Source organism: Peromyscus eremicus, unplaced genomic scaffold, assembly GCF_949786415.1.
Source record: "Peromyscus eremicus unplaced genomic scaffold, PerEre_H2_v1 PerEre#2#unplaced_110, whole genome shotgun sequence".
Classification (NCBI taxonomy): Eukaryota; Metazoa; Chordata; class Mammalia; order Rodentia; family Cricetidae; genus Peromyscus; species Peromyscus eremicus.
The window spans coordinates 1-126,356 of NW_026734349.1; the positions used below are offsets into that span (position 1 = coordinate 1).

Consider the following 126,356-nt stretch of genomic DNA (forward strand, 5'->3'; position numbering starts at 1 on the left):
GGCGTGCGTGCACTCAGGAAGCTGGGGAGGGCCTCTTTCGCTGGTCTCGGGGCTAAGCTAGGGAGCTGAGACCGGACTAGCTGCTCCCTTTTTCGAGAATGGAACCATGTAGGTGTTCCCTGGTTATATGGAACTTTGCAGGCGGTTTTAGGTGCCCGCTAGCCAGGGAGGGGGCTGAGGGCAGGAGCCACCCAGGCTTTTGCAATTTGCCCCATGTGAGCGCCAGATATTGGTGAAATTATTTAGGCCACTCCACGTAGTTAAAAGGAGATTTATTTAATGGCGTAACTTACAAATTAAGGGATAGGTAGGTCGCGGGGTCTGGGGAAGGTGTATCACAGTCCAGCGGTGTTCTCTGGAGCTCTGCTTTGTCCACCTCCACCATCCAGGCTCCTGGAACCAAGAGAGTGTTCCCCAATCCAGATCTCGGGTCCCCAGGCGCCTCCCTTGGCCCCGCCTTGTAGGCGTGACAGTTGCCGAAGTCTCAATGGGGGTTGGAACCTCCAGAACAAAGCTGGAATGGCTACCCACTACACAACATTTCAGGGTTTTTTTTATAGATATTATTGGGTGATTGGCCTAGAGTATACAATTTTGTACATGTCAAACTTATGCTGTTTTTCTGAGCTTTATCCCCAGCTTGAATTATTAAATTTGGCAGAGGATATCATTCTCTTTCCCAGGATGGCAATATTCATGACAGTAATAGTGCCTGGGTCTTCTAAGTCTTTAAATTACATGTGTGTGACATTACTTTTGCTCATTTTGTTTGTTTTGATTTTTTGTAATAATTATGATTCTTTTGCCTGTATACATGGATATGCACCACACATATGTGTGGCCCTAGCAGCAGTCAAAAGAGAGTCTTAGAATCCATGAGCTTGAAATAATGAACAGTTGTGTGATTTCCCCATTTAAGTCCTGGCAACTGAACCCATCTATATGAAGGAACAGCAAAAGCTCTTAACTTCTGAGTCATCTGTCCTGCCTTGTGTTGATTATTTATAACCAATGGTGATATCGCTAATGTTATCATCTGTCTATTTGTAACTGTTTCAATAAACAGTTCTTTTTAGTAAGATTTTTTAAACTACAGTTTAAACTAGAGCAATTCAGGTTTCTGGAAGATGAATACAGAACTGGAGTGAATGCCTAACTCTTTGTAGCAACTTCATTAAAAAAAGTCTCTGAGTTTATCCTATCTTTTTTGTATATTTGATTGATGTTTGCAGTGCAGACAGGTTCTTAATATTTACTCCTTGCTGTCCTGGAACTGATTGCATAGACTAGACTGACTTTCATCTCAGAAACACATATACCTGCCTCTGCTTTCTGAGTTCTGGGATTCAAGGCATGAGCCAATACACTAAGCTTACTCAACTTTTTTGTAGATAGTTATTATTCATACAGTTTCTCTGATGTGTACTCAGTACTGCTGATGTGTTTGCTTGTCTCTCTATGTCTGTTAATAGACATTTCTCTTGCAAGGCGATATCCCATTCAAAGCATTCAGAAACAATAGAAGCAAACCTCCTATTCTGTTTCATTCTAAAATAAATTGATGACTGTATTGTAATGTCTGGGTTGTAGAATAAGTGTGAGAAGCACCAGAATTATATGACTATATTGTCAAAGAAGCATGCATTTACAATGTTGTCAGTATCATGCTTTTGTTTTATACATATGTATGGCATACTTATGTATGGCATATTTTAGGATGCCGTGACCTATGATGATATGCATGTCAACTTCACTCAAGAGGACTGGGTATTGCTGGATCCTTCCCAGAAGAATGTCTATAAAGATGTGATGCTAGAGACATATATGAACCTCACTGCTATAGGTAAATTTTCCTTCACACTTTAAATTAAGGCAACAACTGTTTCTTGGTTATTGATGCTCTGTGGTAATTCTGATTGAGAGTGAGGAAGAATGAGGTGACTAAATCAGGCATGGTTCTAAGGATCACTGAAGATAGTAACTTAAATTTTGCACAAATTTCTGTAATATTTCATACATTTTCTCGTCCTATATTTTAGGATACAATTGGGAAGATCTTGAAGTTGAAGAACATTGTCAAAGTTCTGAATGACATGAAAGGTAATTTTCATGTGAAAGCTGATACAAATGTGCCCCCGGATATATTTTAATGTCTCTAAGTTTTAAAGAAATGCAGCAGTGTAAATAATCACAGCTTAAAGAACATTCATGATGTTCATAATCCATATACCTGAAAGGCAGGTAAGTGAATTGTGTTGGCAGGTCATTCTTTTTAGAAGAAAGACAAGCAATCAATACCTTAACAGAAATCAGCATTGGAATCGTAGATCTATCAGAGCTGTGTTGTAGAATTGCCAGTTCATTTAGATTCATATCACTCATACTACCAAAGGTATACACATTGAATATATGATGTCTATGTCCAAAACATTCTAATAAGCAAGTAGTCCATAGTAAAGCTAGTGTTAATCTCTAGTTGTTCTGACTCTGCTAAGTTTAATGAAATGGGTTGTTAGATTCAAGAGTTAATGGAGGATTGTAGTGGAGAATCCTTAAAACCTATAGGACATGTCCATGAGGAACAAAATGTCAAACTGTGGAGGCATTGTAGAAACTTTGTATTTGTTATTCTTCATTTACTAGGAATATCATATGTCACTCTGGATACAAGCCATATGAACATAGGGATATGGAAAGAAGAAATGTATCTTTGTCCATCTCAGAACAATTATAAGTTGTGTAGTAGTCCCATGTTGAGTAGACTTGCTAAATGTGATTCAAGTTTACATGTAATTGGTTTCCCAGCTTAAAAGAGAATACATCTGCAAACAAACTGAAGAGAAGCCCTATGAATAGTGGGAAGATGTAATACTTCTGTCTACCCTGGTTCACTTTGCAAATATAGTAGGATTCACAGTATAGGAAAATATATTGATGAAATAAGTGGGGTGAAAGTCTGAATTCTTCTGGTTCTTTTTATATATATATAAAAAATCTCCTTGAGAAAAAATATGCTATAAATGTGAGTCCTGTAATAAAGGTTCTTACCATAACAAGCATCTCCAAATGTGGAAAATAATCTTTATTAAAGGGGAACAACATGAGTCTAAATTAAGTGATAAAACCTTAAGATTTGATTCCTTTTTATGTGTACAACAAACTGAAAAATTAATTCTTAGAGAAATAAAGATGTAACAGTTTAATAATTGTGGTTAAGTTTTACATTTTTAAATTATCCATGTAGGTATGAAAGAAGTCAAAGGGGAGAGAAACAATATGAATGCAATCAATGTGGTAAAGCCTTTGCACAACATGGTAATCTTAAAAGGTATCAGAAAACAGATATTGGAGTGTAATCAATGTGGTAAATCCTTTGTACTTCACAGTAATCTTGAAATGCATACAAGAACACATACTGGAGAGAAACCCTATAAATGTAATCAGTGTGGTAAAGCCTTTGCTCGCCACAGTGTTCTTCAAAGGCATACAAGAACACATACTGGAGAGAAACCCTATGAATGTAATCAGTGTGGTAAAGCATTTGTTTATTACAGTCATCTTGGAAGGCACACAAGAACACATTCTGGAGAGAAACCATATGAATGTAATCAGTGTGGTAAAGCCTTTGCTCAAAACAGTGTTCTTCATATGCATAAAAGTACACATACTAGAGAGAAACCCTATGAATGTAATCAGTGTGGTAAAGCATTTGTACAGCATGGTCATCTTCAAAGGCATGCAAGATCACATACTGAAGAGAATCCCTAGAAAAGTATTACTATTAGTGTGTAATTGGTGTATAAAAGCCTGTGAATATAACTTTACATCTTGAGCATCTATAAAAAAAACTCATACCAAAGAAATGTGACTATAAGGGATTTGATAAGATCTTTAGCAAACACACTTATATTCAGTTACACATGATTATTATGGAGAGAAATATCTCACAGGTGTCAAAATTCTCTTCAAGAATTGTGATGTCCCTCTGTATTTGGTTTATACCTGCAAATTCACATGCTCAAAAGGACTATGGGTTTAAGCAATATGGTAATTCATTTAGATTTTATACTTCAATTACATGAGATAATGAATCCAGGTGTAAAACTTCATGAATGTGTACTAATTCATTTTTGTTGCTGTGATGTAACATCATGTTAATGTGAACCTATGAAAGTATTTAATTGGCCCTTGGTTCCAAAGCAATACAAGATCAGCATGAAAGTGGCATGGAAACTAGTATCAGACATTGCAGCTAAAATAGGAAACTGAAAATTCACATTCTTAATCTGCAACGTAAAGCTTAAAGTATAAATGGGAAATGTTATACTTTCAGGCCTACCCCCAGCAGGGCAGCATTTCCTAAATTTTCCCAAATAATACCACAGACTGAGAATGATTGATTTTTCTGAAGTCAAGTCTACATGCTTGCTTTCAGTTAAATGAATCAATACATGATTGGGAGTAACTCTGTAAGCCTTCAGATGCCTCAATACCTTTATGACTAGAATTACAAGAGAAAAACATTTTTAAGTAAAAATTAGTTTGAAGATTTCTTTTAATTTTAATTATGTGATGTCTGTCTCTACTTGTGCATGTGCATTCTGCTTCTCCAGAAGGTTAGACCCCTGGAACTTCTTGCAGTGGTAATTACTGTAAGTTGTCAAAACCCTGATTTTGGTCCTGGGGATGAGCTTGTATTAAGAGATTGGCCATGTCTCTAGCCCTGTAAATATTTTAGAGCTTTCTTTTATGTCATATTGATATCAGGACATAGGAAAAAACTCATACAAGAGAAAAACTGCATTTGTGTAAACATTTGGTAAAAGTGTTAGACACCACAGTTGTCTTCATTTTTGATACAAAAAACTTAGAACATCCTGTTTTCATTTCCTTGAATTAAGTAAATTAATCAACATGTTCACTAAAGACTGATGTGAAGATCACATTATAGCTTCTATTTTGCAACATTTGAGGTATATATTAAAGTAGCTATATGTAATGCAAACCATTTAGCGAAGTTTATTTTTTGGTCCTTATATTCCTTCTGTGGCTTTGTTTCATGTTCTATGGTGCTTTCACTTAGTGAGATGTATTTATCTGCTGCAATGTATAGAATAATGGCCATCATGTAAGTGATCTATTTATATTTAAATATCAGGCAGTATGTGACCCTAATTTTCAAGTAAGTGTATCTGTAAAAGGGTGGTGGGTATTTGTTCCTTGTTTTATTTTTCATATTTTTCATAAATTACCTTGAAATGCTGTTTGTTATCCAGCCTGGCTTGGACATCAGTAATTATTCAAGGATATGTTGGAACTCATAATACTCATGTTTTGGTCTCCTAAGTACAATTCTATGTGTAGATGATGCACGCCCAACATTTTCTGTTTTGTAAAAGCATTTTAACAATGGTAATGTTAAAATAATTAATAGAGAATATAAAAAAATAAAATACCTCATATGTGTATGCTAAGAAAGAAACCTTGTATTTCCTTGTCATTAAATTTTTCTTTGCATTTTTCTCAGGTATTAATTATTTTTTCTATTTAGTGCACTTTCTTTTTAGCTCAGGGTTTCCTCACACAATGTAATTGAGAATTGCTTTGATCTTTTTTTTTTTCACTCTTTCACAACTGAGACTTTATTGGTTGAGTACACAGACATTTCAATTCTTAAAACATGGACCCAAACTCTAAGAGTCAGACATTGTGTTCACGTACCCAAAAGAGCCATGTGTTTTTTCTCTTTGAACTTATTCCAGTGATGTTCCAGCCTAAACTTGGCAAGTATTCCCTAAGACCTCACATAACAATCAAATGCTTGCAATTCTTAATTCCACTGACTCACAATTTTATGCCACATACAGTACATATTCAAAATTTCAATCTTTCACAGCACATTATCACAATTGTTAGGAAAATGGACTGCCATGACCAGAGACAGTTCTGACAGGGCAAGGACCGAGGAATGGTTTTTAGGATACAGTTCTACTAGAAACACGAGACCAGAAATAACTGAAAATATTCCAGACACAAATGCACGGCCAAGACTCCAAGTATGCTTTGTGTTGTAGGATATAAAACTAGCCCCCTCTACGGAATGTTATGGTGATCCCCGAGACACTCACAGCCTCTCCTGATTCAGTATCCTGCTCTTTTCTGGTTGTACCAAAAAATAAACAACCAGCAAGTGATTTAACCTCTTAAAAAAATCATTTACACTTAAAAAATGGGATGAGGCGGGACTTCCTCCCACCTTTTAAAAATGTTTCTAGAGCTACTAAAAAACTCGCATTTACAAAATAGTTGATAAAAATATTCCTCTGGATTGTACAAGAAGGGAGGCGGGACACTGACAGACACGATGGATGGTTAGTCGGACTTGGCTTCTTTCTCTTCGACTTCAGAGGCTGGACTCTGGTTCTCAGCCTCTCCATTTTCTGCAGGCACGTCTGTGGTCTGCTGGTCAGCCACCTCAGCCTGTTTGCCCTTTGCTCCCCTCTTCCTTTTGGTTTGCACTTTTTTGTCTGACGGTTTATCCTTTCCCGCGGCCTTCTTCGGCTTCGCGTCCACCTTGGCAGGGGCGGGCTTGGCCGACAGCCTCGCGGAGCGCCGCTTGGGCTCCGCCTTCGCCGCTCCATCTGCGCTAACCTTTCTCTTGGGCATCGTGGCGGCGCTGGGTGGGAGGCGCGTGCAAGGCCGAACCTGTCACAGAGCTACGCCGCCTCGGCCGCCACCGCACAAACTCTTGCTTTGATCTTTTAATGCTGATTGTGCTGTTGAGGGTTGTGAAGATAGTTCTGCCATTTCTTCTAGTCTGGGTCTTAACTGGTCAGTGAGAAAGAAAAATAGACCAATGAATGAGTGTCCTCCAAACTCTGGCATTTCTGAAAACTTACAATTGAAGAGGGACCACAAACTATACTATGGGGAGTGTAGGGTGTTCAGAACATGTCTGTTGAGCTGTCATTTCTGTTGTGATTTGGATGTATTACAAAATGGAGTATTATATTACTCAGTGGTAAAAATCAATTACAGCATAAAATTTTAAGCAAATCGATGGTACTAGAAAAAGTCATCCTGAGTGAGGTAACCCTGATCAAAAGAGACAAACATAGTGTGTCCTCACTCATAAGTGGATATCAGAGTTAAAATGAAAGATAACCTGGCTACAATTGACAATCCCAGAGAAGCTAGGTAACAAGAACAACCCTAATGGGGCATGCATGGATAGCCCTTGCAAGGGAACATAGATGAGATCTCCTGCTTAAACTAGGAGTGTGGTGGGGAGGAATGGGGGATAAAAACATAAGGGAACAGGATTGTTGAGTTGGGGGGAACAGGGAGGGAGAGCAAGAAAATAGGTATCTTGATAGAAGGAGTCATTATGTGGTTAGGGAGAAACCTGGTACTAGGGAAATAACCAGGACTCCACAAGATTGACCCAAGATAAGACTGGCCTTCCCCTGTAATCAGATTGATGACTACCTATAGCAGACTATGTGGGGTGTAGCCTCTTGATAGCCCTCTCCTAGAGTCCATGAAGGATGTACCACCAGCTGAAAACCTAATCTTTGATAATAATAAATGAATCTAATTACATTAAACTCTTTGGTCCATATATTTTGTTTTTCTGAGTCAAGATTCTATCTATGCTGCTTCAATTCTATTCTTCTATTTAGCTCCTCTCTGTCCCTTCTCTTAATGAGTTCTCTTTCTACATGGCTTAGTTCTGTTCTCACACTCAGCTTCGCCCTGTCCCTTTTTCTTCCTGTCCTCTCATAGCCTTAACTAAGCTCTTCTGCTATCAATCTCATCTTCATCCTCAGTTTCTCCATCCATGCTCATGCTTTCCTTTCCTACTCTTCTGACCTGACTCAATCCCTACCATCTAAAAAACTGACTTGTTCTTTCTTTGGCTACCGGACTCTGGTCTGAGCTAGTAATTCTGCCTCAATCCTCCCTCACCTGGTATGCAAAAAAACCCTTTTTGTTGTAAGTCAATTGTTCTGGAATGCCATTTGGCCTGTGAGGGGTAGGACGGTCTGTCCTTCATTTGCACAAGAAACAAAGCAATGCATCTACACATCCTAGGAGACAGGCATTGTTTCTGTAAGGGTGTTACCTAGTTCAGATCAGCAGTAGGTCTGAGAAGCTTATACTGTTTGACTTATGGCCTAGGAGTATGAGCACACAAGAAATTGATATCAGGAAGCAGCTGATATATTAAAAGCTGAATAACATCAACTATTCTTTGATATTTGATTTCTCCTTTAGAAGGATTTTTGGATCCTTCTAGATATAGCTTTATCATATATAGCTGAGTCTCTATTTCAGATTCTTGTGGCCTGCAGCAACTACCCTAATTGTCATCATAGAACCTTCATCCAGTAACTGATGAAGCCGATGCAGAGATCTACATCAAAACACTGGGTCAAGCTCCTGGAGTCCAGTCAAAGAAGGGGATGGATTAGATGAGCAAGTGGGTAAAGGTCATGATGGGGAAAAGAACAGACACAGCTGACCCTAGCTAATGAGAGCTCACAGACTCAGAATGACAACTCAGGAGCCTACATTGGACCAAACTAGGCCCTCTGAATGTGGGTGATAATTGTGTGACTTGGTCAGTTTGTGGGGCCCCTGGCAGTGGGACTAGGATTTATCCCTAGTAAATGAATGGGATTTTTGGAGTCCATTCCATATAGGGGGATGACTTGCTCAGCTGTAAAGCCGAGGGGAGGTGCTTGGTGATACGCCAGACTTTGTTGAGTGAATGGCAGGTGTGGTGCGGGAAAGTGGAGGATGAGCAGGAGGAGGGGAGAGAGGGGAAGTTTGGTTGGTATGTAAAATGAAAAAAAATAAAATAACATAAAGAAAATTAATCTGGAACTTCTGTTCATTGAGACATGATAACTGCTGGCTGTGGCTGCTGACAACTTGCCACAAAGGCTGACTACAGAAAACCATCTCACTTAGTAGTGAAAAAATATTCCATTTAGAAATTATTTGAATGGACATGTCAGCATTGATGTGATAATTTAATGACTAACAAGCAGGGCTGTGTGGAGGGTCTGAGTTGTTGGTCCACAAGCCTGAGGACCTGTTTGAACCCCCAGCACCTACATAAAAATGAATCTTGGAAAGGCATGGGATCCTCATACCCAGGCAAGGGATAAGGGACAATAAAATATCCTGAGAGCTGGTAGTTCAGTGATACCCCATCACAAAAGGAAGACACTCGCACTTGGCCAGACAAGGGACAGTGTGAGTAGCATGGCTGCAGGATATCCCAGCAATGTACTGGCTTCTTGCCCCCCTTGTTGCATTCTTGAGAAGCTAGCTGGGAGGGTTCTCCCTGCTCTTCAGAACTGGAAGAAAGGAATCTGCCAAACAAGGTGAACATCACCAGCAAGCCCTCAGATGGGGTGGGGCCTTAAAATTCCCCACCTCTTTGACATGCTTGTACTCAGTCCCTCAAGAACTTGGGAGTATGGGCTTGCTTGAAATGGCAGGCAGGGCAGCTTAGAGAACTTCTTGTAGGTTGGCAGGTGTCCATGTTTCCAGAATCCTGGACCAGCAATGCAAGTTGGCCAAGGTCCATTTGATTTCTCATAGAGGCCCTCAGGAGAAACAGGAGCCCAGGATGCATATGGGGTTTGTACTGGGGTCCTCAGGTCTCAAAGGCAGGATGCAACCTGGGGTGTACTGACACCCATGGGAGCAAGGCAAGAGAACCTGAATCTTGCTATTCTATGGTCATGTGGGAGTCTCCTGGAAGAAGTGCCTTATGTTCCCTGCAAAACTCCCAGCCTGTTTTTCCTCCTTTACAAAGTGACTGGATTGGCTTGTGTTAGTCCTTTTGAAGAGCCCACCCCACTTATTAAATTTCATGTCTCTGGTATATACCCTTTGGTGTTATGGAACTCTAACTTTTCTGTCTCCTGCCCTGCCATCCTGAGCATGAAACGAGCCTTATCCATGCATGCAGGATAAGTATTCCACCATGGAGCCACATCCCTATTCAGGAATCAAGTATGCTTCTTGCACAAACCACAAATCTCTAGTTTTGACCTCTTTATTGGGCAAAACTATCTCTCAAGTCTAGCCGGTGACAAGATAGGTCAGGTGGGGACTCAGAACTACTGGTTTGACTCCCTTCCTGACAAAAGAACATGAACTTGTGACTTCCCTTCCTTCAGCTCTCTGGAGTGACATGTGCTGGATGGGTCCAACATCTCAGCAAGAAAGAACTTTTTGGGCCAAGTGTTTGGATGCTTAGATCTCTGTGTGCATCACAAAGACAGCTACTGTCCCTTTACATGGAATGATTGAAATTTCCCACAGGCAGGCCCTCACAGTGATAGGTGGCTTGGGTTATCACACAGGCAGAATTGGGGACATGAAGAATGAGGCTTGGGATGAGGAGAGTCCATTATGTTTTCTCAGAATAGGTGCCTGGCCCCCAGCAAAAATGGAAAGCCATGTTAGTGATAAATCCATGAGGACAAGTTTAGCAGGAATCTTATAAGGTCTTAATAACAAAATCAAACCTGAGGTCAGTTATTGGGGTGAATGCGGGAAGATCATAGAAGCAGAACAAGCCACAGCTACATCACCTTGCCAATTCCTCAGCTGATCCTCTGACTCAGACTGGATGCCTCTGAGTCCTCATCCAGAATGAATCTCAGCTGAACTGCTGCTCAAAAGCCTGAAATCTTAATCAGCCAAATGCTTCTAGTTCCTGGTCTTCACACCTTATATACCTTTCTGCTATCTGCCATCACTCCCTGGGATTAAAGGCTCACTTCTTGGGATTAAAGGTGTGTGTCACCATGCCTGGCTGTGTCTAATGTGGCCTTGAACTCACAGAGATCCAGAGGGATTTCTGCCTCTGGAATACTAAGATTAAAGGCGTGTGCTACCACTGTCTATCCTCTATGTTTAATATTGTGGTTGTTCTGTCTCTGACCCCAAATAAGTTTATTAGGGTGCACAATATTTTGGGGAACACAGTACCACCACAGACAAGAGTAGAGACCCCATCACTCTGGTCTTTGGGACATTTGCTGTGGTCCCTGCCTTTGTTTGTCTCAGCTGTCTTTTCAGTCAGTCTCCAGGAGAAGATCCTTGTTCTTAATTCCCAAAATGGATTCAGGCAGGGGCTGGCTTCAGACAAGAATCCCTAGGCTTTCCAGAACCAGGAAGCTTGGCTGGGAGACTAGGCTCATGTTCGAGCACTTAGTGCATGCAAGCTACTGGCATCCCCAGAATACCAAGAGAGCAAAATGACAAGTCCTTGAACTCCTACCCTCTACAATAGCCTTTGCTTATGACATCTGGTGTGGAGTGTTCCTTCGCTCCATGGTCTACCTTTTCCATCCTCTGATATTGTAGTGTCTCTGGCTTGTATCATCACAAGGGTGGTGACCAAAGGTGATGACAGGTTGTATCATGTCAAGTGGGCCACATGGAATGGACCCAAGGTGAGACTTGATGCTTTGTGTTGTTTTGAGCCCCTCGCCCATTGTAACATTCCAAGGATTTTCTCCAGGTCTTTGTTTATTTCAGGGAATTAATCTTTCCTCCCCACCATCCTGTTTTAATTTACCAGCAGCCTTTTTATCTCATTGAGTATGAATCTTAAGGTGGGAAAGAGCCAATCTTAAGCACTGTTTGAAAAGTTGGCCCTAAACACCCCACAAACAACAGTTTGTAGTGAAGCATTGCTAGACGTCTGGCTTTAGAAGGAAGAGGTGCTGAAGTTTCCCTGTAAGTGAGGAAAGGCTCCTGGGAAGGGCAACTTGAAGTGAGGTAGTTAGCAGGTAGGCAAAAGCTGTGACATCAGCAGTCCCATACTTGAGTACTCTATGGTATCCTGGAGAGCACTGTCATCTCCTGTGACGTCACCAGTGTTGCTGTGATACCAGCAGGCTATGGGGCATTTATTCAGTGCCTTTATGGTTAACCTATAGACATGGTGGCAAGATGAAGCAAGCTACTTGGAAAAGAGAATGGAGAGCATAGAGAGACCAGACAGAAGCAGAAGAAAGTTGGCCTTTGGTACCATTGTAACACAGCAAGAGACAAATCTTCCAAGGATGCCATATTGAGTCTTGGCAGGGGATGGAGTGCTTCCTGCAGGAGGTAGGCTTGAACTGGGCCTTCAAGAAGTAGGGCATGGGAGGTGGCAGTCTCTGGGAAGCAATGAGACTATCCTGATTCTTTGAGTTCCTACAGAGCATATATAGAGTCAAGGATTTCTGATGATTAGTTTGGCAGAGATCCAGGAATTATCTAGGCTGCATATTCTGTAAGTCTTTGAAGTGTTTGAAGATTATCTACCTAATTGAAATATACCTTTATATACCTAAAAACTTAATTAACATAACTATAAGTTTGATTATCCTAGGCTACTATTAATCTGTACTTCTTAATTGTATATTACAATTTTAAATGAGTTGCATAAACATAATACCTTAAACAAGAGTAGAGATATATACAGTATAACAAAATTAACTTTAAATTTGTATCAATAAACTAAAATCTATAGCAATGTAAAATATTTTAAACAAGTCATTGCTCTTTAAATGTAGATTCAATAATCTACCCTTTCATCCTATCATATCTATATGCCCTTTTCTTTTTTAGAAAGAGATTGCATTTGTAATCAATATCCTTTAAATAAAAATAATCATTTATAAATAATATAGTGGGAATTTGGGCATAGCCTCTCATACTACTCCCTGCTGGTTTGGGGCACTGATAATCTAGTGGGTATCCTGAGAAAATTAAGAATTATAGTTAAATTTTGGCTGTAGTCTATGAGAATGTATTGTCTCAACCAGTTTTTTGAAGCTGATTTTGGATGTTGGAACATCTGGCTACCTCTCAGGGGGTCTTCCTTGTTCAAACCATAATAGCTTGGTAGCAATCCAGAGGTTCTCATCTTCTGTGGAAACAAAAGCAGAACCTCTTTTCCAAAGTAATGTATCCTTAGACACAAATTTTGAAATATATATATATTATACTGGCTTATTTCATCAGCCTTTATAATCAAATGTCCGTTTGCATTTAAAAATCCCAAAGACTATAGAATCCAGACTCTGTGTATGATTTCTGTCTTTACATGGCTTATCTTTATACTATTTTTACACTCTCTTTAAAGACTTTATTTTTCAAAACTATGTATTTTTATATAACTTCATATATTCCTTTTCCTCCCCCAAGCCTACATACGTTTTTACACACATTGTAAACATTTTAGAATTTTATACCATCTAAATCTGTCTTATTGTGAATCTATAATCCTTCTGTGACCAAGAGAGATTTTAAACTGTTAAACTGAACGGCTCGGATGAAAAGCAACAGCCTTGGCTGCTGACACCACCCACCTCAGCTTTTTAACATAGTGGTGATAATTTACTGCCAGCTCTGTGATCCATGCTCTCTGCTGACTCTAGAAGTCAGTAGGTTGATGTCTCTATCAAGGAACATATAGCCCAGAAACATTTTTGTCTATACTAGCAAATGCTAAGTCTACCACACAGGATGCTGTGTAGCTTGAAGATGTGACAGTGTACCATGACAGGAATCCACCATGCTGTGCTCTAGCCCACATGCTGTAAACTCAACGTACTGTAGCTCAAGCCTGTATGCTACAACTTGCCTGAGAGATAGAACTAGGAAGCTGTTTTTAGATCCATTTTAGAATCTTTTTTTTTTAAATTCTTGCTACAATATCTGGGTGCCAAAGGTAGGCAGAAGATTTCTGCAGTCTTGCCTAGCCCCCCCACAGTCCCATCAAATCTCTCTCACCAATGATCCCAGAGCTGCTTGGACTCAAGTAAACACAGAGAGGTTTATTTTTATTTACAAACTGTGAGGTCTATGACAGTCCACTTGCTAGCTAGCTCTTATATCTTAAATTAATCCATTTCTATTAATCTTTGTTTTGCTATGTGTTCCATGACTTACCAGTCTGTTGGCATGTTTTTCTTTGGGCAGCAGGTTGGTGTCTGTTCAGATTCTGTCTGTCTCTTTCCTTTTTCTTTCCTTGGATTTTCTGCCTGCCTCTAAGCTGCCTTGACATAGGCCAAAGCAGCTTATATATTAACCAATGAGAACAACATATATTCACAGCATACAGAATGACATCCCCAAGATAGCTACATTTTACTTGGACTTAATATCTGCTTAAAAAGAATAAAATCACTCTTGCTTCTGGAAGCCTATCTATCTATTCAATGCCAAATAAAGTCATGGTTATTAGAGGAGTACCTACAAATACTAATTTTCTGAATCCTAATTACAAATGCTAATAATCAATAAACATTTGGGCTTATACTTACTTGTCAGTGTAGTCTACACAACTCATCAAATAAATTTCTATTTCCAGTAGATGAAGTCCTCTATAGAAAACCACAGTCAATTAAATATAGAGGTGGATCTTAGGCACAATGGATATACAAAATAATGACTGCACCTAAGTCTTACAGAATATTGTGGAAGTGGTAACAAAAAGATTTAAGAGCCAGAGGCTAAGTGACTTTGCTCAGAAATTGTGTCTCCTGCAATGTCAGAAGTTACAGTCATTTATTATCAGCAACATAGCTTTCTAAACATGATCTGACTAAGCACAGCAATGACTGCAATGCCACGAAGGGCAAGGAAAAGCCCATGAGTCCTCAACTTTACACAAAATACTATAGGCAACCAAGGATTGCTCAGAATGGAAAAAATAGTCTTCCCAAAGGAAGAGCACAGCAATTGGTTAACTAATGCATAAATTAAAAGTACAGAAAAAAGAATTTCCATGCACAGTTGTGAAACAGGTTTTCTGGTTCATTCCAGATGTCTTCATTTGGTTAACATGACCAATTGTTTGTTTGGCATCTAGAACATTTGTGAACTGTGTTCAGAAGCTCTACTTTTGGGAGGCTATAAGCACAGGAAGGCCCTAACCAGTTGATGATACCTTTGTGATCTAATCAGAGTTGTAGCAAGTGTCTTTGTTCATACAGTTTCCATGTCATGAATAGCATTTTGTTCACATATTCTCACCATTAGTGACTGAAATAAGAGAAACATAAGAAAAATCAGCCTTTCATCCATCTACTGATATTTCCTCTTCAATTTTCTAAGAGCAATGGAGTTCAGGAGACCAAGTGAATTTATCTTACTTGGCTGAACAATACCTTACATTATAGGAATATGTCAGCAGGCATGAGACCACACATCTTCATTAGACCTATAAACACACAAAAGCAAAAACATTAATCTAAGGTTGACTTTAAAACATATTTTTAGTTCAATATACTTGAATTTATATGTAAAACCACATACTGAAGAGTGGGAGATTAGAAGCATAGATATGGGAAATACTATCTGTAGTATTACAATATTGATTAAGGGCCTACAAATGATTCATTCATACATATAATATGCCAAATTATTTTTTATCCAATTCAATGCCCTTGTAATATTACAACATCCATTTAGAATAGTATTGTAACTGAGGCTTGCCCCAAGGTGCTGTGGTCCAAGAGAGGAGGTAAGGAAGAGGTTAGGATAGGATGAGCCAGGGATGATTGTCCAGACAATCTTGTAGCCTTACTAACTAGCAGCCAGAGTGTTTACTTATTTGTACAGAATTCATTAATCAGGGATAGATTCACAATTTTCTAAAACATAGATAATATGAATTTTATTTTTGGGCATGTGTTTTCTCTTGTATATCTGGGGTTATAAGTTTTGTCATCATTGATGAATTGTGACAGAATACAGTTATCTTTTATAATTATTTTCCTCAAGTTTAGTCACCATTGATAAACAGTTATCCTTTACAATAAATTTTATAATTCAACCCCATAATCCAACTTTTAAAGAAACTAGAGGCATATGATAGCCTGTTTTCAAGTTTGTAACTTTTGTGGCTTCAAGGACTCTAGACCAAAATGAAATTTCCTTGCCAGCCTTGGCAGTTTGCCATGTCCCAAGCAATATATTATTAACATACATGAGAACAAAAAATCCTCAGGTAAAAGTTGTTGCAGTTATTATTCAATTTCTGGCATAACACAATGTTTATATTTTATATCTTTATAGAATTTATTTATCTGTCTAATTTTGGAATTCTTGTGTTCCTTGGTCAAAGCAGCACAATGGCTCTTCATATGCTAACTTTTTTTCAGAAAGAGAGGTTCTTATATTCTCATTCCTTTATCATCATTTCACATCATTCTTTTCCTATCAATATATATTTCTGTGTGGGGCAGAGGTAATTTTTGTTAATTTCACTTTAATGCTGTATGTGCGATGTAATTGCCAGAGTGTATAGTCAGAAGGGGCTGGCAATCTTATCTGAGGCTAACTCTTCTAGCCCACTGGATCTTCTTGACCTTTGTAAGTTTACTTTGGTTCGATTATCTTGTTCCTGAGTAAGTACAGGGACAGATATTTTAAGAATAACTCATGTCCTCATGAAGAGAACTCTTCTATATGTGTGTCACAACCTCAAAGGCTAAGGAAGAGAGTGAAATATATAAAGCTATCTCTCTAAAAGAGGAAGGGGTAGTATGCTCAGGCCTTTACTGGAGAAGCTTAGAAGCAGAATCCTGGGTAAAGGCATAAATCATTCATAAGAAAATTTCTAGCAATCCAATATCCCCATAGTGTACAAATATTAAAAGTCCCAAAGTCTGAAATATATCAAGATCTAAATGAAAAATGGCATGGCAGACATTATGCTGCTCAGGTTTTCTGGATCTTCTTCAAACAGTTGACATGGCTTTCTGACTTTTGCTCTTCCCATAAGATATGGCTGGATCAGTATTGTGCACATTAAGTGAGTAACAATTTCTTCAGGAATTATTTCTAGAGTAAGCATCCATTATGACTCAATTATAGGGGATACAAATTAATTTTTCTTAGGTGTACAAGTATTGAGGAAGATTTAAAGGATGTGGATAATTTTCTATCTTTGATGTACATTTTATTTTTTATTACATCAATGAATGTAACACATTATGTTCATTAAAATAAACTTTCAAGTTGAAAAATTCACATGTACATGAAAAAACTGATGAGATAAGGCATTGAAGAAACAACAGTTTCTAAGTTAAATGAGTCATCTTTCTAGTTTGGAAAACTAGTTCCAATTTATGTGCTTATATGGGGACTAGTTTAGTATTTATTTTCATGTATTCTAAGACTAGGTACGATTTGCTGATGGTTGTTATGTTCATTTCTATCTATGAAATTTTATTGTGGAAATCCTAATCTCAGGCTCATTAGTACTTAATAAGTAGGCAATTTTCTTCCTTAGTGAGAAATGATTACAATTCATTTCAAACTCTCAAATAACATCTCCCCTGTTTAAATAGAGACTATTTCTCTATTGCTTTCCTGTCCAGTATGTCTCCAGTGATAGATATAAGTGGTGTCATGTGATAATGAAGAAACTACAGATGTATGTAACACTGAGACCCACAGAAAAGCTGAGATCAGGTGTTCTTTGCTCTCTGAGGAGAGACTACAATACCTCAGAAGCTTTGTGTCTGCAATACCTACATTCAAATAGAGTTGAAGATTTACTGAATGGTAATCATAGAAAGCAGAGTAACTATCTAAAGCTATACACATACTCAATCTTGGCTCATCTCAGTACTTTCAGTCTCTTTAGCCTTGAATTGTTGAGGCCTAAACATCTGAAAAGAGCAAATTATGGTGGAGAGTTGTTTCCTACTAACATCCTCATGAGGATCACAGGAGGATTTGTAATGTTCCAAGCCTCACATGATGAAGGGAAGTTTGTTTGTCTTTTGTGTGTGTCTATGTCCATGGTTCATCTACATCTGTAAACAGTAGGTAACTTACAGATCTACTCCGGCCTTATTTTGTTCCCCATATATACTTCTAATGATTAAATCTGTTACAGTTTTCCCAAAAACATTTGATTTATATTTTCATGACATGTTTTTTTGAACATTTTCTGTAATGCAGTAATTCACTATACAATATCAATTTAAATGAATATCCAACATTCCAAAGAAGCAGAAATTGAATACAAGTTTTATTATATTTATTGATAATTGAGAAAAATTTGGGACTAACTGGAGGTTCAAAACAATCTAAATTCTATAAAATCTTAAATACTAGCAACACAATAATATTTATATAAAGCTATAGCAGTCTCAGGTCAATATTCTGTTTCATAAAATATACAGAAAATTATGCAGTAATTTTGAAATAATATAGTTATCCATAAAATTATCCTGACATGTCTTCACATTTTAAATTATTACTGCTTTCATATCTTGTCAAATTAATTCTATATCATTTTAATACATGATTATTGTATAATTCTTTTTGTTATATTGCTGTATATATAGTTTTCCAAGGAACTTTTGTGAACATAAATTTTATTTCTTGGCAAAATGTTTCTAAATCATTCCAAGCATAGGGATTCCTGATGTCACTCATCTGACATTGAGCAAGGTTTGAACAATTGCTGAAGGTTTCCTTCCACTACTCACATTATAGAGAACCCTTTTATTGTATGATTACTGGGGCAGTAATTACCAATTGAGTTAGATTCTTTCACGAATTTTCTGACATGCTCTAAATTTTGAGCCCTTTGTAAAGAATTTTTAAATTTCTGTACGTTTGTTAAGTTTCTTCTCATTAGTGAAACTCTGCTAGGCTTGAATATCTGAGTACTCCATAATATTTCTCACATTCTGAATATTGTAAGGGTTCTCTCTAGTATAGATTATGTTATGATCTTCAAGATTTAAGAACCCAGATAAGGTTTTCCCACATGCTTTGTATTTGTATGCTTTCTCTAATGTATGGTTTTAGTAGAGATTATCCATGAGAAAAAGACATAACAAAAACACATTCATTACAATTTTAAGGGTTCTGCATTAAATGGGTCTTTAGTAGCCTTGAACACATGAATCATGGGTAAAGGACTTGCCACAATCTGTATATTTTTAACTTTCTTCTCCATTATGGATTCTTTGATGAACTTAAATTGTTGAGGACCTGATAAAGGATTTGCCACATTCTTTTCATCTGTAAAGTTTCCCTCCTGTGTGTACTTTGTGATGTCTTTGTAGATGTGAGATCTGCTGAAAGGACTTTCCACATTCTTTACATCTCTAAGGTTTCACTCCTGTATGTATTCTTTGATGAACATAAAATGTTGAGCTCTGTAAAGGACTTGCCACAATCTGAACATTTGTATGTTTTCTCTGCAGTGTGTACTCCTTGATGGCCTTCAAGTGTTGAGCCTGAGGTAAAGGACTTTCCACATACATTATATTTGTAAGGTTTCTCTGCAGTGTGTAAACTTTGATGAATTTTAAGTGTTGCGCCTCTGGTAAAAGACTTTCCACATCCTTTACATTTGTAAGGCTTCACTCCAGTGTGTATTCTTATATATATTGAAGTGTTGAGTCTGAGTAAGTGACTTGTCACATGTATTACATTTGTAAGGTTTCACTCCAGGATGTATTTTCTTATGAACTTGAAGTGTTGAGCTATCAGTAAAGGTGTTTCCACAATCAGAACATTTGTAAGGCTTTTCTCCATTGTATATTCTTTGATGAACTTTAAGATTTGAGCCTACGGCTGGGCGATGGTGGTGCATGCCTTTAATCCCAGTACTCGGGAGGCAGAGGCAGGTGGATCTCTGTGAGTTCAAGGCCAGCCTGGGCAACAGAGTGAGTTCTAGGACAGGCTCCAAAGCTACACAGAGAAACTCTGTCTCAAAAAATCAAAAACAAAACAAAACAAAAAGATTTGAGCCTACATTAAAGGACTTTCCACATTCATTACATTTGTAAGGTTTTTTTTTCCAGTGTGTATTTTTTATGAACATTAATTTTTGAGCCAACAATAAAGGACTTTCAACATACATTACATTTATAAGGTTTTTCTCCAATGTGTATTCTTTGATGAACTTTAAGTGTTGAAACTCTGGTAAAGGACGTTCCACATTCTTTACATTTGTAAGGCTTCACTCCAGTATGTATTCTCTTATAAACTTGAAGTGGTGAACTCTGAGTAAATAACATGTCACATATTTTACATTTGCAAGGTTTATCTGCAGTGTGGACCCTCTGATGAACTTGAAAATTTGAGGCCTTGTTTAATGACTTGCCACATTCTTTACATTTGTATAATTTTTCTCCAGTATGGATCCTCTGATGTATATGAAATGTTGAACTCTGAGTAAAAGACTTGCCCCTTGCTTCACATATGAAAGGTTTTTGGCCAGGATTGGTTCTCTGAGGAAGATGAAGAGAAAACCCATGGGTAAAGGACCTGCCATACTCTACATTTGAAAGCTTTCTCTTCAGTGTGAATTTTGCAGTGACCTCTATATTTTGATGCATGTGACAAGAACATGTCATGCTCTGGACTTTTGTATGATTCTTTTTTTTTTTAAATTTTTATTTTGCAATACAATTCAGTTCTACGTATCAGCCACAGATTCCCTTGTTCTCCCCCCTCCCGCCCCCCTCACCTTCCCCCCAGCCCGCCCCCCATTCCAATCTCCTCCAGGGCAAAGCCTTCCCCACAGACTGAGATCAACCTGGTGGACTCAGTCCAGGTAGGTCCAGTCCCCTCCTCCCAGGCCGAGCCAAGGGACCCTGCATAGGCCCCAGGTTTCAAACAGGTTTCAAACTCATGCAATAAGCACAGGACCCGGTCCCACTGCCTGGATGCCTCCCAAACAGATTAGGCCAATCAACTGTCTCACCCACTCAGAGGGCCTGATCCAGTTGGTGACCCCTCATCCATTGGTTCATATTTCATATGTTTCCGTTCGTTTGGCTATTTGTCTCTGTGCTTTATCCAACCTTGGTCTCAACAATTCTCGCTCATATAAACCCTCCTCATTCTCGCTAATTGGACTCCCAGAGATCCACCTGGGGCCTAGTCATGGATCTCTGCATCCAGATCCCTCAGTAGTTGGATGAGGTTTCTAGCACGACAATTAGGGTGTTTGGCCATCCCATCACCAGAGTAGGTCAGTTCGGACTGTTTCTCGACCATTGTCAGCAGTCTGTTGTGGGGGTATCTTTGTGGATTTCTGTGGGCCTCTCTAGCACTTTGTTTCTTCCTATTCTCATGTGGTCTTCATTTACCATGGTCTCCTATTCCTTGTTCTCCCTCTCTGTTGTTGATCCAGCTGGGATCTCCCACTCACCCAAGCTCTTGTACGATTCTTTTATCATATGGATTTTTTTTTTTTTTTGGTTTTTTGAGACAGGGTTTCTCTATGTAGCTTTGCGCCTTTCCTGGAACTCACTTGGTAGCCCAGGCCGGCCTCGAACTCACAGAGATCCACCTGGCTCTGCCTCCCGAGTGCTGGGATTAAAGGTGTGCACCACCACCGCCCGGCTATCATATGGATTTTATACTGCTCCTTAAGTGCTGACAACAGAGAAAATGACTTTCCACACTTTTTACGTTTGCACATTTTTTCTCCAACGTGAACTGTGTTAGTTCTAAAGAGGTCTGAGCATCTCCTGTAACTTCTCCCAAATTTCTTATATATTTGTTCAACGCAGGAATTCTTCCTGAAATCTGAAAGGTAGGTTAAAAACTGTCTACTTGCTTTGGGTTTTGGTTTTTTTCCCTTCAGTGTGGCTTGAGTCATTTTGAATATTTGAAAGGAAATTGTGTGATCTGAATGGAAATGATACAGAGTGAGCCTTTTGAGGAGAAACTGAAACTTCTTCATCTATTCTGTCAGGAATATCAGTGATGGATGCTGCATAAAGATCAATTCCATCAGCACATGATTCAGGCTCTTCGTTCACAGACCTATATCTGCAGAACTTCCTTATGTGTAATTCACCAAGGCTATTACTTTTAAACTGTCCAGACAGTTCTGCCTGGAAAGTATCCTGTGTGCACTCTTTAGGGGACAACTCCTGAACGGGATAACAAAACAGAGCTGGAAGAAATGAAAGGCAATTCTAATCTAACTGTGTATAAATATACAAAAATAACATAGAAATTTTTACTTAAAATGACACTAATATGTGGAAAAATAGCAAAAAGATGAAACAAAAAATTTCAGCACTTCTTCCATAACGAATTAATGTCAAAACATGATAAACATAAAGAAAGCAATTTCATGGACTTTTATTTTATAATATGTAAAATTTGAAAAGGTCATCTTTAAACATGTCATGTTACCAACAACTGTAAAAATATTAAATGAAACTATTAGCCATGATTAAAAATATTCCATTCACTTGGAAATTGAATTATCAATCTAGGTAAAAATATTCTTTCCAAATATATTAATGATAAAATGAAAAATATCATATATAGATTTCTAAGATTAATGATTATTAATACATGTTAATGTGTAGTTATTAAAGGTGAGTCATTATTAAAAAACCAATAAAATGATCATGAAAAACAAATTTGCCTATCAGGTCCACAGAGCTTTATGCCCCTAAGGAGAGAGTGTTTCAAAATCCCCACAATCACACTGATAATTCTTTAGGACTTTCATTTCTTCAGATGCCCAAAAATATCTTAAATTAGTAAAAGATGGGCCTTTAATCTCAGCATTCGGAAGGCAGAGGCAGATGGATCTCATTGGGTGTGAGGGCAGACTGATCTACATATTTAGTTCCTGACCAATCAGGTCTACGTGGTTAGAGACCCTGACACAAAAAAAGGGAAAAATGAGAAAAATTAAATATATGTCCAGGAAAGAAAAGATGATCCATCCATGTGAATCACAGTCTGGCTTTTTCTTAGTGTTCTTCACTGACTTCAATGCAGAATATGAATGGTGACCAGAGTGCATTACAATCTGTTTTTTTCTGAAGAGTCTTAGATCTCTAATATGTTTGGATTCAAAAACACAAAAAAGGATGCTGGGTGGTGGTAGCAGATGCCACTAGGACTCAACAGGCGGAGACTTTAATCCCAGAACTCAGGAGGCAGAGGCATGTAAATGTCTGTGAGTTCAAGGCCAGCCTGGACTACAAAGCAAGTTACTGGACAGCCAAGGGAGTTACACAGGGAAAACTTGTCTCCAACAACAACAACATCAAATTGATAAAAGGCCTACTGAATAAAATTTATATTTTCAAAGTAGACTGAAATGTAGAATTCTCTTTCAAAGTAAAATATCATTACTCAGAGTTTACATGTGAAATTCAAAAATTCTTTTTTAAATGTAATTTTAATTTAAATATAATTATATCATTTCATTTCAAGCTTATCCCAGCCACTTTCCCTCCAACTCTTCCCACATCCACAAGTCAATAACGTAATCTTCATTTGATAATTGTTACTCTTAGGAATTTATGTGTATATTTTTTCAAATATATATATACATAAATATATATGTACATGAAATATATTTAAATATATATGAAAGTTAAATATATATTTAACTTCAGAATGTCAGTCCAGCTTTATTGTAAATGATTATATCATTTCAGGTCTCACCACTTTGCACTAGACAAGCAATAATGAGGGTAACCCATGGCAGATGATAATTCTCTTTCTCACAGTAATCATTAGGTGTCCATAATTCTTTCATTAGAGATTAGAGATAGAGGGACACTATGAATTGGGAAACATTAATTTAGGAGATTTTTTCAGTTATGATGGAATGAAAGTCAGTACTAAAGTTGAAGGAGAGACTAACAATAAACTTAGCTCCATGCATAAGAATCTTGATTTAAATTTTCTGGTATAAAATAAATATTATGTGTAATGAGGAAACTATGATGCTTTTCTTCCTTGTCTGTATCCCCTTGAAGTTCATGTTATCTTAGATGGACACTTAAGACTTCAAGCAGAACATCTAACATGTATTTTGAGAGTGAGTATCCTTTATTTTCCCAATTATATAAGAAATATTTTGAGTTTTCTCCATTTATGGTGATTATGCTGGTAATTACTTACAGTAAACATATTCTATTATATGTGGATATGTTCCTCCTACTGTTGAAGTTTTATAATGTAGGGATGTTTTATTTTGATGAAAATATTTTCTGCATTTAATGAAGAGATCATTTGGTCTCTTTGTTATAGTCTGCCCTCCTAATATATTATGGGTATTTATTTGCTTATGTTGATCCTATTAGCATCTCTTGGATGAAGTCACCTTGATCCTAGTAGATAATGATTTTGAGGTTTTCTCGAAATGGTAATTTTGTCATATAATTGGAAATGGATTAGTGTTAGTTTTTCTTTAATGTTCTGGTGGGATTATGTCCTGAATCCATCTGGATTTCTTAAGTTGAGTTTTTTTTTTTTAATTTTTCCTTCTATTCAACTTCAGAATACATGACATGATAAATTATTTATGTCATTTGATTTATCTCTATTAGTTTATATGCTAAGAAATTCATTCATTTGTTTTTGATATTTCATATATTGTAGGCAAATGGATGTAACTGAAAAGAAGTATCCTAACTTAACCCAGAAAGACAAATACTGCATATTTTCTCAGATTGGTGGATGCTAGCTTTTAAGATTTTGGTTTCTATGTTTTCAATAGTTTAGGTAGCTAGTATGGGGCCACTGGGGATGTAGGGTTTTTTTTTCCAAAAAAGGGAAAATTAAAAACAGTATTGTAAAAAAGGAGGAGAAATTAAAACAGTATTAAATCATGAAAGTGATTATAGAGTAATTTAGAAGAGCAAATACAAAGAGGAATAATTAAAATTACAGTCCTTTCCTTGATAATCTTAGAAATATATTTATATATTTACTGACTATATGTATGTGGGCATATGTGTGATTAGATGGTAGTTTTCAGAAACCTCTTTCCACTGTCTGTGTCCTAGTGATTGAACTCTGGTCATCAGACTTGAAGGGAAGCATCTTTACCTTTCTGGACATGAGAAATCTTTTGAAGAAACATAGGAAACCATAATTCTGTAGAAGTTTGTTAAAATGCATACATGTCTAAAAACTATTTAAATGTCATTACTGTACAATAGTGTAGTCAATACCCAATCTTGAAATCATGTGCCAACAAATAAAGCCTCCTGTACACGTAATGGGTTGCATTGTTTTCTGGTGTTATACCAAAACATTTTGGGTATTGACTTTCTAATTAGTTACCATCAACAACCCAATGATAAGGCTCACATACTTAAAACATTGAATGGGAAGATATCAAACTTGTGTGCAACTGACACTTTAAACCAACTGAAATACATGCATGGTGTTAGAAGACGCTATATATGCTACATGAGGAGAAAAGTACTCATCAGTCTTTCACCATTATGAACCATGTAACTGAATATTCTCGCTGGTCTGAAAGCAATGTGCAAAATTAACAATTTGTGTTGGCAATAGATAACCAGTATTTGATTTTCTTAACTTCAACTGCATTGTTGGAACTCATACCTGACATTGTTATTGCTGCCAAGGAACTGAGACCAAATTGGACATGGGCCCTAGGAAAAAAACTATCATTATTCTGCTTAATGAACATGGCATTAAATGAATGTTAAATTTTTACACCCATTGATTTGTGCATCACTCATCCTTCACTAGAGAAGCATAATATGGAGATTTTGCAGAACTGAGCCCTATCTTGGATACCTTTATTTTAACCCTTGCATCAGGGGTCAGACACCTATGAACATATGGACACAGAGAGAACATAAAGACAAGCAATGGGAAATGACTCTATGGAAAAAGAAGTTTACTCATATTATAGGAATAACGGCCATACAATCACCAAGTCTGTGACAGCAAGACCCAAACACACACAAGCCCGATACAGACAAATTCTCACATTCTAATGTGGAAAGTAGGCCCAAAGTCACAACTTTTTGACAAGAATATATGTGCAGTCCCTGGCTTTCAGGAGTAAGAAAATCTGTTTTTCAATTGAGTAACACCAATGTATGTCAATCATATTCAAAGTTTTATGTTCAGAAGCAGTTAGCCAGCACAAACATTCCTTGATTTTTTTATTTATTTTCTGCTCTTTCCTTGAGAGAATAAGATGGGGTGTGGGAATCATGACATTGGGTAAGTATGGTAAAGTGATAGTATGCAAGGAGGTAAAAGAAATAAAAATAAATTGATCCAGATATATTGTAAAAATACAGAAAAAACAATAGAATCACTGACATACAGGAGAAAGATTCAGACATTTATTGGAACACAAAATAAAGCCCCACATACATTGTCAAATTGCTACTGACCTACTAAGTTTCATCTAATCACTCTTTTGATGAAAAGAGGGAAAACCATGTAAAATTCTCTTTGTGTTAGATTCTAGTGTACAATTCAAAATGAAATTCTTAGGCATTGCTTCTAGTGAGGAGTTGGGCTAATCCCACTGCATTTATGGTTTGTTTCTTGTTTTGTACTCGATACACAATCCATTGTTTCCTTTCATCTTACCTGGTTCTATACCTTCTGCTCCCTCTATGTTCATAATCCAGGGTTCTTTGTTCTGTTCGAGACAGGTGAATAGCTCTGGTTTTGATACAGAAAGACCTGTGAATTAGAAGAGACATATGAAAATTTATTTACATGATGTGGAAAAGAATGGCGTTCTAACACAGGCATCTACTCAGTGGATATGAAGTAACATAAGGAAAGACTCATAAGTGAAGTCTTATTAGTCCATACTTAACAGGTGTTGTAGGCTTTTAAGAAATACACAATTTTAAATTTTTATACATTCAACTTTCCTTAAATTAACCATTACAAAAATAAAACTGTTGGAATCAAACTGTATTCACACTTTATTGCTACTGAGTGACTGCAAAAAAAATGACATAAGGTATCGAAGGAAGTATTCTGTCAAATTAAAATTTTCTTATTTAGAATAAGAAAAATTGCAGTAAATATCACACTCACCAATATCTACAAATAATTGGGAGCTAAGATTCTCTGATAGGAAACAATTCAAAATACTAATACAAGTTGCTAGACATTCCTAGAACTAAGCAGCAATCATGAAAGAATTTTTTTTTAATTTTTATTTTGCAATACAATTAAGTTCTACATACAGGCACAGATTCCCTTGTTCTCCCCCCTCCCGCCCCCCTCACCTTCCCCCCAGCCTGCCTCCCATTCCAATCTCCTCCAGGGCAAAGCCTTCCCCACAGACTGAGATCAACCTGGTGGACTCAGTCCAGGTAGGTCCAGTCCCCTCCTCCCAGGCCGAGCCAAGCGACCCTGCATAGGCCCCAGGTTTCAAACAGCCGACTCATGCAATGAGCACAGGACCCAGTGCCAGTGCCTGGATGCCTCCCAAACAGATCAGGCCAATCAACTGTCTCACCCACTCAGAGGGCCTGATCCAGTTGGTGACCCCTCAGCCATTGGTTCATATTTCATGTGTTTCTGTTTGTTTGGCTATTTGTCTCTGTGCTTTATCCGACCTTGGTCTCAACAATTCTCTCTCATATAAACCCTCCTCATTCTCGCTAATTGGACTCCCAGAGATCCACCTGGGGCCTAGTCATGATCTCTGCATCCAGATCCCTCAGTAGTTGGATGAGGTTTCTAGCACGACAATTAGGGTGTTTGGCCATCCCATCACCAGAGTAGGTCAATTCGGACTGTCTCTCGACCATTGCCAGCAGTCTGTTGTGGGGGTATCTTTGTGGATTTCTGTGGGCCTCTCTAGCACTTTGTTTCTTCCTATTCTCATGTGGTCTTCATTTACCATGGTCTCCTATTCCTTGTTCTCCCTCTCTGTTGTTGATCCAGCTGGAATCTCCCACTCACCCAAGCTCTCTTTCCCTCGACCCTCGCCCTTCACTACCCCCACTCCTGTCCAGGCTGTTCATGTAGATCTCATTCCATTTCTCTGTCATTGGGCGATCCCTGTGTCTTTCTTGGGGTCCTGATTTCCAGGTAGCCTCCCTGGTGATGTGAGTAGCAGTCCAGTCATCCTTGTTCCACATCTAGTATCCTGTTATGAGTGAGTACATACCATGTTTTTCTTTCTGAGTCTGGGATACCTCACTCAGAATGATTTTTTCTAGGTCCATCCATTTGTCTGCAAACCTCATGATGTCATTGTTTTTCTCTGCTGAGTAGTATTCCATTGTATATATGTACCTCATTTTGTTTATCCATTCTTCAGTTGAAGGGCATCTAGGTTGTTTCCATGTTCTGGCTATTACAAACAATGCTGATATGAACATAGCTGAACAAGTGCTCTTGTGGTGTGGTTGAGCATTCCTTGGGTATATGCCCAAGAGTGGTATAGCTGGATCTTGGGGGAGATGGATTCCCAATTTTCTAAGAAAGCGCCATATTGATTTCCAAAGTGGTTGTACAAGCTTGCATTCCCACCAGTAGTGGAGGAGAGTTCCCCTAGCTCCACATCCTCTCCAGCATAAGGTGTCTTCAGTGTTTTTGATCTTAGCCATTCTGACAGGCGTAAGGTGGTATCTCAGAGTTGTTTTGATTTGCATTTCCCTGATGATTAGGGATGTTGAGCAATTCCTTAAATGTCTTTCAGCCATTTGAGTTTCCTCTGTTGAGAATTCTCTGTTTAGTTCTATAGCCCATTTCTTAATTGGACTGTTGGACATTTTGATGTCTAATTTCTTGAGTTCCTTATATATTCTGGATATCAGTCCTCTGTCAGATGTGGGATTGGTGAATATCTTTTCCCATTCTGTAGGCTGTCACTTTGCCTTGTTGACCGTATCCTTTGCCCTACAAAAGCTTCTCAGTTTCAAGAGGTCCCATTGATTGATTGTTTCTCTCAGTGTCTGTGCTACTGGTGTTCTATTTAGAAAGTGTTCTCCTATGCCAATGCGTTCAAGACTACTTCCTACTTTCTCTTCTAGCAGGTTCAGAGTAGCTGGGTTTATGTTGAGGTCCTTGATCCACTTGGACTTAAGTTTTGTGCACGGTGATAGATATGGATCTATTTGCAGCCTTCTACATGTTGATATCCAGTTTTGCCAGCACCATTTGTTGAAGATGCTTTCTTTTTTCCATTGTGCACTTTTGGCTTCTTTGTCAAAAATTATTTGTTCATAGGTTTGCGGATTAATGTCAGGGTCTTCAATTCGATTCCATTGGTCCACATGTCGGTTTTTATGCCAGTACCAAGCTGTTTTTATTACTGTAGCTCTATAGTACAGCTTGAAGTCAGGGATCGTGATGCCTCCAGAGGTTGTTTTATTGTACAGGATTCTTTTGGCTATCCTGGGTTTTTTGTTTTTCCATATGAAGTTGAGTATTATTCTTTCCAGGTCTGTGAAGAATTGTGTTGGTATTTTGATGGGGATTGCATTGAATCTGTAGATTGCTTTTGGTAAGATTGCCATTTTTACTATGTTAGTTTTGCCTATCCATGAGCATGGGAGATCTTTCCATTTTCTGACATCTTCTTCAATTTCTTTTTTCAGGGACTTAAAGTTCTTGTCATATAGGTCCTTCACTTGCTTGGTTAGTGTTACCCCAAGGTATTTTATGTCATTTGTGGCTATAGTAAAGGGTGATGTATCTCTGATTTCCTTCTCCGCTTTTTTGTCCATTGTATATAGGAGGGCTACTGATTTTTTTGAGTTGCTCTTGTATCCCGCTATGTTGCTGAAGGTGTTTATAAGTTGTATCAGTTCCTTGGTGGAATCTTTGGGGTTGCTCAAGTATACTATCATGTCATCTGCAAATAGGGAAAGCTTGACTTCTTCCTTTCCAATTTGTATCCCCTTAATCTCCTTATGTTGTCTTATTGCTCTGGCTAGAACTTCAAGTACTATATTGAATAAGTATGGGGAGAGCGGACAGCCTTGCCTCGTTCCTGATTTTAGTGGAATTGCTTTGAGTTTCTCTCCATTTAATTTGATGTTGGCTGTTGGCTTGCTGTAAATTGCCTTTATTATGTTTAGGTATGTTCCCTGTATTCCTGATCGCTCCAAGACCTTTATCATGAAGGGGTGTTGGATTTTGTCAAATGCCTTTTCAGCATCTAGTGAGATGATCATGTGTTTTTTTTCTTTGAGTTTGTTTATATGGTGTATCGCATTGACAGACTTTCGTATGTTGAACCATCCTTGCATCCCTGGAATGAATCCTACTTGATCATGGTGGATAATTGTTTTGATGTGTTCTTGGAGTCTGTTTGCCAGTATTTTATTGAGTATTTTTGCATCAATGTTCATGAGGGAGATCGGTCTGTAGTTCTCTTTCTTTGTTGTATCCTTGTTTGGTTTGGGAATCAGGGTAATTGTAGCCTCATAGAAGGAGTTTGGTAATGTTCCTTCTGTTTCTATTGTATGGAACAATTTAGAGAGTATTGGTATTAACTCTTCTTTGAAGATCTGGTAGAATTCTGCACTGAAACCATCTGGTCCTGGGCTTTTTTTGGTTGGGAGACTTTTAATGACTGTTTCTATTTCGTTAGGGGTTATTGGACTATTTAAATAGTTTATCTGGTCTTGATTTAATTTAGGTATGTGGTACCTATCCAGAAAATTATCCATTTCTTTTAGGTTTTCCAGTTTTGTGGAATAGAGGTTTTTGATGATTTGATGATTCTCTGGATTTCCTCAATGTCTGTTGTTATGTCCCCCTTTTCATTTCTGATTTTGTTGATTTGGATGCTCTCTCTCTGTCTTTTGGTTAGTTTGGATAAGGGCTTGTCTATCTTGTTGATTTTCTCAAAGAACCAACTCTTTGTTTCATTAATTTTTTGTATTGTTCTCTTTGTTTCTATTTTATTGATTTCAGCTCTCACTTTGATAATTTCCTGGCATCTATTTTTCCTGGGAGACTTTGCTTCTTCCTGTTCTAGAACTTTCAGGTGTGCTGTTAAGTTACTAGTGTGAGATTTCTCCAGTTTATTTATGTGGGCCTTTAGTGCTATGAATTTCCCTCTTAGTACTGCTTTCATAGTGTCCCATAGGTTTGGATATGTGGTGTCTTCATTTTCGTTGATCTCTAGGAAGCCTTTAATTTCTTTCTTTATTTCTTCCTTAACCCATTGGTGATTCAGGTGGGTATTGTTCAGTTTCCATGAGATTGTAGGTTTTCTGTAGTTTTTGTTGTTGTTGAAATCCAACTTTAGACCATGGTGGTCTGATAGAACACAGAAGGTTATTCCAATTGTTTTGTATCTGTTTAGATTTGTTTTGTGACCAAGTATGTGGTCGATTTTAGAGAAGGTTCCATGGGGTGCTGAGAAGAAGGTATATTCTTTTTTGTTAGGATGGAATGTTCTGTAGATGTTGATTAAGTCCATTTGAGTCATGACATCAATTAAGTCCTTTATTTCTCTGTTAAGTTTTGATTTGGGGGATCTGTCCAGTGGTGAAAGTGGGGTGTTGAGGTCTCCCACTATTAATGTGTGGGGTTTTATATGTGATTTAAGCTTTAATAATGTTTCTTTTACATATGTGGGTGCCCTTGTGTTTGGGGCATAAATGTTCAGAATTGAGACTTCATCTTGGTGGATCTTTCCTGTGATGAGTATGTAATGCCCTTCTTGATCTCTTTTGATTGATTTTAGTTTGAAGTCTATTTTGCTGGATATCAGGATGGCTACACCTGCTTGTTTCTTAAGACCGTTTGATTGGAAAGTCTTTTCCCAGCCTTTTATTTTTAGGTAGTGTCTATCTTTGAATTTGAGATGTGTTTCTTGTATGCAGCAGAAAGATGGGTCCTGCTTTCGTATCCATTCTGTAAGCCTATGTCTTTTTATAGGTGAGTTAAGTCCATTGATATTGAGGGATATTAATGTCCAGTGATTGTTCATTCCTGTTATTTTTTGGTGGTGATGTGTGTGTACTTTTCTTCGTTGGGGTTTACTGCTGTGGCTTTATCTATTGCCTGCATTTTCGAGGGTGTATCTGACTTCCTTAGGTTGGAATTTTTCTTCTAGTGCTTTCTGTAGGGCTGGGTTTGTGGATAAATATTGTTTAAATCTGGCTTTGTCATGGAATGTCTTGTTCACTCCATCTATGTTGATTGAAAGTTTTGCTGGGTATATTAGTCTAGGCTGACATCCATGGTCTCTTAGTGTCTGCATTACATCTGTCCTGGACCTTCTGGCTTTCAAAGTCTCCATTGAGAAATCGGGTGTTATTCTGATAGGTTTGCCTTTATATGTCACTTGGCCTTTTTCGTTTGCTGCTCTTAATATTCTTTCTTTATTCTGTACGTTTAATTGTCTAATTATTATGTGGCGAGGGGACTTTTTTTGGGGGTCTAGTCTGTTTGGTGTTCTATAGGCTTCCTGTATCTTCATAGGCATTTCCTTCTTTAAGTTGGGAAAGTTTTCTTCTATGATCTTGTTGAATATATTTTCTGTGCCCTTGAGTTGGTATTCTTCTCCTTCTTCTACCCCTATTATTCGTAGGTTTGGTCTTTTCATGGTGTCCCAAATTTCTTGGACATTTTGGTTCATGACTTTGTTGACTTTAGTGTTTTCTTTGACTGATGAATCTATTTCTTCTATTGTATCTTCAACGCTAGAGATTCTCTCTTCCATCTCTTGCATTCTGTTGATTATACTTGCATCTGAAGTTCCCAATCGTTTTCTCAGATTTTCTATTTCCAGCATTCCCTCTGTTTGTGTCTTCTTCATTTTTTCTATTTCCCTTTTCAGGTCTTGGACTGTTTCCTTCATTTGATTCATTGATTTTTCTTGATTTTCTTTCAGTATTTTATTGTTCTCTTCCAGGACTTTTTTGATTTCTTCTAATTTGTTTGCCCTTTCCTCTAGTTGTTTACAGCGTTCTTCACATTTTTTTGTCTTTTCCTCTACACGAGCCTCTAGCTTCTTCATGATGACATTCATAAGGCTATTTTCTTCTGCTTCTTCCAATTTCTGATGTTCAGGTCTAGGTGTTGGAGGAGGGCTAGGGCCTGGTGATGGTGTATTGCTATTCATTTTGTTGTATGTGTTTCTGCCTTGACGTCTGCCCATCTCCTTGTGGTTCGTTCTTGGCCTTATCCGCACACTTGGTTCAGACAGAGCTGACAGATTCAGGAAGTCTTTCTCTCTTGTCCAGATGGGAGCTCTCTGTGCTGTGCTGTGCTGTGCTTCAGAAGGGAAGTCCGGGGCCAGATGGAAGCTGGGAGCCGGCCTCTAAGTCTCAGGAAGAGGCTTGGGGCTCAGGCAGATGGGCGTGGGGGCAGGGCGTGGAGACTGCAGGGTCTGCCAGGGGTCTGTGCTTCAGAAGGGAAGTCCGGGGCCAGATGGAAGCTGGGAGCCGGCCTCTAAGTCTCAGGAAGAGGCTTGGGGCTCAGGTGGATGGGGGTGGGGGCAGGGCGTGGAGACTGCAGGGTCTGCCAGGGGTCTTGGAGAAGGGGATCCTTCCCGGTGGGGCTGTGCTTCAGAAGGGAAGTCCGGGGCCATCATGAAAGAATTTATTCTCACCTACAGAAACCAGGTTGCTGTAGTTCTCCAACATGACCTCTCTGTACAAATCCCTCTGACATGTGCCCAGGCATTCCCATTCTTCCTCAGAGAAATTGATGGCCACGTCCTTGTATGTCAACAGACTCTGGAGTGAAAAATGAAAATTTTCTTTGTTACAATGGTTTGAGTCCTTTTTTTCCCCAGAAAAGAGTATTTAACTAAAGAACTTTTTTTCAGTAATCAATCTGCATTTTTTAAATGTTATATATTAAGAGGAAGGATGTTGTAGCTTTTCATGAGATCAAAGTTGCAACATCTAAACACTTCATGAAATATGCACCTTTTCCCAGTGATGTATAATGTCTGAAGTTGTCCTCAATAGGAATTGAGTTTCAACATTCACCTCTAATATCAGAAAATTTGTAAATATTTTAGGTCATAAGCTGATGTAGGTAAGTCATATTGGAAAATAAAAGGTGGAAAAGAGTGGAAAGCAGGATGTAGAACAGAAATGACAGTTATAATAAAGAATTTATATTAAAATATAATAAAACACAAAAATATGGTTTTCCACAGTAAGGAACTATAGTGAAGTTTGAGAACTCTGCAAATGAAGCACTTATGTTTGTAATGTCATCAACCTGTCCCATCCTTGTGCCTACATTTACCTGAGAACATGCCATCTGTCCTTCCCCTTTTTTATGGATCTTGTTATAAAATTTATCTTAAAGTTTCACCTTTCTGATACTCTTCCATGTGCAAAGGCAGCAGTACCTGCATTCCATGATTCCATACTCAGAGAACCAAAAGAAATTTAAAAAAAAGTCCCAAATCAGTGACTTGTGACACAGCAGGGATGCAAAAAACATAAATGTTTACAACAGATTAAAACTTAGCTTCTCCTTCCCTGCATTGAGAGGGTCCATTATTCCAGCAGATCATAGAAATCTGTACAGCCTGGGTATGTGGCTTCAGTGCTTTGCTTTATAATGTGCATAGACATTTTAATTAGTCTAAACACAGCTGTAAAAAGTTGTACTGACCCTTCCTCACATTCCATTTCCCTGAGATTGTTAAATAAAACATAACTGACACATGTATTTGAAATAGTGGATGGACTCTCAGGGGTAGTCCCAGGTGAAAGTATTTCTCACCCTGGGTAAGTAATATACTTGCCTATAGCCAAGGCCCAGTGATGCACCACCAATGTCTCCAATGAGGTATTCCCTTTAGCTTCCAGGTTTCATTCTAAAATCCCAACATTTCACAGATTTTCAGTGAGACGAATCATTAGATTCTCATTTAAGTTTATTTTAAACAGTTAAAATGCTTCATTTGGATTCACTTGCAAATGCTATATCTACTAACACCTAAATGTGGCATCCCAGCACCTAGTTTAATACTTTTGATCATTAATGAAGACACTTCAACTGCAACCACATAAATTTTCCTTGTAGAAACTTTTCGATTGTTTTGAAATTTGCCTAAATATAAGTATTCTTTGCCAGTCAGTTCTCTATTAGTTCATTTGTTCAAAAAATGTACTATATAACCATAGGAGGTAATATTGCATCAGCTCCGAGAGAAGTGATCTTTAGCTGGTGTGAGCATAACAGAAGGGCATTGCAGGTTCACTGTAAAGTCAGTAGCTAGCAAAGAGAAATGATGGAATAGACTCTCTGAATCTAGTCATAAAATGGAAGAATAAAAGGAACAAAACACTCCTGTTAGGATAATTTCACACCACCTATGACTAACAAATACCATTTGGAAGGTTGTATCACATTTAAATACTTCATCTTAGTATATCTCACAGTATGTCTTTCATAGAAATTCTACTTTAAACATTACTTTTGGCAGGGCAGAAATTCCACCCTGTTTCTTTGTGCCCCTTTCTTTGATTTTATGTAATGGGCAATTGATCCCCATTAGAAAGCATCATGGAACATGGGTCCTTCCTCACTGTTAAAAATGTTAAATGTTTGTAGGACTATCAGTTAACAATTAACCACAGAATGCCCCAATGCCAGAGATAGTCTACAAAGTTTGACAAAAATCCCATCAAAACTGCAAAGTAAGGTAACATAGATATTTTGAAAAGCCCCTAAAACTTGAGACAATCAATATTGTACCCATACTAGCACTCCTAACTGATGTAAACTTGTGATTTTTGCCTTTAAAAACTGAGCTTGCAGAGGGGTGGGCACCTACTCTAGCCTCTACTGCATCAGGGCGCTTGATGAGGTCCCTGATGCGCTGCTTGAACTGCTCCAATAAATTTTGCTTTTGCATTTTGGTGAGTTTGTGTCTCTGATGGTCTTTTCGGGGGTCTTGTGCCCAGGGCCCAACATTTGGGGACTCATCTGGATTTTGGGAGGAACCCCAGAGACTCTCCAGAGGCCCTGAATCCCGAACCTTTATACCAGCTGGTCAGATGCGTTTGTCTGTGCGTCTTGCCTGTTTGTTGTTTCTGTTTTCTGTTTCTCTTTTTGATTTCTGATTGCTGCCAGCAGCTGTCCATTTCTGAGAAGTTCCACTTTAGTGTTTGCACAGTATCAGCAAACCTGGATGAGTTGAGAGATGTCCCCTGTCCTTGTCTGGGAAGGGTTCTCAAGTCTGAGGATACTTTGCCAGGGACCCACAAGGGTCGCATCTGTATATCCAAGAATTCTGGGGATCAGGAGACTCTGTTGACTTGTCTCCACCCCATCTGTACAGTCTTTGGCATAATCAAGGCATGATCTCCAGATGCCTGTCTGCTTGGACCATCTGTCAGCTGCTGTGGAACTCTGCTGTGGGCCCTAGTTGTTCTGTTTTGTCTGTCTTGTTGATAACTGCTGTGTGTCACATTTCTGTTCATCTTCATCTGTACATGTACCAGGTTGAGCCATGGGAAATACTCCTTCATCCCTACTTGACCTGACCCTAGCTCATTGGAAGGATGTAAAGTTGATTTCTCATAACAACAGCTTCCCATGAGACCCAAGGAAGGTGACCCAAAGCTCCAAGTCATTTAAAGAAGAAGGGAGGAATCTAACTTTTCCCTCCATCCTACTTTCTCTGCTCAATCCATCTCACCCCATCCATCCCCCACGTAATCCATATCCCCAACCAGAACCACCTTTACAGGGGCCAGCTTAAGCAACCCAAAGCCAAAAAGGGGCCACCCTGCAGCCAGACACAACGGTGGCCCTACCACTTAGATGTACCAGACCTGTGGATGCTGACAGGAACTAACCCTATCATTATTGGCCATTTGCAACCAGTAGCCACCACACAGAATGCCCCATTTTCCAAAAACCCCAGGATTTAATTAATCTTTTAGAAACTGTTTTTTTCCCAACCAGGCCACTTATGATGATTGTGGTCAGCTTCTAAACATTCTGTTCACCACTGAGGCGAGGAATAGAATCCTGGAGACTACCCTGAAATTGGTTCCAGGTCCCATAGGAGCTCCCACCACTGATCCAGTGACCATCAATGCTTATTTTCCTTCCAACCATCCTGATGGGGACTATAACATGGCACAAGGTAAGGAGAGGATCCATGTCAGAGGGGATAAACTGAGACCAAACTGGGAACTGTCAGGGAGAATGTCTCTCTGACAAAATGGAAAAGGGACAGATTCCTCCCCACAAAGCTGTTTGAGTTTGAGGCAGATTCAGGGGGAGAAAAAAAGCCCCTACCTCCAGAGGCAGCTAGCAGAGGAACAGAGCCACAGCCTGAGATATCTGAAGCTCTGCATCTGTGGGGGAAAGAAAAAACAAAATGAGATAAAGATCGATCCATGGAAGAAAATCTCTCTGAAGGAGCTGTGGAAAAGCTCTGTTGTTAACGCTTCTGTTTTTCACTGACTGGCTAAGGCAAACACAAGCTCTGAGGGAAGTTGGGAAAAGAAATGCCTGCCTCAGTGCAAGCTAAGGATGCAGATGTGGTTCTAATGCGGGGCTCATGTCTGATGGAGAGGCACCTGTTAAAGCAAGCTGAGGAGAGAATGGAAATCTTCAAATATCCCATAATTAAAAATGCAAAAAGCTTGGTTGAAATCTCATGGGCAAAAACTTTGAGAGCAAGTGTGGTAAAAGAGAACCAAAAGTTGACTTTTAGACCTGAAAAGAAGTGTGGGAAGTGGAGTCCATAAGCTAGTTCATAACAGTAATCGAATGAGGAATGCATTTTAGGAAAGGTAGTTTTTCCGCTAAAGATGCAACATTGGAAAAACTTTTCAGCTTGAAAAGAGATTCATAGTAAACTTAAAATACAGCTTTTAAAAGAATAAGAAAGGCTGGGCAGTGGTGGCCAACGCCTTTAATCCCAGCACTAGGGAGGCAGAGGCAGGCGGATCTTTATGAGTTCGAGGTCAGCCTGGTCAACAGATCGAGATTCAGGAAAGGCGCAAAGCTACACAGAAAAACCGAAAAAACAAACAAACAAACAAACAAAAAGAATAAGAAGGATGAAAATTGTCTAGAGTTTCTTGAATGTAGGTCCAAGGAAAGACTGTAAGAATACAAAACTTGGAGCTATGCTGCTTTTTGGCTTTACCGGCTCCTTGAGAAAATGCCTTATTTACCCTAATAGCTGTGCAAAGTTTTTACAGTAGTTGGATGACAAAAAGCCGACATGTAGAAGATTGCAAAAAGCTACCTACAAGAGCAAACAAGCCACTTTCAAATCCTTAAAGCAAGAGAAAGTAGTTTATACACCAAACTTTGTTTTATGTATGAAGAAACTTATGGGAAATTAAACAATTCTTTCCCTTTTGAACAAACAAAATGAGTGATTTCTTTGCAAATCTAATAGGGAGACAAGGAAACAGGCATTCAAAAAGAAATGACTGCTTAAGAGATGGAAAAAAAACTTCAGGAAATCTGTCTTAAAAAATGGAGTTGCCTCTCGACCATTGCCAGCAGTCTGTTGTGGGGGTATCTTTGTGGATTTCTGTGGGCCTCTCTAGCACTTTGTTTCTTCCTATTCTCATGTGGTCTTCATTTACCATGGTCCCCTATTCCTTGTTCTCCCTCTCTGTTGTTGATCCAGCTGGAATCTCCCACTCACCCAAGCTCTCTTTCCCTCGACCCTCGCCCTTCACTACCCCCACTCATGTCCAGGCTGTTCATGTAGATCTCATTCCATTTCTCTGTCATTGGGCGATCTCTGTGTCTTTCTTGGGGTCCTGTTTTCCAGGTAGCCTCCCTGGTGATGTGAGTAGCAGTCCGGTCATCCTTGTTCCACATCTAGTATCCTGTTATGAGTAAGTACATACCATGTTTGTCTTTCTGAGTCTGGGATACCTCACTCAGGATGGTTTTTTCTAGATCCATCCATTTGTCTGCAAACCTCATGATGTCATTGTATTTCTCTGCTGAGTAGTATTCCATTGTGTATATGTACCACATTTTGTTTATCCATTCTTCAGTTGAAGGGCATCTAGGTTGTTTCCATGTTCTGGCTATTACAAACAATGCTGATAGGAACATAGCTGAACAAGTGCTCTTGTGGTGTGGTTGAGCATTCCTTGGGTATATGCCCAAGAGTGCTATAGCTGGATCTTGGGGGAGATGGATTTCCAATTTTCTAAGAAATCGCCATATTGATTTCCAAAGTGGTTGTACAAGCTTGCATTCACACCAGTAGTGGAGGAGAGTTCCCCTAGCTCCACATCCTCTCCAGCATAAGATGTCTTCAGTGTTTTTGATCTTAGCCATTCTGACAGGCATAAGGTGGTATCTCAGAGTTGTTTTGATTTGCATTTCCCTGATGATTAGGGATGTTGAGCAATTCCTTAAATGTCTTTCAGCCATTTGACCTACTCTGGTGATGGGATGGCCAAACACCCTAATTGTCGTGCTAGAAACCTCAACTCATCCAACTACTGAGGGATCTGGATGCAGAGATCCATGACTAGGCCCCAGGTGGATCTCTGGGAGTCCAATTAGCGAGAATGAGGAGGGTTTATATGAGCGAGAATTGTTGAGACCAAGGTCGGATAAAGCACAGAGACAAATAGCCAAACAAACGGAAACACATGAAATATGAACCAATGGCTGAGGGGTCACCAACTGGATCAGGCCCTCCGAGTGGGTGAGACAGTTGATTGGCCTGATCTGTTTGGGAGGCATCCAGGCAGTGGCACCGGGTCCTGTGCTCATTGCATGAGTCAGCTGTTTGAAACCTGGGGCCTATGCAGGGTCCCTTGGCTCAGCCTGGGAGGAGGGGACTGGACCTACCTGGACTGAGTCCACCAGGTTGATCTCAGTCTGTGGGGAAGACTTTGCCCTGGAGGAGATTGGAATGGGGGGCGGGCTGGGGGGAAGGTGAGGGGGGGCGGGAGGGGGGAGAACAAGGGAATCTGTTGGTGATATGTAGAACTGAATTGTATTGCAAAATAAAAATTAAAAAAAAATGGAGTTGCTTCACACCTGAAAGTTCCTCATAAGAAATCAATGCTAAATATCACAACATCAGGGGTTAAAGCTAATGAAGTGAAAATACTAATTTCTGAAAATGCTTTTTCTCTGAGTAAGCTAATGAAGGATGTTTCATGGAAGAACACCTATGTTCTTGACTCTTTTGAATAGTAGCAGTTTTGGTGAAAATACTGGACTAATAAAAATCTATCAGAAACATCAGCATTGTTAAAGAACTCAAGGCAAATACAGCTTAAAAATTAAGGAGGAAAACTGTATTAGACTTTAAGTATGAAAAGCAACTAAATCAATTTCATGATATTAAGGTTCCATTTTGCAGTCTGGGATTATTAAGAGTATAAAGAGGCCTCCAGACTGCTGAGGAATTTGAGACAATTGTAACTAAGTTTCAGCAATGTTTTCAGACCTGCTGAAAGCTGCAGGTCTGGAACCCGACTCCAATTTAGACAATTATCTTCTCCATTGGAAAATTGTCTATTGAAACTGGATGATCCTTACAAAGTTTCTCTTTTCTTTCTTTTTGGGTTTGCTGTAAATGGTGATAGCTCTTATTAGAGTTTTTGTAAAAGATCTGAAATGCACAAAGTACAATTTAGCAACACTCACTAAATACCAGAGTTAAGAGAGCTATTAAAAAATTACACCCAAGTCAGGCGGTGGTGGCGCACGCCTTTGATCCCAGCACTTGGGAGGCAGAGCCAGGAGGATCTCTATGAGTTCGAGGCCAGCCTGGGCTACCAAGTGAGTTCAAGGAAAGGCACAAAGCTACACAGAGAAACCCTGTCTCGAAAAACAAAACAAAAAAAAATTACACCCAATTCAATCTATCAAAAACTTTCAGAATATCAAAGCTGTCTATAAGCTCTGAACTTTAGAAATGATTTGTGTACTTCCTGTCTAGTTAAGAGTGTCTTTCTAATAGAGATAGTGATAATAATTAAGAGTAAGAAATAGCCGGGCAGTGGTGGTGCACGCCTTTAATCCCAGCACTTGGGAGGCAGAGCCAGGCAGATCTCTGTGAGTTCGAGGCCAGCCTGGGCTACCAAGTGAGTTCCAGGAAAGGCGCAAAGCTACACAGAAAAACCTTGTCTCGAAAAACAAAAAAAAAAAAAAAAGAGTAAGAAATAGAAAATTATTCTGTCTTGTTAGAAAATGTTAAATCTCTTCAAAGTGTTCAGAAATTTTTAGGTGTTTGCTAAGTTAGATATATGCTCGTGGAAGCCCTGTAGAGTTTGCTTAATAATTCTTATGAATATGTTTGGAAAATAGATCTATAGAGTTTCTTTAAGAACACAAGCTTGCAAGAAGTATCTAAGGTAGTCATAAGTCATGTAGTAATAAGCTTGTAAGATGTAAAGATGCTAGTTGTAAATGTAAGTTTATTTAAGAATATAAGAAGTAAATAAGTAAAGATGCTAGTTGTAAAAGATGAATATAAGAAGTAAATAAGAAGTATATTTGCTAAAGTAGTCTTATAGTTTCCTTAGGTACAAATAAGTAGATTCTAATGCTGTATGTGAGTTTGTAAAAAAGTGTAAATATTAAATGTGAGTCTAAATGCTTGCAAGGTATGTTATATGTGAATTTGTAAAAAAGTATATATGTTAAGTGTGAGTCTGTGCTTAATGCATATGGTTTAAAAAACCCTGAGATACAGAAGTTAGTGTCCTGGCAGACTGCAAAGCAGGCAGTCTAAGTGGTTTCAAAAGCTCCAGAAACCACTAAAAAGCTGAGAATGGTGGACACCAGAACCAGCACAAGGCATCCACAGCTGAGATCTATGGAAAATCAATTCAACACAGAAAAACCTGAGCTAACATCCAAAACAGTGCAGTTTAAAATGTTACTATAACCAAAAAGGTCTCTGGCTTGAGAATGAAAGTTGCAGAGATGCTTATTGCAACTAAAATTGTTAACTGCTAATAGGTTTGGTCATTAAGTGTCTCTTCATATTTGGAAATGAAAGTCTGATACCAGAATTTACTTTTTTTTTTTTTAGCTTTTTGAACTTAAAAAAAAATGAGAAAACTACAAAAAGGGTTTTGTTATGGATTTCTTCATATTTGGAAGGCTAGTACCAGAATTTATTTGAATTTGGGGACTTAATGAAATGAACAATAGTGATTTGATTGCAATGGGATGATTTTTAATTTACTTATAGTGATTACCTACAAACTTCTGGAATTATTTGTGTTAAAAATGAAACTGTTTAAATGAAGAAATTTATTGTTTCTACCTAGACTCAAGATGCAGTTTTGTGTATGCATATATGCAGGAGATCCGTGAATTGTTCTGTGTTAAAAATTAAATTGTTTTATGGAACACATGTAAAAATGGAATCACTTATGGAACTGGTTTTGTGTAACAAATGGAACTGTTTAAATGGAAAAGTTTGGGTTTTCCAAATAGGCTTGAGATTTTGCTTACAAATTATCAAGAACCAAAGAAGTAATATTCCTTAGTCTATTCAATTTTAAAAATGTATTATTTAGATGGATTAATGTCATGTTTTGTTAGTAAGAAATGCAATTGAGATTACTTTAAAGTGTACAGAGTTTTATTAAGAAACTACTTTTGGATGTTTTGCTAAAAGTTTTCCAAGTGTTAATGGTTAGATTGTGAACATTGCTTTTAAATATGAGTTTGAAAGGATTTTCACAGTTTGGGATTTCTAACTAGGTTTGAGATTGTGTTTAAAAATTATAAAGAAAAGGAAGAGTTATGAGTGAATTAAGGTTGAATGTATGTTTGCAGAAATTATGTTAACCTATTGACATTAATGTACGCTGGTTTTGTGAAGTTAAGGAAATATTTAAATTTGACATAAAAACATCAGAAGTTTTTCCTATGTTCTGTTAGAAAGAAAATTTAAATGATTCTATTAAGAGTTAAAGTTCTAAGACTGAAAAAATTGTTAACTATATATAGCACCATATGTGTTAATTCAAGTGATTCTGTTAAGAGTTTGCTTTGAGTTGTAAGATTGAGAGAAATGTAACAGTGGATAGCAATATTTATTTATATTAATATTAATATTAAGGGTAATGATGAAGGTAAGGGATTCTTTATGTTTGCAATTGCATTAAGAGTTTTTAGTTTAGAAAGGGTTTGATGCAGCTAAGAATGCTGGAGTCAATTGGACCTAATCCAAAAATGAAAATGCCATCTTTATCATCCTCTATTCCCACACTGGGAGGTGTAACAGCTATGGAGAGTGCTGTGAACTCTTAATAACAAGTATATATATATATATATATATATATATATATATATATATATATATATATATATATATATATATATGAAAGAGGGACCTGTGGGAGCCTGTTTTCAGGTTCCTCATGGCTTTACCCAGTAGGTCCACATAGAGAGGATTAATAGGACCATGGACTGAGCACAGGCTTCTGAGATGGTCTGCACTTGGCTGAGCTGGGGGGAGGTATTTTGCTCCACCCCTTGGCATCTCTATACATACCCTGGGGCAGAGACAGTCAGGGCTTGTTAGAATAGGTTCCAGGCCCTCTCAAGTCTATCCTTTATTTTCTATCTGTTCATCTCCACCTTTGAAATCCTTCTATCTAATATTTCCTGCTGCTCACACTGTAGAAAGCTCTGGGGAACTGTGGGGTTGGTGTGTAAATTCCATGCAATATCTGATTTCAAAAGATGGCATTTTCACTCTGAAATTGTTAAGAATGTACTTTTGAAATGTGTATTTTTGTTTATTTATTTGTTCTTTTTTTGGTTCAGTGTGGTTTTTTTCAAGACAAAGTAGATCTATGTAGCTCTGACTGTCCTGCAAATTGCGATGTATATCAGGCCTTGAACTCAGAGATCTGTCTGCCTCTGCCTCCTGAGCTGGGATTAAAGTCATGTGCCACCATCACCTGACTAAAACATTTTTATTAGCATTGATTATGCAAATACTGAGTTTTTTGGTGACATTTTTAGACATGACATTTTTATTTCATTTGGGGCAGAGTTCAAGCCAACATATCCATAAAGCTGTCACAGGACAACTTATGGAATTAGTTCTCACCCTTGGCTGTGAGGCTTGGTGGCAAGCACCTTTACCCACACACTGAGGGATCTCACTGGCCTAAATTTTTGTTTTGACCTTTTCCTGATAAAGTTGAATATAGGACGAACACATGCTAGGAAAACTCTCATTCAGCCAACTCTCCATTATTTTGAGACTGCCTCATGGTGAGAGTTTCCTTTCCTTTTTTGCTTCTCTGACAGAAGCAGTCTGTCATATGATCCATTCAACTCCCAGCAGATCTGACAGCTCAGCCATCCTGCTCCTCCTCCATGGAAGGCAATGTACCCCCACTAACCATGTCATTGCTTAACGTCTACCTCATGGTTCCCTGTGTCTGAAATAGAGGAGAACCCTTAAAAAAACTCATACTCTACCTCCCACTGGTGCTCCTGATTGCTAAGCTTGCCCAAAGTTGCTCAATAGCTTGTCTCTAACAGGGCCTCAGGACAGTAGTAGCTTCTCTACTAGGTAAGCAGAGATCAAATGACTAAGGCAGCACAGGGCTTCACTGCTCTGGATTCCACCCTAGGGGCAGACAGTACTCTAGTCTGGGAAATATGTATTTTAGTAGAAACTATTCCAGTATCTCAGAGCACTTTCTGTTCCTCTTCCAAGAGGTATGTGTTTTATTACACAGTCACTGGCCAGTGCAGCCTACCATTTCCTTCATAGCTCAGAAATCCTGCAGCCAAACTTAAGTCACATAAAACAGTAACTGCTGTTAAAGGAGACCATGAATTAAAAAAACAATGAAGTGTCTATGGAAAGGCTTAGAGGTAGAAAAGCAACAATGCAAATGAGGTAATATAATCCCCAAAAATTATTTTAAAAAATTGAAACAGGCTACATGGCCTTATCCTTCAGAGACTAGGGATTTGTGTTAGAGCACACCACATGTTTAGTCACACGTTTTCTCTCAGGTTGTTCATGTTAAACCTATAAAATAATAGTTCTTTTAGGCAGAGCTACACCATTTTCTCCAGTTCTATTTTGGTCAAACTAGTGTAACTACTGTTGTTTGGATTTGTGATAAGTTCAGTTCTTTATCCACATTCTTGATTTCCTGTTCTGTGAATGCAAATGGCCAGTCAGAACAATTAATAATCATCTAAAATACATAAAATTGATCACCTCACTACTTATTTCTAATGTGAGCTACAGTCAAAGGAACAGAGCTTTCATGTTCCTTCTTGCCCATCCCTTTCTGTAATGAGAGTACTCCTGCTTTAAAGTTGGTCAGTGAACTCAATTCTTACACAGGTCCCTCTTCATATGGAAGTTTGGAATGCAATCAAGAGAAGTTGGAGGACACTCATTTACTGGTTTATTTTTACTTCACAATGACCAGTTTAGGTCCAGTTTTGAAGCAGTTTGCAGAACTTTCTTTCCCACACTGGGCAGCAAAGTAGAATTAGATGTTCAAAGCAATTCTCAACTGCATAGTATGAGGCAAGCCAAAGGAACAGGAGACATTGCTCTAAACAGAAATAAATAATCAACTGCACTTGGAAAAAGTGGAAACAAATTCTTAATGACGTGAAAAATGAGGAATAGAAGAAAATAAGAGATTAGAGCAGAGATGAATTTAAACAAAATCAAATTTTAACAGTGAAACAAATAATTGTCTTTTTAAAAAAATAAACAGAATTGAAAAAACACATGGCTCTACTGACTTTCAAAAAGAGAACATCATTCTCTGGTAGAGGGAATGGTATTAATAAGATATCATATCACCACGCCCCTATGTGCAAAGTTAGCTGCTAAGACCTGTGACCTGGCACACACAGCTACAGCTAATGGAAATAACCATGACAAGCAGGATAGAAAATATCTGCATATGCAAAGGAGAGTTCTTTGTTCAAAATTCAATATTCATGGGCTCAAGCTAACCTTCCAAAATTGTACACCCAAAATCTAGCCTGCCTTCACTCACATGACATGGATAAATACATGCTGGGGAATTACAAAATCACTGATCCTGCCACAATCAGGTCCTATTTCATAGTGGTGACTTCTGCAGCTGTTTGCCTACCCTGTTTTCCCCAGCAGTGTACACAATAAATTATTCTTACTATTCTAGTATCCAGGCAAACAAAAGTCTCTTTCCTGTTACTCAAATGGACAGTTGACTACATAACCCAAATTTTTAATTTAAAATCTCATTGGTAGATGAGTTCTTCAGTCTAAAATTGTAGGTGGTTTAATCACAAGGACAACACAATGAAATAGATTTTGCTCATGGCTATCTGATCCAACATAAGAAAGTTTGTCTCAGAAATTTTATTTACAAGGATGGAGGTACTGCTCTTAGAGAATATGCTTCCCCAGGGATAAATTATTCCACACACCTAAAAGTTTAATGAACAAAAATACCTTAAATAACAACAGGCATCAAGTGGTGGTTAATGTCAAAAGAGAAGCTAGTCTGGCACAGATTTTGCATGCTACATGGGCTGTCATCCTTAAGTTTCTCTTAAGTCTTGTGTGAAGTAGCACATTGAACAATTTAAATAGGGACAGGAGAATGCAAGTTTAGCCACTTAGGCAGATGAAGATTTATAGAGTATAATTATCTTTTAGATCATACAGTATTATCTAAACATAAATATATCTTGGTGCATGATTTAAAAGAGAAATAGATCATAATATATAACCTAAAAGATACATTTAAAGAATGTATCAATGCCACAATTCTCAGAGAAAGGACATAGAATAGAAATACAAAAACAGGCATGGGAAAGTCACCTATTCATACTATGAATGGTGGTCTCAAATGAACAGTTATTCTGAGCTATTCTAACCTGAGAATAAGGATTCTTTTGCCTACAATTAAGCTGGCTCAGAAAACCACAAATGCTTCTATGAAGGACCAGAACAAGTTCATTTTAACTAAGCCATGACTGCTGACTATCTCAAGGCTAAGACATTTCTATGCAGAATTTCATTTTTTTTGTTTTTTCTATAGCTCCAGTGGCCCTCCTGTAACTCACTCTGTATACCAGGCTTGCCTTGTACTTAGAGATTCACCTGCCTTTGCCTCTTGGGTGCTGTGATTAAAGGCCTGCACTACCAGAACCTGGCTTTTAATTTCTTTTTTTTTTTTAGTTTTTAAATAATGTTTCTCTGTGTAGCCCTGTCTGTCCTAGAACTCACTCTGTAGACCATGCTGGCCTTGAACTCACAGAGATCTGCCTTCCTCTGCCTCCCAAGTACTGGGATTAAAGGTGTGCGTCACCACTTTCCAGCAAGAATTTCATTTTTTAAGCTGTGTTTTATGTATAGGAGTATTTACCTGCTTGTGTCTGTGTGCAGTACCTGCAGAGACCAGAAGATGGAATCAGAGCCCTTGCAACTGGAGTTATAAGCAACCACCATGGTTTCCAGCATGTGGAGGTATCTCACTCCCACAGCTGAGTGACTATTGAGTACAGTCCATGCCAGCTTGTCCTCAGGTACACCTCAAGCATTGCTCTGGCATTTGAACCTTGGGCTTTCACACCCAAAGGTCCATCCTTAAAAATTCTTCAAAATGCCACAGCTCTTTGTAGATGCCTGATTGCCTTAGCCTTAGACAGACTTCAGTTCAAGTCATAGGATCTTCTCATAACCTGGATATCTTCTAAAGTCACCACCATTCAGAGCTCCAAACTGAATGTTTTGCAGGCATCAGGGAAGCAGAAAATAATTCCATTCACACAAGTCAGACTTTATGCCTGCAAGTTCCTTTTCTCTCCTTACAGGAGGAATAAACTCAAGAAGGGGAACACCTGACATGTGATTTATTGTGCTCCAATTGCTGCCTATTTACCACATTGGAGATAAACTCACTCTTGTGGCTTGGATTAAATGGTCAACCATCTTTTAAAGACTTTTAGTGTCAGTTCCTCTCCTATTTGTATTCTTTGTATTTTCCACTCATTTTGTGGAGATTTGGGTTTAGAAAACTCTTGGATCAGTTCTCCCACTGGCCCTGCAGTTCATGTGGTGGCAGCTAAGGCAGTGCAGCACCATGACAGGTTCAACATCACACATTCCTCCTACCCAGTGACACCACAATCATTGCCCAAGAGAAGGAATGCTGAAGTCAGAGTCCAAGTGATGCTCCATGAGATTGTTTTCCAAGCCTGCCCCTGCCAAGGTGGATGCAACACTGGAAAAGGCCATGGGAAAGGATAAAGGATCACACAGAAGAGTGCAAACAAAAGGGAAGAGGAAAGGAAAAGGCAACAGGCTAAAGTGGCTGACCAACAACTCCAGATCTGCCAGCAGAAAATGGAGACACTGAAAAACAGAGTCCAGTCTCTGAAGTAGAAGAGAAAGAAGCCAAGTCTGACAAACCATCCATTATGTCTGTCAGTATCCCCACCTCGCTACTTGTACAATCCAGAGAAATATTTTAACCAACTATTTGTAAATGTGAGCTTTTTAGTAGCTCTATAAACATTTTTAAATGGTGGGTAAAAATCCTATTTCATTCCATATTTTAAGTGTAAATGATTTTTTAAGAGGTTAAATCACTTGAGAGTTTTTGTTTTTTTAATACAATCAGAAAAAATCAGGATAGTGTATCAGGAGAGGATGTGACTGTCTCAGGGGTCACCATAACATTCAGTATAGGGGGCTAGTTTTATATCCTACAACACAAAGGATTCTAAATGAAATTTGAAGTTTCTTGGTCATGCATTTGTACCCAGAATATCCTTAGGTATATCTGCTCTCATATTTCTAGTAGAAATGTTTCCTAAAAAAACACTCCTTGGTCCTTGCCTCTTCAGAACTGTCTCCTTCATAGGGTTTCATAGGGTTTCTCTCCAGTATGCTTTCTTTTATGTTCTTGAAGATGGCTTTGAAATTCAAAAGCTTTACCACATTGATTATATTCATAGGGTTTCTCTCCAGTATGTTCTTTTTCATACATTTGAAGAGTACTGGGATATGAAAGATCTTTAACACATTGTTCCCTTGTCTTTTTTTTTAAGAATGCTTTGTGAATCTATTTCAACAACTTAAAGTAGAGATATATGGTTTTCTGAAAATTTAATAATCATTAATGTACTTTAATCTGTGTTATTTACACTGTTGCTTTTGGTTAAAACTTCCAGGACACAATTTAATTTCTTCAGAGGCACATTTGTATCAACTTGCACAAGAAAATAACCTTTCATCTCCTCTAGAACTTTGAAGATGTTCTTCAGTATTATGGTCTTCCCAATTGTATCCTAAAATAACGTACCAGAAAATATATGTTATTTTCTTTAAAACTGTCCAAAATTTATGTTTCTACCTTCAGTGAAACTTAGAATATGACTGATTTATTCACCTAATATTCTTTCTCAATCAAATTACAGAGGAGCATCCAAAAACTAAAAACAGTTGTCCTCTCATTTTAATATGTGAAGAAAACTCTATCTTACCTATAATAGTGAGGTTCCTGTAGGTTTCCAGCATCACATCTTTGTAGAGATTCTTCTGGGAAGGATCCAGTAAAGTCCACTCTTCCCAAGGGAAGTCGACATGAACATCATCATAGGTCACTGCATTCTAAAATATCCCATACATGTGTACAAGAGAAACCATAATACTTACATCATTGTAAATGTATAGTTCTTTGAGAGTATAGTCATATAATTCTGAAGCTCCCCACACTTACTTCATGACATACAAATTATATGTAATCAACAAGTCCCTTTACAAGAAAACTGAATAAGAGGATCACTTCTGTCATTTCTGTACCCTTTGAATGGGATATCACCTTGCAAGAGAAATGCTTATTAACAAATAGAGAGAGACAAGGAAACAAATCAACAGTACAGAGTACACACGAGAGAAATTGTATCAACAATTACTAACTATAAGGAAAAATAAGATGGGCAAACTGGGTGTATTGGCTCATGCCTTTAACAGCAGGACTCAGAAGGCAGAGGCGGGTATATCTGTGTCTGAGTTGAATCCCAGCCTAGTCTATGCAATCAGGCCTAGGAAAGCCTATAGTACATGTTAAGACCCTGTCTCCCAAGCAAAAAATAAGCAGAACAAGAAAGAAAGAACTAAGAAGTTTTTACTGAAGTTCCTACAAAGAGTTATGCATTTACTTTAGTTCTGTATTCCTCAAAAATCCTGAAGTGCCACAATTCAAACTATAACATAAGTAAAAATTTACTAAAACGTAGTGCATGTTTAAATAATTATAAAGGGAAAGATGAAACCATTAGCCACATAAATGTTGATCATAAATAATCAACACAGGGCAATAGAGATGGCAAGCTAGTAAAGAGCTCTTGCTGGTCTTGCATAGAAGTGAGCTCAATTGCCAGTACTTACATGAAGAAACACATGTATCCATTATTCCAAGTTCAGGGTTACTGAGACCATCTTTTGATCACTGTGAGGATCAGGTACCCACATGGTGCATATCCATGCATTCAGATAAAATATTCATATTCATTTCAAAATCAAAACAAATGTAACAGGCAGGAGGAAGTTCATGCACCTGCAATGCAGTGACTCAGAAGGCGCAAGAATGTTAATATCATGAATACATTCCAAATAGAGAAATAGAATGATAACCTGTGTCAAATTTTAAAATTCAAGTTATATGTGGAGCTCAGTACAACAGCATATGCTTGACATTTACAAAAACCTACATCCCAGGCCCATCATTCAATAATATAAAAACAAAAAAGCCAGGAATGTTCACCCACATTAATCTGTGGACTTGGGAGCCAGAATCAGGAGGATTTGTGAGTTCCAGGCCAGCCTGGTGTACAGAACTTGTAGCCAGAGTTTTCCTGCCTGGCCCACAGTCAGGACAAATCTCTATCACCTGCCAGTCCCACAGCCACTCAGACCTGACCAAGTAAACACAGAGACTTATATTGCTTACAAACTGTATGGCCGTGGCAGGCTTCTTGCTAACTGTTCTTACAGCTTAAATTAATCCATTTCCATTAATCTATACCTTGCCACATGGCTCATGGCTTACCGGCGTCTTCACATGCTGTTTTTCATCATGGCGGCTGGCAGTGTCTCTCTGACTCAGCCTTCTACTTCCCAGCTTTATTCTCCTCCTTGTCCCGCCTACACTTCCTGCCTAGCCAATGGCCAATCAGTGTTTTATTTATTGACTAATTAGCAACACATTTGCCATACAGAACATCCCACAGCACATGAATTATGAACCCATGGCTGAGTGGTCCCCAACTGGATCAGGGCCTCTGAATGGGTGAGACAGTTGATTGGCTTGGTCTGTTTGGGAGGCATCCAGGCAGTGGGACTGGGTCCTGTGCTCATTACATGAGTTGGCTGTTTGAAACCTGGGGCCTATGCAGGGTCGCTTGGCTCGGGGTGGGAGGAGGGGACTGGACCTGCCTGGACTGAGTCTACCAGGTTGATCTCAGTCCTCAGGGGAGGCTTTGCCCTGGAGGAGATGGGAATGGGGGATGGGATAGGAGGAAGGTGGGGGAGGGAGAGGGAAGGACAGGGAAATCCATGGCTGATATGTAAAATTAAATCAAATTATAAAATAAAAAATATATATGTATAGAACATAATTAGGTAAATGAAAAAAATTCTCCTCTGAAAAAAATCTAATAACTATAACATATATTGAACATAGGAGATTAAATAAAATAGAAATTTTTATCTGATAAAAGTCTATTATCCAAAATATACATATTAAACACAAAAATTCCAATAAAACAAAAATTCTTGTCTGATAAAAGTCTAATAACTAAAATATTCTTGTTGAACACAAGAAATTAAATAAAATAAAAATTCTCATCTGATATAGGTCAAATATAAAAATATACATTGAACACAAGAATTCAGATGAACAAAACAAAAATTCTCATCTGAAAAAGGTCTAATATCCAAAATGTACATACTGAACACAGGAAATCATAAACAGGACAAAATTCTCATGTGATAAAAGTCAAATATCAAAAATATACTTATCAAACACAAAAATTAAATAAAAGAAAAATTCTCTGCCGGTAAAGTTCTAATATCCAAAATATACACATTGATGACAAGAAAATGAAACAAAAATTCTCAAATGCTAACAGTCTAATAACCAAAAAAACACACTGAACATCAAAAATCAGATAAATAAAATGAAAATTGTCATCTGATAAAGGTCAAATATTAAAAGTGTATTTATATTACACAAGAAAATAAATAAAACAAAAAATTTTCACTGAGAAAATTCTAATATCCAAAATAAACATATTGAACACAAAAAGTTCAATAAAACAAAAATTCTTATCTTGTAGAGGTCAAATATCAAAAATATACTTATTGAACACAAGAAATTAGATAAATAATACAAAAATTCTCATCTGATAAAGGTCTAATATCAACAATATCATTATTGAGCACAAAAAAACTAAAGAAAAGAAGAATTCTAATCTAATAAAAGTTTAATACTAAAATTATACATATTAAACATAGGTAAATAAAGCAAAAGTTCTCATCTGCTAAAAGGTGTAATATCAAAAATATACATATTGAACACAAGAAATCATAAAAGAAAACAAAATTTTTATGTGATAAATATCAAATATCAAACATACAGTTATTGAACATAAGAAATTAAATAAATAAAATTCAACTTATAAAAGTCTAATATCAAATGTATACATATTTGTATATTTCTTACTGTATTTATAACATTCATTTAACAATGCAATACAATTTTCTGATCCTTGAATGTTATTATTATCAACTATTAGGATATAAAGACGTGAAAGTTAGTAGTTAGACATTATAATAAAACTTGTAGTCAAATTAGATATGTTTTCAAGATTGAGCAGATATATTTTAGATAGACAGGTCATCTTCAAATACTTCAGAGATCTACAGAATATGGCATTTAAAATATTTTAATAACATAGAAAATTTTTCTTTTTTGTTATGACTATGAGACATGTCAGCTCCTGGCAGTACCAATCTACTTCAGAGAAAATATGGGCACTGAAAAAAAATACAATTAGGGATAACTTTCATTGTGGCAAAAAATAGCCACTGGACAACAAAGTATCCCCGAATCAACTGCTGACAAACAGGACAGACAGGACACGAAACAAAGGAGTACTGATTTTTCTAAATCAAGTGTGGTTATGGCTTTACCAAAAGGCATCTTCTGAGGACAGGATAATATGGCACCATCCCTGAAGTGGCCTTCACAATCCAGAAAAGGTACTGTGCTCTTTTCTTCGAAGGCAGCTGAACAGGCAGTGGGCCGATGGCTTCTGATGTGCAATGGAACAGCAGCTGAAACAGTTATTCTTGAAGAGTAAGCTCATGCCTCTTAATAGTAGAATGGCATTTAGTAGAGGGATGTGGAGAAGAACAGGATGCTGAGATGAAGCCACATACACACATAGCCAAGAAGAATGGACAGCAGAATTAAAAAAAATCAACAATTTCCAAAATTTAAAATCCTGAATCATGACATGACACTAGTGGAATTCAGGTGTTTCTGGTATATAGACTGCTCTCACCCAATGTGATGTTGAACTGTTGACCTTGTGTCCATCCTACTTCACAAATGAGTCTGTCAGATATGCTAAGCCTACTTCACAAATGAGTCTCTCAGATATGCTAAGCCTATAGGCTGATGATGATGCCCCAGCACTGCGGAGAAACCTCAGGTGACTGTCCAGGCAGCTGGCTGTTTCTGTCAACTCACAATTTTTTGGAAGTTGCTTGCATGTACTTCCTGTTTTTATTTTTGTTAGCTAATATTATTTCCTTTTTGGGTCTCTGAGGGAGATGAAGATTAGTTAGTTACAGTTGAAGATTAATTAGGATAGAAAGTGAATTAGACACAATAGGATACATAATGGAATTATTTTCTCTGAATTTGTCAAATACAAATGGACTAGACATTGTTTAGATATTTATTACTTGTATGTATTGTATATAGTTATTGTACTTTTGTATATAGTTTTTCTTATGTTAGTTATAAGCTTTTTCCTTTTTTCTTTTTATTAAAATAGAAAAGGGGAAATATGGTGATATTTTATTTTGTACTAAAATATTATTTGTATGTTAATAAATAAAGTTGCCCAGTGGTCAGAGCTTAATAGCAAGCCATACGAAAGCCAGGTGGTGGTGGTGCATGCCTTTAATCCCAGCACTTGGTAGGCAGAGCTAGGTAAGTCTCTGTGTGTTCAGGAATACAGCCAGCATTGGATACACATGCCTTTAATCACAATACCAACCATAGAAGACCTGGAGGTCTATACAGACAGGCAGTGATGAGCCGGTCATGTGGTTGGGTTTTCAACCAATGAGAAGGCAGAACAAAAAGTCTATATAAAGACTTTAACACAGGAAGTAGCTTTGTTTCGGAGAGGTAGGACCTCTGCAGGAGGAAGGGTAAGGTTTTAGCTCTTAGCTCTGACTTCTTGGCTTTCTTCTTTGCATTGGTTCTGTGTTTCTTATTTAAAAAGACAGTTGGTTACATCTACACATATTGAACAAAATAAATAAAAGAAACATTTTTACCTAAAAAATGTCTATATCCAAAATTTACATATTGAACCTAAGAAATCAAATAAATATAACAAAACCTCTCATCTGATAGAATTCGAATATCCAAAATATACATAATGAAACTAAGAAATAAAAAAAATCAAAAATTTTATTCTGATAAAGGTCTAACATCCAAATATATGTTTTATCCCAAGAAATCAGAAAAATAAAACAAAAAGTCTCATCAGATAAATGTCTAATATCCAAATATATATGCTGAGCATAAGGTATCAGACTACTATAACAAAAATTATCACCTAATAAATGTCTAATATCAAAAATATACATATTAAATATATTTAAATAAATAAATAAATTCTCATCTGATTAAAATCTAATATCCAAAATATGCATACTGAACAGATTATATTAATTAAATAAAAATTCTCAACTGACAAAGAACTAAAATTCTCCCCTGATAAAGGTCTAATATTATATATATATACATATATATATATATATGTATATATATAGGTACCATAAAAAATTAGATGAATTAAACAAAATTTCTCCTCTAATAAATGTCTAATATGCACAATATGCATATTGAACACAAGAAATTAGACAAATAAAAAATTCTCATCTGATAAATGTCTAATATTTAAAATATACATTTTAAACACAGGACACTAGATAAATAAAACAAAATTCTCACCTGATTAGGATCTAATATCAAAAATATTCACATTCAACAAAAGAAATTAAATAAAACAAAAATTCTCACTTAGTAAAGAACTAATATCCAAAATATGCAAAATGAATGTAAGAAATCAAATATACAAAACAAAAAGTCTTATCTGATAAAGGTCTAATATCAAAAATATACATAATGAATACAAGAAATTAAATAAAACAAAAATTCTCACCTGATGATGTGGTGATTTCTAAAATATACATACTTAACACAAGAAATTAAATAAAAGACAAAATCAGATATTATTAAGCTCTAATATCAAAAATATACATATTGAACACAAGAAATCATAAAAGAGAACAAAAATTCTCATCTCATAAGGTCTAATATCAAAATACGCATATTGAAAATATTTAGAAAAATAAATTTTCTCATCTGTTAATGGTCTAATATTCCAAAATGTACATACTGAACACAAGAAATTAAAACAAAAAAATTCTCACATGACAAAAGTGTAATATCCAAAATATATATAAAAACCTCGAGAAATCACATAAATAAAACAAAAATTCTCACCTGATAAAGGTCTAAAAAATAAAATACACATACTGTACACAAGAAAATAAATAAAAGAAAAATTCTCATCTGATAAAGGTCTAATATTAAAAATATGCATGGGGAACATAATTAGATGAATAAAACAAAAATTCTGATCTGATAAAGGTCAAATATCACAAATATACCTATGGAATGCAAGAAATCATATAAACAAACAAAAATTCTCATCTGCTAAAGGTCTATTATGCAAATATACATATTGAAACAAGAAATCAGATCAATAAAACAAAGCTTTTCACCTCATAAAGGTTTAACATACAAAATATACATATAGAACACAAGAAATCAGAAAAACAAAACAAAATTATTGAGTGATTAAGGTCTAATATGAAAAATATATTTATTGAACACAAGAAATAAAATAAAACAAAAATTCTATTCTGATAAAGTTCTTATATAAAAAATATATCAATTGAAAACAAGAAATCAGGTAAATAAAGTGACAATTCTCATCTGTTAAAGTTTTAATATCCAAAATATCGATGTTGAACAGACAAAATCAGATCAATAAAACAAAAATTCTCACCTGATAAAGGTCTTATATCCAAAATATACATATTGATATTATTAGATAAATAAAACAAAAATTCTCATTGGTTAAAAGTCTAATATTGAAAATATACATAGTAAACACAGGAAAGTAAATAAAACAAAAATTCTCACCTAACAAATGTCTAATATCCAAAATATACATATTGAAAACACAAAAAATTATTAGATGATAATTTTTGTTCTAATTAATTTCTTTTGTTCAGTATGTATATTTTGATATTAGAAATTATTCAGATGAGAATTTTCATTTTATTTGTCTGATTTTTTTGTTAATTATGCATATTTTCAATATTAAACCTCTGTCAGATGAGAATTTTTGTTATATTTATATGATTTCTTGTGTTCAATATGTATATTTAAAACAAAATTTCTCATCTGATAAAAGTCTAATATCCAAAATATATATATTGAACATAAGAAATCAGATAAATAAAACAAAAATTCTCATCTAGTAAAGGTCTTTTATAAAAAACATACTAAGAGTAAATTAATTAAAACAAAAATTATTATCTCATGAAAGTCTAATATCCAAAACATACATACTGAACACAAGAACACAAGAGTATATAAAACAAAAATTCTCATCTCATAAAGGTGTAATATTCAAAATATACATATTGAATACAAGATATCAGATAAATAAAAGGAAAATTCTCATCTGATAAAAGTCTAGTATCCAAAATACACATATTGAGTAAAAGAAATCAGAAAAAGGAAACAAAATCCTCATGAGATAAAGGTCTAATATGAAAAAATATACTTATTGAATATAAGAAATAAACTAAAACAAAAATTCTGTTCTGATAAAGGACTAATATAAAAATATACCAATTGAGCACAAGAAATCACATAACTAAAACAAAAATTCCTGCATGATAAAGGTCTCATATCCAAAATATACATAGTGAACACAAGAAATCATATAAACAAAACAAAAATTCTCACCTGATAGAGGTATAACACCAAAAATATGTATAATGAACACAAAAAAATCAGACAAATAAAATGAAAATTCTCACCTGATAGCAGTCTAAAATTCAAAATGTACATATTGAACACTAGAAATCAGTTAAATGATATAAAAATTCTCATCTGATAAAAATTAACAACTCGAGGACATTGAAAGGTCTGCCGGGGTCTTGGAGAAGGGAGGCCTTCCCAATGACTCTGAGATACCACCTTACTCCTGTCAGGATGGCTAAGATCAAAAACAAGGAAGACACCTTATGAAGGAGAGGATGTGGAGCTAGGGGACCTCTCCAACACTGCTAGTGGGAATGCAAACTTGTACAACCACTTTGGAAATCAATATGGTGCTTTCTTAGAAATTTGGGAATCAATCTCCCCCAAGATCCAGCTATACCACTCTTGGGCATATACCCAAGGAATGCCCAATCATACCACAAGAGCACTTGCTCAGCTATGTTCATATCAGCATTGTTTGTAATAGCCAGAACCTGGAAACAACCTAGATGCCCTTCAACTGAAGAATGGATAAACAAAATATGGTACGTATACACAATGGAATACTACTCAGCAGAGAAAAACAATGACATCATGAGGTTTGCAGGCAAATGGATGGATCTAGAAAAAATCATCCTGAGTGAGGTAACCCAGACTCAGAAAGACAAACATGGTATGTACTCACTCACAGGAGGATACCAGATGTGGAACAAGGATGACTAGACTGGAAGGCTACCTGGCAAACAGGACCCCAAGAAAGACACAGGGATCACCCAATGATGGCGAAATGGATGAGATCTACACGAACAATCTGGACATGAGTGGGGGAAATGAAGGTCGAGGGTCGAGGGAAAGAGAGCTTGGGGGAGCGGGAGATCCCAGCTGGATCAAGAAAAGAGAGGGAGAACAAGGAATAAGAGACCATGGTAAATAAAGACCACATGAGAATAGGAAGAAGCAAAGTGCTAGAGAGGCCCACAGAAATCCACAAAGATACCCCCACAATAGACTGCTGGCAATGGTCCAGAGACAGCCCGAACTGACCTACTCTGGTGATGAGATGGCCAAACACCCTAATTGTTGTGCTAGAAACCTCATCCAACTACTGAGGGATCTGGATGCAGAGATCCATGACTAGGCCCCAGGTGGATCTCTGGGAGTCCAATTAGCGAGAAAGAGGAGGGTTTATATGAGCGAGAATTGCTGAGACCAAGGTTGGATAAAGCACAGAGACAAATAGCCAAACGAATGGAAACACAGAAATATGAACCAATGGCTGAGGGGTCACCAACTGGATCAGGCCCTCTGAGTGTGTGAGACAGTTGATTGGCCTGATCTGTTTGGGAGGCATCCAGGCAGTGGGACCGGGTCCTGTACTCAGTGCATGAGCTGGCTGTTTGGAACCTGGGGCTTATGCAGGATCGCTTGGCTCAGCCTGGGAGGAGGGGACTGGACCTGCCTGGACTGAATCTACCAGGTTGAACTCAATCCTTAGGAGAGTCTTTGACCTGGAGGAGATGGGAATGGGGGATGGGCTTGGAGAAAGGTGGGGGGGGAGGTCAGGAGGCGGGAGAGCAAGGGAATCCATGGCTGATATGTAAAATTAAATTAAATTATAAAAAATGTAACTGAAATTATAGTATGTGAAATAATATATATATACATATATTTGTGTGTGAGAAATAACAAGTGCATATATGTGTATACCACACAATTCTATGTTAAATATACATTTTACATAAATGAAAATTGACAAGCAAAAATGACAGTAAATGATCTGATTAAATACTTAATTGTTAAATAAAAGTTTATAAATTGTTTACATTTCCTCTAAAAAGTTGATATCCAATATGTGTTGACTTTAAATATGAGACTTTTTAAATGGATATTTAACAAATTGTAATACTGAAATTTTATAACAGTCCAAATAAATACTGAAGGATTTTTCCTACTTTCTATAAAATTCAGGTGATTTAACCCAATTACAGTTTCTCTAGTTTTCTTAAACCACTGTAAATTTTCAGACTTCCATAAACCCCAAACACAAACTTTCTTACACTATCATCAGGGAAAACATTTTTTTAATTTTATTATTACAAGAATGATAATCTTATCCTACATTAGAAAACTCTCAAGTTGCAAAAAAATGTCCATATAATTGACCAACAGTTATAACTGTAAACTTCATATCTTTTTTTTGGTATTTCATTTTCAAACAGTTAAGAAAAGAGTTCTAGAAACATATTATCCATTTAAGATGGAGAGAATGTGTAAACATTCCCACTTGGTTCATGGCTTGCTGTGTTTGTGAGAGTTTTAGATGAGGAGGCAAAATAATATAGAGGGATCACTAGCAGAATAGATTAGATATTTTATATACCTTTAGTTCCATCTTTTTCTGTCTGAAGCCAGTTTTCTGGGAGAGTAGATAATGTATTTCTAAACATCCACAATCCTGTAATATAAGGCTCTCCACCCTGGCTTCTGGCCCATGATGCTGTGGGATCACCTGAAGCAATGATACAAAAATAAACTTTGGAATTAGTTTACTTTCTCGAAATAACTTGTTAAAGCTCTGACTAAAGTAATTAACATGGGTGTGAATTTAACAAAGTTTGTACACTGTTTTGGTATTCCCATGAACAGATAAAATACTCACTGAGTGTGGTGAAAGTGAGAGTAACTATTTTTTTGAACCAGAAGTGCATAGAGTTGGCATCCATACTTTTGCCTAAACACAAAGTAACAATCATTCCATTTTCATCAGTCAATATTACACATACATCCTTCAGCTAAAACACAGAGATAATTTACATTGCATTATGTACACAATAATAAATGGATAATTCTACTAATGTGTTCACATAAAGCCATCCTATAGTCCTCCTGTGCCCAAATTATAAGGTTTTATTCATGTATGCATGTAAACTGTTTGTAACATAATGTGTTTATATATATGTGTGTGTGTGTGTGTGTATATATATATATATATATATATATATATATATATATATACATATATTCCAACATCACAATTTCAGAGGAAATATTAACTAAAGCAGTTACTTTTTAAATTATATTCCACTTTAGTAGAATTTCAGGAGAAACTAACAATATCACTCATCATGTCTGTTCTAATGCACATGCAGTTTCAAGTGAAATGCCTAAATATTAGAGGTTTGGCATCTGTCTGCTGTGAGTATAAAAACAACCTAACATACCTTGTTTGATAAGTCTATGTATTTTTAATAGAGAAGACATACATTAAAATTGTAAGAAGGTGTAGATGTGGTGATGTGGGGCTGTAATTCCAATTTGTCAGATGGAGGTATGAGGATCAGTGTTCTACCTACCGAGACTGAGTTCTTCTTACAGAACATTGAACATTGATGTTAAATAATAACCAAGAAATGATCTAAGATACGATGATTAACCATCTTCCTTAACTGACTTATTTTAATACAATGTCAAGGAAATTATATCTGAATACATTTAGCTTACCTGATATAAAAGGTGATGCACATTTCCTGGTATTTATTATAATAGAGAATATGATGAACATATATTCTTAGAGGCCCATTCTCTCCTACTAACTTTAATTCATCAGCTGCTAAGTAGAGGGTACGAAATTCCCCTGAAAACTGACCAGGAATACTCAATTTTAAAATTAGGTCAAGTATTGTTTTTTCTTCTCAATGCCAATCAGAATATTTTTAGCAGATCTTATTATATGATATAATTACCAGGGGTAGCTTTGTAAGCATTTTTAAATGATAATATTTCCAATTCCTAAATGTTAAATCCTCAAATATATAACAATGTTGAGCTTCTAGGCATAAACAATATTATGTATAGTGTGAAGAAATTCATGTTACAAATAGTATTGAGGATCTATGCTGCTTAGCAAAAAAGACAAAAATGAAGTCCTTTGTACCTCACCATAACAGATTCTTCTTTAAGTAGTGAAAGAATGAAAGAATGTCTTATACTACTCTGGATCTTCTATGTGCAGTTAAAAATGTTCTGAATAGAGCACCAAAATAATTGAAGAACGCTGAATGACTGAAAATGGGGTCTCCCAAACAAAAATATCTTTTACACTGAAGAAAACTCTCAGTACAGTTAAAAGACACACTGATTTTGTCAGAAATCATTTTTCTACAACACTGATCTAAGACATTAGGTTCTTTTATTACAAAAAACTAAAAAGTTTGTGAATTAAAAAAGATGAAAAATATGATTAAATAATGCCTCAATTTGGGGACCAGAGAGAGGAAAATTTGAAGTAAATATTATCATATTGAAATATATAAATGTATTAAATGCTAAAAATGAAGTAAACATTAAAATTTGCTATGAAATATAACAGAAGATCTTCCAGAGAAGAGAGCTTAATATCCATAACCAGAGAAATGAAGATTAAAATTTTAAGATGTTGTATTATTCTAGTATGAATGCCTTTTTTCATGAATAAAACTGATGCAAAATCTTAGGATGCCGAGTCCAAAGGACGCTTATTTACCACACCTAGGAATATATCAAAAGACTTGGTAAATGATATATTATATTCATGTTTAGTATTACTCATTTCATAGTAGCAAAAATTTAAAATCAACCCTTATGCTCATCAAAAACAGAATGTATAATTAAAGTAGCATGAGGATTCAAAAGAGAGCTATGTAATTAATAAAATTATACAATTTGCAGGTAAATGTTTGAAATGTGGAAAATTATACTGCATGAAGTTACCTTGAGCCAGAAAGAAAGCACACATTTTCTTTATCATGTATAACCACTACGTTCACATTAATTTTTTTAATGTTTTACCTAGAATATATTTAGAACCCAGGAATCTTGGAACTGGATGTGAGGGGAAAGGTACATTCAAGAAGTAGTATAGTAAAATACAAATGAGTATGTAGTAGAAAGCAAATACAACAGGGACACAAAATTTTGTGCACATTTTGATATGAAGTTGAAAATGAAAAATGAGGATAGAGGCCGGGTGGTGGTGGCGCACACCTTTAATCCCAGCACTCGGGAGGCAGAGCTAGGTGGATCTCTGTGAGTTCGAGGCCAGCCTGGGCTACCAAGTGAGTTCCAGGAAAAGGCGCAAAGATACACAGAGAAACCTTGTCTCAAAAAACCAAAAAAAAAAAAAAAAAGAAAGAAAGAAAAATGAGGATAGAAAGAAGGTTAACGAAAAGGAGGTATATTTAAAGGAGATACATAGAGCATAACTTATTTCAATACAATTAAGTTCATGGTATGAACTTCTAATGGTTTGAATGAAGAATATCCCCAAATGCTCATGAACACTTGGTCCTGTATCTCCAGTAAGACCTGTGGATGTTGGGGCAACCAGGAAACACTTTCTAAGTGGAGCCTTGGTAGAGGAAGTACATCAATGAGGTTGGGATCTGAGTGTTTATAGTCCTATTCCCTGCCTCCAGTTCATTGTCTCTGTCTGCTTCCTGTGTATGGTTTGGCATATCAACTTTCAGATTCCTATTCCAGCTACTTTCTCCCATGGCACACCACCAACATGGACACTTTTTCTATAATCCAATAAAAAGTAAACTTTCTACCTTAAGCACTTCTCATCATAGCATTTCACCATGAGAACAGAAAAGTTAGTAATAAAGACGTAGTGGATGTTAAAATTTTAAATACGGAGAAGATCAGAGTGCATGCATATAAGTGAGGGGGTCTGATCCAATAAAAATAAATAACAAGAAATCTCATGAAAACCTTACAAAGAAGTCTTACGAAAACACAGTTATTTGTAAGAAATTTTCATATACAAATAAAAGTGATTTTCAGAAGATATACACTACATAGGTAAGGACAGATCAGCTTCCATAAGATAGTGAGTATTAAATGAAAACCTTGGGGCCACGTATAAGTTAGTTCACTGTATTTGGTCAGAGAATTCATAGTGGACCTGGTATAATGAATGTTTTTTCCCTTAAACGCTGGTTAGTGAGTGTAACTGGATAATAAGTCTATTTATGAAGAAACCAGAAAATTTGAAGGGGGCATAGAGAAATCAATCTTGAAATGAAATAGGGGGGGGAGATGATTCTATATCATGGCTAGTTTTTATAATTATTTAGAAAACTGCAAGAAAATGACAGGAAATAAAAAAGGACATCAATGGCCTTACTCAATCTTGAGGTGGTCTGGTTCATAAGAGTTAATTCTTGCCGGGCGGTGGTGGTGCACGCCTTTAATCCCAGCACTCGGGAGGCAGAGCCAGGCGGATCTCTGTGAGTTCAAGGCCAGCCTGGTCTCCAAAGTGAGTTCCAGGAAAGGAGCAAAGCTACACAGAGAAACCCTGTCTCAAAAAACCAAAAAAAAAAAAAAAAAAGACTTACTTCATGTCTCTAATTGTGAATTTGGTCAGAACCCACGCTGATGGAAGTCATGGGCTGTAGAGGAACCACTGGCACTTTTCTAAATTGCCTTGTTTTAAACTGCCTTGTAAATATTGATATTTATATCCAGAGTTTACTGATGATCTCTATAGTCATCAGAGAAATCTGTTTTTTTTTTTTTTCAAAATGAGTAGCGGTAAATGCAGAGGATCCTCGCTGAACAATATGCTAAGAATAAGCCATTGTGCTACATTATAATAACATTTCACAACACAATTATGAGGAAATATCTAGGAAGACATTATGTGAAGAATGTAATTGTCAGAGAATAGAGAGTGAGTAATTTGAAATGATTTTCTGGGACATGACTTCAGTAATGCATGTGTAAATGCACAGAAACCCCAGTTACCTTCAAAACACTTTTACATGAATGGACAATTTGTAATTCCAGATTACAAATAGTAAAAAAAAAAATGTAACACCAATCACTAGCTGAAGAGATATTTATAAAAGATGGCTGCAGCTGTAGTGGGACTTCATGTCTTTCTCAGGTTGGCATTTGTAGTTTTCCCACATTGTAGGATATTACAGAGATAATAGAATTCATTGTATTAATTGAAAGTAAAATGAAGAAGTTGATATCTTTAGAGATGAGAACCATTGGATTTGGATGGAAGAAGTGGAGGATACACCTACAAATTTCACATAATGAACACACATATTGATTGTAAGTTAAATTAAGAGTTCAAAGATTTATACCATCTGAAGAAAAAAATGGAATACCCTAGTCTTGGTTCTCTTTTCTTTCTGTTGGCTTCTCATGCCCTACTTTGAGAAGATAATTTTTGCTTCATCTTACTTTATTTTATCTTATTTTGTTATGTTTATTTGTTCTCTGTTAGAAGCCTGTTCTTTTGTAGTGAGAGCCAGAGAGGAGTTCATCCTGATAGGAGGAGTGAGGGAGAAGAACTGAGCAGTAGAAGGAGAGGAAATCATAATCATGATTATTTTACAAGAAAACTATCTATTTTCAATAAAAGAAAAACAGCATTTCTGTAGATATGTTTATTGTTTAGAGTGTTTAATTTTTTAAAAAATTAAAATAATTCTGATAATGTGTAATTGCACACATTCACATTTAAAGTTATTGTATATGTTCATAAGAACATTTACAAAAGCAAATTAAGAGTAATCAGAAAACTTTGAATTCATAGATAAAATACACTAACAAGAGACTTGAAGTATTAAAAACAATATATAAGGGGGAAAATGTTATAATTGCAGTTAAAATAAAATGAAAAAATACTTATCTTGATGACAGAAAATGCTCTTTGATTTCAAATATGTCACTGCTCACTTTCTTAACAGGTGCTATTTTGGTAGTGGCACTGTTGAATTTGAAAAGCATTCATATAATTCATCACAAACTTCATGGGACAGAAAGAAGGAATTAAATTTTTGATGAATGCATTATATGTACGTCTCAATAGGTCACAATTCTTGGACATCCTGTTTTATTAACTACTATGTATGATATAGGTAATGATTCTCAAACAATTTGTACTGTAATTCCTTTTCCTATTAATAAAATTTTACATGACATAATTTTGTGCACTGAATTATTTTCCTTTTCTAAGCTCAATATATATTTATCAAAATATTGTGTTCATGATGAAAGCCTTTGTGACGTATGAATAAATATATAAGCATACATAAAAATTTGATCAGTATAAATATAAACATGGCATCATAAGCATCACCATTTCCTGATGTGCATTTATAGCTGAAAAATTAAATTGCACAACCATGGTAAAAATGAATGGCACAAAAGAACACAATCACCTTCCTTATTACCAGACTTTCCCCAGATATTAACTTTCATTAACAGCATTTTTACATACACAATATATTTCCTACACAGTACTTCTATAGCTACTCTCATTAAAAAAAAAACCACTTCTTTTATAACACTTTTTCAAGCTTTTAATATTTGTGCTTATGTTTTCAGTGAATTCAACATAATGAATTGCTACACAGTGCATTCTCCTACATTAATCTAACAAAATTGGTATTCCAACTGAGACTTCATTTTATGTGGGATGATAAATGGAATTTATATTGATTTGAGTTCTCTATACTTATTTACCAGTTCCAATTTTTAAAGAATAAAACAATATAATATCAATGATTCTTACATGTATAATAGTATGAATAACACAAGAAATACATTTGTATTTAAATATTAAAATCTCAAGAATAGTTAAAATCAAAAGACTAAAACATTTTCCTCTGATAAATAGAATTTCTGAGATATAACAACTACAGATATGGACTGACTGATAAGTATGTGTTGTACTGTTAATTCAAATACTGTAAGCAGCATTAAATCAGGAAAATTTTTAACTTAACAAATATAAACAAATAAAACAAATATTTTCCAAAATTTTATATATTAATGTGGTAAAATAGATTGTTCAGAATAGGCAATTCAATAACAGTAGAGGACATTGAGTTTCTTTGTCAAAATTGATGTGAACAAGCTAGTTATGTTGGCAGGTAAGCACAATTTCAGCACAAAGAAAAAGGGTTTGTACAGAGAGTTTCATTGACGTGAATTTACAGAAATTGAAGATATCTACCTAAAAGGGGTAGAGACCATGCCATGTCTAAACAAGAAAATACACTGAGAAATAGCATTTGAGGTTGATTTCTCTTTGCGGATGCATTATTAATCCCCACATGAAAACTCATGCACAAATTCATAGCAATATCTGTGAACAAAATTTGTGTGCTCATGCTAAACAAAATGTTTATCAGATTGCCTCACATGTCAGAGCTTTACATGTGAACACACGATAGAACCATACATACCTCAACCTCTTTTACTTCAGAAGGAGACACCTCTTCAGTGCCGACAAAGGTAAAGACAGCTGCTAACATCAGAAACTTCATTTTGCTGTTTCTTGTTTTCCACCTTCTTGAGAAATTTTTTAGTTGTTAAGTTGTAGGACACGATGTAAATTAAAACATATTTCATGTATTTCCGTAACTGGATCAAATGCGATACTAAGTGTGATTCACTCTGGAAGCTTTATTGCTTTTTCTCAATGCGTCCTGTGTGGCGGACAGTTCAGGACTTAGATTGACATTGTTCTATTTTGCCACTGATGTTTTCATTGACAGAAAGTTACCATGGTGTGGATTGTTGGCACATTGCATAAGCAAACACATTACATAATTTTGAAGAACAGTAGTGAGATTGTTCTCTTACGTCCCCTGCTAGGTAATGGAAAATTGTGTTCAATTTTAATCTTTTAAATTGACAATTTTTGTTCTTTGGGTCATCAGAAATTCATAAGCCCTAAACAATAACGTATGGTGGTTACTTGGCTAAATGGACCTAACACCGAACTGAATAGCACATGGGGGTTATTTAAAAAATGATTTAGAAGATTGTCTAGAGAAGCAAATATTAACAATTTTAGTAAGTAATGTCTGTTACAGCATACACAGTGACGATGGCAGATTTACACATGGCCTTTAAGAATACCAAAGAAGCATATTTGGGGCGATTTTTTCTCTAATTGACTAGACATACACCACTGTTCTGATCATCTCTTATATGAACATTTTGGTAACAAAATTATGATACTGTTGAACATGAGAGAATATAAATTTTTAATTTATGCAATTCAAACTTATAATAGTGGTATTTAGGGTTTTTTTTCTTACAAATTTAAGATGAATTCCTTCTACATTTCTGGCAAGAGATTGTGTAAGCTTGTGAATTCATATTCAATATCTTTCCTAAACACAGTCTTATTAAGTGTGTGCTTGCTGAAAATAAGCTAATTGGTACTCCCCTTATATTTTTAAGAGGTATTTTGTCTAAACTTAATGTTAAAAATTATTAAAAATGAAATGATATTGGATAGTATGATGTTTGCAACAATTTTTACCTTCTTGTATTCTTTACTATTGCTGTGGTGAATTTTTCTTTCTCTTTCAAAGGTATGATCTGTCAGTGTACCAGTTTTGATGACTAATGAGGGAAACAAATTCAACTCCATGGTGAATTTAGAAAAATAACGAAGCTAAATATATATTGTAATGAAACTCTCAACTATATGAAGCAGTGGACAATCCAGAGAGAGAAATCTAAATGAAAACTGTAGATGCATAGCTCCAACTTTGTAATAGAGAAAAATCTGTAGCATTTAATACTCCCTTTGTCTGTTCTTGTTAATACTTGATTAAATCTTTCCATACGGGTTTGAATGTGGTCATTCACAGTTATAAAGACTGTCTTGTAAAACAGGTTCTTCAAGAAATAAAGCACTCATGAGGTTACCACAGGAAAAAAATCTAGAAAAGGCAGCATGTCTATCACTCAAAAGTAAAATTGGCAAAATTAGTTTTAAGGTGGTGTTCATGTGTTGTAGTGTATATACACTTTACAGGAAACTAATTCAGTGCTATTAAAACACTGGAAGACCTTACAACCAGGGCAATTTTCCAAAGAAGTTTTTTTTTAAGAATGAAATGTAGAAAGTGAAATGAATTTGTTCTAAAAGGTGCATACATTAATCTATATATTGTTAGCTATATATGGTTCTCCCTAGATTCATGGTTTGTCTGATATAGGAAGAGTTTTTTTTAATTGGAGTGAAAGGACAATCTATAAATTATTTCATATATTAGTGTGTTGTTATATATATCCTGTTAGTATCCACTGCGATCAGGTACAATGAGGAATGTGAATACCTTTCCTGTATCTGTAGATATTTTTCTCGTGTACTGATATATAGCTAGTTTTTACAGCTTTTATGGATTGTTAAGAAGAATGTGTATTCTATAGTGTTTGGGTGGAATGTTCTATACATATCTGTAGGTCCCTTAGATTTGTGGTATCTATTGAAACCACAGTTTTTCTCTGTGTGTGCATATTTTATGGTAGAAATACTTGTCTTTGGTGAGTGAGGGATATTGAAGTTGCTTATTCATGTTATACTTGGCTCATTCTGTGGGTTTAGATATATAATGTTTCTTTTATTACACAAAATCAAGCTGTCATCCCCCAAAATCTAAAACCTGAATGTAAAAATTATTTTAAATTCTACAAATATTAAATAATATGTAATAGTGTGCAGGTAACTGTAAACAGAGGGACAAGCTACAATCTCATTGTTTTGCAGTATGAGGTTTGGTAGGTTAAAATTCATGGCTCCTTCATTGCCTATATATCTTGCCCAAAGTCACAAGTTGTTCATGATTAATTTAACTTAGTGTATGATGTTCTAATTATGTGTCACCTAATTATTTTCTATCAAATACAAACACATCACAAATGAAACCAAACATGTATCATGTTGGCTAGAAGATTTAACATGACCAACATAGTTCTTCCCGATCACATTTAACAACCATCTGTTTCTCCTTCAGACCGTTCTTTGTGTGCTTAGCGTTATCTGAATCATTCTAAAAATAACACTTCGTAGAGCCAGAGCAAAATGTTTTACTTTGAAATGTACAAAAATATGCTTCTTCACCAGTAAGGGTCCCTCTTAACTGCAGTTAATGGAGAAGAAAAGCAACATTAACATGGGCAGTTAACCATTTAGAACTTCAAAGATGGTAGATAATTGGCTTGTTGCAAATCCAAATCCAAATTACCACAGGCTGTTTTAGGTCCAAAATGGCCATTTATTGCCCTCATTCTTGTGTGACCCAATACCTTGGTGACTACTAAGTTAATCCTTTTGTAAAGTGTGAACAGAGTCCCACCATCCATCAGCCTAACATCATCATCATATAGCATCTCAGGCCTATTACAGAGAGGTCTCTGCTTTACTGTAAACTGCCTACCAGGTTTTTAGATCAACACATATGAAATCTGTCTTCATTCATTACTTTCTTTGTGTTTTTACTATAAGTCTCTATTAAATTGATATTACATTGGAACTTGATATTTTGAATAAGACTGTTACACGTATGAGACTCCATTAATCAAACAAAACTAAGCCAGATCATTCAATTTGTGGTGAAAGTTGTGTTTGTTCCCCACTTAGTGTTTAATATTCTCTGACCTCCAAGGAAAAGAGAGCTTGGGGGAGTGGGAGATCCCAGCTGGATCAAGAACAGAGAGGGAGAACAAGGAATAGGAGACCATGGTAAATGAAGACCACATGAGAATAGGAAGAAGCAAAGTGCTAGAGAGGCCCACAGAAATCCACAAAGATACCCCCACAACAGACTGCTGGCAATGGTCGAGAGACAGCCCGAACTGACCTACTCTGATGATGGGGTGGTCAAACACCCTATTTGTCGTGCTGGAAACCTCATCCAATGACTGAGGGAACTGGATGCAGAGATCCATGGCTAGGCCCCAGGTGGAGCTCTGGGAGTCCAATTAGCGAGAAAGAGGAGGGTTTATATAAGCAAGAATTGTTGAGACCAAGGTTGGATAAAGCACAGGGACAAATAGCCAAATGAATGGAAACACATGAACTATGAACCAATGCCTGAGGGGTCACCAACTGAGTCAGGCCCTCTGAATGGGTGAGACAGTTGATTGGCTTTATCTGTTTGGGAGGCATCCAGGCAGTGGGACCGGGTCCTGTGCTCAGTGCATGAGTTGGCTGTTTGAAACCTGGGGCTCATGCAGGGTTGCTTGGCTCAGCCTGGGAGGAGGGGACTGGACCTGCCTGGATTGAGTCTACCAGGTTGATCTCAGTCCACGGGGGAGGCTTTGCAATGGAGGAGGTGGGAATGGGGGATAGGCTGAGGGGAAGGGTAGGGGGCCGGGAGGGGGGAGAACAAGGGAATCCATGGCTGATATATAGAACTAAACTGTATTGCAAAATAAAAAAAAAAATTCTCTGACCCCTGTGTCTTCTATCTCTACTTTTACTTCTCTGTGTTCTGCCCCTTCTACACTTCTCTTGGAACTTTCCCATCCAAAGTCTGAAATTTTTGACAAGGCATATAGTAGCAATCATGAATTGGCTCTTGTAGAGAGGGCCTCAAATCCAATAAAAGAACCATTCTTTGCACATGGAGGTGACATGTATGTCACATAACTTTCACAGCTGGATTCTTCCTTGTTCAGCATGCTAGCATTGATGATTTCAAGGTTCACTGCTAGTTCTGCTTGCTAATAAATATTCTCCCCATCAGTTTGTGTAGTTCCATGTAAGACTGTAAACACTAGCTGACATAGAATAAGCTACTGGATCAATTCTAACTTTATTTTTATATGTCTTGAAACATTGGTGTTAGGTTTAAACAGTGTGATCTTACCATCTACATCTGATGTGGAAACAAGTGGCATGGCTAAAATCTTTACAGCTTTGGAAGACTCTAGGCCCTCCCTGATTACCAACAACCATGTAGTTACCCTATACCTGACACTGGGAATCTTATACAATGTGTGAATAATTGCCTCTATAACTGGCATTATCAAACTGTGCAGACTAATATCACAATTTTATTCATCAATTGGAATGTAAATTAGTAGGTTTCAATGCTTTTTTTCCGTATCCCTTTCTGTTGTATTTGAATAATTAAATTCTGCAAATAATGAATGTAGGACATGTGATCTTTTGTCAGAATGAGGTACCAGCCTAAATGTATCCCACAGCCATTGTACTCAGGGATTGTAGAGCAATTGAGAAATCTATGCCCAGAAAGAAACCAGATGGACATAGGTGACATGTAATGCCAGGATCCTTGAGGAGATCCATCTGGCCTATCAGAGATCGGAATAATGCTCATGGCTATGCAGCCTAGATATTTGGCTGAGAATCAAGCAGATTGTGGTAGGTCAGTTCATTGAAGTGTAAAATCTGTTCTTATAGTAAGAATACAGAGCAAGCCAGGGTCTCAAGAAACCCATTTGCCAGCATCGAGTGAACTAAATCGACTGGTATTGTTAGGTATGCTGAATGTACAGGTCACAAGAAGAACAGGATTCTACATGTGGGCAATACAAAAGGTGCAGACAGCGAACAGGTAAGGATCTGGAAGCTCAATCATTAAGAGAGTAGGGCTTATTGTTGGATAGTGTACACATTTCCCAAGTAAAAATGGCAGTTCTTCAAAAGTCCAGACATAACTTTGTGTTCTAGATTATCTGGGCTGGAGAAACTATGTAAGTGTGGGAATTGTGTATGTTTGTGCATGGGGGGGGGCTGGAAGCATTATTCATACACCTACTTCCTTCACTGATTTATCTCTTGCCCATGGAATCCAGTTCCCTTCAGGGAAACAGAAGGAAGAGGACTTGTGTTCATCTGTGTGGGAAGGGGTTGAGTAATAAAAAGATGTAAATGTTTTGTTGGTTTCCAGTCTTGAGATATGAGAACTAGAATAGGTCAGAAATGTCCAAATGCCCATAAGTCTCCTCAAATGGCACTGTAATGCCTTCCTGTGGGGTGTTTACCCACCAACCCCACAGCTCTCCAGAGTTTTCTTGAGTGTGAGCAGCAGGAAATATTAGATAGAAAGATTTATTATGGAGAATATTGCGGAGATAAACAGATAGAAAATAAAAAATAGTCTTGAGAGGGCCTGAAACCTTTTCCAATGGGCCCAACTGTCTCTGTCCCAGGGTTTTTATAGAGAGATGCCAAGGGGTGGAGCAAAAGACCTCCTCTCCCAGCACAGCCAAGTGCACACCATCTCAGACACCTGCACTCAGGCCCGTGGTCCTAATCATCCTCTATGTGGACATGCTGGGTAAAGCCACAAGGAACCTGAAAATGGGCTCCCACAGGTCCCCCTTTCTTAATATATAAAAAATAACTATTAATGGCTTACAGCAATCTCCATAGCTGTTACACCTCCCAATATGAGAGTAGAGGATGATAAAGATGGCATTTCTCTTTTTAATTAGGTCCAAGATGACTACAGCAGTCTTAGCTGCCTCAAGCCCTTTCTAAACCAAAAACTCTTAAGGCAACTACAAACTTAAAGAATCCCTTAGCTTCATCATTACCATTAACAGGTTAACATAAATATTGCTATACATAGTCACAATTCTCCCAATCTTACAACACAAAGCAAACTCTTAACAGAACCATTTGAATTAGCATATATGGTGCTATATGTAGTTAACAATTTTCTCCATCTTACAGCTTTAACTCTTAGTCATTTGAATTTTCTTGCTAACAGAACATAGGAAAAACTTTGATGTATTCACATCAAACTTAAATGTTTCCTTAACTCCACAAAACCAGGGTGCATTAATATCAATAGGTTAAACATAGTTTCTGCAAACATAATTCAACCTCATAACTCCTCCTTTCTTTATAATTTTTTAAACAAAGTCCAAGGCTAGTTAGAAAAAAACCAAACTTTTCTGTTTAAACGGGTCCATTTGTAACACAAAACCAGTTCCTAGGTCATTACTATAAGTAAACTCAAAATTGTCCCATTGCAATGAAATCTATTGTTCAGTTCATTAAGTCCTAGAATTCAAATGATAAATTCTGGTACTAGCCTTCCAAATATGAAGAAATCCATAACCAAAAACTTTCTGTAGTTTTATCTCATTTTAAGTTCAAAAAGTTCAAACAAGAAATAAATCCTGGTATCAGGCTTTCAATTCCAAATATGAAGAGCTGTTTTACAACCAAAACTTTTTGCAGTTAATGATTTCAGTTCAAACAAGCATCTCTGCAACTTTTGTTCTCACAGACAGAGACCTTTATAGGTACAGTAGTATTCTAAACCGCACTGTTTTTTGATGTTAGCTCAGGTTTTTCTGTGTTGCATTGATTTTCCACAGATCTCAGCTGTAGATGCCTTGTTGTGCTGGTTCTGGGGCCCACCATTCTTAGCGGCTTCTGGAGCTTTTGAAACTGCTCAGACTGCCTACATTGCAGTCTGCTAGGACACTAACTTCTGTATCTCAGGTTCTTTCACCATATACATTAAGCATAGATTCACACTTAACATTTACACTTTTTCACAAACTTGCATGTAACATATGCTTAAGCATAAACTCACATTCAACATTTACACATTTTTACAAACTCACATATAGCATATTAACATCTATTTATACTCTTTAAGGAAACTATAGAACTACTTTAGCAAATGTATTTATTACTTCTTATCTTCTTCTTATTTAAACTTACATTTACAACTAACATCTTTAGTTCTTACAAGCTTATGACTACATGTCTTAGGACTACCTTAGATACATCTTCCAAGCTTATATTCTTAAAGGAACTCTATAGACCTATTTTAAAAACTTATATAGGGCTACCATTAGCATATATTTAACTTAGCAAACACCTAAAGATTTCTTAACATAGAGATCTAACAAGACAGAATTTCTACAAACTCACACATCTTATTTTCATCTCTTTCTACTTCTTACTCTTAATTATTATCACTATCTCTACTAGAAAGATTCTCTTAACTAGACATGAAGTATGTACATCATTTCTAAAGTTTAGAGTTTATAGTCAGCTTTGCTATAACAACACTGGGATTTAGTGAATGTTGTCGTTAGAGTTGTGATACTTGTTGCTAGGGCACTGTAACATTCTCCAGACGAAGCCACACCCCAAAGTTGCTGAGTTCTCTCAGCCTTTCTTGAATCAGCAGAGATGCACTGTCAGCAGTAAACAGTATTTAACTAGAGGCTGTCCCTTCACCCAAATTCATAATAGCTCCCCTAAGTGCTTCAATTCAGACCAACTTTTCTATTACAGCAGTACTTTTGGTTTGTTCTACTGAAAAACTTCACTTCACGCTGAGGGTGAAATTACCATATTTAGCTGCTGTAAAGCTCTTCGCCAAATACTGCACAACTATTAGGTGATATAAAGTATTTTTCTAAAGGTGCTAGTAAAGCCAAAAGCGGCACAGCCCCTAACTCTATTTCCTCACTGTTTGCATTAACCAGTGACAAAACCTCAGAAACACTAATCGAGCCACTTTCATTCTGGTTCCTTTATAGGAACATCATTGGAGCTGACCTTCCTTAGTTCCACGCTCCTTACCAGGTGCTCAGGTAACCACCAAGCTTCCGTCTCCTCTTGTGAAAAAACACAAACATGTTCTTGACCCCATATTAACACAGGATCAGGACCCTTCCATAATCCCGAGCAGGGATCTTTCCATTTCACTTGAGCAAAAGTCGCTTGGGTGCCACTGACCAAAATCTATCTGCGGCAGACTGTTCATAGACACCCACGTTCAAAAAGTTCAGAACAAAAAGAGCATGATTTAATGCATTATGTGGAGATTGAAGGTAAATTTCTTCTTTTTATTTTTTGAAGTTGTATTTTAAGACAACTTTGAGCCCCTTCTATAATACCTTGTCCCTGAGGATTATAAGGAATACCTGTTTTATGTACAATTTCCCATTGGGTACAAAATTGTTGAAATGCCTTACTACTATATTCAGAACCATTATGTTTTAATAATTTCTGGTAAACCCATATACGAAAAACACTTCAAGCAGTGCATAATTACATGTTTTGTAGCTTCCCCAGATTGTGCACTAGCCATTAAAAATCCTGATAAGTGTCAATGGTCACATGTACATATCTTAATTGGCCAAATTCTGCAATATGTGTAACATCCATTTGCCATAGGATGATTAGGAAGAAGACCTTGAAGTTTACCCCTAAGTGAGGGATAGGAAAATATTTTGGACATACCCCACATCGTTTAACTATTTGACGAACTGCTTCTTTGGCAAGATTGAATTGCTTTCTTAAACTTTTGCTATTTTGATGAAGAGCATGTGACTGTTGAGCCATCTCCACTTGGGATAACGCTACTATCTCTGTTAGCTTATCAGCCATTGCATTACCCTCTGCTAAAGGACCAGGAAGATTGGAGTGAGCTCTAATATTGCCCACAAAGCATGGCAGCTTTCTTTTGTGAATAGCGTCTTGAATTTACTGAAACATTTTGACTTGATTGCTGTTAGTTCCAATATTTGCACCAAAACTGTTAATATTCAAAGGAGTCAAGAACATAGATGTTCTTTCATGAAACGTATCCTTCATTAGCTTACTTTGAGAAAAAGCATTTTCAGGATTTAGTATTTTCATTTCATTAGCTTTAACTCCTGATGTTATTAGCAGCTGTGATATTTAGCATTGATTTTTTTTTATAAGGAACTTTCAGATAAAGCAACTCTTTTGTAAGACAGCTAGATTGTCTGAAGTTTGTTTCCCATCTATAAAGCAGTCATTTCTTTTTTGAATGTCTGTTTCCTTGTCTCCTTATTAGATTTGCAAAGGAATTACTCATTACAGGCTGTTCATTCAAGGCAAAGAACTTTTTAAATTTCAACAGAAGTTTTTTTTCATATCTAAGACAACGTTCAGTGTATAAACTTCTTTCCCTTGTTTTAAGGATTTTAAAGTGGCTTGTTTGCTCTTATAGGTAGCTTTTTGTCATCCAACTACCCTAAAATTTTTGCACAGCTATTAGGGTAAATAAGGCATTTTACCAATGGAGCCCCAAACCGCGAAACACCTAGTTCCATATCCTTTCAATTTTTCATTGGAACTGACACTTAAACTCTTAGACGATTTTTCTTCTTATTCTTTTAAAAGCTGTATTTTAAGTTTACCATGAATGTATTTTCGAGCTGACAAAAGTGTTTCAGGGCAATGTTGCCATCTTTAGCAGAAAAACTACCTTTCCCAGAATGCATTTCCCTTATATCAGTCCCTTACTGCAAGCTAGCTTTTGGACTTCATTTCCCATAGTTCTTTTCAGGTCAGAGTCAACTGGTTCTTTCTCTCTCTCTCTTTTTGTTTTGTTTTGTTTTGTTTTGTTTTGTTTTGTTTTGTTTTTCGAGACAGGGTTTCTCTGTGTAGCTTTGCGCCTTTCCTGGGACTCACTTGGTAGCCCAGGCTGGCCTCGAACTCACAGAGATCCGCCTGCCCCTGCCTCTCGAGTGCTAGGATTAAAGGTGTGCCCCACCACGCTCCCTGGTGGTCTAGTGGTTAGGATTCAACTGGTTCTCTTTTACCAGACTTGCTTACAAATTCTTGCCCGGGAGGTTTGAACAAAGTTTTTTGCTTTCACAAAGGGAGATTTGGACAAGCATTTTACATTTTCAGCTATGGCACATTGGGAGATTTCTATTTTCTCCTCAGCTGGCTTTAACAGGTGTCTCTCCTTCATTTGACACTGGCCCCAAATCAGAACTGCACCTGCCTCATTAGCGTGCATTGAGGTGGGCAATTTCTGATAGCAACTTTTTTAGGGGCTTGTGCTTGCCTTAGCCAGTCAGTGAAAAAAAAATTACAACAGAGCTTTTCCATAGCTCCTTCAGAGATTTTTTTTTCCTGCTGATTTTATTCTCATTTTGCTTGTTCCTGCCCGACCCGCCCCTCCCCAGATGCAGAGCTTCAGATATCTCACTCAGGCTGTTCTGTTCCTCTGCTAGCTGCCTTTGGAGGTAGGGGCTTTCTTCCCCCCAGTCTGCCTCAAATTCTTAGCAGCTTTCACAGGTCATGCATTTTCTGGGGAGGAATCTGTCCCTTCTGTTTCTTGAGAGTCTTTCTCCCAGACAGTTCCCAGTTTGGTCTCAGTTTATTCGCTCTATCCCAGAAACAGTTTCCCACACTACAGTGGCGGCTTTCCCTGCTACTGAAGGTAGGGGCTTTTTGTCCGTTTGTTTTCTGGGTCTGTATGGTTTGCGTACAGACTGAAAATCTAACGAGGGAGGTTTTTGTCATTTCTAAATTCCCATTAGGACAGGTGTTTTGTCTCATCAGGCCTTCACCTGGCCCAGTCCCCCAGTGGTTTGCATTTGCTTGTCTGGGTGCTCAAGGACAGAGCTTATGCCTCATGGGGAGTCAGTTGAAACAAAGCTTTTCTCAAAGAGGTGCTTTCTCTGACAGAAAAGAAAGCTTTACTCCTGGATAGTTCTGTCCTGCCCTGGCTGGGCTCTTTCCCCAGACAGCGTTCTGACTCAGCAGCACAACTGCTTCAGACACAGTTCAGCTTTACTGTTTTCTCAGAAAGGTCTTTTCTCTGATAGGAAAGCTTTTCTCAGATTTCTTTTTTTAGCTGTGGACACTGCGTAATCCCACCTATCAACCCGGGACTTGTAGAAAAGTGGACAACTGTGCTGGCTTTAGCTTTGGTTGTTCATTAGCAATCTTCCCCTGGGTCCTGCACCTTCCTGCCTCAGCTCTGCTCCAGAAGTTTGCAACTGCAGGAACCCTAGTATCCCCGAAATGCACTCCAACACAGAGATGCCGGCCAGTCACCCCTGGGATTTTGGTCAGAAGGGAGGATACAATGCTAGCAGTTTGCATTGCTTCAGGGGATCTTTGCATTAGGACGATTAGGAGCACCTTTTCATTCTGAAACGCTCACTCAGAAACAAAACCCTTGATGCCTCAGCTCGGCTGTAAGTAAAAAGCTTGGCTTTTTTGCTTTTCTCAGGTAAAGTTTCCTGCCCTTTTGGGCTCTCTGTAGCTCTTTACCCACACTCTCCCAAGCGTTTCCCTCAGGTTACCCTGGCCCCCTGTCTTTTACTAGCTTGAAGAAACAGCTTAGAAGAGGTTTTTAGGAACTTGTCCCTGCCTCCTGCATTGCAGGGAGGATTTTTAAAGCTTTTGAAAGAGAACTTAGAGAGGTTTAGCCATCTTAAGAAGTTTGTTGTTTTCCCTTGGAGCTAATCACAGGTGGTCCCCATACTAATATCTTCAGGTGATTCTTATTTGTCCTTCTGAGAAAGAGTTCTGAAAGGTTTTAATTTTTAAGTTTAAGAGAGCTTTTGAGAAAGATTAAAGCTTTTTAGAGATTATTTTCCCCCAAATTTTTCAAGAAAAGCTTTTAGTTTGAGAAAGATTTTTTTTTTCCCCAAGAGAGAAAGACCAACTTTTCCCAAAACTTCGCAACTTTAAACTTTGACTTCTTACACCCCCATTTTTGCCTCAGGGAGAAGTTACTTTCTCCTGCCGCTTAGGCTTAGTATTTCAGCTGTCCCCAGGACAAAAGCTTCCATAGGAAACCTTTTCTTCCCCATAAGCTCAAAGAGCTTTATTACTACCCGTAAAGACCAAAGAAAGATTTTTTTCTTCTCCAGTTTGCATTCGTAGCCCCCAAAGTTAGAAAATTGAAGAGTTTTTCTGTCTAGTTGCCTTACTTATTTTTTTCTACACAATCTTACACTTCTAAGTTTTTCCTAAACTATATTACTACCCTATGCCGTATTTTTAATTCTCCTGTCTGCTTTTGTCGCAGCTCCACTTAATTTTCCCGTCTGCTTTTGTCGCAGCTCTACTTAATTTTCCGTCTGCTTTTGTCGCAGCTCTACTTAATTTTCCCGTCTGCTTTTATCGCGGATCCTCGCCTTACCTGGGGAATTACCAGTGCACTGCCCTGACTGCGAAGAGTTCTGAGCCTTAAAAGGGTTCCCCGTACAGGCCACATCCACCTCAACCAGCAAGGAAGATGCAACCCCAGGCTCTTCTCCAAGCAGTTTATTCAGGAACCTTGAACAATCTTCTGACCCCAGGGAAAGTCATTTTCTTCTTCTCTCTCACTCATACTCTCTCTCTCTCACTCTCTTTCTCACTCTCTTTCACTCATACTCACTCTCTCATTCTCTCTCTCATTCTCACTCACAGTCACCCCCACAGTCACTCCCATAGTCACTCCCCTGGAAAGTCAGCCTACGCCCTTTATAGCCACTGGGCAATCAACCCCGTGGTGCCATGTGGACAATGCCACTAGGGTCAGACATACGCAAGCAAGCCAGAGTAGGTCCAGGTGTGCAGAAGCAAGCCAGATCCTAGCCTTAGACAAATAAGGAGCATCTGCCATTGGGAAGGCAGAAGCCAGACGCCGCACCATCTTTGAGGCACGGCCATGCACGGCTCTCTACACACCTCCAAGGAAATATCTATGTGTCACTAAAGTAAGTACACTGGCAGAACTATAATACTCAAAGTGGTACTCCCAATTTTCACCAAGGTATCACCTGGGAACTGTGAGATAGGGAACTGCACATGCCCAACAACAGATCCCTGACTGCAGGCACTAGAGGGAGATACATGCACAAACACATAGAAAAATACACAACATAAACACATGTATGTGAGAGACAGAGAGACAGAGAAAGAGATACTTAGACAGAGAAAGAGAGACTGAGTGACAGAGGGAGAACTCTATCAATTGGATGCTGAACAAATGAATGCAGGTATGTCCTCTCAGAGGGTAACAAAAGGAGCAGGGATCAGTCTGAGTCCCTGTATGGACACATTTAGATGTGTGACCAGGCCTCTCCAACTGCTGCTTGGAGAATCAAATGTACAAGGCCTTTTAAAGCAAGTAACAAAAAATTAACTCAAACTCACAGCAACTAACATCTCACACTAGACAGCACTTGATAGAATCTCTTCAAAGTCATGCTGGGAATTCATACTACTGCCTCAGTCCATGAGTACTATGACTCATGCCACAGGCTCTGTTTTTGTTTCTTTTTAGAGGAAGCAGAATAGTCTTTGTCCTCATATCATTCCTGTCCACATTTGAGGTTCTGCCTTTGGGAGGAGTTCAGAGACATGATTTTGGCATACCCTGAAGGCATACCCTAAAGATGCAGCCTACCAGAATCACAGACCTTATATAAAATGAAGTAATGATGACAGAGTGGACCTGAGATTGAAACCACAGGGTTTGAAAGAATGAATACCTATTCTTCATGCTCTCTTCTGTGATAAAGATCAGGCGATCTCACTGTTACTTTCTTTCAATGGTCATTTCCTGTAGCTGAGTGGTCAGTCTGCACCTTCTGCTTCACCTGCATCTTGGTGAGGAAGGTTTGGTGGGATGGTGTCTCTCTGGTGCTCCTTGTGGGTAGATGAACATAAATAAACTTGCAGTATCACTAAGCAAAGATAATGGACAGACCACACTGAGTCCTAATCAAATGTTTGAGAAAGCTTGTTTACCAGTGACTCGGTGACACCGCAAATTATTTTGTCCTGTGCTTCAGATGCCCCCTCTGGGGAACTCAGCTGTCTCCTCTATTTAAAGGGAAGTGGTTATCACCGCTATCTGGTTTTCTCTGCCCTCATAGCACATGCTCCAAGTAACCAAGGAGATAGCCTCTTCAGGCTCATTCGTAGCTGCAGACTCAGAATTTAACTTGGCTGCAGATTCCACAAGCCTGTGGGTTTACAAGTCAGGAGAAAATTGCCATAGTTCACAATCATCCCAGTCATTTGGAGGTTCCCCAAGTATCTTGACAGGTCACCGTAATCATATAACTATTGATGGGAAAGACATATAAGGGCAGAACATGGTCACCAGACTCAACAAGTCACCTCACTGACAACTCAGGACACACAGAGCAGCTGGGAAGTACCTAAAGTTAGCCAGTGTGGTTCAAGTACAGAGATGTCCTGCCTTGAAATGGGCACACCTCCTTAATCTCTCCCTCTTTAATGTTGGTCCCATGTTCACTCACCAATGCCTATCCTCCAAAAGGAATGAAAGCCAAGAGTTCCCAGCATAAAGCATTGGCCTTACCAGTTTCTGACCTCTGAGGCAAAACAGTTAATATCCTGTAATCCTTGAATTTCAAGAGGCATGACAAGCAGGGAAGTTCTGTTGGTTCCCAGAGACTCCAGCTTTCTGTTCCCCACTACTGGAAGATTCAGCTCAAGCCCACTTCCTCCAGGAAGCTTCCCTTTTCCTGCACAAAACTCATTACACCATTCTCTTGACCATTTCTTTCTTGATGTTTTACACTGAGGCTGAAAGTCAGCTTTCATCACTCACTCTCTGGTTTCTCTACCCTCTCCATTTTCTTTCTGAATTAGACTCTTCAGTGAGCCATCATGTTCATCAGTAAATGGTGAAGACATTGAATAAACTTTCCAAAGGCAGTTGGTGTTGCCACAACATAGGTGACATCACAGAGGATGCCAGGGCTCTCCAGGATACAATAGAATGTCCAAGGAAGAGCTGCAGATGTCATGGGAACTGACATTGCTTCCCTGCTAATGAGCTTTCCTCATCATACACTAGAAGTCAAGCTGACCTTTGCAGGAGCCTCTGCTGGAATACAAGGGAAGCCCTTCAGCACCCCCTTCATCCAAAGCCAGAGATCCCTCCCTGATTGATTGGACATCCTTTAGTTCTTTCCATGTGTGGAACTGAATGTTTATCTCCTACTGAAATTTTATATACACAAGGTAATAATATCATAAATTTATATATGCTATACTTCTTCATAAGTTCCTGTATCTCCTTATCTCCTTAGCCACAAGACATTACAGACTTAATGCTGATTGTGAAGGACACTTGTTAAATAATTTCCTGGTAAAGAGTCTACAGGAAACATCTGGGCAGAGTTATGCTAGAGGAAGAGGCTGACACAGCCTAGGAACAAGTACCACTAGGAGTGTGATATTGTCATGGAACTCAGTGTGACTAAAATCTGTGTCATAAGCATGTGTGTAGTGGGTGTTATACTCTCAGTTGAGTAGCTCAAACTGGTCTGCTGTTACTGGCTAGTAAAGGTGGCCAGACAGCTGGAGTCTTTCACACAGAATATGAGTTTTCTAAAGACCAAAGGATATTCAGGAAAATCCTTTGCAAGCTTATTCATATTCAGACACATAGACACTAGGGTTCCACTGGACACTCTAGATCAATGTTTCTTAATTTTTCCAATTCTCTGACCCTTTAAATAGCACTAACAGTAGTTCCTCATGTTGTGGTGAACCCTAAACATAATTGTTTCATTTTTTAACTTTAATTTTGCTACTGTTATGAATCATAATTCAAATATTTGAAATCCAGAATATCTGATATGCAGCCCCCAATGGGGTGATGACTCACAGATTGAGAATCACAGCTCTGAATGCAGACAGAAATCTCCTCAAATCCTGGCAGTGATGCTGGGGTGGTGTGGTTCTTAGTTTTTATTATCAGACTGAATCAAACTAGTCACCTGGGAAGAGGGACACTCAATGAGGAATTATATGGATCAGATTTACTTTGAACATGTCTCTGTGGGATTTTATTAATTGTTAATTGAGATAAGTGTCCCTAAAATGGGCAGAATCATTTCATTTTCTGCAATCTGTACTGTGTAAGTATGAAGAACCTCGAGCATAAGTATAAGCAAACAGGTAGCATGGGTACACTTGTTTTTCCCTGCTCTTGACTGTGAATGTGATATGATTAGCTGAGTTCCTATCCTGATTTTCCCAAAATGGAACTATTACCTGGAATTGTGGGCTATGATCAATTTTTCCCATTCTAAGTTGCTCTGCCTGATAACTCAGTGTAATAAAGATGTTAAGAAAGCACTCTATGACAGAGGGGTTTTCACAAGTCAATGAGATGTGTCTTTCCTGAAATGCTCAACAACACCATATCTGTCTCAGAAGAAGAGATCCTACTTCCTCCTGAACCCAACCTGTGATTCACTGTCACAGTTTTACAAAGACACAGAGACACCCATAGACTCACAAACCACTTCACCCTGTCAACAATTGTCCCCTGATATTGCCTTGCCATATCAAGTACTATGCTAAATTCTTCTAATGTGTTATATACAATGAGTTTCACTTCAATGAATGTATTTTTCTTTGAATTTCCTGACCATTAAACTTTTCAGATATGGGGAATTGGATCTGATTTCACTGCCTTGACTATGAATTTCAATCTTATGCTATGTTCTTCCTTGATGGTCAAACGAGGCTCCTTAAAGCTAAGAGCAAAGTAGCACCTTAACTTCCAGGTATGCAGGGGTATAAGTAATGACTGGCAATGTGTCCACTAGTTACTTAGGTAGGAGATTAACTCCAAACATCCCTGTGAGGACCTCTTGGTTTCCCTCTAACTGGAATTAATTTTAGGAGCTTGTAAACAGTGTTTCCTGTGTAAAGTTGCACTCCAATGCTAAACTGTGATTTAGAAGAGTAGAATTGATGGTAATAGAATTATTGGTACATGGTCTTTCCAGTTCTAGGAGACATTAGTTCACAAAGCAGAATTTAGGTAAGAGAGGGTTGCATCCCAAATACCCCAAAGATAAGCAGAATGCTAACCATTCTGGTTAGTAATTACTATAAAATGTAAAAGTTTGTGACCCAGGATTAACCAGCTACATTCCGTAACAATTGAGACAACCTTGATTTACAACCAGTAGAAAGGCCTATCCTTCCACTAAAATCCTGGCCTCTAACAAGCTGCTCAAGACACCGTTACAGAATCACAACTAACATTAAGTCCTGGTATGCCATGGAGGTGTATTAATTCTAGAACAGAGAATCTTCAGTCTTTTTGAAAAGCAGTTTTAAGTCAAGGTCTCCTATATTGGTTGAGGTGGACTTGAACCCTGTCTGTAGCCCCACAGAGCGTTGCCTTTATTATCCCCCAACTAATCATGCTAAAATCTGTATTACATGTCTGCACCACCACAGAGTTCTAAAATTACCAGTTTGAGTCACATAGTGGACTGTCCATTGCACAACAGGGAAAGAAAATGAGTGTAGAAAATGGCTTCTTCTTTCAGACCAGAAGGGACTGAAGAGTGGAACTGACATGCAGATAGGGCTGGGGCCTGCAGACAGGGGATGGGCCACTGTGTACACTGTAGGGGGCATTAGACTAGTCAATAGCATGATCACAGACTGAAGTTGAAGGCAGTGAGCTGCAGGGGTGTCCATTACGAAGAAGGACTGATGAAGCAGGGTGAGTGACTTTTTCTGTAATTTCCCTGCATTAATTTCTCCTATGTGAATGAAGACTGACACTTTTGGGTGGTGTAAAGTTTATGGAGGATAGCTTGAACTACTAAGTATTCAGTTTAAAAATAGCGAACTCTCCTATGAAGATATTTGCAATCTTTATTGATACAGTGAAGTCAGCTGAGAGGTTTGAGATATAGTCCATTGGCTATAACTCCATATGTTAGATTACAACACTCAGTTGCTATCTTTTTACATTGGATAAAGTCATACAGTCTCTTATTAATGGTATTCACTCTACCATGGAGGTGCCTACTATAATTCAAAGTCAGTATAGCTACATATGCTTTCAATTATTATTGTCACATTAAAACATCAATTATTTGTTTCCTTTTTAATATTCATTTTCTTTTAATGCACTACTGATAATTTTTTCTACGTTTCCTAGTTTAAGAATTTTATTCCATTTTTTCTTAACTGGTATTTGTTTATGTATTTATTTGTCAGTTTATAGCAGGGCTTCTCAACTTTGGAGGTTATGGCTTCCTTTGGGGGATCAAATGACCTTATCACAAGACAGGCCTAAGACTGTCAGAAAGTGCAGATATTTATATTATAAGTCATAGCAGGAACAAAAATAAAGTTATAATGTAGCAGTGATAATAATTTTATAGTTGGGGTATCACTACATCATGAGAAACTGTATTAAAGAGTCACAGCATTAGGAAGGTTGTGAATCATTGGTTCAAGTTAATACATCTTGTAGCTCAGGCTTGCCTCAGATTATATAATTTAGAAGTGCTTTGAACACCTAATCCTGCCTCTGCCTCCCAGTGCAGGAAAGAGAATCCTGCAACTCCTTTCAGGCTGGGCCTTGACTTATCTGTGGGAAGGAAAAATAGACCAGTGAAAGAGTATCCTCCAACTTCTCTAGATTTTATTGTGAATTTAAAAATGAAGTGGAACTTGTGTAAGAATTGAGTTCACTGACCAACTACAAAGCAGGAATAGTCACAGCAGAAAAAGGGATGAGGAGGAAAGAGGGTGAAAACTTTCCTGCTGTGATAGTAGTTGACCTTAGCAATGAGTAGTGAGATAATCAATGTTACAAGATCAATAAATGTTCTGACTGGCCATTTCTTGGGTCCACAAACCAGGCAATCAAGAATCTGGATAAAGAACTGAAATTTTGTGAAACCAAAATAGAGTAGTTACACCATTTGAACCTAAGAAGTAGAAATGGATAGAATGGTGTGTCCCTGCCTAACATGACTGTGTTTTCCAGGTTTAAGATGTATACCCCAGGAGAAATGGTGCGAGCAGTACTTGGTGTGCTCTAATACAAATCCCTGGTCTCTGGAGCACATGGCCATAAAGCCTGTTTCAACTTTTTAACAATATTATTTGGAATAATATTTACATTATGGGCTGGAGAGATGGCCCAGAGGTTAAGAGCACTGATTGCTCTTCTAGAGGTCCTGAGTTCAATCCCCAGCAACCACATGGTGGCTCACAACCATCTGTAATGAGATCTGGTGCCCTCTTCTGGCCTGCAGACATACATGCAGGCAGAACACTGTATATATAATAAATAAATAAAAATATTTACATTATTATCACTATGTCTTCCCTGTCTTCAAACCCTCCCATAGACCCTTCATTGTGTTCTTTTTTTTTCTTTTTTCTTTTTTTGGTTTTTTTGAGACAGGGTTTCTCTGTGTAGCTTTGCGCCTTTCCTGGAACTCACTTTGGAGACCAGGCTGGCCTCGAACTCACAGAGATCCACCTGGCTCTGCCTCCCGAGTGCTGGGATTAAAGGCGTGCGCCACCACAGCCCGGCTCATTGTGTTCTAATCCATGGCTTTTTTTGTTGTTTAACAACAGTCACTGTTTGAATGTGACCTGAGTTTGGTTGCAAGATTTCCCAGCTATGAAGCAAGAGGTTGGTTGCACTCGACATTGAGTATGTGATGAACTGTGCACCCATAGGACCATGTGCCTTGGAAGAAAAACAGGAAGTGCTCTAGGAGATTAGAGAATTTTACTAAAGTACCCAATTCTCTGGTTAGAGTCCTATCCAACCATAGTGTGGAAGTACTCACTAGAATCCTTTGAATTCTGCTCACCCAGTAGGGAAACTGCTAATGTCCTGAAGCCCAGCTGGGTGGTCCTAGCTGATGAGAGACTCTGGGGAGGGTTAGCAATCAGGAGCACCAGCAGAAGGTAACTTCCGGGTTCTTTCCAGGATTCTCCTCTTGATCTGCTTTAGGGAGCTGTAAGGAAGTCCACAAGCCATGCCATGGTGAGTGTAGCATGTTCAGAGCAGGTCTGCTGAACTGTCATTTCTGCAGGGACTTGGATGAACCATGATCCAGACTGTGGTTTTGTTGGTCCATGGGTGACATGGGCAGTAGTCCTTGTCCTCTGAGCCTTTGTGTGTATGGATTTCATGGGTATATAGAGATTATGCAGCCCTATATGGGAAGATATGCTTGTAACATCACTGTCCAGTGTGCACACATGGCCACGTTTTTAGTGTGTAGTGGGAAGACAAATTGGAAAATTGAAGGTCTGGTGTCTAGAAGTTCTGAACATTGCACTCCACTTTCAGGTTGGTCTTAAAAATACTACAAATGGTTTAGAAACTGGTTAAAATTGGTGATATGGATTGTCTTTCAGCAATACATGATTAGAATGCTTCTAACTTTGCTAGTACCAGCTAAAATTGGTATGATTTGTGAAGTTTAGTTCTGGGGAAAAAGGCACTTTCTGATCTGCAGAAATTTCTCTGGTGTGCATGTTGTTGGGTGGGTGGATAGGGCACAATTCACATCTTGTGCCATAATTCATGTGACAGGAAGCATTCATAACTAATAAGAAGTCTTTGTGTCATGATTTGGGAGCTGGTTGTTGGCCAAAATTAAAGCCTGCTACATGCCCCCACTCACTCTGTCTCAAACTGGTTTTCTCTTTAGATATTACTATTTCATATGTATTTATATGTCTATACACATAAATAAATATGAGCTGCTGAGTCCATTTTTCATTTTTTCTATTTATATGATTTCAGTACAACCACTTTGTTTTCGATAACCAACTAGGAGGCTCATCCATGAGAAACACAATTCTTCCTCTCAATAGTAATTAGTTTCCTCTAGTACTTGGTCTAGGGAGAGGGTTCATTAGATCCCTTTAAACCTTCTACGTTAGTATGTCTACTGGCCATGTTTTCTCTTCCACATGAGATCTTGCAGGGCTCAGGGTCTGTGTACTTTGTCAGCTGTGTCTTTGGGTTCCCAGCTCCTGTATGAGTGCAGGTCTAGAGTAGGTCTCCTTTTCCAGAGCCCTGTGGTTGTAGTGGATGGGCTGCCCTGCTGTCTCCTCTGGCCTGGATCTTAGAGAAGCTCTCCATTTTAGCTGCCAAGCACTCCCCATTCTGCTACTTACCAAAAAACTGATGTCACTACAGGATTCCCATATTCTCTGAGTCAGGCAAAAATAGCATCTGGAAGGGTATTTTCAGGGAGGAGGAATGTCTGTGAGCATGTTTTGTGGGTGTGTCTGTGAGGGACTGGCTCTGGGGATGCATTTGGAGATTGCAGTGCTTGTGAGGAGAGGACTGGAGGAATTTCTGTTGAATTTGCCTTAGAGAGAGGGTGTGTTTAGTAGGTGATTTGTGGGCTTGGCCCAGGGAAGTAGGAATGCAGGGCTGCAAAAGCTCTTCTTTTGCCTATCTCAAATATCTCTGGAGCTGAAGGAGGTATTCATGGAGTGTCACCTGGCCTGATTATTTGCAGCCCTGAAACTAGTCCCTTGAAACCCCTGTACCTGGATCTAGGTGGACAAAGAGTCAACAAAGGCTGATGATGAAACCCAGAGATATGAAGTTCACAATGTTGCTGCTGTAGTTGCTAGGAGGAGCTGGGTGGTGGGAATAATGCATGAAGAGCTTGCCATGGTCATAGACGTGAGAACCTGATGCAGGAAAAGTGAGACAGAAATCCATCTACCTTTTTAAAGGATTTTCCTGCCACCAGGTTCCCTTATGATTCTTTAGTCTATAAGCCAATCTTTAGACCCTTGTTTGAGTCCATATGCCTTCCAAATACTTCTTGGTTGACCAGCTGCCCTACTTAGCTTTCCAGGAGCCCCCATTGCCTCTAAGACTTCAGATATTGCTACAGTCTTGGATGTTCCTGAAACAGCTTGGGTGATCCTCATAGGTGAGCTCCTTGGTAAAACTGGAAATGTTATAAGGCAAATAATCTCATTTCTGTTTTGAGGCATTTGCAATTTTGTATTTAAAACTCTTGCTATATTGGCTATTATGAGAATTATGGAGCTTGTTGATATTATAAATTATTGTTGTTTTTACAGATTGTGGTTTTGGTCTGTTGTAAAGAGTTGTGGTAATAACATTCAGAATGGCAAAACCTGCCAAACAACTGACAACAAATGCTGGGAAAAACTGGGGAAAAGAGTAATGTCATGAGCAAGAAAGATATGTGTAGTTAGGGTGACAAAAATTATATTTTATGATGCTGATGGTCATCACACAAAGTTCACACTCCTAATTTCTAACTAATGTCCTAAGACTCCTTCCTCAAGGCTGCTCACCTGTTCTAAGTATGTTTGCTGAAGGTCAGATCTAGTCTCTAACAGACATCTGTTTTGAGGTTTGGCATTCTGGGGGAGACTTTTCACATGTAGGGTATAATACGGTGATGTCTCTCCAGATGTATAGACCAGAGCATTACTCTTGTTTTCTGCTTATATACTGTCAAGTGTGTGTAATGGAGTTCTGGGCATGTGTCTGTTTGTCATTAGTGAGTGATGTCACTGGGTTCTACTTATCAGGTACAGCTTTGGGTGGAGTGAAGTTATTGACTAAGCTATTTTTACTTGTCTAAAAGACCTTTCTCTTACAATGCTCATTCCAATTAGGCTTCTGATTCACATATACATTTGACCCTGAATAACAAATAATATACCAGGATTCCTTGGAATTAATGATGGTGTAGCTTTTTATTATGTACCTAAAATTGGCAAAAAATAAAGGTTTGACTTGTAAAAGTCATTGGCAGCAAAGTTATTAAAACAGTCATCTCAAAAACCTAATTGATATTGAAGGAGTGCACAACTAGACTCCCTGTTCACTTTGAGGACAAGGAGCAAACTTCTCATTGTTTTCTCATTAGATTAAATGTAAGCTAAATATTTCACTGAATCTATCATAAGGCATTAGGTGGGCCCTACTAAAAATTTCAAGGTCTAATAAATTATGGTATAGAAACAAACTTATACTTTTAGTCTTTCTCAATAGAAGGGGTCCATTGTTTTCTCACACAGGACATATCATACTTCTTTGTGAACATTAATACTTAGTATCTGTAGTAGTCTAGATGGAATTTCCCCCCATAAACTCATAGGGATTGGCACTATTAGAGGGTGTGGCTTTGTTGGAGGGAGTGTGTCATTATGGAGGTGGGATTTTTGGTCTCATGTATGTTTAAACCATGTCCAGTGTCTCAGACTACCTGAAGATCATGGTGTAAATGCCCAACTCCTTCTCCAGCACCATGTCTGTCTATATGTTCTATGTTCACCATGATGATAATGGACTAAACCTCTGAAAATGTAAGCCACTCAAATTAAATATTTTTCCTTTGTAAGAGTTACCATGTTCATGGTGTCTCTTCACCACAATAGAAACCCTAACTTAGGCAGTACATGATTCATTACTCTTTAGAGAGGAAATACTATGAGAAACACTGCTAATTTTACTTTTGATAGAATCACATTTTCTATAGGCTTATTTAGTTTCTCTTCACATTTTATTAATATAAATCCTAGTACTCCACTATAGTCATTCTTTATTACATGTAACAAAGAACCACAGGTATTTAACTCAAAAGTGTTGGTAGCAAATAAATAACAGTAAAATTGTTTATCAACAATCTCCTTTTATTTTGATGCAGTAAAATTAAAAATAGAGTGATATTCCAAAAATTTCAATACAATATTTGGAAAATTTTCAACTATTTTAGAAAAATATTCTTAAAAAATCATTGGGTTATCTTTGTGGATTTCTGTGGGCCTCTCTAGCACTTTGCTTCTTCCTATTCTCATGTGGTCTTCATTTACCATGGTCTCCTATTCCTTGTTCTCCCTCTCTGTTGTTGATCCAGCTGGGATCTCCCACTCCCCCAAGCTCTCTTTCCCTCGACCCTCGCCCTTCACTACCCCCACTCATGTCCAGGCTGTTCATGTAGATCTCCCCACAACAGACTGCTGGCAATGGTCGAGAGACAGCCTGAACTGACCTACTCTGGTGATGGGATGGCCAAACACCCTAATTGTCGTGCTAGAAACCTCATCCAACTACTGAGGGATCTGGATGCAGAGATCCATGACTAGGCCCCGGGTGGATCTCTGGGAGTTCAATTAGCGAGAATGAGGAGGGTTTATATGAGTGAGAATTGTTGAGACCAAGGTTGGATAGAGCACAGAGACAAATAGCCAAATGAACGGAAACACGTGAAATATGAACCAATGGCTGAGGGGTCACCAACTGGATCAGGCCCTCTGAGTGGTTGAGACAGTTGATTGGCCTGATCTGTTTGGGAGGCATCCAGGCAGTGGGACCGGGTCCTGTGCTCATTGCATGAGTCAGCTGTTTGAAACCTGGGGCCTATGCAGGGTTGCTTGGCTCTGCCTGGGAGGAGGGGTCTGGACCTACCTGGACTGAGTCTACCAGGTTGATCTCAGTCTGCAGGGAAGGCTTTGCCCTGGAGGAGAGGGGAATGGGTGGCTGGCTGGGAGGAAGGTGAGGGCGGTGGGAGGGGGGAGAACAAGGGAATCTGTGGCTGATATGTAGAACTGAATTGTATTGCAAAATAAAAATTAAAAAAAATTAAAAAAAATTCATTGGGTTACTGGTAGCTGGAATGTTTACTTTTATAGGTATTGTTTGAGCTTGCACAGTTGGAGTCTTAGCATTAAAACAAAATCTGTAAATAGCTCAATTTACAAATAAATTACTTAAAATGTTTCTAAATTAGAAGAAGTTCAAGAAAAGACGGATATTAATTTTGTAGAATGATTGGAAGGAGGAAAACAACCTAGGAATGTAAACAGTATAAATTTTCTCCCACTTCTAGATCTACTGAAGTTGAAGGAAATATAAAGACCATTGTTTGAAAGGTCCCTCTTGTTCAGAAAACTGTCATGCTTTGAATAATGTGCCAATTGTATAGAATGAAATGTTTTTGGGGATATATTTTAAAATATTCAATATATATTATCCATTAAACTACACAGTATGAGGATTATGCTAGTTGGATCTTTCTAATGAGATCTTGTCTCAAACAACAAAGCAAAGTATATTCAACTATGAGTGTGTGTGTGTGTGTGTGTGTGTGTGTGTGTGTGTGTGTGTGTATGTGTCTGTTTCTGTGTGTTATTGAGGAATATCTTACTATCATATTCCCTTTATAGACCAAAATGGTTTGAATTCAAGAAGAACTGCTTGTCTCTGCTAACATACTAAGCTATATTTTTTTTTCTGAGAATGATGTGACAGGGACCAGTCGCTGACACCTGAAATGACTTTAAGAGATATTGTCCTGAACCATGACACCTCTGCTGAGGTTAAGCTGGGACACTTTAGTGCATTTTGGAAAAGGATTTCAGAATGAGACAATACAAATCAGAGTTGGAATTTTATTTTGATACAGGATTTCTCCATGTATCTCTAGCTGTTCTTGAACTCAGAATATAGGTAAGTTTGGTCCCAAACTCCCACATTTTTTCCTGCCTCTACTGCCCAAGTATTGGAATAAAAGTTTTGTGCCACATCATCTAATTGTAACTCTATTATTTATTGACTTATAACTGTTTGTATCTATGTCCTCATTTATATGTGGAAAGGCATGCATGTGTGTTCTGGTTTAGGTATACTAGTCAGAGAACATTTTGGGTGTTGGGCCTTTGCCTTCAGCATGTTTGAGACAGGGTCCCTAGTTTACTATCACATGTAAATTAACTTGCAAGATTTCTTTTGTCTGCCTTTTATGTTGCCTTAAAATTAATGGATTAAAAGCATGCAAGTGGCCACTGTTTTTATAAGACAGAAGTAAAGGGATAGGTTCAAGGTGAGTACTTTGTTAAACCTTTTTCACAGCCTTGAAATTTATTAAGTAGAGATTTTTGAGTACATGTGTTTTTAAACACAGTCTCACATTCTAACCCTGTCTCGCCTTGAACTCACTAAGTAGTAGATTGGGTAGAACTGGAACTTTAAGAGAGCCACCAGTTTCTGCCTTAAGTGATGAAACATGAATACAAAGAGATTTTGATTATAGATTTAGCACAGATATTGTTAGGAAGAGAGACTTTTGGAAAGTGTCATCTTGTGATAAGAGCCATTCTGAAGAATTAATACAGAGCCTTGTTACAGTTTTGGTGACTTTGTATGTTCCACTTCAGTGAGTTCTTAAGGAGCTCCTCTCTCTTTGTTTGTGTGTCTCTCTTCTCTCTGTCTCTTTGTCTCTTTGTCTTTCTGTCTCTCTTTCTCTCTCCTTTTCTTTGATACCACAAGGAGTAGAAGTAGCAAGTCAGAGACATGACAGAAACATTTCATGGATAGAGGTATGTAAGCCCTTTGAGAATAAAGCTCACCTGTCTGAAACAGAGCTACAGGATTTGTTGTCTTCCCTCACTGTGTCCACATTTCAATCTTTCTTTTTTTATTTTTATTTTTTCTTCTGTCAAACAATACATACCAACTACAGTTTCCCCGCCTTCTACTCCTCCAAGTTCTCTCCATTGCTCCTCTCTTCACCAGATCCACTCCTCCTCCATTTCCCTTCAGAATAGAGCAGCTATCCCAGGATTATCAACCAAACCCTGCATAACAAGAAACAGTGAGACTAGGCAGGAACCCTCCTATCAATGCTGGACAAAGCAAGCTAATAGAAGATAAAGGATTTCAAGAGCAGGCAAAAGGGTCAGAGATGCAACACCCACTTCCACTGTTAGGAGTTGCACAAAAACACCAAGCTATACAATGGTAACACATATGCAGAGGAACTGGTGTGGACACATGCAGGCTGTGATTGCTGTTTCCATCTCTGTGAGCCGCTATGAGCCCTGCTCAGTAGATTCTCTGGGCTGTGTTCTCCTCTGTCCTTTTAGTTAGAAAATTTTTTCAACATTCATTCTGGCATTTTAAGCTGAGATTTTCCTCCTTCTATTGCTATTAGTCTTAGGTTTGGTCTTTTAATAGTGTTCCAGATTTTCTGGATCTTATGTTGAAGGAAATCTTTAGATATAACATTTTCTTTCATTGATATAGCCATCTTTTCTATCATATCTTTAAAGCTTGAAATTCTCTGTTCTATGTCTTGTATTCTTTTGATGAAGCTTGCCTCTGTTGTTCTTGTTTGAATATCTAGATTTTCATTTCTAGAATTCCTTCAGTTTGCATTTTTAATTGCTTTTATTTCCATTATCAAGTCTTGAAATGCTTCATTTGGTTCCATTAGTTGTTTGTTTGCCTTTGGCTTTCTTAAAAGGATTTGTTAATTTTTTTCCAATATTACTATTATCCTTTCTCTGATTTCTTTAAAGGGATTCATTCATTTACTCTTTAAGAACTCCTATCATCTTTATAAAGTTTGTTTTAATTGTCTTTCAACCATGATGAAATGTCCAGGACTTGCTTGAATCTGGTTGTAACATATTACTCCAACTGTTGTTGATTATGTTCTTATGCTGGTGTCCATATATCTGAATTTGAGGTGATTGTGGATCTAGGTGCTGATTTCTCAGGTTTTTTTTTTTTTGGATAGTGTTTTATTCCTTGGTTTATATTTACTCTCTGGTCTTCTATTCTGTGTGGCCTATGGTTGAACAGGGGTTTGCATCCCAAGTTGCAGGCTTGAAATCTTGCAGTAGGTGTGGGCTTTGTTCCAGCAAAGAGTATCTGCTCAAGTTTGTGGATGACAAAATAGAAGAGAGGAGAAAGTTTGGGGATAGGGTTGAGAGGACACTGAGAATATTGGGAGGCCATTGGGCAGGTGGCCTACATGATATCAGGCACATTGTGTGTCCTTTGGTTAGAGAAAAAATTCAGCAGAAGTTGGAGGCTACAACACAGAGATGAAGAGAGAAGTGGGATTGAGGATAGTGTTGGGGGTTATTGAAAGAAGGCAGGAGGTTCAAAAGTGAGCATGGTACATGGATTTCTGGTGGTTGGCATGGCCTCTGGTCCAGCAGAGGGTCTTTATCTCAAGTTGTCTACCTGTTTTTTTCTGGATTGTGTGCCTACATTTGAGCAGAAGATATCCATTCCATTGGGAGTTTAGAACATGGCCTTGGGAGTACAGCTGTTGGGTTGATGGGTGACTGTGTCTTTGGAGATGTGGGGATTGTGGAAGTTTCATGGGCTGGTGGCCTGGTTACCTAGTCTTCTGGCTGGTGTGACATGCACATGAGCAGGGTTTTTCTGTTTGTGTTGGTGGCTAGAACACAGCCTTATCCCTCTTCTTCTAAATGGGAGTATATCCTGTGCCATTGTATGTTGGAAATCCTTTATTTGTTTTTTGATTTTTACAAGATGTGACAGTCAAGAGATTGTCTTCAGTGTCAGAAGAGACTTTGGATATTTGAGCTGTTTGAGGCTGTTACAGATTATAAGAATCATTGAACTTAGAGTAAATATGTTTTCATTTTTAATTTCTCTTGGTATTTATTCTTCTCTCATACAATTTATCCTAACTGCAGCTTCCACTTCCTCCACTCCTACTCAACCCCCCGAAATCCTCATTCTTCCAAAACCACTGCTACAATGTTTTCCTTCAGAAAATAGTAGGCCTCCAAGGGATATCAACCAAACACATGATAACAAGGTGCAATAAGGCTAGGCACAAACCCTCATAACAAGGCTGGACAATGAAACCCAACAGGAGGAAAGGAGTCCCCGGAGAAAATGAAAGAGCCAGATACCAAGACTCCTGCAGTTAATAGTGCCACAAACACCCCAAGGTAAACAACCATCACATGTATGCAGAAGACCTGGCACAGAGCCATGCAGGCTTCATGATTGCCACTTCAGTTTCTCTGAACCCCTATGTACTCTGCTTTGTTGATTCTGTGGGCCAGGTTCTCCTTGTTTTGTCAATCTCCCTGTATCTTACAATATTTATTCCCTTCTTTCACAGGACTTCTAAAGCTCAACATCATGTTTGGGTAAGGATCTCTGCATGCGCTCCAATCACCTACTGAAAGAAACCTCTCTGAAGACAATTATGCTAGGCACCAATCTTTAATTATAACAGTTTGTAGTTATAAACCATCTCATTGTTCTTTCCTTAGTCAGTTGTATTTGGTTCTTTCCTAGTTCACTGAGCCATCCAATTCCAGTTCCTATCCATCTAGGCAGTGTCAGGCATGGAATTCACTCATAGCTTGGGCATCAATTTTGACTAGTCATTGGTTAGACAGTACAGAACCATTGGCCCAGCATATCTTTCAGGCAGGACATGTGTCAAGTGTCAGCTGACACATGTTTTTGTGTCTGGCTTGGTGTCCAAATTCCACCACTGGGAGCCTTGTGTAGTTACAGAAGATCATTGGTTCAGCCTCTGTATTCTTTTGGTTTCTTCCTTTTTTTCTTTTTCAATACATGGTTGTTCTGTGTAGGTTTTGGAGCCTGTCCTGGAACTCATTTTGTAGAGAAAGCTGGCTTCAAATTCACAATGATCTGCCTGCTTCTGCCTCCTGAGTGCGGAGATTAAAGGTCTATGCCACCACTGCCAGCCAGCCTCTATATTTTTGAGTACTAGGGGTACTCACTAGGGCCACCCTTATAGGTTCCATAAAGTTTGCACTGCACTGTTTCCCTGTCCCCTGATAAAATCTTCCATATTCCAGTTATTTCTCCCTGTCTTTTCCCCATCTGTCCCTTCCTTACTCACCTGACCATTCCTGTTCCCATCCACAACTGCCTTCAGTGCACCCACAAAATCTATTCTATTTCCTTCTCCCAATAAGATTAATGCATATACCCTAGAGCTGCTCTTGTTACTTAGCCACTATGCATCTATGGGTTGTACTGTGATTAACTATTTTTACTGTGACTGTACTTTACTTAACAGCTAATTTCCACATATAAGTGAGGACAACATGTTTGTCTATGTGCTTCTGAGTCTTCTCACACAAGATAATAAAGAACCCAAGAAACTAGACAACAACAAAACAAGCAATGCAATTATAATGAGGTACACCTCTAAACTGAATTCTCAGTAGAGGTATCTAAAGTGGCTGAAAAAGACTTAAGAAATGTTCAGCATCCTTTAGCCATCAGGGAAACACATACGGAAAATACTTTGGAATTTTATCTTACACTTATAAGAATGGTTAAGATCAATAACACAAGTGATAGCTAGTGCTAGCAAGGACATAGAGCAAGGCGATTCATTGCTATCACAAGTTGAAATTTGTACAGGCACTGTGCAAATCACTATGCAATTCTTAGAAAATTGGGAGTCAATCTACCTCAACATCCAGCTATACTTCTCTTGTGCATATACCCAATGATACTCCTCCATCCTACCACAAGGACAATTGCTCACCTAGGTTCTATCTGTCCTGGACCAGATTGCATTGACTATTCTGGCATTCAAGTCATAGGAAGATATACCTGCATCTGACTTTGGAGTGTTGGGGTTAAAGTCATAAGACAATACACCCAGCTTGTCCATGTTATTTTCATCTCTGTAGTTAGTTATTGTTCATAAATTTTCTCTCATGTGTACTCTGTACTGTTCATCAGTTTCCTTGTCTCTATGTTTCTTAATAGGCGTTTCTCTTGTAAGGTGGTATCGTATTCAAAGGGAACAGAAATGACAGAATTTACCCTCCTATTCAGTTTCTTTTGCCAAATACAAATTGACTAGTTATTATAACTATAATTCTTGCTTCATAACTGTTTTGTTACATGTAATTTTACTATATTAAAATAAAAAACTTCCTTTTTGATTAGACAGAAAAGGGGAAGTGCTCTTGGATAGTCTTCTGTTTGCTGTGTATATGTGTCGTGAACATTGGTTAATATAGAAGGTGCTTTGTCCTATGGCAAGACAGGGTGGATCCAGGTAGGAAATCCAAAAAAATATACAGAGAGAAGAAAGGCAGAGTGCAGGAAGATGTTGCAGTCTGCTGGGGTAGCCAGATGTATTGGAACACCCGTAAGGACATGAGACAGCTGGTGATACTTAGATTAATAGAAATGAGTTAATTTAAGATCAAAGGGCTCATCAATGATAAGCCTGAGCCATAGACCCAACAGTCTGTAATTAATATGAGTCTCTGTGTGTTTATTTGTGACTGACAAGCTACAGGACACAGGAAAACTACAAACTGCAGGGCTCTTTTTGCCTTGGCAGCCCAAGATGCTTTAAAGTGTTTTGTCCATTGTGGATAGTGCACTATCCTGAGATATGAAGTGCTGCACAGTTTTTGGCCAAAACTGTACAATGGAAAAGAAAAGGCATCTTCAACAAATGGTGCTGGCATAACTGGATGTCAACATGTTGAAGACTGTAAATAAATCCATATCTGTTGCCATGCACAAAACTCAAGTCCAAGTGGCTCAAAGACTTCAACATAAAACCAGTTATACTGAACCTGATAGAAGAGAAAGTAGAAAGTAGTCTTGAAGTCATTGGCACAGGAGATCACTTCCTAAATATAATTCCAGTAGCATAGACACAGAGAGTAACAATACATGGGACCTCCTGAAACTGAGAAACTTCTGAAAGGCAAAAAACACAGTCAATAAGACAAAACAACAACCTACAGAATGGGAAAAGATCTTTAGGAAACCCGTATCAGACAGAGGGCTGATATCCAGAATATATAAAGAATTCAGGAATTTAGATATCAAAATACCCAATAGTCCAATTCAAAAATGGGCTATAGAGCTAAACAGAGAATTCTCAACAGAAGATTCTCAAATTGCTGAAAGACATTTAAGGAATTACTCAACATCCTTAGTCATCAGGGAAATGCAAATCAAAATGATTCTGAGATACCACCTTAAACCTGTCAAAATGGCTAAGATCAAAGATCACTGAAGACACCTTATGTTGGAGAGGATGTGGAGCAAGGGAAACTCTCCTCTACTGCTGGTGGTAATGCAAACTTGTACAGCCACTTTGGAAATCAATATGGCATTTTCTTAGAAAATTGGCAATCAATATCCCCCAAGACCCAGCTCTACCACTCTTGGGCATATACCCAAGGAATGCTCAATCATACCACAAGGGGACATGCTCAGCTATGTTCATATCAGCATTTTTTGTTATAGCCAGAACCTGGAAACAACCTAGATGCCCTTCAATGGAAGAAGGGATAAATAAAATGTGGTACATATACACAATGGAGTACTACTCAACAGAGAAAAACAACGACGTCATAAAGTTTGCAGGCAAATGGATGGATCTAGAAAAAAATCATCCTGAGTGAGGTAACCCAGACTCAGAAACACAAACATGGTATGTACTCATAGGAGAATACTAGATGTAAAATGAAGGAAGACTAGACTGCTACTCACAACTCCAGGGAGGCTACCTAAAAAACAAGACCCTAAGAAAGACACAGGGATCGCTCAATGACACAGAAATGGATGAGATCTGTATGAACAACCTGGATGTGAGCGGGGGTAATGAACGCCAAGGGTCGAGGGAAAGAGAGCTTAGGGGAGCAGGAGATCCCAACTGGATCAAGAACAGAGAGGGAGAACAAGGAATAAAAGACCAAGATAAATGAAGACCACATGAGAATAGGAAAAAGCAAAATACTAGAGAGGTCCCCAGAAATCCACAAAGATACCTCCACAAAAGATTACTGGCAATGGTCGAGAGAAAGCCTGAACTGATCTACTCTGGTGATAGGATGGCCAAACACCCTAACTGTTGTGCTAGAAATCTCATCCAATGGCTGAGGGAAGCGGATGCAAAGATCCATGGCCAGGCCCCAGGTAGAGCTCCAGGACTCCAACTGGTGAGAAAGAGGAGGGATTGTGAGTGAGAATTATTGAGACCAAGATTGGAAAAAGCACAGGGATGAATAGCCAAATGAATGGAAACACATGAACTATGAACCAATGGCTGAGTGGTCCCCAACTGGATCAAGCCCTCTGAATGGGTGAGACAGTTGATTGGCTTGATCTGTTTGGGAGGCATCCAGGCAGTGGGACTGGGTCCTGTGCTCATTGCATGAGTTGCCTGTTTGAAACTTGAGGCCTATGCAGGGTCGCTTGGCTCGGGCTGGGAGGAGGGGACTGGACCTGCCTTGACTGAGTCTACCAGGTTGATCTCAGTCCTCGGGGGAGGCTTTGCCCTGGAGAAGATGGGAATGGAGGATGAGCTAGGTGGAAGTCGGGGGAGGGAGGTGGGACGACAGGGAAATCCATGGCTGATATGTAAAATTAAAATAAATTATAAAATAAAAAAATATATACGTATAGAACATAAATAGGTAAATGAAAAAAATTCTCCTCTGATAAATGTCTAATAACTGTAACATATATTGAACATAGGAGATTAAATAAAATGGAAAATTTTATCTGATAAAAGTCTATTATCCAAAATATACATATTAAACACAAAAATTCCAATAAAACAAAAATTCTCATCTGATAAAAGTCTAATAACTATAATATTCTTGTTGAACACAGAAATTAAATAAAATAAAAATTCTCATCTGATATAGGTCAAATATAAAAATATACATTGAACACAAGAATTCAGATGAACAAAACAAAAATTCTCATCTGAAAAAGGTCTAATATCCAAAATGTACATATTGAACACAAGAAATCATAAACAGGACAAAATTCTCATGTGATAAAAGTTAAATATCAAAAATATACTTCTCAAACACAAAAATTAAATAAAAGTAAAATTCTCTGCTGGTAAAGTTCTAATATCCAAAATATACACATTGATGACAAGAAAATGAAACAAAAATTCTCAAATGTTAACAGTCTAATAACCAAAAAAATACACTGAACATCAAAAATCAGATAAATAAAATGAAAATTCTCATCTGATAAAGGTCAAATATTAAAAATGTATTTATATTACACGAGATAATAAATAAATCAAAAATTTTCACTGAGAAAATTCTAATATCCAAAATAAATATATTGAACACAAGAAGTTCAATAAAACAAAAATTTTTACCTTGTAGAGGTCAAATATCAAAAATATACATGTTGAACACAAGAAATTAGATAAATAAAACAAAAATTCTCATCTGATAAAGGTCTAATATCAACAATATCATTATTGAGCACAAAAAAACTAAAGAAAAGAAGAATTCTAATCTAATAAAAGTTTAATACTAAAATTATACATATTAAACATCAGTAAATAAAGCAAAAATTGTCATCTGATAAAGGTGTAATATCAACAATATACATATTGAACACAAGAAATCATAAAAGAAGACAAAATTCTCATGTGATAAATGTCAAATATCAAACATATAGTTATTGAACACAAGAAATTAAATAAATAAAATTCAACTTATAAAAGTCTAATATCAAAAATATACATATTTGTATATTTCTTACTGTATTTATAACATTCATTTAACAATGTAATACAATTTTCTGATCCTTGAATGTTATTATTATCACCTATTAGGATATAAAGACATGAAAGTTAGTAGTTAGACATTATAATAGAACTTGTAGTCAAATTAGGTATGTTTTCAAGATTGAGCAGATATATTTTAGATAGACAGGTCATCTTCAAACACTTCAGAGATCTAAAGAATATGGCATTTAAAATATTTTAATAACTTAGAAAATTTTTCTTTTTTGGTATGACTATGAGACATGTAGGCTCCTAGCAGTACCAATCTACTTCAAAGAAAATATGGACATTGAAAAAAACTACAATTAGGGATAACTTACATTGTGGCAAAAGTTAGCCACTGGACAACAAAGTATCCCCGAATCAATTGCTGACAAACAGGACAGACAGGACACTAAACAAAGGAGTACTGATTTTGCCAAATCAAGTGTGGTTATGGCTTTATCAAAAGGCATCTTCTGAAGACAGGATAATATGGCACTATCCCTGAAGTGGCCTTCGCAATCCAGAAAAGGTACAGTGCCCTTTTCTTCGAAGGCAGCTGAACAGGCAGTGGGCCGATGGCTTCTGATGTGCAATGGAACAGCAGCTGAAACAGTTATTCTTGAAGAGTAAGCTCACACCTCTTAATAGTAGAATGGCATTTAGTAGAGGGATGTGGAGAAGAACAGGATGCTGAAATGAAGCCACATACACACAGAGCCAAGAAGAATAGACAGCTGAATTAAAAAAAAATCAACAATTTTCAAAATTTAAAATCCTGAATCATGACATGACACTAGTGGAATTAAGGTGTTTCTGGTATATAGACTGCTCTCACCCAATGTGAGGTTGAACTGTTGACCTTGTGTACATCCTACTTCACAAATGAGTCTGTCAGATATGCTAAGCCTATTGGCTGAAGATGAGGCCCCAACACTGCAGGGAAACCTCAGGTGACTGTCCAGGCAGCTGGCTGTTTCTGTCAACTCACAATTTTTTGGAAGTTCCTTGCATGTACTTCCTGTTTTTATTTTTGTTAGCTAATATTATTTCTTTCTTGAGTCTCTGAGGGAGTTGAAGATTAGTTAGTTACAGTTGAAGGTTAATTAGGATAGAAAGTAAATTAGACACAATAGAATAGATAATGGAATTATTTTCTCTGAATTTGTCAAATACAAATGGACTAGACATTGTTTAGGTATTTATTACTTGTATGTATTGTATATAGTTGTTGTACTTTTGCATATAGTTTTTCTTATGTTAATTATAAGCTTTTTCCTTTTTATTAAAATAGAAAAGGGGAAATATGGTGATATTTTATTTTGTACTAAAATAATATTTGTATGTTAATAAATAAAGTTGCCCAGCGGTCAGAGCTATTAGCAAGCCATAGGAAAGTCAGGTGGTGGTGGCGTACGCCTTTAATCCCAGCACTTGGTAGGTAGAGCTAGGTAAGTCTCTGTGTGTTCAGGAATACAGCCAGCATTGGATACACATGCCTTTAATCACAATACCAACCATAGAAGACCTGGAGGTCTATACAGACAGGCAGTGATGAGGCGGTCATGTGGTTGGGTCTACAACCAATGAGAAGGCAGAACAGAAAGTCTATATAAAGACTTTAACACAGGAAGTAGCTCTGTTTCAGAGAGGTAGGACCACCCCAGGAGGAAGGGTAAAGTTTTAGCTCTTAGCTCTGACCTCTTGCCTTTCATCTTTGCATTGGTTCTGTGTTTCTTATTTAAAAAGACAGTTGGTTACATCTACACATATTGAACAAAATAAATAAAAGAAACATTTTCACCTAAAAAAGGTCTATATCCAAAATTTACATATTGAACCTAAGAAATCAAATAAATATAACAAAACCTCTCATCTGATAGAACTCGAATAACCAAAATATACATAATGAACCTAAGAAATAAAAAAAATCAAAAATTTTATTCTGATAAAGGTCTAACATCCAAATATACGTTTTATCCCAAGAAATCAGAAAAATAAAACAAAAAGTCTCATCAGATAAATGTCTAATATCCAAATATATATGCTGAGCATAAGGTACCAGACTTCTATAACAAAAAATATCACCTGATAAATTTCTAATATCAAAAATATACATATTGAACATATTTAAATAAATAAAACAAAAATTCTCATCTGATTAAAATCTAATATCCAAAATATGCATACTGAACACAATAAATTAATTAAATAAAAATTCTCAACTGACAAAGAACTAAAATTATCCCCTGATAAAGGTCTAATATTCAATATATATACCATAAAAAATTAGATGAATTAAACAAAATTTCTCCTCTAATAAAGGTCTAATACGCACAATGTGCATATTGAACACAAGAAATTAGACAAATAAAAAATTCTTATCTGATAAATGTCTAATATTTAAAATATACATTTTAAACACAGGACACTAGATAAATAAAACAAAAATTAGGGTCTAATATCAAAAATATTCACATTCAACAAAAGAAATTAAATAAAACAAAAATTCTCACTTAATAAAGAATTAATATCCAAAATATGCAAAATGAATATAAGAAATCAAATACACAAAACAAAAAGTCTCATCTGATAAAGGTCTAATATCAAAAATATACATAATGAACACAAGAAGTTAAATAAAACAAAAATTCTCACCTGATGATGTGATTTCTAAAATATACATACTTAACACAAGAAATTAAATAAAACACAAAATCAGATATTATTAAGCTCTAATATCAAAAATATACATATTGAACACAAGAAATCATAAAAGAAAACAAAAATTCTCATCTCATAAGGTCTAATATCCAAAATACACATATTGAAAATATTTAGAAAAATAAATTTTCTCACCTGTTAATGGTCTAATATTCCAAAATATACATACTGAATACAAGAAATTAAAACAAAAAAATTCTCACATGACAAAAATCTAATATCCAAAATATATATAAAAACCTTGAGAAATCACATAAATAAAACAAAAATTCTCACCTAATAAAGGTCTAATAAATAAAATACACATACTGTACACAGGAAAATAAATAAAAGAAAATTTCTCATCTGATAAAGCTCTAATATTAAAAATATGCATGTTGAACATAATTAGATGAATAAAACAAAAATTCTGATCTGATAAAGGTCAAATGTCACAAATATACCTATGGAATGCAAGAAATCATATAAACAAACAAAAATTCTCATCTGCTAAAGGTCTATTATGCAAATATACATATTGAAACAAGAAATCAGATCAACAAAACAAAACTTTTCACCTCATAAAGGTTTAACATACAAAATATACATATAGAATACAAGAAATCAGGAAAACAAAACAAAATAATCGAGTGATTAAGATCGAATATGAAAAATATACTTATTGAACACAAGAAATAAAACAAAACAAAAATTCTGTTCTGATAAAGTTCTTATATAAAAAATATATCAATTTAAAACAAGAAATCAGATAAAGTGACAATTCTCATCTGTTAAAGTTTTAATATCCAAAATATCGATGTTGAACAGACAAAATCAGATCAATAAAACAAAAGTTCTCACCTGGTAAAGGTCTTATATTCAAAATATACATATTGATATTATTAGATAAATAAAACAAAAATTCTCATCTGATAAAAGTCTAATATTGAAAATATACATAGTAAACACAGGAAAGTAAATAAATCAAAAATTTTCACCTAACAAATGTCTAATATCCAAAATATACATATTGAAAACACAAAAAATTATTAGATGATAATTTTTGTTTTAATTAATTTCTTGTGTTCAGTATGTATATTTTTGATATTAGAAATTATTCAGATGAGAATTTTCATTTTATTTGTCTGATTTTTTGTGTTAATTATGCATATTTTCGATATTAAATCTCTATCAGATGAGAATTTTTGTTATGTTTATATGATTTCTTGTGTTCAATATGTATATTTAAAACAAAATTTCTCATCTGATAAAAGTCTAATATCCAAAATATATATTTTGGATAATATATATAATATATATAATGTATAATATATATATATAATATAATATATATAATATATAAGAAATCAGATAAATAAAACAAAAATTCTCATCTAGTAAAGGTCTTTTATAAAAAACATACTGAACACAGTAAATTAATTAAAACAAAAATTATTATCTCATGAAAGTCTAATATCCAAAACATACATACTGAACACAAGAGTAAATAAAACAAAAATTCTCATCTCATAAAGGTGTAATATTCAAAATATACATATTGAATACAAGATATCAGATAAATAAAAGGAAAATTCTTGTCTGATAAAAGTCTAGTATCCAAAATACACATATTAAGCAAAAGAAATCAGAAAAAGGAAATAAAATACTCATGAGAAAAAAGTCTAATATGAAAAAATATACTTATTGAATATAAGAAATAAACTAAAACAAAAATTCTGTTCTGATAAAGGACTAATACAAAAAAATATACCAATTGAACACAAGAAATCACATAACTAAAACAAAAATTCCTGCATGATAAAGGCCTCATATCCAAAATATACATATTGAACACAAGAAATCATATAAACAAAACAAAAATTCTCACCTGACAGAGGTTTAATACCAAAAATATGTATAATGAACACAAAAAAATCAGACAAATAAATTGAAAATTCTCACCTAATAGCAGTCTAAAATTCAAAATATACATATTGAACACTAGAAATCAGTTAAATAATAAAAAATTTCTCATCTAATAAAAATTAACAACTCGAGGACATTGAAGGGTCTGCCGGGGGTCTTGGAGAAGGGAGGCCTTCCCAATGACTCTGAGATACCACCTTACACCTGTCAGGATGGCTAAGACCAAAAACAAGGAAGACACCTTATGCAAGAGAGAATGTGGAGCTAGGGAAACTCTCCTCTACTGCTAGTGAGAATGCAAACTTGTACAACCACTTTGGAAATCAGTATGGCGCTTTCTTAGAAAATTGGGAATCAATCTCCCCCAAGATCCAGCTATACCACTCTTGGGCATATACCCAAGGAATGCCCAATCATACCACAAGAGCACTTGCTCAGCTATGTTCATTTCAGCATTGTTTGCAATAGCTAGAACCTGGAAACAACCTAGATGATCTTCAATGGAAGAAGGGATAAATAAAATGTGGTACATATACACAATGGAATACTACTCAGAAGAGAAAAACAATGACATCGTGAGGTTTGCAGGCAAATGGATGGATCTAGAAAAAAATCATCCTGAGTGAGGTAACCCATACTCAGAAAGACAAACATGGTATGTACTCACTCATAGGAGGATACCAGATGTGGAACAAGGATGACTGGACTGCTGCTCACATCACCAGGGAGGCTACCTGAAAAACAGGACCCCAAGAAAGACACAGGGATCACCTAATGATGAAGAAATGGATGAGATCTACATGAACAATCTGGACATGAGTGGGGGAACGAAGGGCGAGGGTTGAGGGAAAGAGAGCTTGAGGGATCCGGAGATCCCAGCTGGATCAAGAACAGAGAGGGAGAACAAGGAATAAAAGACCATGGTAAATGAAGACCACATGAGAATAGGAAGAAGCAAAGTGCTAGAGAGGCCCACAGAAATCCACAAAAATACCCCCACAATAGACTGCTGGCAATGGTCAAGAGACAGCCCGAACTGACCTACTCTGGTGATGGGATGGCTAAACACCCTAATTGTCATGCTAGAAACCCCATCCAATCACTGAGGGAACTGGATGCAGAGATCCATGGTTTGGCCCCGGGTGGTGCTCTGGGAGTCCAATTAGCGAGAAAGCAGAGGGTTGATATGAGCAAGAATTGTTGAGATTAATGTTGGATAAAGCACAGGGACAAATAGCCAAACAAATGGAAAAACATGAACTATGAACCAATGACTGAGGGGTCCCCAACTGGATGAGGCCCTCTGAATGGGTGAGGTAGTCGATTGGCTTGATCTGTTTGGGAAGCATCCAGGCAGTGGGACCGGGTCCTGTGCTCATTGCATGAGTTGGCTGTTTGAAACCTGGGGCTTAAACAGGGTCGCTTGGCTCAGCCTGGGAGCAGGGGACTGGACCTGCCTGGACTGAGTCTACCAGGTTGATCTCAGTCCTCAGCAGAGGCTTTGTCCTGGAGGAGGTGGAAATAGGGGGTATGCTGGGGGGAAGGGGAGGCGGGTGGGAGGGAAGAGAACAAAGGAATCCATGGCTGATATGTAGAACTGAATTGTATTGTAAAATAAAATTAAATTAAATTAAAAAAATTAACAACTCATGAAAATCTAATATCAAAAATATACATATTGAACTCAAGAAATTAAATGACACAATAATTCTCTCCTGATAAAGAACTTATATCTAAAGTATACATATTCAAATAAAGAAATCAAATAAATAAACAAAATTTCTCATCTGATAAATGTCTAATATCCAAATATTATTTACTGAACACTAGAAATTAAATAAAAAATATTGTCATCTGATAAAAGTCCAATATCAAAAATATTATATCGAACACTAGAAATCAAATAATAAAACAAATATTCTCATCTTATGAAGGTCTAATATCTAAATTAAACCTGTTGAACAGAAGAAATCAGATAAATAAAATAACAATTTTCATCATAGAAATGGCAAATATAAAAAATATACATATTGAACACAAGATATCATTAATCAATTAAAAATTCTCACCTGATAAAGGTGCAAGATCCAAAATATACATATCGAACATAACTAGCTAAATAAAAAATTCTCATCTGATAAATGTCTTATATTGAAAATATACATATTGAACTTAATTAGATAAATAACACCAAAAAATCACATCTGATAAAGATCTACATCCAAAATATACATATTGAATGCAAGAAATAAAACAATAATTGTCACCTGATAAAGGTCTAATATCGAAAATATACATATTGAACTGAAGAAACCCGATCAATAAAACAAAAACATTCATCAGATAAAGGTCTAATATCCAAAATATACATGTTGAATACAAGATATCAGACTAATATGAAAAAAATTAGCATCTGACAAATGTCTAATATCCAATGTATACATATAGAATGCAGTATACCATATAAATAAAACACATTTTCACGTGATAAAGTATTAATATCAAAAATATGCATGCTGGACACAAGAAATCAAATATATAAAACAAAAATTATCATCTGATAAAGGTCTAATGTCCAAAATATACATATTGAACTTAATAAGATAAATAAAACAAAAATTATCATCTGTTAAACATTTAATGTCCAAAATATACATACTTAACACAAGAAATGAAATAAAACAAAAATTCTGATCTGATAAAGGTCTAATATAAAAAATGTACATAGTGAACACAAGAAATCAGATGAATAAAACAAAAACTTCATCTGTTAAAGGTCTAATATCCAAAATATACATATTGAACACAAAAAAAATCCAACAAAACAAATGAAAATTCTAAATTGATAAAGGTCTAATATCAAAAAATGCACATTGCACACAAGAAATTAGATAAATAAAACAAAAATTCTCATCTGATAAATGTCTAATATCCAAAATATACATACTGAACACAAGAAATTAAATAAAACAAAAAATTCTCATCTGAAAAATATCTAATAACCAAAATATACATATTGAACATAATAAGATAAATAAAATAAAAATTCTCATCTGTTAATAGTATAATGTCTAAAATATACATACTAAGCACAAGAAATTAAATAAAACAAAATTTCTCATCTGATAAAGGCCTAATATCCAAAATATACATATTGAATAAAAGAAATCATACACATAAAACAAAAATTCTCCTCTGAATTCGGTCTTATATCCAAAATATACATATTGAAGATAATTAGATAAATAAAATAAAAATTCTCATCTGATAAAGGTCTAATATTAAAAATATACATAGTGAACACAAGAAATCAGATAAATAAAAGGAAAATTCTCATTTGGTAGAGGTCTAACATCCAAAATACAAATGTTGAACACAAGAAATCAGATAAATAAAATGAAAATTATCCTCTGATAAAGGTCTAATATCAAAAATATACATACTGAACATAGAAATTAAATAAAACAAAAATTCTCATAAGAAAAAGGTCTAATATCCAAAATATGCATATTGAACATAATTAGAAAAATAAAACAAAAACTCTTTTCTGATGAAGTTCTAATATCCAAACTATAAATATTTTTTAAAAAATTTTTTTAATTGAACACAATTAAAAAAAACAAAAAACAAAAATTCTCATGTGTTAAAGGTCTAATATGTAAACTATACATATTGACCACAAGACATTAGCTATATAAAACAAAAATTCAGCCGGGCGGTGGTGGCGCATGCCTTTAATCCCAGCACTCGGGAGGCAGAGCCAGGTGGATCTCTGTGAGTTCGAGGCCAGCCTGGGCTACCAAGTGAGTTCCAGGACTGGCGCAAAGCTAAACAGAGAAACCCTGTCTCGAAAAAACAACAACAACAGAAAAACATAACAAAAACAAAAATTCTCATCTGATACAGGTCTTGTATTCAAAATATACATGTTGAACACAAGAAATCAGATAAATAAAACAAAAATTCTCATCTGATAAAGGTGTAATATCCATAATATACATACTAAACTAGAAATCAGATAAATAATACAAAAATTCTCAGCTGATAAAGGTCCAATTTCAAAAATATACATATTGAACATAATCAGATTAATAAAATGAAAATTAATATCTGATAAATGTCTAATATCAAAAGTATACTTATTGAACACAAGAAATCATATAAGGAAAACAAAAATTCTCTTCTCATAAAGGTCTAATATCCAAAATATACATATTTAACATAATTATATGTATAAAACAAAAATTCTCATCTGATATATATCTAATATCCAAAATACTCATATTTAATAAAAATAGATAAATAAAACAAAAATTATCATCAGATAAATGTCTAGTATCAAAAATGGATCTATTGAACACAAGAAATTAAGAAAACAAAAATTCTCTTTTGATAAATGTCTAATATTCAAATATACATATTGAAAACAAGAAATCAGATGAATAAAACAAATATTCTCTTCTGATAAAGGTCTAATATCCAAAATATACACATTGAACAAAAGAAATTAAACAAATAAACAAAAATTCTCTGCTGATAAAGGTCTAATATCCAAAATATACACATTGAACAAAAGAAATCTAACAAACAAAAATTCTCAGCTGATAAAGGTCTAATATCCAAAATATACATATTGGACACAGAAATCTGAAAAATAAAAAAATTCTTATCTGATAAAAGTCTAACATCCAAAATACCCACACTGAGCACAAAAATCAGATAAATAAAACAAAATTCCTTATCTGATAAAGGTCTAATATCCCAAATATAAAAAGTGAGCATAAGAAATTAGAAAAAGAAAATAAAATTCTCATGTTATAAAGTTGAAATATCAAAAATGTACTTATTGAACACAAGAAATTAAATAAAACCAAATTCTCACGTGATGAAGGTCTAATATCCAAAATACACATATTGAACACAAGAAATAAGAAAAAAATTTCCCATGTAATAAAGTTCAAATATCAAAAATATACTTATTGCACACAAGAAATTACTACATAAATCAAAAATTATGTCATAAATATCAAATATCAAAAATATACATATTGAAATCAAGTAATCAGATAAATAAAACAAAAATTCTTATCTGATACAGGTCTAATATCCAAAATATACAAAAAGAACCCTAGAAATCAGATAAATAAATAAAAATACTTATCTGAAAAGTGCTAATATCTGAAAAATAATATTGGACACAAGAAATTAAATAAAACAAAACTTCTCACCAGATAAAGAACTTGTATCAAAATTATACATATTCAACACAAAAAAAAACAGATAAATAAAACAAAAATTCACATCAGATAAAGGTCTAAAATCAAAAATATACATATTGAACACAAGAAATCACATAAATGAAACAAAAAATTATCATCTAAAAAGGTCTACTATCCAAAATATATATTGAACATAATTAGATAAATTAAATAAACATTTGCATCTGATAAAGTTTTAATATCCTAAATAGACACATTGAATATATTGAGATAAATAAAACAAAAATTCTCTGTAGCATGAATCTTTTTTTTTTTTTTTTTTTTGGTTTTTTCGAGACAGGGTTTCTCTGTGTAGCTTTGCGCCTTTCCTGGAACTCGCTTTGGAGATCAGGCTGGCCTCGAACTCACAGAGATCCGCCTGCCTCTGCCTCCCGAGTGCTGGGATTAAAGGCGTGCGCCACCACCGCCCGGCTTGTAGCATGAATCTTAAAAGTTTTTTTTTAATAAAATCAAGCCTGTACCAGGTATTGGGGTGAACACTGGAAGATCAGAGAGACAGAACAGGCCACAGGCACCTCACCTCGCCATTTCATCAGCTAATCCTGTTTCCTCAGACTGGAAGCCTCTGAGTCCTCGTCTAGAATGAATCTCAGCTGAACTGCTGCTCCAAAGCCTGAAACCTTAACCAGCCAAAAGCTTCTAGTTCCTGGTCTTCATGCCTTATATACCTTTGTGCTATCTGCCATCACTCCCTGGGATTAAAGGCTTGCTTTCTGGGATTAAAGGCGTCAGTCACCGTGCTTGGCTGTATCCTTGAACACATGGATTTCTGCCTCTGGAATGCTAGGATTAAAGGCGTGTGCTACCACTGCCTAACCATTAGGTTTAATATTGTGGCTGTTCTGTCTCTGACCCCAGATAAGTTTATTACGGTGCACAATATTTTGGGGAACACAATACCACCACAATTCTCATCTGATAAATGTCTATTATCCAAAATATACATAGTTAAGGAAAGAAATCACATAAATAAAACAATTCTCATCTGATAAAGGTCTAATATCCAAAATACACATATTGAACACAAGAAATCAGAAAAAGAAAACAAAATTTCTCATGTGATAACGGTCCAATATCAAAAACATACTTAAAAACATAATAAATTAAAAAAACACCAATTCTCATTTGATAAAGATCTAATATGCAAAAAATACACATTGAACACAAGAAATCATATAAATAAAGCAAAACTTCAAATCTTATAAAGATCTAATACCAGAAATGTACATATTGAACATAATTAAATCAATAAAACAAAAATTTTCTCATGATAAAAGTCTAATATTCAAAATATACATATTTAATACAAAAAATTAAATTAACAAAACAAAAATTCTCATCTCATAAAGGTCGAATACCCTAAATATACATATGGAATACAAGAAATTAGAAAAGCAAAACATAATTTTCATGTGATAAAGGTAAAATATCAAAAATATTCTTATTGAACACAAGATATTAAATAAAACAAAACTTCTCACCTAATAAAGGTCTAATATCAAAAATACACATATTGAACATAATTAGATAAATAAAACAAAAATTATCATCTCATAAATATCTAATATTCCAAAATATATGTTGAACACAAGACATCAGATAAATAAAACAAAAATTGTCATCTGATAAATGTCTTATATACATAATATACATATTTAACCCAAGAAATCAAATAAATAAAACAAAAGTTGTCATCTGATGTTCATCTAACATCAAAAACGTACTTATTGTTCTCAAGAAATTAAATAAAAGCAAAATTCTCATCTGATAATGTCTAATATCCCAAACATACCTGTTGAATACAAAAATGTCTAATACCAATAATACACATATTGAACACAAGAAATTAGATAATTAAAACTGAAATTCTTATCTGAAAATGGTCTAATATCAAATATATACATATTGAACACAAGAATTCAGATAAATAAAAAAAATTCTCATCTGATAAATGTATAATATCCAAAATATAAATTGAACACAATAAATAAGAAAAAACAAAAATTATCAGCGGTAAGTCTAATATCCAAAATATACACATTGAACACAAGAAAACAGATAAATAAAACAAAAATTCTGATCTGATAAAGGTCTAATATCCAAAACAGACATATTGAACATAATTGGATAAATAAAAGAAAAATTCTCATCTTATTAAGGTATAATATCAAAAATATACATATGGAACACAAGAAATCAGATAATTTAAATGAAAATTCTAGACTGATAAAGATGTAATATCCAAAATTATGCATACTGAACACAAGAATCAAATGTATAAAACAAAAAATCTCATTTGAGAGATGTCTCATATCCAATATATACATATTGAACATAATTAGATAAGTAAAACAAAAATTCTGATCTGATAAAAGTCTAATATCCACAATATATTTACTGAACACAATAAATTAAATAAAACAGTAGTTCTCACCTGAGAAAAAGACTAATATCCAAAATATGCACACTGAACACAAGAAATCAAATATATTAAAGAAAAATTCTCATTTGATAGAGGTCTAATATCCAAATATACAGTTTGAACAAAGAAAATCAGATAAATAAAAGAAAAATTTTCATGTGATAAAATTTTAATATCGAAAATACACATATTGAACAAAATAAATGAGAAAAAACAATTATTAGAGGTAGGTCTCAAATTCAAATATACATATTGAACATATTTAGATAAATGAAAACAAAAATTCTCATTGGATAAAAGTCTAATATCAGGCTGGAGAGATGGCTCAGAGGTTAAGAGCATTGACTACTCTTCCAGAGGTCCTGAGTTCAATTCCCAGCAACCACATGGTGGCTCACAACCATCTGTAATGAGATCTGGTGCCCTCTTCTGGCCTGCAGTCATACATGCTGTATACATAATAAATAAATAAATCTTTAAAAAAAAAAGTCTACTATCCAAACCATGCGGTGGTGGCGCACGCCTTTAATCCCAGCACTCGGGAGGCAGAGCCAGGCGGACCTCTGTGAGTTCGAGGCCAGCCTGGTCTATAAAGTGAGTTCCAGGAAAGGCACAAAGCTACACAGGGAAACCCTGTTTCCAAAAAAAAAAAGTCTAATATCCAAAACATAGATATTGAAAACAGGATACCAGATAAGTAAAACAAAATTTCTCATCTGATCAAGATCTAATGACAAGTATATATATTGAACACAAGAAATCAGATAAAAAAAACAAAAGTTCTCATCTGATAAAGATCTAATATCAAAAATATATGTATTAAACACAAGAGATTAAATAAAACAAAAATTCTCACCTGAGAAAGAACTAATATCCAAAATATGCATACTGAACACATGGTATCAGATAAATAAATCAAGAATTCTAATCTGATAAAGGTCTAATATTCAAAATATACAAAAAACACAAGAAATCAGAAAAACAAAACAAAATTCTCATGTGATAAAGGTTTTACATGAAAATGTATTTATTGAACACAAGAAAATAAACAAAACAAAACTTCTGTTCCGATAATGGTCTAATATAAAAATATACCTATTGAACACAAGAAATCAAACAAAAGAAGAATTCTCATCTGATAAAGGTATCTTTATAGGCATTTCCTTCTTTAGGTTGTGAAAGTTTTCTTCTATGATTTTGTTGAATATATTTTTTGTGCCTTTGAGTTGGTATTCTTTTTGTTCTTCTATCCCTATTATTCGTAGGTTTGGTCTTTTCATGGTGTCCCAAATTTCTTGGACATTTTGGGTCATGACTTTGTTGGCCTTAGTGTTTTCTTTGACTGATGAATCTATTTCCTCTACTGTATCTTCAACACCAGAGATCTGCTCTTCCATCTCTTGCACTCTGTTGGTTATGCTTGCATCTACAGTTCCTGTTCATTTATTCAGATTTACACTTCCAGCATTTCCTCAGTTTGTGTCTTCTTTGTCTCCATTTCAGTCAGGCAGCAGACCTCCTGCAGACAGGTCAGACTACCACCATCCCCCATGAGACCCTGTAATCAAGCCCCACCTCCCCCAAATCCCACCCATCCTTCGAGACTGCAACTGTTCCCTGAGACAGTGATGGCCAGGACCTGATTGGACTAAGAGGTGAGTCATCCTCAATCCTGAACACCCAAGCCCCTAGGCTTTGGGCCCAGGGGCACAACCCTGCACCTCTACACCACTACCTATTGCAGTCCTAGTTTCAGGCCAGTTGGCAGGCAGACCTACTGCAGGCAATTCAGACTACCACCATCCCCCACCAGACCTTGTAACTCACAAGTCCCACCCCTTCCAACCCACCTGTGTGCCAAGATTACAACTACTCCCTGAGACAGAGCCCACAAGGGCCAATTGGACTAAGTGCTTCTCCCTGAGACAAACAGTCCATCAGAACCCAATAGACCAAGAGCTCCCACTGGACCAAGATTATTGATCCGACTGAGAGAGCCTCCCTCAGACACAGACACCGCTTGCACCAAGTGGAGAAAGAGATGGATAGAGGCCAGTGCAAAACTACAGTCAACAACAAAAAACACACCATGGTTCCATCAGAACCTACACCAGCAAGACCTGAACATCCCAACACAGAAGAAACAGAAGAAATCGACCTTAAAAATGACCTTAAGAAGATGATAGAGATCTTTAAAGAGGAAATGAAAAATTCCCTTAAAGAATTAGAGGAAAAGTCAAACAAAAAATGGGAAGCAATCAGTAAATCCCTTGAAAGCCAAGAGAAAGCAATTAAATATTTGAGGGAAACAGCTCAAGATTTGACATCTGATTTCTCATTTTCAATATGTATATTTTGCATATAGACATTTATTAGGTGAGAATTTTTGTTTTATTTAATTTCTTGCATTCAATATGTATATTTTGGTTATTAAATCTTTATCAGATGAGAATTTTTGTGTTGTGTATATGATTTCTTGTGTTTATTATATATATATATATATATATATATATATATATAGGATACTAGATCTTTATCAGATTAAAATCTTTGTTTTATTTTATTTCTTGAGTTCAATATGTAATTTTCAACTTTAGAAGTTTATCAGATTAGGATTTTTGTTTAATTTATCTAATTATGTTCAATATATGTACTTTGGATATGAGACATTTATCAGATGAGGATTTCTGTTTTATTTATCTGATTTCTAGTGTTCAGTATTTATATTTTGGCTTAGTCCTTTATCAGATGAGAAGTTTTGTTTTATTTATCTGATTTCTTGTGTTCATTATGTATATTTTGGATATTAGAACTTTATCAGATGCAAATTTTTGTTTTACTTATCTGACGTCTTGTGTACAATATGTATATTTCTGGTATTAGACCTTTATTAGGTGAGAATTTTTTATTTATCTAATTATGTTTGATGTGTATATTTGGAATAGTAGACCTTTATCATATGAGAATTTTTTTTCATTTAATATCTGTGTTCAAAATGTATATTATGGATAGTAGACCTTTATCAGATGAGAATTTTCATTTTATTTATATTATTTATTGTGTTCAATATGTGTATTTTGGATATAAGACCTTTATGACAATGACAATTTTTGTTTGATTTAATTTCTTGTGTTCAATATGTATATTTTTCATATTAGACCTTTATCAGATGAAAATTTTTGTTTTATTTTTCTGATTTTGTGTTCAATATGTATATTTTTGATATTAGACATTTATCAGATGAGAATTGTTTTAATTAATTTCTTGTGTTCTGTATGTATATTTTGGATACTAGAAATTTATCATGTGATAATTTTTTGTTTTATTTATCTTATCATGTTCAATGTGTATACTTTGGATATTAGAACATTATCAAATGAATATTTTTTTATTTATCTGACTTCTTAGGATCAATGTGTACATTTTTGATATTAGAATTTTATCAGATGAGAATTTTTGTTTTATTTATCTGATTTCCAGTGTTCAATGTGTATATTTTTGATATTAGACCTCTAAAAGATGAGAATTTTTGTTTTATTTAATTTATTGTGTTAAATGAAAATATTTTGGATATTAGACTTTTATCAGATGAGAATTTTTGTTTTATTTGTCTGATTTCTTATCTTCACTCTGTATATTATGGTATTAGACCTTTATCAGATGAGATTTTTTGTTTTATTTATTTGATTTCTTGAGTTCCACATGTATATTTTGGATATTAGACCTTTATCTGATGACAATATTTGTTTTGTTTACCTGATTTCTTATGTTCAATATGTATATTTTAGATATTAGACCTTTATCTGATGATAATTTTTGTTTTATTTATCTAATTATATTTGATATGTATATTTTGGAAATGAGACCATAATCAGGTGAGAATTTTTCATTTATTTATCTGATTTCTTTGGTTCAATGTGTATATTTCGGATTTTAGACCTTTATCAGATATAAATTTTTGTTTTATTTACCTGATTTCTTGTATTTTGGTTATAAGATCTATGTCAGATATAATTTTTATATATATATATATATGATGTCCTGTGTTCAATATGTATAGTTTAGTTTTTAGACCTTTACCACTTGAGAGTTTTTGTTTTATTTAACTAATTATGTTCAATATGTATATTTTGGATATTAGACCACTATTGAATGAGAGTTTTTGTTTTATTTTTCTGATTTCTTGTGTTCAATAAGTATATTTTTGATAGCAGAACTTTACTGGTGAGAATTTTGTTTTATCTAATTTCTTATGTTCCATATATATATTTCTTTTCTTTATTAAGAAAATTTCTACTCACTCTATATACCACCCACAGTCCTATCTCCTCCCTCCTCTCATCTCCCAGACCTCCATCCCAAGCCACTCCATATTCCCACATCCCCCAAATCAAGGTCTCCCATGGGGAGTTAGCAGAGCCCCACACACTGAGCCTAGGCAGGTCCAAGCCCCTTTCCACTCTACCAAGGCTGCGAACGGCACCACACTACCGGTACCAGATTCCTAAAGGCAGCATGAATGGATTGCAATTCCCCCTGCCTGGGTGTTCTCCGAAGAGTTCAGCCAAAAGAGTTCAACCGTTTTCCATGTCCAGAGGGCCTAGTCCAGTCCCATTGGGGCTCCACAGCCACCAGTCCACACAGTTCACAGTTCAGGGGCTTGCACTAGGTTGGCCGGTCATCTCTGCACATCCTACCATCATGATCTCGACGTCCCTCACCTGCAGTATCTCTCCTCTCTCTCCTCAATTAGATTCCCAGAGCTCAGCCTGGTGCCTGGCCGTGGATCTCTGCCTCTGCCTCTATCAGTCTCTGGACAAAGGCTCTATGGTGACAGCTGGGTTATTTGCTAGGCTGGTCACCAGAGTAGACTGGTCCAGGCACTCTCTGGACCACTGCCAGGAGACCAAGGTGGGGTCTAACTTGTGGATTTCTGAGAGGCTCCCCAGCACCCTGCCTCTTCCTATTCCCACGATGTATCTATCATGGTATCTTCCTTTCTATCCTCACACTCTGTCCCTGTTCCAGGTTGACCCTCCCATTTCCCTATGTTCTCATCCCCCACTCCTTGCCCTCTGCCACCCCCCCCAAACCTAGTCCACTCATGTAGATCTCATCCACTTCTTCACAGGATCGTCCATGTGTCCCTCCTAGGGACTTTCTGTTAGCTAGCCTCTCTGGAGTTGTGGGTTGCAGTATGGCCACCCCTTCCCTCACATTTAGTATCCACTTATGAGTGAGTACATACTATGTTTGTCCTTCTGAGTCTGGGTTACCTCATTCAGGATGATATTTTCTAGTTCCATCCATTTTCCTGTGAATTTCATGATATCTTTGTTTTTTACTGCTGAACAGTACTCCATTGTGTATATGTGCCATATTTTCTTTATTCATTCTTCAGTTAAGGGGCATTTAGGTTGTTTCTATGTTCTTGCTATTATGAATAATGCTGATATGAACATAGTTGAGCATGTGTCCTTGTGGTAACATTGAGTATTCCTTGGGTATATGCCCAAGAGTGGTATAACAGGTCTTGAGGAAGACTTATTCCCAATTTTCTGAGAAACAGCCATACTGATTTCTAGAGTGGCTGTACAAGTTTGCATTCCCACCAACAGTGGAGGAGTATTCCCCTTTCTCCACATCCTCTCCAACATAAGCTGTCTTCAATGTTTTTGATCTTAGCCATTGTGACAAGTATAAGCTGTCAGAGTTGTTTTGATTTGCATTTCCCTGGTGACTAAGGATGTTGAGGAATTCCTTGAATGCCTTTCAGCCATTTGAGATTCTTCTATTGAGAATTCTCTGTTAAGCTCTGTAGCCCATTTTTTAATTGGATTGTTCAGTATTTTGATGTCTAGCTTTTTGAGTTCTTTATATATTTTAGAGATCATCCCTCTGTAAGATGTGGGGTTGGTGAAGATCTTTTCCCATTCTGTAGGCTGTCGTTTGGTCTTATTCACCGTGTCCTTTGCTCTACAAAAGCTTCTCAGTTTAAGGAGGTCCTATTTATTAATTGTTGCTCTCAGTGTCTGTGCTACTAGTGTTATATTTAGGAAGTGGTCTCCTCTGCCAATTCGTTCCTCACTACTTCCTACTTTCTCTTCTATCAAGTTCAGTGTAACTAGAATTATGTTGAGGCCTTTGATCCACTTGGACTTGAGTTTTGTGCTTGGTGACAGATATGGATCTATTTGCAATCTTCTGCATGTTGACATCCAGTTATGCCAGCATCATTTGTTGAAGATGCTTTCTTTTTTCCATGGTACAGTTTTGGCTTCTTTGTTGAAAATCATAAGTTCATAGGTGTGTGGATTAATGTCAGGGTCTTCAATTTGATTCCATTGGTCCACATGTCAGTTTTTCTTCCAGTACCAACCTGGTTTTATTACTATAGCTCTATAGTAGAGCTTGAAGTCAGGGATCGTGATATCTCCTGACGTTGTTTTATTGTACAGGATTCTTTTGGCTATCCTGGGTTTTTTTGTTTTTCCATATGAAGTTGAGTATTGTTCTTTCCAGGTCTGTGAAGAATTGTGTTGGTATTTTGATGGTGATTGCATTGAATCTGTAGATTGCTTTTGGTAGGATTGCCAATTTTACTTTGTTAATCCTGCCTATCCATGGGCATGGGAGATCTTTCCATTTTCTGATATCTTCTTCAATTTCTTTTTTCAGGAACTTAAAGTTCTTGTCTTATAGGTCCTTCACTTGCTTAGATAGAGTTACCCCAAGGTATTTTATATCATTTGTGGCTATTGTAAAGGGTGATGTATCTCTGATTTCCATCTCAGCCTGTTTATCAATTGTATATAGTAGAGCTACTGATTTTTTTGAGTTGATCTTGTATCATGTTATGTTGCTGCAGGTGTTTATAAGCTGCATCAGTTCCTTGGTCAAATTTTTGGGGTCACTCATATATACTATCATATCATCTGCAAATAGGGAAAGCTTGACTTCTTCCTTTCCAATTTGTATTCCCTTAATCTCCTTATGTTGTCTTATTTCTCTGGCTAGAACTTCAAGTACTATATTAAATAAGTATGGGGAGAGTGGACAGCCTTGCCTTGTTCCTGATTTTTGTGGAATCGCTTTGAGTTTCTCTCCATTTAATTTAATGTTGGCTGTTGGCTTGCTGTAAATTGCCTTTGTGATGTTTAGGTATGTTCCCTGTATTCCTGATCGCTCCAAGACCTTTATCATGAAGGGGTGTTGGATTTTGTCAAACGCCTTTTCAGCATCCAGTGAGATGATCATGTTTTTTTTTCTTTCAGTTTGTTTATATGATATATTACATTGACAGACTTTCATATGTTGAACCACCCAAGCATCCCTGGGATAAAGCCTACTTGATCATGGTGGATAATTGTTTTGATGTGTTCCTGGAGTCTGTTTTCCAATATTTTATTGAGTATTTTTCATCAATGTTCATGAGGGAGATTGGTGTGTAGTTCTCTGTCTTTGTTGCATCTTTGTTTGGTTTAGGAATCAGGGTAACTGTAGCCTCATAGAAGGAGTTTGGTAATGTTCTTTCTGTTTCTATTATGTGGAACAATTTAAAGAGTATTGGTATTAACTCTTCTTTGAAGATCTGATAGAATTCTGTGCTGAAACCATCTGCTCCTGGGCTTTTTTTGGTTGGAAGACTTTTACAATTCTATTGTAAAATACAATTCTATTTCCTTAGGGGTTATTGGACTATTTAAATAGTTTATCTGGTCTTGATTTAACTTAGGTATGTTGTACCTATCTAGAAAATTATCCATTTCTTTTAGATTTTCCAATTTTGTGGAGTAGAGTTTTTTGAAGTATGACCTTATGATTTTCTGTTAGTTGTTTATGATTCCCTTGTCATTTCTGATTTTGTTAATTTGGATGCTCTCTCTCTGTCTTTTGGTTAGGGGCTTGTCTATCTTGCTGATTTTCTCAAAGAACCAACTCTTTGTTTCATTAATTTTTTTATTGTTCTCTTTGTTTCTATTTTATTGATTTTAGCTCTCAATTTGATTATTTCCTGGTGTCTATTCTTCCTGGGTGACTTTGCTTCTTCTTGTTCTAGAGCTTTCATGTGTGCTATTAAGTCACTAGTGTGAGATTTCTCCAACTTCTTTATGTGGGCATTTAGTGCTATGACTTTCCCTCTTAGCACTGCTTTCATAGTGTCCCATAAGTTTGGGTATGTGGTATATTAATTTTCATTGATCTCTAGGAAGTCTTTAATTTCTTTCTTTATTTCTTCCTTAACCCATTGGTGATTCAGTTGGGCATTATTCAGTGTCCATGAGATTGTAGGCTTTCCTTAGTTCTTGTTGTTGTTGAAATCTAACTTTAAACCATGGTGGACTGATAGAATGCAGGAGGTTATTCTAATTCTACTGTTTTGTACCTGTTGAGATTTGCTTTGTGGTCAAGTATATAGTGGATTTTAGAGAAGGTTCCATGGGGTTCTGAGAAGAAGATATATTCTTTTTTGTTAGGATGGAATGTTCTGTAGATATCGATTAAGTCCATTTGGGTCATAACATCAATTAAGTCCTTTATTTCTCTGTTAAGTTTCGATTTGGGAGATCTGTCTATTGGTGAAAGTGGGGTGTTGAAGTCTCCCACTATTAATGTGTGGGGTTTTTTATATGTTTTAAGCTTTAGTAATGTTTCTTTTACATATGTGGGTGACCTTGTGTTTGGGGAGTAAATGTTCAAAATTGAAACTTCATCTTGGTAGATCTTTGCTGTGATGAGTATGTAATGCCCTTCTTGATCTCTTTTGGTTGATTTTAGTTTGAAGTCTATTTTGCTGGATATTAGGATGGCTACATCTGCTTGCTTCTTAAGATTGTTTAATTGGAAAGTCTTTTCCCAGCTTTTTATTCGTAGGTAGTGTCTATCTTTGAATTTGAGGTGTGTTTCTTGTATGCAGCAGAAAGATGGGTCCTGCTTTCATATCCACTCTGTTAGCCTATGTCTTTTTATGGGTGAATTAAGTCCATTGATATTAAGGGATATTAAAGACCAGTGATTGTTCATTCCTGTTATTTTTTGGTGGCAGTGTGTGTGCACTTCTCTTCTTTGGGGTTTACTGCTGTGGTGTTATCCTGTGTTTTTGAGGGTGTATCTGACTTCCTTAGGTTGGAATTTTCCTTCTAGTGCTTTCTGTAGGGCTGGGTTTGTGGATAAGTATTGTTTAAATCTGGCTTTGTCTTAGAATGTCTTGTTCACTCCATCTATGTTGATTGACAGTTTTGCTGGGTATATTAATCTAGGCTGGCATCCATGGTCTCTTAGTGTCTGCATTACATCTGTCTAGTCTTTCAAAGTCTCCATTGGGAAATCGGGTGTTATTCTGATGGATTTGCCTTTGTAAGTCACTTGGCCTTTTTCCTTTGCTGCTCTTATTATTCTTTCTTTATTCTGTAGGTTTAGTTGTTAATTATTATGTGGCAAGGGACTTTTTTTGGGGGGTCTAGTCTGTTTGGTGTTCTATAGGCTTCTTGTATCTTCATAGGCATTTCCTTCTTTAAGTTGGGAAAGTTTTCTTCTATGATCTTGTTGAATATATTTTCTGTGCCTTTGAGTTGGTATTCTTCTCCTTCCTCTATCCCTATTATTCGTAGGTTTGGTCTTTTCATTGTGTCCCAGATTTCTTGGACATTTTGTGTTATAATTTTTTTGCATTGGTATTTTCTTTGACTGATGACTCCATTTCCTCTTCTGTATCCTCTAAACCACAGATCCTCTCTTCCATCTCTTGTATTCTGTTGGTTATGCTTGCATCTGTATTTCCTGTTCATTTACTCAGATTTTCTATTTCCAGCATTCCTTCTGTTTGTGTCTTCTTCATTTTTTTCTATTTCCCTTTTCAGGTCTTGGACTGTTTCCCTTATCTGTTTCATTGCTTTTTCATGGTTTTCTTTCAGGGATTTATTGTTTTCTTCTGCTTTATTTGTCTTTTCCTCTAGTTTTCTATAGCATTCTTCCCAGTTTTTGTTTGACTTTTTGTGTTCTTTATCAATTTCCTCCGCTTTTTCGTTTGTCTCTTCCTCAACTTCATTTTTCATTTCTTCTTTAAAAGTCTCTAGCATCTTCAGGATGTTATTCTTCAGGTTGCTTTCTTCTGCTTCTTCCATTTTGTGATGCTCATGTCTTGCTGTTGGAGGAGGGCTAGGTTCTGGTGATGCTGTATTGCTCTTTATTTTGTTGTATGTACTTCTGCCTTGATGTCTGCCCGTCTCCTCATGCTTTTGTTCTTGGTCTTATCAGTGCTCCTGGTCCAGTCAAAGCTGACAGATTCGGCACTTCAGGAAGCCTCTCTTGTTCCAATGAGAGGTGGCAGATTCTGTTTCTCAGAAAGCCACTCTTGGTCTAATCAGGGCTGGAAGATTCCCTGTCTCCTGAGTTTATTTTTGGTCCAATGATGGCTCTTTGTCCAATGAGAGCTCTCTCTCTCTCTGGGCTAGATGGGAGGTCTCTGGGCCTGATGAGAGGTCTCTGGGCCAGATGGCAGCTGGGGGCTGGTCACTAATTCTCAGGAAGTGGCAGGGGTGGGGTGAGGATTGGTCTCAGGTGGATGGGTGTGGGAGTAGGGTGCATAGATTACAGGGTTTCCAGGGGGTCTTGGAGAAGGGGAACCTTCCCACGGGGACCTGCCTAAGGGCCAGGACCTGGGGCCAAGTTGGGCGGGTCTTCCCCAGGAATGGCTGGTGCCCAGAGATGGAACCTAGGGGCAGGCCTCACAAGGTTTGACCCCAGGAACTCACCTCTGGTCCAGATGGGAGTCCCGGGCTGGATGGGAGCTGGTGGCTGGTCTCCAATTCTCAGGAAGTGGGGGGGTGTCTCCGGTGGATGAGTGTGGGGGCAGGATGTGTAGATTGCAGGACCTGCCAGAGGGTTTTGGAGAAGGGGAGACTCCCCTTGTGCCAGAAACTGGGGCCAAGTTGGGAAGGTCTTCCCTAGAAATGGTTGTTACCCAGGGATGTGACCTAGGGGCAGGCATCCCTGGGTATGATCCCAGGCACTTACCTCTGGTCTGGATGGGAGGTCTGGGCTGGATGGGAGCTCGGGACTGGTCTCTAAGTCTCAGGAAGTGGCAAGGGACTCAGGCTGGTGGATGTGGTGGCAGAGAGTGTAGATATCATTGTCTACCAGGGGTCTTGGAAAAGGGGGACCTTCCCGCCGCGGCCCACCTCATGGCCAGAACCTGGGGCCAAGTTGGGCGGGTCTGAAGATTACCATTTTCATATGGGCATTTTAAGGCTAGCAAAGACGCATATCAGAGAACTTAACATGCATTAATGAAGCACACATCACTGATTTCATCATCTGCTATATGACACTTCTGTGTTCACAAAATTATCATGGAGTTTAACAGAAAAGAATATAAATTTTACATTTATACAACAGAAATATACTGTAGCATTCTTAGGGTTTCTATTGAATGGAAATACACTGTAGCAGTCTTAGGATTTCTATTGTTGTGAAGAGATACCACAACCATGGCAACTCTTATGAAGAACACATTTGATTGGAATGACTTACTTACATTTTCCATCATGGTGGGGAGCATGCCAGTCTGCAGACAGATATGGTGCTTGAGTGGAAGCTGAGAGTACTATGTCTTGGAGGCAACAGGAACTCAACTGTCTACCACACTGAGTGAGCTGCATCAAAAGAGACCTCAAAGCCTACCCCCACAGTGACACACTTCCTCCAGCAAGTCTCAAAATCTTGCAGAAGGAAGGAAACAATGGAAAACTCTACCTATGGTGGGTACCTCTGCGGCAGTAATTTTGTAATCCATGCTTTGTTTGTTAGGTAACAGGACATCCACTAGGAAATGTCTTTGAACATCATTTGCTCAGACTGTATTCCCTGAGATTAGGTACCCATGACTAAATATTAGTTCCAGGTGCAAGGCTAATGTCAAGGCCTTGGCCATGGACAGTTTGAGAGAATCACCTCCCACCTTTGTGGACATTAAATTTCTACAGGACACTTATTTTATATAGCAAAAAACTCCGAAGAAAACACTGTATCAAAGCTACTCTCTACTTGTTTCTCCTAAGAATCCCAGACTGGAGTTGCCAGGAAACCATAATGTTCGCACTGTCTGTCAAAATTGCCCCATGGTAAATCAACCACACCCAATCACAACCTTACTTTATATCCTCATTTTCCTTCTCTTAAGGACATAAGTATCTGAGTGTTTTAATGATTTTTCTTCTTCAGCGTTACAGGGAACCAATATGATTGCAGTAAGTCAAATCTGTATTGGAGACATCATTATGCCATCCCTGTAAATCAATGACTATTAAGACATGTTCTGTATACTACAGATCTCATAAAACAAGAATGGAAGCCGGGCGGTGGTGGCACACGCCTTTAATCCCAGCACTCGGGAGGCAGAGCCAGGCAGATCTCTGTGAGTTCAAGGCCAGCCTGGGCTACCAAGTGAGTTCCAGGAAAGGCGCAAAGCTACACAGAGAAACTCTGTCTCGAAAAACCAAAAAAAAAAAAAAAAAAAAATGGAGACAACCCCACAATTGTGTTCCTGACTTACTCAGGCCCTTGTCACTATACACCTTATAAACTATATTCTTCCATCTGTAGCCAAATGCTCAATATGAATGAATTAACTATTCAAATCTTTGATAATTTCAGGGATTTGTTTGTCATATAAGGTTTTTGGTGATTTAATAAGAATATGTAGGGTAATATTGACTATTATATCAGTGATCAGAATATGATCAATAGCTCATAGTGTCATTACTCCTCCAATAAATTATACAGTAATATCATAAGCCTGGATATGGACAAAACTAGAATTTTACAAGCCTATTGGTGTTGCCTATCATAGCCAAAAATAATGTCACTTTCTCCTTGGGTGAAAGTAAGTAATTCTATCTTTAAAACTAAAGGAAACGGTTCAAAATTTGAAAATTGAAATAAAGGCAATAAAGAAGAAATAAACTGAGGGAATATTGGAAATGGAAATTCTGAGTAAATGAACAGGAGCTACAGAAGCAAACATCACCAACAGAATGCAAGAGATGGAAGAGAGAATCTCTGTCTTTGAAGATATAATAGAGAATTTTTTTTCAGTCAAAGAAAACATTCAAGTCAACAAAGCCATAACAAAAAACATCCAGGAAATGTGGGACACAATGAAAA

At 36.8% G+C, this 126,356-nt stretch overlaps 2 protein-coding genes and 2 long non-coding RNA genes across 9 annotated transcripts; 2 read left to right on the forward strand and 2 right to left on the reverse strand.

Moving 5' to 3' along the window:
• The first annotated feature begins 1,715 nt into the window (after positions 1–1,715).
• Positions 1,716–3,328, forward strand: LOC131901544 (uncharacterized). The gene is made up of 3 exons (XR_009376769.1): positions 1,716–1,843; positions 2,040–2,100; positions 3,245–3,328. It is a non-coding gene; the product is annotated as an uncharacterized LOC131901544 (long non-coding RNA).
• A 2,606-nt stretch (positions 3,329–5,934) lies between these two features.
• LOC131901558 (non-histone chromosomal protein HMG-14-like) lies at positions 5,935–6,666 on the reverse strand. The gene has a single exon (XM_059252674.1). The coding sequence runs from the start codon at positions 6,664–6,666 to the stop codon at positions 6,373–6,375; it is 294 nt and encodes a 97-aa protein (XP_059108657.1). The 3' UTR covers positions 5,935–6,372.
• A 5,256-nt stretch (positions 6,667–11,922) lies between these two features.
• LOC131901561 (uncharacterized) lies at positions 11,923–25,055 on the forward strand. The gene is made up of 4 exons (XR_009376780.1): positions 11,923–12,144; positions 19,260–19,297; positions 23,823–23,869; positions 24,840–25,055. It is a non-coding gene; the product is annotated as an uncharacterized LOC131901561 (long non-coding RNA).
• On the reverse strand, positions 14,894–49,782 carry LOC131901559 (KRAB domain-containing protein 5-like). Of its 6 annotated transcripts, XR_009376778.1 has the most exons (8): positions 49,243–49,782; positions 48,987–49,047; positions 37,042–37,100; positions 33,374–33,500; positions 26,419–26,514; positions 25,408–25,457; positions 15,195–15,247; positions 14,894–15,069 (listed from the first exon to the last, which is right to left on the reverse strand). XR_009376778.1 is itself a non-coding variant. In XM_059252676.1 (5 exons), exons 1-4 carry the CDS (start codon positions 34,036–34,038, stop codon positions 15,201–15,203), a joined length of 285 nt encoding a protein of 94 aa, XP_059108659.1. In that variant the 5' UTR covers positions 34,039–34,715; the 3' UTR covers positions 14,894–15,069; positions 15,195–15,200. The 6 variants fall into 6 exon arrangements, 3 of the variants coding, with proteins under 3 accessions (XP_059108659.1, XP_059108658.1, XP_059108660.1); XR_009376777.1 differs by lacking the exon at positions 37,042–37,100; XR_009376779.1 differs by lacking the exons at positions 14,894–15,069; positions 37,042–37,100 and having other exon boundaries at positions 15,102–15,247.
• Positions 49,783–126,356: the final 76,574 nt, after the last annotated feature.

Excerpts from the sequence above, each read along its gene's own strand:
- LOC131901558 (XM_059252674.1), bottom strand. The coding sequence starts at position 6,666 with ATGCCCAAGAGAAAGGTTAGCGCAGATGGAGCGGCGAAGGCGGAGCCC.
- LOC131901559 (XM_059252676.1), bottom strand. Across the intron at positions 26,515-33,373 it reads CAGCAACCTGGTTTCTGTAG|GTCTTTCTGTATCAAAACCA; the intron begins GTGAGAATAAAT and ends TCTAATTCACAG. Across the intron at positions 15,248-26,418 it reads AGCAGAAGGTATAGAACCAG|GTCTAATGAAGATGTGTGGT; the intron begins GTAAGATGAAAG and ends GTGTGTTTATAG.